Source organism: Salvelinus namaycush, chromosome 7 (assembly GCF_016432855.1).
Source record: "Salvelinus namaycush isolate Seneca chromosome 7, SaNama_1.0, whole genome shotgun sequence".
Classification (NCBI taxonomy): Eukaryota; Metazoa; Chordata; class Actinopteri; order Salmoniformes; family Salmonidae; genus Salvelinus; species Salvelinus namaycush.
Window position 1 is genome coordinate 51220776 of NC_052313.1, and position 144179 is coordinate 51364954.

Consider the following 144179-nt stretch of genomic DNA (forward strand, 5'->3'; position numbering starts at 1 on the left):
CCTGGTCATTGAAGTGTCTATGGTAGTTAATACCCCTGGTCTAACCTGGTCATTGAAGTGTCTATGGTAGTTATTAATACCCCTGGTCTAACCTGGTCATTGAAGTGTCTATGGTAGTTAATACCCCTGGTCTAACCTGGTCATTGAAGTGTCTATGGTAGTTAATGCCCCTGGTCTAACCTGGTCATTGAAGTGTCTATGGTAGTTAATGCCCCTGGTCTAACCTGGTCATTGAAGTGTCTATGGTAGTTATTAATACCCCTGGTCTAACCTGGTCATTGAAGTGTCTATGGTAGTTAATACCCTGGTCTAACCTGGTCATTGACGTGTCTATGGTAGTTAATACCCCTGGTCTAACCTGGTCATTGAAGTGTCTATGGTAGTTATTAATACCCCTGGTCTAACCTGGTCATTGAAGTGTCTATGGTAGTTAATACCCCTGGTCTAACCTGGTCATTGAAGTGTCTATGGTAGTTAATGCCCCTGGTCTAACCTGGTCATTGAAGTGTCTATGGTAGTTAATGCCCCTGGTCTAACCTGGTCATTGAAGTGTCTATGGTAGTTATTAATACCCCTGGTCTAACCTGGTCATTGAAGTGTCTATGGTAGTTAATACCCCTGGTCTAACCTGGTCATTGAAGTGTCTATGGTAGTTAATACCCCTGGTCTAACCTGGTCATTGAAGTGTCTATGGTAGTTAATACCCCTGGTCTAACCTGGTCATTGAAGTGTCTATGGTAGTTATTAATACCCCTGGTCTAACCTGGTCATTGAAGTGTCTATGGTAGTTATTAATACCCCTGGTCTAACCTGGTCATTGACGTGTCTATGGTAGTTAATACCCCTGGTCTAACCTGGTCATTGAAGTGGCTATGGTAGTTATTAATACCCCTGGTCTAACCTGGTCATTGAAGTGTCTATGGTAGTTATTAATACCCCTGGTCTAACCTGGTCATTGAAGTGTCTATGGTAGTTAATACCCCTGGTCTAACCTGGTCATTGAAGTGGCTATGGTAGTTATTAATTCCCCTGGTCTAACCTGGTCATTGAAGTGTCTATGGTATTTAATACCCCTGGTCTAACCTGGTCATTGAAGTGTCTATGGTAGTTAATGCCCCTGGTCTAACCTGGTCATTGAAGTGTCTATGGTAGTTAATGCCCCTGGTCTAACCTGGTCATTGAAGTGTCTATGGTAGTTAATGCCCCTGGTCTAACCTGGTCATTGAAGTGTCTATGGTAGTTATTAATACCCCTGGTCTAACCTGGTCATTGAAGTGTCTATGGTAGTTATTAATACCCCTGGTCTAACCTGGTCATTGAAGTGTCTATGGTAGTTAATGCCCCTGGTCTAACCTGGTCATTGAAGTGTCTATGGTAGTTATTAATACCCCTGGTCTAACCTGGTCATTGAAGTGTCTATGGTAGTTAATACCCCTGGTCTAGCCTGGTCATTGACGTGTCTATGGTAGTTATTAATACCCCTGGTCTAACCTGGTCATTGAAGTGTCTATGGTAGTTAATACCCCTGATCTAACCTGGTCATTGAAGTGTCTATGGTAGTTATTAATACCACTGGTCTAACCTGGTCATTGAAGTGTATATGGTAGTTAATACCCCTGGTCTAACCTGGTCATTGAAGTGTCTATGGTAGTTATTAATACCCCTGGTCTAACCTGGTCATTGAAGTGTTAATGGTAGTTAATACCCTGGTCTAACCTGGTCATTGAAGTGTCTATGGTAGTTAATACCCCTGGTCTAACCTGGTCATTGAAGTGTCTATGGTAGTTAATACCCCTGGTCTAACCTGGTCATTGAATTGTCTATGGTAGTTATTAATACCCCTGGTCTAACCTGGTCATTGAAGTGTCTATGGTAGTTAATACCCCTGGTCTAACCTGGTCATTGAAGTGTCTATGGTAGTTAATACCCCTGGTCTAACCTGGTCATTGAAGTGTCTATGGTAGTTAATGCCCCTGGTCTAACCTGGTCATTGAAGTGTCTATGGTAGTTAATACCCCTGGTCTAACCTGGTCATTGAAGTGTCTATGGTAGTTATTAATACCCCTGGTCTAACCTGGTCATTTAAGTGTCTATGGTAGTTAATACCCCTGGTCTAACCTGGTCATTGAAGTGTCTATGGTAGTTAATGCCCCTGGTCTAACCTGGTCATTGAAGTGTCTATGGTAGTTAATGCCCCTGGTCTAACCTGGTCATTGAAGTGTCTATGGTAGTTATTAATACCCCTGGTCTAACCTGGTCATTGAAGTGTCTATGGTAGTTAATACCCTGGTCTAACCTGGTCATTGACGTGTCTATGGTAGTTAATACCCCTGGTCTAACCTGGTCATTGAAGTGTCTATGGTAGTTAATACCCCTGGTCTAACCTGGTCATTGAAGTGTCTATGGTAGTTAATGCCCCTGGTCTAACCTGGTCATTGAAGTGTCTATGGTAGTTAATGCCCCTGGTCTAACCTGGTCATTGAAGTGTCTATGGTAGTTATTAATACCCCTGGTCTAACCTGGTCATTGAAGTGTCTATGGTAGTTAATACCCCTGGTCTAACCTGGTCATTGAAGTGTCTATGGTAGTTAATACCCCTGGTCTAACCTGGTCATTGAAGTGTCTATGGTAGTTAATACCCCTGGTCTAACCTGGTCATTGAAGTGTCTATGGTAGTTATTAATACCCCTGGTCTAACCTGGTCATTGAAGTGTCTATGGTAGTTATTAATACCCCTGGTCTAACCTGGTCATTGAAGTGTCTATGGTAGTTAATACCCCTGGTCTAACCTGGTCATTGAAGTGGCTATGGTAGTTATTAATACCCCTGGTCTAACCTGGTCATTGAAGTGTCTATGGTATTTAATACCCCTGGTCTAACCTGGTCATTGAAGTGTCTATGGTATTTAATACCCCTGGTCTAACCTGGTCATTGAAGTGTCTATGGTAGTTAATACCCCTGGTCTAACCTGGTCATTGAAGTGTCTATGGTAGTTATTAATACCCCTGGTCTAACCTGGTCATTGAAGTGTCTATGGTAGTTATTAATACCCCTGGTCTAACCTGGTCATTGAAGTGTCTATGGTAGTTGTTAATACCCCTGGTCTAACCTGGTCATTGAAGTGTCTATGGTAGTTATTAATACCCCTGGTCTAACCTGGTCATTGAAGTGTCTATGGTAGTTGTTAATACCCCTGGTCTAACCTGGTCATTGAAGTGTCTATGGTAGTTAATGCATAGTGGCAGCAGTATAGAAACCAATAACCATTGGTTATCACACCACTAATGGTACTTAGACTGACAGCCTGGCTCCACTCTGTGTTTACAGACCCAGAGCCCTCTATTTAGACCCTATAGTAGCATGGTTGCTACAGTGATATGGGATTGATCATTGGCAGGTGGGCTGAAAAGAGACTGGTCTTTATAACTGGCAGATGTCGTTTGGACTGGCCGTGTTCTACACCACCTGAGTGGTGTTAATGGTACTCAACTGAAAGTCCAGACAGTCTCAAATACCAGTTAGATTATATAGAATATCTGAACAATAGCTTCCTCTACAGGCTTGGAGCCCCACACATCCCCTTCAGCCAATCAGTCTGAACCAGTCTCTTGTAAAAGCCAGAGAAAGTTCATTGTGGCAAGTGTTAGGAGGTGTTGGGTTGAGTTTCCTCAGTGTGTTAGGAGGTGTCATCTCAGATGTTGAAGAGGTGTCGGGTTGAGTTTCCTCAGTGTGTTAGGAGGTGTCATCTCAGATGTTGAAGAGGTGTCGGATTGAGTTTCCTCAGTGTGTTAGGAGGTGTCATCTCAGACGTTGAAGAGGTGTCGGGTTGAGTTTCCTCAGTGTGTTAGGAGGTGTCATCTCAGATGTTGAAGTTGTGTCGGATTGAGTTTCCTCAGTGTGTTAGGAGGTGTCATCTCAGATGTTGAAGAGGTGTTGGGTTGAGTTTCCTCAGTGTGTTAGGAGGTGTCATCTCAGATGTTGAAGAGGTATCGGGTTGAGTTTCCTCAGTGTGTTAGGAGGTGTCATCTCAGATGTTGAAGAGGTGTCGGGTTGAGTTTCCTCAGTGTGTTAGTGCTGGTTCACATTAGTGGTTTGGTCAGGCCACCGCCACTACAGGCGTTAGATGTTGTTCTTTCTAATCAGGACCCCTATCGGGTTTCTCTGTGATGAGGCAAGGCGCCACACACGCACGTACACACACACACACACAGACACACACACACACACACACACACACTCTTCATCCATCCCCTTCTCCAACGAGCGCCGACTGGCTGGCTGTGTGTGGGTGTGTGTGATGATGAATGAGAATGTGTACGGCCCGAGGTCCTTTTCTCCATTCCTTTCTCCTCCAACAGGGTTTCTTGTAGGTGTCCTATTGAGCCGTGGTTTGAGGGTGGCTGGGTGGTTGAGTCTAGAGACAGTGATGGATGGGGCCATGCGAGACCCTGTTAGCGTACTGTTATTAATTACAGGCTAAGAGAACAGATGAGTGGGAGAAAGACCACCGAGCCAGGGAGAGACAAGTAGAGTTAATGATGACGGCCTCCCTTGACCGGGCTGAGATGGGCCACTTCATTCTCTGACTGGTGGCTGGATTTAATGGGTTTAGTGTTGAGGTTTACAGTTTGGGGGTAAAGGATGCTCCTAGAGAGGAAGCTGGTAAATGGAAAATGTGATGCTTTGTGCTGCTGAGGCGTTTTGATGGATTTCAGATATGTATAATGATGAACGGCTCTTCTCCATAGAGTGTCCCCAACCAGGAAGACATGAGGGAACAGAATCCTGAGACAAATGAAACGGCAAAGGGCTAATAACTTCCACCTGCGCTTTCCACCCGAGGTCTGTCATGAGGCTTGAGAAATACAACTTGGGATCAACTAATCCAAACCCAAGCTTCATATCCATATCCTGGTTCAACCCTAACCTTAGCCTCAACCCTAATCCTAACCCTAGCTTCATATCCATATCCTGGTTCAACTCTAACCTTAGCCTCAATCCTAATCCTAACCTTAACTTCATATCCATGTCCTGGTTCAACTCTAACCTTAGCCTCAACCCTAATCCTAACCCTAGCTTCATATCCATATCCTGGTTCAACTTTAACCTTAGCCTCAATCCTAATCCTAACCTTAACTTCATATCCATGTCCTGGTTCAACTCTAACCTTAGCCTCAACCCTAATCCTAACCCTAGCTTCATATCCATATCCTGGTTAAACTCTAACCTTAGCCTCAATCCTAATCCTAACCTTAACTTCATATCCATGTCCTGGTTCAACCCTAACCTTAGCCTCAAACCTAATCCTAACCCTAACCCTAACCCTAGCTTCATATCCATAACCTGGTTCAACTCTAACCTTAGCCTCAATCCTAATACTAACCTTCACTTCATATCCATGTCCTGTTTCAACCCTAACCTTAGCCTCAACCCTAATCCTAACCCTAATCCTAACCCTAGCTTCATATCCATATCCTGGTTCAATCCTAACCTTAGCCTCAACCCTAATCCTAACCCTATCTCTAACTGGTCATTTTATTAATTGTGATAAACAACATTTACATTCCTGTGCTTCATTGCTTCTGGCTTTCTTTGCCCATAACTGAAAGTTGAGCTCCTCTTAGCGATACGAATTGAATCTAGCCCTAACTGTAGGTCGTGTCTGTGATGAGATGGTTGAATGAATGATACGTCACCAGACAATAACCTAAAATAGCTCACCAGTCTTTTTGTTACCGTGATCTTTCAGTGAACCTAAACTATCACCACAGGGGAACAACAAATACAAGGACTGAGAATAAGATCATCGAAAATCACCTTGGGTTGCCATGGTGATACTGTACTTTTTAAAATGGTGGATTAACTATCCCAAGACTACACTCCATATTACCACTTCCATACATCAAAATCCTTTGTCTGAATCCACCATTAAGACATGTGGTTGAGTGGATACCATGTATATTTCAGTGTTGGGGTAATGATAATGATGGTGTTATTAATGTGAGGTATGCAATTGAATAGAAAATACCTGCATGCATACAAACACAATGGGAAAGGAAATGATGCAAAATGCCAACAAAACAAGTATCCAGTGACACAGTATAATCAGATAAATAGTTTAGATTCTGTTGAATTCACCTCCTACATTTTGTTTTGCTAAGTATACCGTTTGGCAACAGAATATCGTACCCAGAGAAGCATTAGAATTAAAGCAACATATTAGTCTGTGGCGAGTGTTTGCACCACTGTCTGTTGTTTCCACTATTCTAGCTTTTTCAGTGTAATATAAGACTTTGGCCCCTCAACAACATGGTAGCCTATAGTGTTCATGTCATGGTTCAGGAAGAATTTGACAGTGTTTAGTATAAATCAAATCAAATGTTATTTGTCACATGCGCCAAATACAACAGGTGTAGACCTTACAGTGAAATGCTGACTTACAAGCCCTTAACCAACAATGCAGTTTGAAGAAAATAGAGTTAAGAAAATATTTACCAACACTGCCAAGTCTCAGACCTCCTCCCTATAGGCTGCCTCATCGCTGTCAGGGATCAGGCCTACTACCGTTGTGTCGTCAGCAAACTTAATGATGGTGTTCGGAGTGGTGCTTGGCCACACAGTCGTGGGTGAACAAGGAGTACAGGACGGGACTAAGCATGCACCCCTCAGGGGCCCAGTGTTGAGGATCAGCGTGGCAGATGTGTTGTTACCTTATTCTTATTCCTGTATTGACGCTTTGCCTGTTTGATGGTTTGTCTGAGGGCATAGTGGGACTACTTATAAGTGTCCGGATTCGTGTCCCGCTCCTTGAAATTGGCAGCTCTAGCCTTTAGCTCAGTGCGGATGTTGCCTGTAATCCATGGCTTCTGGTTGGGATATGTACGCACGGTCACTGTGGGGAAGACATCGTCGATGCACTTACTGTGACTGAGGTGGTATACTCCTCAATGCCATTGGATGAATCCCAGAACATATTCCAGTCTGTGCTAGCGAAACAGCATAGCATCTGTCCTGTAGCGTAGCATCTGCGTCATCTGACCACTTCCGTATTGAGTGAGTCACTGGTACTTCCTGCTTTAGTTTTTGCTTGTAAACAGGAATCAGGAGGATATAATTATGGTCAGATTTGCCAAATGGAGGGCGAGGGAGAGCTTTGTGCGCGTATCTGTGTGTGGGTGTAGAGTTTTTTCCCTCTGGTTGCACATGTGACATGCTGGTCGAAATTAGGTAAAACTGAATTAAGTTTGCCTGCATTAAAGTCCCCGGCCACTAGGAGCGTCGCTTCTAGATGTGCATTTTCTTGTTTGCTTATGGCCTTATACAGCTCGTTGAGTGCGGTCTAGGTGCCAGCGTTGGTTTGTGGTGGTAAATAGACGGCTATGAAAAATATAGATGCAAACTCTCTTGGTAATAGTGTGATCTACAGCTTGTCATGAGGTACTCTATCTCAGGCGAGAAATACCTTAAGACTACCTTAATATTAGACAGCGCGCACCAGCTGTTATTGACAAATAGACACACACCCCCACCCCTCGTCTTACCAAACGTAGCTGTTCTGTCCTGCCAATGCACGGAAAACCCAGCCAACTGTATATTATCCGTGTTGTAGTTCAGCCACAACTCGGTGAAACATAAAATATTATAGTTTTTAATGTCCCGTTGGTAAGATATTGTCGAACGGAGCTCATCCAGTTTATTCTCCAGTGATTGCACGTTGGCCAATAGAACAGATGGTAGAGGCGGGTTACCTACTCGCAGACGAATTCTCACAAGGCACCCTGATCTGCGCCCCCTGTATCTCCTTCTTTTCTTCATGGGGATTTGGGCCTTGTCCGGGAGCAGCATTATTTCCTTTGCGTCAGACTCATTAAAGAAAAAATCTTTGTCCAGTTCGAGGTGAGTAATCGCTGTTCAGACTGTGGAATGCAGAATGCTGTGTTTCCTCTGGTCCATTTCCATCATATAGAGAAAGACTGCGAGACAGCACATCTCCAGGGTGTAGTGTCATGACAACGCTGCCTCGAAGCATTCAGTAAATAGAGGTGTCATTTGTCAATCTGAGTTACACCCTCACAAAACAGATATCATGTTTGAGATATCATTTGTCTCTATGTGACAGGAAGCCACAATGGAAGTCGGACCCCAGTTCAATTCCACATCATAATGCCGCTTTCCGCGGGTCTATGAGTGACCCTGGTGAGTGACAGGGTTCAGGACCCCCAAACAAACACGCACACGCACACACAAACGCACACACACACACACACTGCCGTCAGCTGGCCTTGTGTGCTCAACGGCCCCTCGCTCTAAATAAATGAGCCACTGAGTTCATCACACTACAGAGGCCCTCAGACAGGATGAGGAAGATAAGACCATTTCATGCATTTGCCTATAATATCTCATGATTCACTGCAGCTGTCTCCTCCCTTGTGGATCTTTCATCTCTCTTTTTGTCAGTTTAATAAGGGATACACTCCTTCACACATCTTCAGTAGTAAGACTCGTGCAGGTGCGCTGGAGACATTCCCAAAAACAGATTGCTAGCCTAAGTTGAACCTTTTGATTGAAAATGAAGTCATTGTTTCGGTCTAATCATATGAAAGGCTTTAACAGAGGTTGGTAGACCAAAACATAACTCAAATATTTTTATACCATACACGTACATTAGCAAATGCTTTCCAACAGATGTTCAATAGGACCTGTTTAGATTTTCTTTGTGTTATGGTTATCGTACTTTCCCAGCTTTGAGGTTTCTCTGTTGCTTATACATGTCATACGATAGATGGGTGTCCTACGGTAATTACTACTAACCATTCATAAAAACAAAAACAAAAGAGAGCAGCGAGGCAGAACTAAGACAAACCGCTGGCCAGCCAGGCTTTTGTGAACATGGCATGTTACTTCGCGGAGGCGTGCTTCGTTTGCCAACACTGACATGCCCACATTTCACAGGCTCATCCATCAAACTAAACTCTACCCTTTAAAGTGAACAAGTGAAGGGAGAAATATTAAGTGCATCTCTCCCTTCTTCTTCACAGAGGGCACGCCAAAACATACAATGACTGTTTACGATTTACAAGAATAGGAGCATGATTATTTTGAGGGAGCTGAAGTAGAAGGCCTACTGGAACAACCAGTAAAAGACATCTGGCCTCAGCCAATGAGAGCTCTTAAACACTCTTGTCCTGGAGTCTTTTCGTCTAGGGCTCCATGCTGGGAGGGGAGGTCAGTGAAGCATGTCGTGAGGTTTGACCCCAACGGCATTTCCTATTGGCCCAGGTCAGGATTCTGGAATGTGTGGAGCCGGTGCCCTCTTTGTTTCACACCTGCTCTCGGTTAACATAACCTCTGTGGATCTAAAGGTTAACTGCATGCCCCTTTCTTAAATAGTTATGTGGTTTTTAGAGCAAGTGGCTTGTTTTGGGTGTGTAGGGGTGTACATTGTAAGATGCATTCTGGGTAAGAGCGACTAAAATGTAAATGTAAGATCGCCTTAATTCAGTTTCTATAACAGTGTTATATTTCCTTGTTATGCATTACAAATGTACATTTAGGGATTCATGCTGTTATAAAGGCTGATATAAGGAGCTATGAGCTGTTATGAATGCTTATAACAGGTCTTAGAATACATTATGATCTGATGAAAGGCTATGTAATGGTTTATTGGGGGATCATTTGAATGATGTGATTGGCATAGATCCAGCTCATACACACTTGACGTATGTTTCTGGAACTAGTTGAAAGAACCCCGTGACAGTCAATCATGCCTGATGATTTTCAGTCCTAGTTGAAAGGGTTACAGTGCTGATAAAGCTCAAACACAGATTGAGTAAGGAATGTCTGTCATATAAAGCAGGGTTTGTTTTTAGAAGATTTTTCTATTGAGGCTTTTTCTTGGCAGTCGTTTCCCAGTCTGCATCAGAAGGAACCTACCAGGGAAGGATTGTTTCAATTAAATCGAAATTTAACTTAAGTAAATATCATCACAGCGATTTAATCTTGGAACACCGAGCTACCCTTTATTTACTGATTAATGGTGCATATTATCGGAACTCTGGGACATGGTTCTATTTTGATATGTCACGTCTCACTCTCACAGCATATTTAGCCTTTTCACCAATGTACATTTAGGTTTCCGCTCTCAGAGAGAAGACTGTAAATGTGAACTCCTTTTCTGGCCAAAGCTGTCTGAGCGATCTTAGTCGGACTATCAAATTCACCTTGTACATAACTCAAACTGCTCATGCTAAAAGCAACAATGAAAATGGAGACCTAACTCATCAACATGCCAATACTGCATACTTTTGAGGTCAGGGGTCAAGGGATGTTCACTTCTGTGAGTATAGATTACCTTTCGTCATGGTGACATATTATAGCATTCTTGCCCGCCATAGCTTAGGGTGATTGGAAATGCAAGAAGGTATGAAGAGGTCCATTTCTCAGTCTCAGATGGGTCGTCTTTGTCCCAAGCCCATTCTCTTCTTTTGATTCCATTCAGACTTCGACATGGTTTGGAAACTCTATCCAGCATTGGATGACACGGGATGACAAGGCAATATAAAAGATATCCAGCTTTCATGTCAAAAGAGATATATTTTATTCAACTTCCATTTCCCCCAATAATGTCTCAATGTTGTTTGTTCTGTAGGCTATATTCAGTTAGTTATGTAGGCTATATTCAGTTAGTTATGTAGGCTATATTCAGTTAGTTATGTAGGCTATATTCAGCTAGTTATGTAGGCTATATTCAGTTAGTTATGTAGGTTATATTCAGTTAGTTATGTAGACTATATTCAGTAAGTTATGTAGGCTATATTCAGTTAGTTATGTAGGATATATTCAGTTAGTTATGTAGGCTATATTCAGTTATGTAGGATATATTCAGTTAGTTATGTAGGCTATATTCAGTTAGTTATGTAGGCTATATTCAGGTAGTTATGTAGGCTATATTCAGTTAGGTATGTAGGCTATATTCAGTTAGTTATGTAGGTTATATTCAGTTAGTTATGTAGGCTATATTCAGTGAGTTATGTAGGCTATATTCAGTGAGTTATGTAGGCTATATTCAGTTAGTTATGTAGGCTATATTCAGTTAGTTATGTAGGCTATATTCAGTTAGTTATGTAGGCTATATTCAGTTAGTTATGTAGGTTATATTCAGTTAGTTATGTAGGCTATATTAAGTTAGTTATGTAGGCTATATTCAGTTAGTTCTGTAGGCTATATTCAGTTAGTTATGTAGGTTATATTCAGCTAGTTATGTAGGCTATATTCAGTTAGTTACTGTATGTAGGCTATATTCAGTTAGTTATGTAGGCTATATTCAGTTAGTTATGTAGGCTATATCCAGTTAGTTATGTAGGCTATATCCAGTTAGTTATGTAGGATATATTCAGCTAGTTATGTAGGCTATATTCAGTTAGTTATGTAGGCTATATTCAGTTAGTTATGTAGACTATATTCAGTTAGTTATGTAGACTATATTCAGTTAGTTATGTAGACTATATTCAGTTAGTTATGTAGACTATATTCAGTTAGTTATGTAGGCTATATTCAGTTAGTTATGTAGGCTATATTCAGTTAGTTATGTAGTCTATATTCAGTTAGTTATGTAGGATATATTCAGTTAGTTATGTAGGTTATATTCAGTTAGTTATGTACTCTATATTCAGTTAGTTCTGTAGGCTATATTCAGTTAGTTATGTAGGATATATTCAGTTAGTTATGTAGGATATATTCAGTTAGTTATGTAGGCTATATTCAGTTAGTTATGTAGGATATATTCAGTTAGTTGTGTAGGCTATATTCAGTTAGTTATGTAGGCTATATTCAGTTAGTTCTGTAGGCTATATTCAGCTAGTTATGTAGGCTATATTCAGCTCGTTATGAAAGGCTATAATCAGTTAGTTATGTAGGCTATATTCAGTTAGTTATGTAGACTATATCCAGTTAGTTATGTAGGCTATATTCAGTTAGTTATGTAGGTTATATTCAGTTAGTTATGTAGGCTATATTCAGTTAGTTATGTAGGTTATATTCAGTTAGTTATGTAGGTTATATTCAGTTAGTTATGTAGGTTATATTCAGTTAGTTATGTAGGTTACATTCAGTTAGTTATATAGGTTATATCCAGTTAGTTATGTAGGCTATATTCAGTTAGTTATGTAGGCTATATTCAGTTAGTTATGTAGGTTATATTCAGTTAGTTATGTAGGTTACATTCAGTTAGTTATATAGGTTATATCCAGTTAGTTATGTAGGCTATATTCAGTTAGTTATGTAGGCTATATTCAATTAGTTATGTAGGCTATATTCAGTTAGTTATGTAGGTTACATTCAGTTAGTTATGTAGGCTATATTCAGTTAGTTATATAGGTTATATCCAGTTAGTTATGTAGGCTATATTCAGTTAGTTATGTAGGCTATATTCAGTTAGTTATGTAGGCTATATTCAGTTAGTTATGTAGGTTACATTCAGTTAGTTATGTAGGCTATATTCAGTTAGTTATGTAGGCTATATCCAGTTAGTTATGTAGGCTATATCCAGTTAGTTATGTAGGCTATATTCAGTTAGCTATGAAGGCTATATTCAGTTAGTTATGTAGGCTCTTTTCAGTTAGTTATGTAGGCTATATTCAGTTAGTTATGTAGGCTATATTCAGTTAGTTATGTAGGTTATATTCAGTTAGTTATGTAGGCTATATTCAGTTAGTTATGTAGGCTATATCCAGTTAGTTATGTAGGCTATATCCAGTTAGTTATGTAGGCTATATTCAGTTAGTTATGTAGGCTATATTCAGTTAGTTATGTAGGCTATATTCAGTTAGTTATGTAGGCTACATTCAGTTAGTTATGTAGGCTATATTCAGTTAGTTATGTAGGTTATATTCAGTTAGTTATGTAGGCTATATTCAGTTAGTTATGTAGGCTATATCCAGTTAGCGATGTAGGCTATATTCAGTTAGCTATGTAGGCTATATTCAGTTAGCTATGTAGGCTATATTCAGTTAGTTATGTAGGCTCTTTTCAGTTAGTTATGTAGGCTATATTCAGTTAGTTATGTAGGCTATATTCAGTTAGTTATGTAGGTTATATTCAGTTAGTTATGTAGGCTATATTCAGTTAGTTATGTAGGCTATATCCAGTTAGTTATGTAGGCTATATCCAGTTAGTTATGTAGGCTATATTCAGTTAGTTATGTAGGCTATATTCAGTTAGTTATGTAGGCTATATTCAGTTAGTTATGTAGGCTATATTCAGTTAGTTATGTAGGTTATATTCAGTTAGTTATGTAGGCTATATTCAGTTAGTTATGTAGGTTATATTCAGTTAGTTATGTAGGTTACATTCAGTTAGTTATATAGGTTATATCCAGTTAGTTATGTAGGCTATATTCAGTTAGTTATGTAGGCTATATTCAGTTAGCTATGTAGGTTATATTCAGTTAGTTATGTAGGTTATATTCAGTTAGTTATGTAGGTTACATTCAGTTAGTTATATAGGTTATATTCAGTTAGTTATGTAGGCTATATTCAGTTAGTTATGTAGGCTATATTCAGTTAGTTATGTAGGCTATATCCAGTTAGTTATGTAGGCTATATCCAGTTAGTTATGTAGGCTATATTCAGTTAGTTATGTAGGCTATATTCAGTTAGTTATGTAGGATATATCCAGTTAGCTATGTAGGCTATATTCAGTTAGTTATGTAGGTTATATTCAGTTAGTTATGTAGGCTATATTCAGTTAGTTATGTAGTTTATATCCAGTAGTTATGTAGGCTATATTCAGTTAGTTATGTAGGCTATATCCAGTTAGTTATGTAGGCTATATTCAGTTAGTTATGTAGGCTATATTCAGTTATCTATGTAGGCTATATCCAGTTAGTTATGTAGGCTATATCCAGTTAGTTATGTAGGCTATATTCAGTTAGTTATGTAGGCTATATTCAGTTAGTTATGTAGGCTATATTCAGTTAGTTATGTAGGCTATATTCAGTTAGTTATGTAGGCTATATTCAGTTAGTTATGTAGGTTATATTCAGTTAGTTATGTAGGCTATATTCAGTTAGTTATGTAGGCTATATTCAGTTAGCTATGTAGGCTATATTTAGTTATGTAGGCTATATTCAGTTAGCTATGTAGGATATATTCAGTTAGTTATGTAGGCTATATTCAGTTAGTTATGTAGGCTATATTTTGTGAGTTATGTAGGCTATATTCAGTTAGCTATGTAGGCTATATTCAGTTAGTTATGTAGGCTATATTCAGTTAGCTATGTAGGCTATATTCTGTTAGTTATGTAGGCTATATCCAGTTAGTTATGTAGGCTATATTCAGTTAGTTATGTAGGCCATATTCAGTTAGTTATGTAGGTTATATCTCGTTAGTTATGTAGGCTATATTCAGTTAGTTATGTAGGCTCTTTTCAGTTAGTTATGTAGGCTATATTCAGTTAGTTATGTAGGCTATATTCAGTTAGTTATGTAGGTTATATTCAGTTAGTTATGTAGGCTATATTCAGTTAGTTATGTAGGCTATATCCAGTTAGTTATGTAGGCTATATCCAGTTAGTTATGTAGGCTATATTCAGTTAGTTATGTAGGCTATATTCAGTTAGTTATGTAGGCTATATTCAGTTAGTTATGTAGGCTACATTCAGTTAGTTATGTAGGCTATATTCAGTTAGTTATGTAGGTTATATTCAGTTAGTTATGTAGGCTATATTCAGTTAGTTATGTAGGCTATATCCAGTTAGCGATGTAGGCTATATCCAGTTAGCGATGTAGGCTATATTCAGTTAGCTATGTAGGCTATATTCAGTTAGTTATGTAGGCTCTTTTCAGTTAGTTATGTAGGCTCTTTTCAGTTAGTTATGTAGGCTATATTCAGTTAGTTATGTAGGTTATATTCAGTTAGTTATGTAGGTTATATTCAGTTAGTTATGTAGGCTATATCCAGTTAGTTATGTAGGCTATATCCAGTTAGTTATGTAGGCTATATTCAGTTAGTTATGTAGGCTATATTCAGTTAGTTATGTAGGCTATATTCAGTTAGTTATGTAGGCTATATTCAGTTAGTTATGTAGGTTATATTCAGTTAGTTATGTAGGCTATATTCAGTTAGTTATGTAGGTTATATTCAGTTAGTTATGTAGGTTACATTCAGTTAGTTATATAGGTTATATCCAGTTAGTTATGTAGACTATATTCAGTTAGTTATGTAGGCTATATTCAGTTAGCTATGTAGGTTATATTCAGTTAGTTATGTAGGTTATATTCAGTTAGTTATGTAGGTTACATTCAGTTAGTTATATAGGTTATATTCAGTTAGTTATGTAGGCTATATTCAGTTAGTTATGTAGGCTATATTCAGTTAGTTATGTAGGCTATATCCAGTTAGTTATGTAGGCTATATCCAGTTAGTTATGTAGGCTATATTCAGTTAGTTATGTAGGCTATATTCAGTTAGTTATGTAGGATATATCCAGTTAGCTATGTAGGCTATATTCAGTTAGTTATGTAGGTTATATTCAGTTAGTTATGTAGGCTATATTCAGTTAGTTATGTAGTTTATATCCAGTTAGTTATGTAGGCTATATTCAGTTAGTTATGTAGGCTATATCCAGTTAGTTATGTAGGCTATATTCAGTTAGTTATGTAGGCTATATTCAGTTATCTATGTAGGCTATATCCAGTTAGTTATGTAGGCTATATCCAGTTAGTTATGTAGGCTATATTCAGTTAGTTATGTAGGCTATATTCAGTTAGTTATGTAGGCTATATTCAGTTAGTTATGTAGGCTATATTCAGTTAGTTATGTAGGCTATATTCAGTTAGTTATGTAGGTTATATTCAGTTAGTTATGTAGGCTATATTCAGTTAGTTATGTAGGCTATATTCAGTTAGCTATGTAGGCTATATTTAGTTATGTAGGCTATATTCAGTTAGCTATGTAGGATATATTCAGTTAGTTATGTAGGCTATATTCAGTTAGTTATGTAGGCTATATTTTGTGAGTTATGTAGGCTATATTCAGTTAGCTATGTAGGCTATATTCAGTTAGTTATGTAGGCTATATTCAGTTAGCTATGTAGGCTATATTCTGTTAGTTATGTAGGCTATATCCAGTTAGTTATGTAGGCTATATTCAGTTAGTTATGTAGGCCATATTCAGTTAGTTATGTAGGTTATATCTCGTTAGTTATGTAGGCTATATTCAGTTAGTTATGTAGGCTATATTCAGTTAGTTATGTAGGCTATATTCAGTTAGTTATGTAGGCTATATTCAGTTAGCTATGTAGGTTATATTCAGTTAGTTATGTAGGCTATATTCAGTTAGTTATGTAGGATATATTCAGTTAATTATGTAGGCTATATTCAGTTAGTTATGTAGGCCATATTCAGTTAGTTCTGTAGGCTATATTCAGTTAGTTATGTAGGTTATATTCAGTTAGTTCTGTAGGCTATATTCAGTTAGTTATGTAGGCTATATTCAGTTAGCTATGTAGGCTATATTCTGTTAGCTATGTAGGCTATATTCAGTTAGTTATGTAGGCTATATTCAGTTAGTTATGTAGGCTATATTCAGTTAGTTATGTAGGCTATATTCAGTTAGTTATGTAGGATATATTCAGTTAGTTATGTAGGCCATATTCAGTTAGTTCTGTAGGCTATATTCAGTTAGTTATGTAGGTTATATTCAGTTAGTTCTGTAGGCTATATTCAGTTAGTTATGTAGGCTATATTCAGTTAGCTATGTAGGCTATATTCTGTTAGCTATGTAGGCTATATTCAGTTAGCTATGTAGGTTATATTCAGTTAGTTATGTAGGCTATATTCAGTTAGTTATGTAGGCTATATTCAGTTAGTTATGTAGGCTATATTCAGTTAGTTATGTAGGCTATATTCAGTTAGTTATGTTGACTATATTCAGTTAGCTATGTAGGTTATATTCAGTTAGTTATGTAGGCTATATTCAGTTAGTTATGTAGGATATATTCAGTTAATTATGTAGGCTATATTCAGTTAGTTATGTAGGCCATATTCAGTTAGTTCTGTAGGCTATATTCAGTTAGTTATGTAGGTTATATTCAGTTAGTTCTGTAGGCTATATTCAGTTAGTTATGTAGGCTATATTCAGTTAGTTATGTAGGCTATATTCAGTTAGCTATGTAGGCTATATTCTGTTAGCTATGTAGGCTATATTCAGTTAGCTATGTAGGTTATATTCAGTTAGTTATGTAGGCTATATTCAGTTAGTTATGTAGGCTATATTCAGTTAGTTATGTAGGTTATATTCAGTTAGTTATGTAGGTTATATTCAGTTAGTTATGTAGGCTATATTCAGTTAGCTATGTAGGCTATATTCAGTTAGTTATGTAGGCTATATTCAGTTAGTTCTTTAAACCTTAGCTTTTATACTTTTCTTACTTTCTTTTGCAAGGCCAGAGCTCAATCAGTGTGTGATTCCAACACCAGATCTCCAGGTTGTGTCCTCATTTCTCCTTCTGAAAGGAAGTTTGCTGATCTGGAGGAGGTACGGCCTCCCTTGGAACAACAATCCAAGGACAGAAGCACAGCCTGTGTGGGCCAAGTCCATTATCCCAACAGCACCATCAGTGTGATTGCAGGCGCCTGCGGTGGGACTGTGCTAAGTAAAATAGGATTTTCATGTTTCACCACAGTAGAGAGAGAGAGACCACCTTTCGTTGAACCCAGAAGGGGCCCTACTCCTGAATAATTTTGATGCTACTTTTGGGGTTTTGGAGGGATGGTTTCGGATAGGTTTTACAGTTTTTGCCGATTGCTTACACACTGAAAGTGAATGCTTCGACAAAAGCGTCAAAACCTTAACTTTTGTAACCATGCCTTTAACAAAGGCACCAATAGTACAAACACATTTTCTGCTTTGCACTTTGTTTGTAATTCTGCAACACACTTTGCACTTTGTTTGCAATTCTGCATCACACTTTGCACTTTGTTTGCAATTCTGCAAAACACTTTGCACTTTGTTTGCACTTTGTTTGCAATTCTGCAACACACTTTCAAAACATTACACACTGTTTCTTACATTAGACACTTCGTTCAAGAATGACATTTCTTGCAATCATAGGGGAAACACTTCTATTCAAAATGCAAAACATACCTGAAATTTGCAACACCCAGACACACACATGAAAACACATACAGTAATTGAACACCAATTAGTCTGAGCCTTAGCACTACAATAAGACCTCAGGTAAGCTCACCTCTTTTGTGAGAACTTTGCAAACATGGAGGCAGTGAGAGTGAGAGGAAGAGAGAGAGGAGGAGGAGGAGGACGAGGACAAGAACAAAGAAGGGGACCAGGCAATAGACGGAGACATATTTCCAACGACATTAGGGCCACTTTAGTGGACCATGTCATAAATCAAGGCCTGACGATGAGGGAGGCTGGGCAGAGAGTCCATGGTAGCATCCATAATACGGACATTTAGACTGGAGACAGGTATGTCTCCAACTTTCTACACTAGACTGTACCTATGTAATTGTTGCACATCATTCTGCATCACAGTACAATACAATGTAGTCCTACAATATTAGGTCTATGCTCCTCATTGAACAAAAGAAATAGGTACAGTATAGTGCTGTGAAGTACATGTAATACAGTTTTGATGTTACTGTGTACAGTATGACAGTACAGTATGTATGTTGTCTGTGGGGGCACCTGCCTTGCCTGTGGCTTGTAGTTTTGACTGAATGTGTCTGTACCAATGCACTACATAATGCAGTTGTACAGGACGGACCAGAGCAGCCCAGGTTTGTTGTCATCTGGGATAATGTTGTTTCCGTGAGTTTACAGTAACATATTGTATTGATTATTCTACTGTAATTCTACTTTTCTTTGTGTTTTTTTGTTGTTAAATAAGCTGTAAATATTTTATTTTTTTCCGAAGCCTTTATATTTTTGAGTTCATTGAAATGTTAGTAGATGAACTGTACCGGAACAATCTTTCACAGAACCCTGTATGAGAAAATCCAAAAGGTTTACAAAGTACTAAAGACAGCAGTGTTTTGTATAAAGTACATCAGCGTGTTGTTGCTGCTTTGAAAGAGTCATTCAAATGGTGCATGTGTGTGTCATTTTGTTGAAAAAATGCCAGTTTGACAAAGGATTGTTAGGTTTTGATGCAGAGTTTCATTCTGACATAGAAGTGAGATATTTATCTCTAAGTGTTGTGTCTTATTGGGCTGGTGTGTAGAGTTCTGACACAAAGAGCCAAATTCCGCAACAAGTGTGTAAGCAATTGCAAAAAAACTATAAATAATTATGGACAGTAATTTGGCCGAGTCTTCTGGCTCAGTCAATTTCTATGGGACTATTTATCTCTAAACATAAACCAATCTCTGGGAGATTGTTTCAAAATGTAACTTTAGAAAAGTCAAAATGTTGAGCCATACCCAATATACCAGGGGTTCTAAAGATGCATGGGTTTAATTCACTCTTCCCTCACCCTTATCTGACAGCCCCTTGCTGTGCTGGAGTGTCGGTGGAGTATTAGTGATGCATCGTTCCCTAATGACACTGAATACAATCCTCAGTAGATAACCCAGGCCTAGCCAGGCCTAGCCAGGGACAATGGGCCTCACAATAGGCTGCTGAGCTGTAAATGTAAACCTAATATGCAACTGTTTGGCCAGGACAGATAAGCCTTACTGAGTCCCTGCTAGATTCAACTGATGAGCAGAGACATGAAACCTCAAAACAAACGGACCAGAGGAGGAACCCCTATCGGAAAGGGTGTGTGTGTGTGTGTGTGTGTGTGTGTGTGTGTGTGTGTGTGTGTGTGTGTGTGTGTGTGTGTGTGTGTGTGTGTGTGTGTGTGTGTGTGTGTGTGTGTGTGCGTGTGTGCGCGCGCGTGCGTGCGTGCGTGCGTGCGTGCGTGCGTGCGTGCCTGTGTGTGTGTGTCTAGCTCATGGCAATTCAATGAATTGGTCAATGCACTGGAACATTCTTTTGGTCACGTTTCTTTGGAGCTGAAAGCTGTGGATTGTGTGTCTATGAAAGATGTGTGTCTTTGAGTTAGAATGCAGATGTACTGTGCCATTGTGATTGCATTATTAGACCATTTGAATATGAATGAAAGAAACCTGCATCTCCACCATAAAGAGAAACCCTTTTGGGGTTTTCACACACAGCCGTCAATCTCACAGAAGTAGCCCTGGCCATAGAGGCCTCTCCCCCTCTCCTTTTCCTCCCTCCCTCCCTCTCCTCCACCCTCTCTCCCTCTCCTTTTCCTCCCTCTCTCCCTCTCCTCCTGCCTGTACAGCGGTTGTAAGGTGATGTAAGCTTGTTTGAAACCTCTCTTTCTTTTCAACAGAAGATGTGGCCCTGCCCTTCCACACTCACACTACTCCTGCCATGTCTCTGAAGGACAGAAGAGAGAGATCCCTACTCACACTACTCCTCCCATGTCTCTGAAGGACAGAAGAGAGAGAGAGATCCCTACTCACACTACTCCTCCCATGTCTCTGAAGGACAGGAGAGAGAGATACACACTCACACTACTCCTGCCATGTCTCTGAAGGACAGAAGAGAGAGATCCCTACTCACACTACTCCTCCCATGTCTCTGAAGGACAGAAGAGAGAGAGAGATCCCTACTCACACTACTCCTCCCATGTCTCTGAAGGACAGAAGAGAGAGATCCCTACTCACACTACTCCTCCCATGTCTCTGAAGGACAGAAGAGAGAGAGAGATCCCTACTCACACTACTCCTCCCATGTCTCTGAAGGACAGAAGAGAGAGATCCCTACTCACACTACTCCTCCCATGTCACTGAAGGACAGAAGAGAAAGAGGGAGAATTTCGAAAACAAACCCGATTTTTATAAACTCCCATATCTACTGGGTGAACTACCTCAGTGTGCAATTACAACAGCAAGATTTGTGACCTGTCCCCACAATAAAGGGGAAGAACATGAAGAACATACACCATTGTAAATACAACCCATATTTATGTTTATTTATTTTCCCTTTTGTACTTTAACCATTTGCACATCGTTACAACACATCGTTACATAATATGACATTTGTAATGTCTTTATTCTTTTGGAACTTCTGTGAGTGTAATATTTACTGTTCATTTTATTGTTTATTTCACTTTTGTATATTATCTACCTCACTTGCTTTGTCAATGTTAACATATGTTTCCCATGCCAATAAAGCCCCTTGAATTGAATTGGCCTAACTGACTAACTAAGGCACTTCTGCGTCCGTGCCTGGCCAGGCCTGGGCCCCAATGTACTGACACACAGTAAGAAGGACGATTAATGGAATGCTGCATCTCAAATACAGTGTAGTGTAATGCTTCAACCATTATGTGGTGTGTCTAATAATGATGTTGGCTTGGCCACATATTAATATACGTAAACAGCTTGGAGTTTGAGGAGTAGACCTTCTGTCTATGCAAATCATCAATATTACTTTCTGACAATAACACCAGATCTCCATGGCTACAGACTAGTTGCTATGGAGAGAGGTTAGATCTAAGAAACTAACCTCTCAAGTTGTCTAGGCTACTGAGCCTTGACCCACAATGCCGGCGCTAGCTGCAGACTACCCCCTTGTCGAGGGGATGTCGGCTTGTTCTCATCTCAGCAGGACAAATATGAATTATGGATTTCACTGTTTGAAAGGGGGAAACCAGGCCAAGGCTTTCCAATTAGTGAATCTAGCTGAATGCCAAGTGCAGTTTGTTGCCCTAGTATCTTGTTCCAATGGGAGCCTTTTATATATAACCCCACTGATCTAAAAAATAATATTATAATAATTAGATGTTTCTAATAATGCACCCAAATCTCTGTTTAAAAGGCTGCAAGCATTCCTTTTGTAGTCCAGACATCAATCAGCTTAGCCGTTGGTTATTATTGAATCAAAGGTTAACTCCTACGTAGCCAAAGTATGAAAATCATTTATTTTTCCCTTCTTTCTTTTCAGTAACATTGTCCTCACACAGGAGGGCAGGGAAGGACAGGCTCTGTCTGTCTTCCCCTCGCTGAGTGTCTGTCTGTCTGTCTGTCTGTCTGTCTGTCTGTGTCTGTCTGTCTGTCTGTCTGTCTGTCTGTCTGTCTGTCTGTCTGTCTGTCTGTCTGTCTGTCTGTGTCTGTGTCTGTGTGTGTCTGTGTGTGTGTGTGTGTGTGTTTCCCTCCCTCTCCAAGACACATTCTGCTCCAGATAACTCCTCTATAAACATTATTGTTGATACTTTCACAATTTACAGAACATAGAATGGAGGCAACACCACCTCCCTGTAAAAATAATCACCATCATCTCTTCCCATCATTAGATGCCTGTTTTCCCAACATGGTGTCACATGACAGGAACAAAAGAGGGTTTTCTTCCATTTCGGACCGGCCCAGGAAGATCCCATTTGAAAATATAATAATGTGATCTCTGTACCCAGATGACCCGATAGACCGAAGGTTGTCCATTCCCCAATGCTCCGTCTCCACTGATCCTTGACCCAGTTAGCTTCACATTTCTCTGGGTTAGGAATAGGATGTCCTCCCCTCACTGGATAAAAACTAACCAATAAGCTAACCTATAACCAGTCCAGGGACCCCCCATGAGAGACCACTATGTCTATTTGCACTTTACAAGCTAATTACCAAACAACGGAGCAGGGTTAAAGTTAGTTTAAACTAGCAGCTCAGACCATGTATACACAGGCAGCTGTTGACTGGCCCATTAGCGCTATGCTAACAGCTAACAGCAGAAGTAGAGGCCCCACAGGGTGGTGCCCAGTGAAACATGAAAATCCACTGACCTCCGCCCTTTCCCACATGACCTATGCAGGTGTTCACTGATTGGCCTAGGATGCCCTGTTCCAATGTTCAAGGCGTACCAATTAGAAGCAATGTGTTGGACATGCATTCTAAATGGTATTCTGGTATGCACATTGGAAAATAGACTTTTGTCTTGGTGAATGCACTGACTACTCCTCATGATACCAATGAAGAGTCTGATCTACCCACTATCGTTTCAGCACTGACCTGTCTGATTGTTATGCTGGACAGGTTTCCTTCTACAAAGGGAAACGCCCTCATATACATTATGTTATGATAATGACACTCAGACCTTCACATTTGGTACAGTGAAATTGATATCCATTTCAGTGCCATGATTTGGAAAGTGAATCAGATTATGTACAGAACTTGTTCCCCGTTGCCCCAACGGAGAGGTCAATTACCTAGATGCAGCATAGATGCAATCTATGTTTATTCATCTGTTCCAAGGAATCCACTGACCGTCCGTCACTACAGGAACAGGTTCCTACACGGATATGGCAGCTCTCGCCAACGGTGAGGTCAACTCCAGAAAGACTTTTAATTGGTGGGAATTAAGATTGCGCACAGGACGGTCTGACGACTCTACTCATGCTTGTCATGACCAGATCAGTCCGACAGGTGTCAGCTTTGCTTCCCGCTCCTGCCTTCTAACAGAACAGGGGGATGAGGGAGGATGGGAGGATGAGGGATGTTAGGAGGATGAGGGAGGATGAGGGAGGATGGGAGGATGAGGGATGTTAGGAGGATGAGGGAGGATGAGGGAGGATGGGAGGATGGGAGGATGAGGGAGGGGTGATGAGGGGTGGAGGAGTGGGGTTGGATAATGAGCTCATACCTCCTGGGAGACTGATCTGACAGTGGATCAGATCGCTGTTTCACTGCCACATTCATGGCCGTGAGAACGAGGAATCCACACACACACACACAACCACTCATACACACACACACCGCCTGCTTTTCTGTGTCCCAGGAGGAATGAGGATACAGTGAAAGGCTATTTGTTCTGCTACATGGCTGTGCCGCCACGGAGGCCTTTGGCATTCAGACGCACACTGCTCCCACGATCAGTCCATTCAGGAGGCCCTCACACAGGAGAGATGCTCTTAGACCTCTCTGGCGTTGTTCTGGAAGTCCCATTGATGTTTGGTCGGGAGAGTGAAACAGTGAAATAGCACAGGGATTCGTCTTAGCTGTTGTCTTACTGGATTGGTCTTAATGTCCTGACTGTCATGCCTCTTTCTGTATGTTCTCCTATAGAATCTTATACATAGTGGAAAGTGCTTGATTGGGACAGGCTGGGTAGATGCCAAACTAGTTAACCTGAAAACCAGTTGGATACCAGATACTCATGTCTTTGAGTTTCATTGACTGGACTCCCCAGATATCCCTAAACCAGCTTCTGAGTCAACTCTCATAACAATCCATGTAACAGCTAACTTGTAAGCTTTCAAACATCATTCTGTCTCCTGCCAGAACGGCCTCTCTGCCTACCTGCTAGTCCAAGTAACAAGCCTGAGGCCCCTGGGGTGGGGGACACGTTTAGACAGGGCTGGAGGAATCCTCCAGGAGCCAGTCAGGAGCCACTGTCAGTCAATCTGTTGCCCCAGGGATCATCACACTCCACTGGGCTAATGTGGATGCGACTGCCCCTGACACGGGGGACAACCCTGCTGGAAGAGCATAGTTCCCACCAGGGAGGTGGTTTGTTTGTGTGTTTATTAAATATCATGTCTTGGTTGTTGTTTGATGGTGGTTATTGGAGAAACATGATTAATTGTGATTTCAATATTTCTCCTTTCATGTCCTGAATCTGCAGCAGCTAAACATATAAACTACCCCATATATACAGAGTTCTCTGGGATAAACAGGGTTTTAACCAGATTACTGAATGTTGTGGAAAAGAAGAGATGTGTTCAATAACTTCCATGCTGTGATATCCATTTGTTTCTCTTTCTTTTCTTCCCATTAGCTGGTTAAACAGGGTTCTACCAGGACAGTGTGATTTACACACAGTTGGTGCAGCTTCAGACCACGGTGGGTAGAAAGGTCTCTCATTGACACGGTTAACTGACTTGGTGAACACCTGGGGTTTCTCTTCATCCAGACACAAACTACAGGGAATAACTGGGCTGGAGCACAGTTGGTCCTGATTAGGTTCTGCCACTCACGCACAGACACATGTTGTTCTAGAAGAGAACACAACCCATACATTCTAGAACACACACAGACACATGTTGTTCTAGAAGAGAACACAACCCATACATTCTAGAACACACACAGGCACATGTTCAAGAAGAGAACACAACCCATACATTCTAGAACACACACAGACACATGTTGTTCTAGAAGAGAACACAACCCATACATTCTAGAACACACACAGACACATGTTGTTCTAGAAGAGAACACAACCCATACATTCTAGAACACACACAGACACATGTTGTTCTGGAAGAGAACACAACCCATACATTCTAGAACACACACAGACACATGTTGTTCTAGAAGAGAACACAACCCATACATTCTAGAACACACACAGACACATGTTGTTCTGGAAGAGAACACAACCCATACATTCTAGAACACACACAGAGACATGGTGTTCTAGAAGAGAACACAACCCATACATTCTAGAACACACACAGACACATGTTGTTCTAGAAGAGAACACAACCCATACATTCTAGAACACACACAGAGACATGCTGTTCTAGAAGAGAACACAACCCATACATTCTAGAACACACACAGACACATGTTGTTCTAGAAGAGAACACAACCCATACATTCTAGAACACACACAGACACATGTTGTTCTGGAAGAGAACACAACCCATACATTCTAGAACACACACAGACACATGTTGTTCTAGAAGAGAACACAACCCATACATTCTAGAACACACACAGACACATGTTGTTCTAGAAGAGAACACAACCCATACATTCTAGAACACACACAGACACATGTTGTTCTGGAAGAGAACACAACCCATACATTCTAGAACACACACAGACACATGTTGTTCTGGAAGAGAACACAACCCATACATTCTAGAACACATACAGAGACATGATGTTCTAGAAGAGAACACAACCCATACATTCTAGAACACACACAGACACATGTTGTTCTAGAAGAGCATTCAATACATTCCAAAACACAAATATTCTCAGACAAAGAAGTTTGAGGCAATAATAAACTGTTTTGTGCATTTATTTGTTATTTTACACAAGAGCGTAAAAACATCAACTGACTGGCAAGAAACTGTGTTTGCAAATTCAAAAACAGTTGCAAATGATTTTCAGGTTGTGACTGAAATGTACACACATTGTTTTTCTTTTGTGTAGTGAAATAAATGCAAACTAGTTGAACAAAAAGAACAAGATAACTAAAATATAACTAATGGTATATTATTTTAAACAGTAGCAAAACTGCCATTTTTTTAACATTACACAGAAAGCACACCTTCATTGATTCCGTTTCACAAAACTTCACAAAATCACTGCACCTACAGATCAACAAATATATAAATATGATATTTACAGAATAAACAATGATCTAATAATGTGGATTTGAAAGTCTACTCCTTCATTCTACATACTAAGCACCAATACTTCCTAAATGCGTCATCTACAGGAGTGTTTGGGACTGGATGGATCCTCCTGGCTTTATATTGACACCTCACTGACCAACATACATCAACATACATACATCAACATACATACATCAACATACATACATCAACATACATACATACATCAACATACATACATCAACATACATACATCTACTTCTCACATTCTACAGATTGGCTTTCGTGTTTGTAATGTCTTTTTTATGGCCCCAGCGAAGACCAGAAGCTAAGAGTCAGCTGAGGGGGATCAGAATAAAGAATACAAAATAAAATATAGCTTTAGAGTTTTGACTCTGGTCTCGGCTGTCAGTCCGTTTGACATTCCTGATTCCTATGTAAACACAGTGGCTTGATTCAGTGGCAGGTCCTTCAGGGTAATGGAGTCTGGTTGACTGACTGCCTGCTCACATAAACACTGGCAGGGAGAGCACCTCGTCTCCCTCCGCTGTGGCTCCGACCAGGGCAGGGGGAAGGGTGTGTGTGTGTGTGTGTGTGTGTGTGTGTGTGTGTGTGTGTGTGTGTGTGTGTGTGTGTGTGTGTGTGTGTGTGTGTGTGTGTGTGTGTGTGTGTGTGTGTGTGTGTGTGTGTGTGTGTGTGTGTGTGTGTGTGTGTGTGTGTGTGTGTGTGTGTGTGTGTGTTTACGGTGTCGTTGAACCATCTGTTTGGGTGACACCAAGTCTCCAGTTCAGAAGAAGTGCTTTATGAAGAAGACCCCCCACCCCTGTTACTAACCAGGGGGAAGTTAACCAAACTCACTCAAAAAGGGCGAAATTATAACAAAACTGGAGTCACACTGTAAATGAAACAGAGCATATGTATTTGGTCTTGGTCTTTTACAGTGCGTCTAATGTGCTTGAGATGTCCTTCCCAGGGACTGCATGCAGTCAGTTAACTGTTCAGACCGTTCAGCAGGCCTTAAATAGAGTCTGTTTGGTAGAGAGTCAGTTCTCTGTGGGTTGTGTGACATCACCTCTGTGGGTCCAAGACAATTTTCCCCTTAGGGACAATAAAGTGTATCCTATCTTATCCTGTCCTCTCCCAGCGGGCCAATCACACGTTATTCTCCACCGCAGCCACGGCCGAGTACTCCGTCTCGGACACATGTGATGCGTCAATGAGCTTGGCCAGGCCCGTCTTGGTGGAATACTTGAAGATGAAGGCCTTCATGAGGTCGTAACGGTAGTTTCTGTTGATGAAGTTATAGATGACGGGGTTGATGCAGCAGTGGATGAGGCTGAAGCACTGGGTCAGGTGGAGGGACACATACAGGAAGTTCTCCAGCCTGCAGCTGAAGGGCAGGACGTTGAGGAGAGATAAAGTGTCGACCAATAGGACTCCGTGGTAGGGCAGCCAGCAGACCAGGAACACCACAATGTAGGTCAGGATGATCTTCCGGCTGATAATAATAATAATAATAATAATAATCATTGATTAATCATTGATCATTGATTGGATTTATAAAGCGTATGTGCGTGTGTATGTGTTTGTGTGTGTTCGTGCGTGTGTGTGTGTGTTTGTGTGTGTCTGCGTGTGTGTATGTGTGTGTGTATGTGTATGTGTGTGTGTGTGTGTGTGTGTGTGTGTGTGTGTGTGTGTGTGTGTGTGTGTGCGTGTGCGCGTGCGCGTGTGTGTGTGTGTGTGTGTGTGTGTGTGTGTGTGTGTGTGTGTGTGTGTGTGTGTGTGTGTGTGTGTGTGTGTGTGTGTGTGTGTGTGTGTGTGCGTGTGTGTATGTGTGTGTGTGTGTGTGTGTGTGTGTGTGTGTGTAAGGGAGGCACTCACCTGATGCGTCGCTCCTGGTTTGAGTTGGCGCTGGAGCCTGGCGGGTTGGTGTTGCCGATGGCGCCTGCTAATAACAGGTAGAAGACAGCGATGACCGGGAACGGGATGGCGAAGCCCAGGACGATGAAGCTAAGCTGGATGCCCACCATCCACTCTCGGGGGTTGTCAGTGGGGTAGACGGGCCGGCACAGGGTGGCGTCAGAGTGTGTGGACTTGACCGCCTGGAGAAAGTAAGTGTCTGGGACGGAGGCGGCCAGCGCCAGCAGCCAAACCAGGATACAGATCACCCTCCGCACCACCTTCTTCCTGCGGCTGTTCCCTCCGTCTCCGAATAGCGCCACGGACATGTAGCGGTCCGCGCTCATACAGGTGAGGAAGAAGATACTCCCGAAGAGGTTGACGCTGAACACCAGGTGGGTGATCTTACAGACGGCCTCGCCGAAGGGCCAGTGGCCGCGCTGCAGCAGCGAGCTGACCCAGACTGGGAGAGTAGCCACCACACAGAGGTCAGCCACAGCCAGGTTGAGGATGTACAGGTGGGTCTCAAAGCGGTTCCTCTCTGAGCGGAGGTTGACCCACACCACCAGGGTGTTGGCGGCCAGGCCCACCAGGAAGATGAAGATGTAGAGGACAGAGAGGGTGTAGAGCACCGCCGCGTGGCTGAACCCAGCCGGGCACAGCAGAGCCTCTACGTGGTGGGATGACATGTTGTCCCCCGTGAAGTTAAGCTCCGCCCACATCTCCATCAGCTCCGTCAGCTCGTTCACACTCAGACTCATGGTGGCGTTCACCGCAGTAGGGGGAAGGACGTGTTGTGAAAAAGCCAGAATCCACAATCTGTAAAGCAAGAAGTTTGCTGGTTAGAGTTCGCCCAAAACAAATGGATCAACTGAGGGGCTTTATGAGCGGAAATATGTCCATTTGCAAAACAAGACATTTGCTGGGTGACCACACAAACATATGGACCAATTATGTCAAACAATCATTTGTTTAGAGGGACAACAGGCGTTATCTAAAACATCTCAAGAGGCCAGGGGCGTCAATGACCCCCGAAATCTGAGGGGGTACAAAGTATGTGAGGATGTCTGGGGGGGGCTTGGTGGTCCTGAAGTTGGAGAATCTTCCATTTTTCAAACACCTGAAACAGCGTTTTCCATGCTTAATTCTATGTAAAAAAAGATATGTTTATTTTTCTGCATATCTAAGCATACCTCTTGAGCTGACTGTATCCTCCTGAACGGCGGTTATTGTTTTAAAGAAACTAAATATGCTCTCTGCATCTCTGCTAAAATCTGGGTAAAAGATTGAAAGGTATGTGACTTATTCAGTACATTTAGTTATTGGTTGCTTTTCTAAAGTCTTCCAACCTTGCCAGCAGGCATGCCAGCTAAGATAGTTTTAGACAAGCTAGCTACTGGAACTTGATTGATAACCTGAAAAGGCTTCTTGGTAGCTAGTTATCGAGTTGGGTGATTGGGAACCTATCTGGACTAGCTAAAGCCAACTTCATACAATTGCAAGGTGGCTAGTAGTATTACAGAGACTTTTTAGTATTTTTTATTACAGGATAAATCTGAGGGTCATGTCCCCTGTGCTCCCCATGGGCATGGCGCCTCTGTCCGAGGCGGCATGGTGGGATGTCAGGGGTTAGACCGATCGCAAGCTGTGTCCAGGAATGTTCTCAATGTTTTCCCTCTAGTTCATTAGACAGAGACATTCCACAGGACTCCCGAGTTCCTCCTTGTCCATCAATAACAAGCAGTGTTCCTCCTAGTACATCAATAACAAGTAGAATTCCTCCTAGTACATCAATAACAAGTAGAATTCCTCCTAGTACATCAATAACAAGCAGGATTGGGGCCATCGCTGCCAAAGGAGGAGTTATCATGGTCTAAGACAGACAGATTCTCACATCTGAGACTAATCTGACTACTGCAAGCTGGGTGCTGAGGGACTATTTCAACTATGCCTGTATTACCACTGAATTGTGAACTGAAGTAAGCCAGTAAATGATTTATTACTGAATCAAAATAAAGGGCTTTTCAGATTATACCGTTTTCAAATGTAACTGTGGAGATTTAAAAATTCACTCAAAATTTAGCATGGTCCATTTTAAGCTAAATCAAATAAATGTCACTAAATACTGTAGGTACATGTGGAGCATGGACATTTATGACTCCATGTATTTGTGTACATCCATTTTTATGACTGTGAAATAGGGACCTCCCAACCTCACAAGGACCTCTCAACGACATTCACTTAGCCTTTAGCACAAAGAGAGTGAAGAGTGTACTGATGCTTTCAATGTGACCCAGGAATACCTCAAGGTGAGAACTTCACGGACACGGAAACGTAGCCTGCGATTGAGATATGGACAGGATGGAATGTGTGTGTGTGTGTGTGTGTGTGTGTGTGTGTGTGTGTGTGTGTGTGTGTGTGTGTGTGTGTGTGTGTGTGTGTGTGTGTGTGTGTGTGTGTGTGTGTGTGTCTGTCTGTCTGTCTGTCTGTCTGTCTGTCTGTCTGTCTGTCTGTCTGTCTGTCTGTCTGTCTGTCTGTCTGTCTGTCTGTCTGTCTGTCTGTCTGTCTGTGGAAGGTATGGAAGGTGAACGGTTCCGTTCTTCACTAGAAACAGTGAACCGGCATCATATCATGGCCCTTTCCTTTGAACCGACAGTTCCAGGGTCAGGGGTCAGAGGGCCGTGTTGTTGAGAGAGAGATGTGAAGCGAGCCAGAGAGCTTCACATCAGATGAGACCATAGAACACAGGATGCAACTGGTGCTGCTGGGTAGCCCTTCACACACTGATTAAACCTCTCATTACTTGGCTTCTACTGCAGGTCTTCATGGACTACCGCACTTCATAAGACCTGTTCAGACTGTTCAGAGTTTATACTTCATAAGACCTGTTCAGACTGTTCAGAGTTTATACTTCATAACACATGTTCAGACTGTTCAGAGTTTATACTTCATAAGACCTGTTCAGACTGTTCAGAGTTTATACTTCATAACACATGTTCAGACTGTTCAGAGTTTATACTTCATAACACATGTTCAGACTGTTCAGAGTTTATACTTCATAACACATGTTCAGACTGTTCAGAGTTTATACTTCATAAGACATGTTCAGACTGTTCAGAGTTTATACTTCATAACACATGTTCAGACTGTTCAGAGTTTATACTTCATTAGACATGTTCAGAGTTTATACTTCATAAGACATGTTCAGACTGTTCAGAGTTTATACTTTATGTCTGTAAAACAAATAGGACTAATATAAATGCAATTGAAACGGATTAACTGGATTTAACCATCAAACAACTTAATCGTTTCTTTATTTGCTTATAACATTAGCCAGATGTTTGTTCATCTAACAAAATTACCATATAGCCTTAAAAGCATTGTGGGTAACATGAGTAGATAGACAGCTGTCTTTAAGATGACCTTAAATCAGTGACAGATGAAAACTAAAAGCCTGACCCATTTGGGAGAGGTGGGTTACATTAAAACAAAAGCTGCAGAAAGCTTGGTGTTTTTACTGCCGTCACTCCCACCATGCATTTGGGAATGGATGACATTAAATGCTGCATCTCCACGTGCCATAAAACGCCGTGGCCCTTTTGAGGACCCCAGTCCTTGTAAATCTGTTGTGTTTTCACTGGTCAAACAGAGTGGCTCTTCACCTGGTTCCCTTGTCCTCCCTCTAGCCCCCAATGGCCCCAGGGCAGCTAGCACCGTCTGGGGCACAAAGAGCTGCCCGTGTGGACACAGTGTCTCTCACCACCACACCCCAATATTACATCCTACCACAGACACACACAAACACACTCACACACACCTACACTCACGCACTCACTCACTCACTCACACACACACACAAACAAACATACAGTATACACATATTATACACACCTCCACTCTCTTTCTCGCTCCCAGTCTCTCACTGTCTTTCTGTCTCACTGTTATTCTGTTTTTTCCTCTCTGCATACTACACTCCCTCCCCCTCCTCCATCTCCCTGTCCATCTCCCTTCCCTCTCCATCCCCTCTCCCTCCCCCTCTCCATCTCCCTGTCCATCTCCCTTCCCTCTCCCTCTCCATCTCCCTTCCCTTCCCCCTCTCCTCTCCCACCCCTCTCCCTTCCCCTCTCCATCCTCCCTCTCCCTCTCAATCCCCCTTCTAGTTCTGGTCTCAGCAGAAACCCTGCAACTTTAAACTGTTTCCCTCCTCCTCCAAGGAACCCCCCCCCCCCCCCCATTTCTCTCTCCCCACTCTTTTTCACAGTGAAAATTCTGCAACCATCTGTACTAAATTAATACATTGAAAGGTAGGCTATTAACGGTGTCCATCCAGCAAATAGCCTGCTGAATATGTGAATGACCAAAATGGGTCAGTCTAGTGGAATTTTAGTGATAGTGCATAAATCTTCTGAAGATACAGTAGATGAATGTTGTCCTACTATAAACTACTTTTGTTAACGGAAATACACACTATCAACTACAGAACTTTTCCATTAATTATTTGATGCGTGATTTATTCACATAAACAGATCCACAGTTCCTAAACACGCTATCTCTCTACCTGTCAGCTATAATGCATTATGTTAAGATTTAAAAAAAAATAATAATAATAACGTTATTGTGCACAATTTAGGTGCGTCTATCCATTGCCGTATCATTTGCTTACATACAGGGCAATCTAGATCTGATTGAATGTAGACCAGTCTGCGGGGATATAACCCACTGTTAATCCGCTGGACCCACTGTTAATCCACACCCCCAACTGTGAGACCCGGGGCGCTTTTACAAATGTATGACAACTTCAGAGCACAACAAATCTCAGCGCCATGGAATGGTTGGGTAATGTCAAAGCACTCGTTTTCTAAACTCAAGAAAAACTAACAAATAACAAACATATAACATGCCAGTTAGAAAAAATATAATAGCCTATGAAAACGAAATGTATTTTATTTTCTGTCAGTGAAAAAGTAGGATAAAATGCACTATGGGTAGTGTTATTTAAAGGTTACTTACAAAATGCCTTTCTGTGTCCTTTGTAACTCCTTCAATACAGAAATTGCACAGAATGTCCCCGTGAATGCTTTTGAGAGTCCCTAGACTGGTGTCAATACTGACGTTATAGTAGGCCTATTGAAGTCTGTACGCAAATTGACTGAAGAGCTCTCGGGTTCCTGCTCTGTCGAGACTACCTCGCTTTGTCCCGGTGCACTTGTTAAATACTGCAGAGAGCAACGCCTACTAGGGCAACTAGGCAGCTTGGTAAAACTGATTCATTGAGGTTTCAGAAAAAAAACAATGGAATCGACGGACTTGCGAAACATCGGATTTCCACTCCCACCAACATAATAGAGATATAAACAGTAGTTAGTTATTTGTGTCCGAGTACTGAAAAGTCTGACGTCCAATGCTGCTTTGCATTCCATCACCTTCCGATACTGGTGGTGCGTTGGTGCTGAATTCTTTAGGGGAAATTTCTTATAATAGATTTACGAGCTTTTCTGTAGGGCCATATATTATCATGATATTATTATAATTTAGTAGCCTATGCTAAATTCATTAGAATATTGGTAGATAATTGACTAAATTTAATGTAAAATATTTACAAGAAACTGTTAGCCAGTAGGCTATGTTTTACCCTGAATTATAGTCTATGCCTACTTTTAAACATCATTTTGAATGCATTAATAGGCCTATATAATGATGTATTCACATCTTTAAAGGGATACTTCTGGAATTTGGCAATGAAGCCCTTTATCTACTTCACCAGAGTCAGATGAACTTGTGCATACCATTTTTATATCTGCCTGCAGTTTGAAGGAAGTTACTAACTAGCGTTAGCGCAATTGCTATGGTTGCAGCCAACCATCCAGTCACATGCTAGCAGTCATTGCGCTAGCGCTAGTTAGCATTGGCTCACTAAACTACCTCTATCATTCTGGATGCAGAGACATACAACTGGTATCCACGGCGGCAGGTAGCCTAGCGGTTAAGAGCTTCGGGGCACTAACTGAAAGGTCGCTGGTTCGAATTCCAGAGCTGACTAGGTGAAAAATATGTTGATGTACCCCTGAGCAAGGCATTTGACCTAATTGCTCCTGTAAAATGATGACTAAAAAGTAGAAAGCAAATGCAAGCCACAAGTACACCTGATGTAGATAAAAATAAAGGGCTTCATTACCAAATTCCCTAATAAGGCTGTCTATTAAACCAAATCCCATTTGGAGTGACCTGAGTGCGCGCATAAAAGATTGGTGTGAAAATTCGATTAGCCTGCGCTTCTTGGCAAAATGTGGATGAAGGAATTCATGTAAACATATTATCTAGACAGAAGAGACACTCTCCTTTATTTGACCTGCAGGTGGTTAAAGTTGAACACTTGGTAGGTGAATGTATTTGGTGTTTAACTATTTTGAACCTTTCTTGGAACAAACTCAAAGGCTTGGCGTTCTTTAGGAGCTCACCTGTTCTCCTGCATGCCCTACTGGGATGAGTTTAAACACATAGGCCCTATGCCAGCTTGGCTCTTGTTATCTTGATTTTGGCAAGACATCTTACCATATGCCATATAAAAAAGCACAATGTGGAATCTCATTCATTGAAATATTTGCCAATGTATTGTCTAATTTTAGAAAGGAAGGATGGATGTTTGTTTGCCAGGGAATTTGATACAGTAGATAGATTGTGTCTGACTGACAAAGCCAGGGTGCTGCACCTGGTTGAACAATGCATGTCCATCCTCACTGCATCTGACAGAACCATCAGGGCCAGTCTCTGATGTCCTGCAAGCCAACACCAGATTCGGGTACTTTCTGAGGTTGTTCCCACCTAGCCTGAGCCCGTCAGAGGGGAATCCAGTGAGATTCGGTATAAAGCACTCCTCTCCCCTCCACCTTATGAGTTTACAGTTGGCTACATAACTGCCCATGTTGTGTCCTTAAACCTCTATTTTAATGATATCAAACATGTCAGCGGAATATGAAATTGCACTGTGGATCATTGATAAGATGAGTTTATATATACATATATAAGTTATCTGAAATACCGTTCCACTTCAAACATTATAGGCCTATCTGCTACTTTTGATGTAGCCATTAGCGAACGCGTGGAAAGTTCATTTCAACAGGCTGTAGCGCACCTGTGTGTCACTGTCCAGCCCAGCCTCACATTCAATTCGCGCATATATGCACAAAATGTATTTCAGCAGATTTCGTGCGTTTTTGTGCATTTTTGGGGTGGTTCAATTCGTTTGAAAATACACGAATTTCTGTGCTACTTAATTCGTGCGAAAATACACGAATTTCTGTGCTACTTAATTCGTGCGAAAAGACACGAATTTAACCAGTAGGCGACACACAAGCCGTTGCAACAACCATAGACGCGATCGCCTGTATTTATTTATTTTACGTTATGAATATATAGATATTTTGTCTTTTTTTAACCATATAACCATAAGAGGTTATATATATATATTGTCTTTATTTAATCCCTATTAAAACATTGTGGTTTTATGCCTATATGTACTGTTTTCGATTTTTCTGAACAGACTTTTCAGTATAGAATGAATGTAAGCAATGCATGATGGCTAATGGTGTTTTATTCGGTTGTAGTTCCATGTATTTCTTAAAAAACAAACGTGTAAACCATTTATATTGACCAGAATGTAACTGAAAATACAATGGCAGCCTTGCCATTGTCCATCAATAAAAAATCATTTTTTTTTCGTATAACATTTGGGGAAACATGCAGTCATTGTAGTCTTACATTTTGTTGGCCAACCAAAATTACCAAAACGTTAACCCGTAATAAGGCTAGGGTGGCTGAGTGTAAATACATGGCTCTGAGTGTAAGCACCTTTTCACTAGAAGCGTTCTTGTGTTCAAATTACCATCAGTGCGAAATAGCTAGAAAGCTTTCGTATTTCCACTTGGCTGCACCTACGGTTACGATAACGATAAATCAAGTGCAATACCTGCGTCGACCTGTGTCGAGCAGCAAAACACCGGAAAGCTTCTAGCCTACCGGAAAGTTACAAGAAGAACAAGAATAGTTACCTCATCCGGTCATGTGACACTCTGGATGCCCCCTAAAAGCAATTTCAACCGTTTTGAAAAATGACGCCTGGTAACCCCAAAAAAATACCAGGTGCACGAAAAGTTTGAATATTTTTTGAAAACCTCCATAAATCACTCAGGCCAGCACCCATTGATTTGGGGCGGTAGTATAGTGCTCCCAGAGCGGGTATGGAAGTCTGGATCCCCCCTAAAAGAATTTAAGGCTCTGTGTGTCTTTAAGCACCATACTTTGTCACTCCATCCTTGCTGTGTGTGTGTGTGTGTGTGTGTGAGAGCTTTTCTTTGACATCTGTTGAGAGAAATTACTGATTTACAGTTCATGAGGGTTGCCTAATCACACAAGTGAAGTTTTGAAAAGATCTGACCTTTTTAACCCTTCGAAACTGACCCTATGGCACCATTTTAAGGTACTTCCGGTTGACATAGGAAGCTGAAAGTGAACACATATCCTCCTTGGGGTAGGCTCTTATATAATATTGAGTTTTAAGTCTTTATGTTAAGAACTGACTTATTTACAGAGGGTTAAATGAGTGTGTTATTTCATAAAATCATATAAAATCACAGAATTCTCACAGAGCTTCGAGACCCACTTAAAAAATGTTCGTCTGAACACACTGCAACTGGATCTGTAACTTTTTTTTTTTTTTAACTCCTTTTTGTGAACATTACCAATTTGTCAATGTACGATTTCTCTTAAATTACGATAGATAAATGGCTGGTTCTTTTTTTCCTGACACCGTATGCTTATGTACTTTGACGTGAAGCGGTCAAATTAGCACCCTACTTTGCGTTTTTGACCTTTAATCCCAGAAAAATGGCCATAACTCAAAAAGCGTTGAGGCCTCGACGCCATCTTGTTCGGGGCCAACTGTCCATTACGCCAAACCTACGCTCACCAAGTTTCGTCTTCGAAATAAGTTTAGGAGAAAAGGCCACGTGCATTTGCAATTTGCTTGTGCATTTGCAATATTATTTATTTTCCCTCTGGTGGGAATTTCCGAGACTGCGGAAAAATGACCAAAATTTGTTATTTTTATAAAACGGAAACCGAACGTCCGAGAGATTTAGTTTGATGACTTCCTGAAAGATCTCTCCCCCGCGCACGGCCCGAAGCGTCCGCGAATTTTAGAAACGTTGCAGGACGTCTAGTAAGGGACCATACATTTGCAATGTGGCGTTTCTCACTAACCATATGGCGAGTGCTAAAATGTTCCCTTAAGGTATGGAAGGGCCTTGGAAAGGCCATAAGTGTAAGCCAACATAATTCATTATTTTACATTAACATGTAATACATGCATTATGAAGAAAATGGTGTAATTTAGGCTCCACGAAATATGAAATGGGTTATGAAGAAAATCGTGTATGGTTGCCTACATGACAAAAAGGCGTTCTGATTACAAGTGCACCAGTATCCAAAGTATTAAGCGAAATCAAGCACAGAAAACAGCATTGGCATTAATAAAACAATATTTCCCACGAATTAAGTCACACGTAAATGTGCGTCTTTTCTCAAAAATTCTGTTCAGCAAGTCTAAAACAGTACATATAGGGATACAACGACACATTTTAAAACATGGTTAAACAAAGACAACATTTCTGTATATTCATGACGTTGAATTAGCCATTAAGAAGAACAAAAATGAAATATAGACTATCGCGTCTATATGGTTGTGGCAAAGGCTTGTGTGTCGCCTACTGGTTAAATTCGTGTCTTTTCGCACGAATTAAGTAGCACAGAAATTCGTGTATTTTCAAACGAATTGAACCACCCCAAAAATGCACTAAAACGCACGAAATCTGCTGAAATACATTTTGTACATATATGCGCGAATTGAATGTGAGACTGTGTTGCAGCGTCTCTCTCACCATTCAGTTATTCAATATACCATGGCAAGCACGCATGACGGATCATATAGCACTCATAATCAGCCTTTGTGTTGGGGGGCCACCGGGATAAAGGATGTCCTTAGGATCTATTGATGCGTTCACTGCTAATTGAATTTTACACTATGCTGATATTGCACATTAGAAAGCCATTACATCTTTATTCAGCCAGCTCATTTGCCTACGCGTGCATATAGTGACGTGTGTCTGTCTTTACATGTGCTGGTAATGTTGACTAAATATTGTCAACAACTTTTAAAAAACAACTTGTGAAAATGTAGACTGAAAAAAGAGAAAGGAATGCTCTGTATAAATTAATTTGCTGCCGGTAAAGTGAGAGCAACATCTCTTCTGCTATAGTTCTAAACGACAGGAGCGCTCGTTTGGTCAAACCTCATTGCGCAGGCGTGGCGTTTCGTTGCTAGACGCTCTGGTGCACACACAGCAAGAAAGCAAAGACGCTTCAGTCGATGGGACGCGCCTAACTTTTTTGGCGAAGTCTTTAAATTGAAAAATAGGTATAGTATGGCATCTTCAGTGTGATTTTATTGATACAAATTTCAATAACGATTCGTGTTTAAAAATATAATCTTATTCTGTGTTATTTGAGAGTATGACGATATTTTCCCACATCAAATGCGATGTTATTGGCTCCTGTTTTGTGTGATAGAGATTTTAACCTGGTCTCCAAAGCACCTGTCTGACCCATGTTTTGACTGCCGAACGGTTTCTGAGAGTCTGAACATCCCAAGGATGGAACCGATCTAGAACAGCGGTGTTTCCCCTAGAATAACGTAAATATAGCTATTATCATCAATTACCCAATTTTTTAATTAGGAAATTAAATCCATCAGATGCGCAATTTTTTATTTTACTAGGCAAGTCAGTTAAGAACAAATTCTTATTTTCAATAGCGGCCTAGGAACAGTGGGTTAACTGCCTTGTTCAGGGGCAGAAGGACAGATTTTTACCTTGTCAGCTCGGGGATTCGAACTTGCAACCTTTCGGTTTCTAGTACAACGTTCTAACCACTAGGCTTCCTGTCGCCCAATGCAATGAATGTGCATTAATAGCCTTATAGTGCATCAAGAAAAACGGAACTCACAATTCTATTGGAAACAGCTCGTGGAATTCCACTCAAGAATGTCACACAGGTATTCTATTTTGTTTTATCTACATGATGTATCTCATATTGTGAATATTCTGTAACCAATGTTGTGGCTAGACTATATAGGCCTATAGGACACTTGGAAAAATCAAAATGACATCCACAGACTAATATTTCCAGGAGAGGCACTGCACAACCCTAAACAGAGGAAACCACTTACTCAGTTGTGGTCATACTTCCTTTATGATTTCCTGACTATTAAAAGGGCTATGGGAGAGCAGCAGTTTGTGAAAGAGAGAGGAAGTCTACATTGTGTTTTGCTGTTCCCATAACAACAGACAGGCTTTCTTGTATCAACCTCGCTAAGCATTTCAAAAGCAGTTAGTCTGAGCTATATTTCCCATCCCTAGATGTCGTTACTGAAATGTTACCACACAGCTTTATTCACAGAAATATGTCTAGTCACCGAGGACATGTGAAACAAATGAAACAAAATAAAGCCTAATCCTTTATTTCCTGGTCCCCTGACCGGTATAAGCCTTTGTGATTTGTTGACCTTGTATTTTTGGGGTTTTTATTGGGGGTCCTTTGAATTATTTTGACTTAACAGTGTTGTTGCCTGGGCACTAGTTGGGTATCTGGTTGAATTCCCCAACACCCTCTCATTTTTATTGTAATGTCCCCCTCAGAAATGTCCTTTCAGCCTAGTCCTCACTACACCTCCCCCATTCCCACCCACTCACCCCTGGCAGCTTTGATTCAACCAGTCCCCTAACAAGAGTGGGCCATGGAAATGCTGCCTTTAGGGTAATGACATAGGCCTCATAGCAATATGAAAGGAGCATGGTTTCACCATTGTAAGCCTCGGCTCTTTTAGATTTACAGAGGCAGCAACTATGTTAAAAGAGAAAATAATGACATGTATACAGATGTAGGAGCGTAATTTGATCACTCTTTTGTTGCTGAGACTTTTCCTGCACCGCAGGAAATGCAGGTGAGCTTTGTGATTCACCTAAATGAACTGAAAACCCACATTAACACACTGTTATATTAACAGTATTGCACTTTTCATGTAGTCTACTTTTGCCCAGCTGAAAGCAAGATTATGGACTAAATGTTAAAATCTGTTAAAATCCTGTTGCTGTTGGTTTATTTTGCTGTGACAATATAGGTCAAATTAAGATCCTACATCTGTAGGCCTATAATGGTTATTTATTGATGGCTGTTAGGGAGTGACATTAGGGATATCTAGCGGCCATTTTTGTTTTCTTCTATAGCATTGCTAGTTCTATGTGTCAAACTCTAATTTTTACTACAGCTATGCCTGGGTAGGAAGGTATTTTTATACCTACAGTAAATATCAACTATGACCAAGAAGACAAGTGCACCCCTCTCATTCCCAGGTGTTTTAGCCAGGTGGTGTTAGGCTTGTTTGAAGGTTTTGACTGACAGATCACCTGCCAGTTACTGCATGACAAAGAGAGGGTTATTGACAATCTAGTTCAAAGTGCAAGAAATAGGTGTTAGTATCCTTCAATCCTTTTAATGGTACTTATCAGACATTACTTGGAGAGATAGCTCTGCCAAGGACAGCTATCCTGAAGCAGGTGACGGTTCTACCATGGCCTTTGTCCATCCAGAAAAGTAAGAGAGAAAAGTGATAAAGAGCCAGAAATAGTAATAAAGAGAACCCTCCCCTCGAAATATGTCCAGTGAAATTGATCTAGATGGCTTAGTTAGTCTGGTCCATCACGTTTCCATCCACATACGATATGCCCTTCTCCTTCGCTCTCCCTTCTCCTCCTCCTTCACTCTCCCTTCTCCTTCTCTTTCCCCTTCTCCTCCTTCCCCTTCTCCTTCTGTTTCCCCTTCACCTTCTCTCTCCTCCTGTTCTTTCTCCTTCCCCTCCTCCTCCATCTCCTCCTCTTTCCCCTTCGCTCTCCCTTCTCCTCCTTCACTCTCCCTTCTCCTTCTCTTTCCCCTTCTCCTTCAGTTTCCCCTTCCCCTTCTCTCTCCTCCTGTTCGTTCTCATTCACCTCCTCCCCCTCCTCCTCTTTCCCCTTCTCCTTCTGTTTCCCCTTCACCTTCTCTCTCCTCCTGTTCGTTCTCATTCACCTCCTTCCGCTTCGCTCTCCCTTCTCCTCCTCCTTCACTCTCCCTTCTGCTTCTCTTTTCCCTTCTCCTCCTTCTCCTTGTCCTTCTCCTCAGCTCCTACACCAGGATGTGGGTCCAGGCCCATGGAGCCTTGGAGGACCTCCTGGTGGATGAGCACCCTCCCACTGCCCCTCGGCCACTGAAGGACCGGCTGCAGGTCTTCCAGGGCCTGGCCACCTTCTACCTGAAGTACCTGCAGATCTTCCGCAGCCTGGAGGCTGTCTACGACCAGATAGTTCACCCCCAGAAGAGGCGCATGGTCAGGCACGTGTTGGACGGCGTGATGGGTAGAATCCTGGAGCTCAAGAACGAGATGGTGGAGCTGGAGTTCTCAGAGTTCCACTACTTTGATGATGTGCTGCAGGACCTCAAGCTGACACCTGTGAGTCAGTGGTACTGTACCGGGGACTGAGTGGTAGGACGTGAAGGGGGAATGAGGAAAATGAATTTCTGTATCCTGACAGTCATTTTCAAAGTGTTTGGAACTCACCCCTTTAACTCAGAGATTCTACCTTTTGAATCACACACAACGACAGAAAAATATTTCTGCAATATTATACTTTGCAGGAGGACCTGGAGGTGCCCATTCCTCAGTATTTTGTGAGAGAGAAGATGCATGTGCTGCGGGACAGAGAGAAGATGCTGGCTCATGTCATGGCTAAAGGGGGACACATTGAACAGGTTGAGCAGGTTAGAGAAACACACTATCAGACTCCCTTATGGAAGAAATTATTACAATTGTTACCATGCAATTCATTAAAGAAATACGGTTACCTCAGCTTAGATAGATAGTGTGGATGTAAAATAAAATATAAAACTAAAACATTACTCTAATCTCACACAGCAGACGCTTCTTCCCCAAGTTGTATGCCTGAGGAGGAGGTTAACATTACTCTAGTCTCACACAGCAGACGCTTCTTCCCCAAGTTGTATGCCTGGGGAGGAGGTTAACATTACTCTAGTCTCACACAGCAGATGCTTCTTCCCCAAGTTGTATGCCTGGGGAGGAGGTTAACATTACTCTAGTCTCACACAGCAGACGCTTCTTCCCCAAGTTGTATGCCTGGGGAGGAGGTTACCATTACTCTAGTCTCACACAGCAGATGCTTCTTCCCCAAGTTGTATGCCTGGGGAGGAGGTTACCATTACTCTAGTCTCACACAGCAGACGCTTCTTCCCCAAGTTGTATGCCTGAGGAGGAGGTTAACATTACTCTAGTCTCACACAGCAGACGCTTCTTCCCCAAGTTGTATGCCTGGGGAGGAGGTTAACATTACTCTAGTCTCACACAGCAGACGCTTCTTCCCCAAGTTGTATGCCTGGGGAGGAGGTTAACATTACTCTAGTCTCACACAGCAGACGCTTCTTCCCCAAGTTGTATGCCTGGGGAGGAGGTTACCATTACTCTAGTCTCACACAGCAGATGCTTCTTCCCCAAGTTGTATGCCTGGGGAGGAGGTTACCATTACTCTAGTCTCACACAGCAGATGCTTCTTCCCCAAGTTGTATGCCTGAGGAGGAGGTTAACATTACTCTAGTCTCACACAGCAGACGCTTCTTCCCCAAGTTGTATGCCTGGGGAGGAGGTTAACATTACTCTAGTCTCACACAGCAGACGCTTCTTCCCCAAGTTGTATGCCTGGGGAGGAGGTTACCATTACTCTCATAGTGTTGAGGTCCTGTCTCTCTTATGTCTATACTGCTGTCTGTGTCAGGAGCTGTCGGTTCAGACCATGTGTCTGGAGGAAGCTGTTCGGGTCCTTCAGGTTTGTGAGCGGGCACGGCAGGGTCGGCTCAGGCATCGCTTCATGAAGGAGATACGGCAGGCTGAGGAAGAGGGGAGCCAGGCCAAGAGCCAAACACCCATCAGCACCCTGGACCCCGACCAGGCTGCCACACGCATTCAGAAGGTAAGGTGTCTATACTTATTGTTTCGTTTCTCATATTTTGTCCACAAACTTTACTTTCAATACCAGGCCTACATTTCCAATAGCTGTTGAACAGTACTGACTGATGTTTTAATACGAGTGAACCACTAAAGACACAACAGTCAGGGAAGCTGATTAACTGGGTTAAAGTATCTGTTCAGTGTTTCCAGATTTCTATGAAATATTACTTATAATTAATTACAACATGAGTGAAATAGTTTTCCTTTTTTATTTATTAAGAATGTTAAAAAGCAGCTTTTCTGTGTTGGAATGGTGTGGGCATTAAAAATATTCATGCAAGTAGACCACTGACTGGCCAGCTCATCCTCAGGATGATGACATCATCCTCTATAAGGAAATAATAAGCATTTTTGAAACGGTCTGTTTGAGATACAAGTTTGAGTTGGTTTAAAAATTAAAAAAAATCCCCAATTTATGCTTTGTCCACAACTACAAGTATTGGATGAGTTAACAACATTATTTGAGTATGAGTTAACTTTTAAAAGTTAGATTTTCACTGGACATTTACTTTAATATGGTCACAAAGGGTTGTAGTTCATCCCACTCTCTCTAGTTAGAGGGTTGTAGTTCATCACTCTCTCCAGTTAGAGGGTTGTAGCTCAAAGATGGGTAACAGAATACCATCTGTATTAAACCCTGCTATACACTTGGACTGAGTAAAAGTACATATCGATGGCTGCTTTTACTTTGTATGGAGAAATGGGTCCAAGTGATATAGTTTTCTGCCTGCTTTGCAAAAAGGCACAAGAACTTCATCTCAACAATGTTATCTCAATGTCACCTCTCTGCTGTTGGTTGGTTCAGAACCATAGTACCACCTGTCACCTCTCTGCTGTTGGTTGGTTCAGAACCATAGTACCACCTGTCACCTCTCTGCTGTTGGTTGGTTCAGAACCATAGTACCACCTGTCACCTCTCTGCTGTTGGTTGGTTCAGAACCATAGTACCACCTGTCACCTCTCTGCTGTTGGTTGGTTCAGAACCATAGTACCACCTGTCACCTCTCTGCTGTTGGTTGGTTCAGAACCATAGTACCACCTGTCACCTCTCTGCTGTTGGTTGGTTCAGAACCATAGTACCACCTGTCACCTCTCTGCTGTTGGTTGGTTCAGAACCGTAGTACCACCTGTCACCTCTCTGCTGTTGGTTGGTTCAGAACCATAGTACCACCTGTCACCTCTCTGCTGTTGGTTGGTTCAGAACCGTAGTACCACCTGTCACCTCTCTGCTGTTGGTTGGTTCAGAACCGTAGTACCACCTGTCACCTCTCTGCTGTTGGTTGGTTCAGAACCATAGTACCACCTGTCACCTCTCTGCTGTTGGTTGGTTCAGAACCATAGTACCACCTGTCACCTCTCTGCTGTTGGTTGGTTCAGAACCATAGTACCACCTAGATGTTCTCGTACAGACACCCAGATGTCAAAACGCAGGGTCATCACATTACATGATCAGCAAGGTCATGGAAACGAACACCTACAATTCAGACTCACTTTCAGTTCCCCCCACCATTCTCTCTCATTGGCCCAAGTGTAAACCATCTCTGGCCTAACAAAGCCGCTGGACACATTGCTTTCACGGAGGAATCGGGTGTGTAGATATTTTATGGAGAGGTTGGATCATGTGTCGTTATAATAATGTGGCATGGCTGAGGTAGTGACAGGTGGTTCTGTTGACCTGACCTGTTAGGGTTCATGTTCAGGTCAGAGCGCTGGGTCAATGTTAATCCCTGTCTTGCACAAGGGACAGTATCGATCAAACACTGTTAGACAAACCTGACTTTGTAAGCAGCACCTTGGTAGAACAGGACACTACTTTTATATCAGATGTCACCACCACTGTGACTGATACAGAGGCTCATTCCTCCCTGCAGTAGTGTTGCATTCCTCGTCTATGTCGGTGGGAGATATCATTGGAGCAGACCAGCCAAAGAGAGGGGTCTCTTCCGTGGGGGAAAAAAAGCAGGTGTTATCATGTGTAGCGTCTGTCTCCTGCCTGCCAGCCCCCAGGACCTGAGTGTTTGGCATTTGTCGGGCTCTGCTCAGCTCTCAGCTGTTCATGCAATGCAGTATGGGCATGATGGTTATAAAATCCCCTTTTGTCTGTCCCCTTGTGTTGTGTTCTACTTGTCTCGTTTTATGTTCTATGTGTGTCTTGTTTTGGGTTCTAGGTATGTCTTTTTGTGTTCTAGGTGTCCTGTTTTTCTGGTGTGTTCTAGGTGTCCTGTGTTGTGTCCTAGCTGTCCTGTTGTTCTGGTGTGTTCTAGGTGTCCTGTTTTTCTGGTGTGTTCTAGGTGTCCTGTGTTGTGTCCTAGCTGTCCTGTTCTTCTGGTGTGTTCTAGGTGTCCTGTGTTGTGTCCTAGCTGTCCTGTTTTTCTGGTGTGTTCTAGGTGTCCTGTGTTGTGTCCTAGCTGTCATGTTTTTCTGGTGTGTTCTAGGTGTCCTGTGTTGTGTCCTAGCTGTCCTGTTGTTCTGGTATGTTCCAGGTTTGGCGGGGCTACAGTCAGAGGAAGAGGACCAGGAGAGAACGGCTGGAGGAGATGATATTTCTGGGAATGGTGGGTGTACTTGTTCACTGTTCTCTCTACCAGGACTGTGTTGGGTAACAAAGGGGCAGGGTTACTCTGAGTCAGTAAACACAGACTATCACAGACACGTCTGTATTGTGAAGGTCAGCCAATCAGTACCAGTGGTGATAACCAGACAAGCCTTGGTGCCATGGTAACTTTGTTAATCTTCCCTTTGTGCTAAATCTGTTTGTCACTCTCTCTCTCAATTCAATTCAATTTTAATTAAATTTAAGGGGCTTTATTGACATGGGAAACATTGCCTAAGCAAGTGAAATAGATAATAAACAAACGTGAAATAAACAATAAAACAGTAAACATTACACTCACAAAGTTACAAAAGAATAAAAACATTTCAAATGTGATATTATGTCTATATACATTGTTGTAACGATGTGCAAATAGTTAAAGTACAAAAGGGAAATAAATGGTGTTTGTTCTTCACTGGTTGCCCTTTTCTTGTGGCAACAGGTCACAAATCTTGCTGCTGTGATTGGATTGGATTTGGATTCAAATTCTTCGTGGTTCTGTGTAATCTGAGGGAAATATGTGTCTCTAATATGGTCATACATTGGGCAGGAGGTTAGGAAGTGCAGCTCAGTTTCCACCTCATTTTGTGAGCAGTGTACACATAGGCAGACCTGGCTCTCAAGAGAAGACAGGCTATGGCGACCTTTCTCAATAGCAAGGCTATGCTCATTGAGTCTGTACTTAGTCAAAGCTTTCCTTAATTTTGGGTCAGTCACAGTGGTCAGGTATTCTGCCACTGTTAATTCTTTCCAATGTGTCAAGTAATTATCTTTTTGTTTTCTCATGATATGGTTGGGTCTAATTGTGTTGCTGTCCTGGGGCTCTGTGGGGTGTGTTTGTGTTTGTGAACAGAGCCCCAGGACCAGCTTGCTTAGGGGACTCTTCTCCAGGTTCATCTCTCTGTAGGTGATGGCTTTGTTATGGAAGGTTTGGGAATCACTTCCTTTTAGGTGGTTGTAGAATTGAACGTCTCTTTTCTGGATTTTGATAATTAGCTGGTATCGGCCTAATTCTGCTCTGCATGCATTATTTGGTGTTTTACGTTGTACACTGAGGATATTTTTGCAGAATTCTGCATGCAGTCTCAATTTGGTGTTAGTCCCATTTTGTGAATTCTTGGTTGGTGAGCGGACCCCAGACCTCACAACCATAAAGGGCAATGGGTTCAATAACTGATTCAAGTATTTTTAGCCATATCCTAATTGGTATGTCTAATTGTATGTTCCTTTTGATGGCATAGAAGGCCCTTCTTGCCTTGTCTCTCAGATCGTTCACAGCTTTGTGGAAGTTACTTGTGGTGCTGAAGTTTAGGCTGAGGTATGTATAGGTTTTTGTGTGCTCTAGGACAACGGTGTCTAGATGGAATTTGTATTTGTGGTCCTGGCGACTGGACCTTTTTTGGAACACCATTATTTTGGTCTTACTGAGATTTACTGTCAGGGCCCAGGTCTGGCAGAATCTGTGCAGAAGATCTAGGTGCTGCAGTAGGCCCTCCTCCGTGGGTGGTGACAGAAGCACCAATTCAACAGCAAAGAGTAGACATTTGACTTCCGATTCTAGTAGGGTGATGCCGGGTGCTGCAGACTGTTCTAGTGCCCTCGCCAATTCGTTGATATATATGTTGAAGAGGGTGGGGCTTACGCTGCATCCCTGTCTCACCCCACTAATCTCTATAGCTGTGTCTGGTCCTTCCTGGTCCTCAGGTCCCTCCAGAGCAGCAGCAGCAGAGGCCCAGCGTGGCCCAGCTGAAGGCCCAGCAGGTGGAGACGACTCGCAGGCTGGTCCAGGAGGAGAATGAGGCTGAGTACCAGAGGGCCCTGGTCAGCATCAAGGAGTCTGTGCGTGCCGTGGACGGCCCTGACCTACGGGAAACCCTGCAAGAGCAGATCAGACAGTGGTTTATCGAGTGCCGGTGAGACAGGCAGGCAACGGGAAGTCTGTCTTCTTTCACAGTAGCTGTATCTTTTTTGTGTTATCTTCTCTCTCTCCCAACCTAACTCCTCCCTCTTTCACTGCCATGTCTCTGAGGTTATCACACCCATAGACTCTTCCTGGCTCCTGCAAAACCCTTCACCACCAGTATGTATCTATCCCTGTTCGTGTCATGAAGAGGAGGTTGGAATGGAAAAGGGGGGAGGACAAGATTAAAAACAGAGTGTTAGTGTGAGGCCTAATGTCTGTTAGGTGCAGGATATGGCTGGAGGAAAGGAGTCACAGTCAGTGGCTATGTGTGTCTTCCCTCTATGTGTGTCTTCCCTCTATGTGTGTCTTCCCTCTATGTGTGTCTCCCCTCTATGTGTGTCTTCCCCTCTGTGTGTCTTCCCCTCTGTGTGTCTTCCCCTCTGTGTGTCTTCCCCTCTGTGTGTCTTCCCTCTATGTGTGTCTTCCCTCTATGTGTGTCTTCCCTCTATGTGTGTCTTCCCCTCTATGTGTGTCTTCCCCTCTATGTGTGTCTTCCCCTCTATGTGTGTCTTCCCCTCTATGTGTGTCTTCCCCTCTATGTGTGTCTTCCCCTCTATGTGTGTCTTCCCCTCTATGTGTGTCTTCCCCTCTATGTGTGTCTCCCCTCTATGTGTGTCTTCCCCTCTATGTGTGTCTTCCCCTCTATGTGTGTCTTCCCCTCCATGTGTGTCTTCCCCTCCATGTGTGTCTTCCCCTCTGTGTGTCTTCCCTCTATGAGTGTCTTCCCTCTATGTGTGTCTTCCCTCTATGTGTGTCTTCCCTCTATGTGTGTCTTCCCCTCTATGTGTGTCTTCCCCTCTATGTGTGTCTTCCCCTCTATGTGTGTCTTCCCCTCTATGTGTCTTCCCCTCTATGTGTGTCTTCCCTCTATGTGTGTCTTCCCTCTATGTGTGTCTTCCCCTCTGTGTGTCTTCCCCTCTGTGTGTGTCTCCCCTCTGTGTGTGTCTCCCCTCTATGTGTGTCTTCCCCTCTATGTGTGTCTTCCCCTCTATGTGTGTCTTCCACTCTATGTGTGTCTTCCACTCTATGTGTGTCTTCCCTCTATGTGTGTCTTCCCCTCTATGTGTGTCTTCCCCTCCATGTGTGTCTTCCCTCTATGTGTGTCTTCCCCTCTATGTGTGTCTTCCCCTCTATGTGTGTCTTCCCTCTATGTGTGTCTTCCCCTCCATGTGTGTCTTCCCCTCCATGTGTGTCTTCCCCTCCATGTGTGTCTTCCCCTCTATGTGTGTCTTCCCCTCTATGTGTGTCTTCCCCTCTATGTGTGTCTTCCCCTCTATGTGTGTCTTCCCCTCTATGTGTGTCTTCCCCTCTATGTGTGTCTTCCCCTCTATGTGTGTCTTCCCCTCTATGTGTGTCTTCCCCTCTATGTGTGTCTTCCCCTCTATGTGTGTCTTCCCCTCTATGTGTGTCTTCCCCTCTATGTGTGTCTTCCCCTCTATGTGTGTCTTCCCCTCTATGTGTGTCTTCCCCTCTGTGTGTGTCTTCCCCTCTGTGTGTGTCTTCCCCTCTGTGTGTGTCTTCCCCTCTATGTGAGTCTTCCCCTCTATGTGTGTCTTCCCCTCCATGTGTGTCTTCCCCTCTATGTGTGTCTTCCCCTCTATGTGTGTCTTCCCCTCTATGTGTGTCTTCCCCTCTATGTGTGTCTTCCCTCTATGTGTGTCTTCCCTCTATGTGTGTCTTCCCTCCATGTGTGTCTTCCCTCCATGTGTGTCTTCCCTCCATGTGTGTCTTTCCCTCCATGTGTGTCTTCCCCTCCATGTGTGTCTTCCCCTCCATGTGTGTCTTCCCCTCCATGTGTCTTCCCCTCTATGTGTCTTCCCCTCTATGTGTCTTCCCCTCTGTGTGTGTCTTCCCCTCTGTGTGTGTCTTCCCCTCTGTGTGTGTCTTCCCTCTGTGTGTGTCTTCCCTCTGTGTGTGTCTTCCCTCTATGTGTGTCTTCCCCTCTATGTGTGTCTTCCCCTCTATGTGTGTCTTCCCCTCTATGTGTGTCTTCCCCTCTATGTGTGTCTTCCCCTCTATGTGTGTCTTCCCCTCTATGTGTGTCTTCCCCTCTATGTGTGTCTTCCCCTCTGTGTGTGTCTTCCCCTCTGTGTGTGTCTTCCCCTCTGTGTGTGTCTTCCCCTCTGTGTGTGTCTTCCCCTCTGTGTGTGTCTTCCCCTCTATGTGTGTGTCTTCCCCTCTATGTGTGTGTCTTCCCCTCTATGTGTGTGTCTTCCCCTCCATGCTAGCTGCCTATTAGTGCATTCCAGGGTGATTTATGGTTGGCCAGCGGTGGGTGCTGCCTGCCTACCCAGTAGAGCAGGAACAATGGACATAAGTCATCCAGGCTGGGGGCCCTGGAGAGCCCTGGGGGGTGAACAGAGAGAGAACAGCTCCCATGGGTACGAAGCAATGACCCACAATGGCCCTGGCCTCCACATTCAGCCCCAGTGTGCATCCAAAAGGCACCCTATTCCCTAAATAGTGTACTACTTTTGACCAGAGACCTATGGGCCCATTTGGGACGCAACACCAGTGTCTCAGGCTCCAGCCTGGCCTCCACGGCCCTGCCCTCTGCTGTGACCTCGGCTGAGCTGCTGACAACATTATAATCCATCCGTGACGGATGGATGAGGTGGTCACACCCTCCAGGGTAGTCTAAACTCTAAACCCTGTCGGTACAGCTTCCTCAACCTGTCTGATGAGAATCTAAACCCTGTCGGTACAGCTTCCTCAACCTGTCTGATGAGAATCTAAACCCTGTCGGTACAGCTTCCTCAACCTGTCTGATGAGAATCTAAACCATGTCGGTACAGCTTCCTCCACCTGTCTGATGAGAATCTAAACCCTGTCGGTACAGCTTCCTCAACCTGTCTGATGAGAATCTAAACCCTGTCGGTACAGCTTCCTCAACCTGTCTGATGAGAATCTAAACCCTGTCGGTACAGCTTCCTCAACCTGTCTGATGAGAATCTAAACCCTGTCGGTACAGCTTCCTCAACCTGCCTGATGAGAATCTAAACCCTGTCGGTACAGCTTCCTCAACCTGTCTGATGAGAATCTAAACCCTTTCGGTACAGCTTCCTCAACCTGTCTGATGAGAATCTAAACCCTGTCGGTACAGCTTTCTCAACCTGTCTGAGGAGAATCTAAACCCTGTCGGTACAGATTCCTCAACCTGTCTGATGAGAATCTAAACCCTGTCGGTACAGCTTCCTCAACCTGTCTGATGAGAATCTAAACCCTGTCGGTACAGCTTCCTCAACCTGTCTGATGAGAATCTAAACCCTGTCGGTACAGCTTCCTCAACCTGTCTGATGAGAATCTAAACCCTGTCGGTACAGCTTCCTCAACCTGTCTGATGAGAATCTAAACCCTGTCGGTACAGCTTCCTCAACCTGTCTGATGAGAATCTAAACCCTGTCGGTACAGCTTCCTCAACCTGCCTGATGAGAATCTAAACCCTGTCGGTACAGCTTCCTCAACCTGTCTGATGAGAATCTAAACCCTGTCGGTACAGCTTCCTCAACCTGTCTGATGAGAATACAAAAGTTTCGAGGCCAAGAGGAGAGGACCAGATTTGAAGGAAGTTGGAAGCTAAACGTTGGTTCACAGGGTTGCTCTAAGGTTTAGGATAATGAGAGCTGGAAGGGAAGTGGGGATACATAGTTTGGCATTCCGAAGAGCAATTCCTGGTCGGGTGATTATTTTCTCTCCACGTTGAGATAACTGCTCCATGACATGAACCACCCCTAATTAGTGGAAGTATCTGAGGCATTTAGTAAACCATTAGGAGGGTCTGCCCTCTGGTGACCTTGTTGGAGGTCTGCCGTCTAACTCTGACATAGTACAATTCATCAAGAATGATATATCTGTAATGAAAATGATCATTTAAGAACAGGAAGTGTCCCAGATTGTGCCTTTAAAACATGCTATTTATTGTAGAGATGCTACTGGAAAGTTTCCTGACTTCCCCAATGCTGAGGATGGGGGATCAACAGCCATATTTGCACAGAAGACACCTGACCAGGTAGACTAATGACCCATGGTCCTCATCTAACCCACAGACAGTTAACAAACACTCCCTTTCTTTTTCTATGCTCATCTCATTTTTGTTCCTGCTAGGTCGCTGCAGAATTAGCAGTGAAAGAGGAAGAGAAGGAGAAGAAGAGGAAAGACAACATAAATAAAGATAAGAAGGGTGGGAAGGACCGCAAGGATCAGAAGAAAGACAAGAAGCGGAAAAGCAAACAGAAGAAAGGAGGAAAAGAAGAAGGAGAGGTGGGCTCAGACAAGGCTTGGCCAATAGTGGCTCATGTTATTAAACAGACAAGGCTTGGTGGCCAATAGTGGCTCATGTTATTAAACAGACAAGGCTTGACCAATAGTGGCTCATGTTATTAAACAGACAAGGCTTGGCCAATAGTGGCTCATGTTATTAAACAGACAAGGCTTGGCCAATAGTGGCTCATGTTATTAAACAGACAAGGCTTGGCCAATAGTGGCTCATGTTATTAAACAGACAAGGCTTGGCCAATAGTGGCTCATGTTATTAAACAGACAAGGCTTGGCCAATAGTGGCTCATGTTATTAAACAGACAAGGCTTGGTGGCCAATAGTGGCTCATGTTATTAAACAGACAAGGCTTGGCCAATAGTGGCTCATGTTATTAAACAGACAAGGCTTGGCCAATAGTGGCTCATGTTATTAAACAGACAAGGCTTGGCCAATAGTGGCTCATGTTATTAAACAGACAAGGCTTGGTGGCCAATAGTGGCTCATGTTATTAAACAGACAAGGCTTGGTGGCCAATAGTGGCTCATGTTATTAAACAGACAAGGCTTGGTGGCCAATAGTGGCTCATGTTATTAAACAGACAAGGCTTGGCCAATAGTGGCTCGTGTTATTAAACAGACAAGGCTTGGCCAATAGTGGCTCGTGTTATTAAACAGACAAGGCTTGGCCAATAGTGGCTCGTGTTATTAAACAGACAAGGCTTGGCCAATAGTGGCTCGTGTTATTAAACAGACAAGGCTTGGTGGCCAATAGTGGCTCATGTTATTAAACAGACAAGGCTTGGTGGCCAATAGTGGCTCATGTTATTAAACAGACAAGGCTTGGTGGCCAATAGTGGCTCATGTTATTAAACAGACAAGGCTTGGTGGCCAATAGTGGCTCATGTTATTAAACAGACAAGGCTTGGTGGCCAATAGTGGCTCATGTTATTAAACAGACAAGGCTTGGTGGCCAATAGTGGCTCATGTTATTAAACAGACAAGGCTTGGTGGCCAATAGTGGCTCATGTTATTAAACAGACAAGGCTTGGTGGCCAATAGTGGCTCATGTTATTAAACAGACAAGGCTTGGTGGCCAATAGTGGCTCATGTTATTAAACAGACAAGGCTTGGCCAATAGTGGCTCATGTTATTAAACAGACAAGGCTTGGCCAATAGTGGCTCATGTTATTAAACAGACAAGGCTTGGCCAATAGTGGCTCATGTTATTAAACAGACAAGGCTTGGCCAATAGTGGCTCATGTTATTAAACAGACAAGGCTTGGCCAATAGTGGCTCATGTTATTAAATAGACAAGACTTGGCCAATAGTGGCTCATGCTATTAAACAGACAAGGCTTGGTGGCCAATAGTGGCTCATGTTATTAAACAGACAAGGCTTGGCCAATAGTGGCTCATGCTATTAAACAGACAAGGCTTGATGGCCAATAGTAGCTTCAGAATTGCTTTATCCAGGCTTTTGATAAGAAGAGCTCAGTTTATTCTCTTCCCCTGAAACATAACTGATCTGAGTCTGACCTTAATTCCATTCTTAAAACAAAGTGAATCATAACTGATCTGAGTCTGACCTTAACGGCATTCTTAAAACAAAGTGAAACATCCAAAACCTTCAGAAGCCCACAGAGTCTCAAAGTCAAACCAGTAGACCGAAAGTGTAAGTGACAGAGTGCTTTTCCTCTTAAGCGAATTGAAGTAGGCGCTTTATTGCAGCCTCTCTCCACCTGTTTTCCTCATGAAGGCCCAATCCCACTGGACGTGCACAATTAAGACCATCAAATACACCTCCGCTACTAAATCAGAGGCTAAGCGGTAGAGCTTTGTCCCATGGTCTTCTCAGATGATTGAGGGTGTGGTGGAACGATAGAGATGTTTACTGCTGAAGACTGTGAAGAATCTGTGAGGAAATGTTTCTGATTTCAGTCAAGTGTTCCTCAAAATGGTTTGTTCAAGCCAAGGATTCAGTTCCAGTCCACATCCCCCTTGCATGAACATACCCTGTGGAACAACAATATGTCCTCGTTGTCCCACATCAAGCCAATGAAACTAAGGGCTATATTCATTCTGTATCGCTGAAGCGTTACAGATTACGCAATACAAATGTAAAGGTAAATTCCTATGTGACATGTGCAGCGTTTATTGTGAATGAAGGCTCAGCTAATGCTGGAACATTGGCTTTAAATTTAAATCACTCTGTAACACTGTATTTCCTGGATACGGATTGAATAGAGCACTAAGATTATTCATGACTATTTTGTTGAATGACTTCTATGACTATAAATCTCTTATTGAAGTAGCTAATATGTGTTCCTGAACAGAATAGCAATAGCTATTGGATAAGGAGGTCACTTGTTTTCAATCAAAGTCTATTTAACCGGGTTTACCGTACAGTCCTGGACATCCGGTTACAGAGTTTGCTTGAATAGGGCTCTTAGAATAGCTGTGATGATGGTTGAGGGTGATAATGTAGGATTAAAGCCATAAGAACTGAGATGTTCAGGAGAACAGAGCTGAGGCTTGGCAGAGCTTCTCTCCTTTGTAGTTGGGAGTCACTTTAGCCTCTCAGACAGAATGGCACAGTGTGCTTCTGAGTGAGGTGTGTGATTAAACTAGCACTCTGCAGTCTGGCATAGAGTCTAAAAGCAGACTGACCGTCTCAGAGATAAAACCAATGTGTCTCAGTCTGTCACTCACGCCTTTACCAGAGACGGATAGAGTTAAAAATGGCATGATACTTCTCGTTTTACAGTATGGCTAATCCTGTACACTGGGGACCTTACAATGTTCTAGAATCAGGATGATGTCATGACTGGTGGTTACCGTGCAACAGAAAGAGGATTACAAGTCCTCACTCATATTGTCTGGCTCTGATCCCACAGACTAGAATGGAAGCATTGTTCACGTAAAAACCAAGAAATGCCCCTTTAATTTGCTGTGGAGGAACATGTCACATCCACCTGACCACAGCTCATGAACCAGAGAAATAGCGTGGCTAGAAGGGGACACACTTTACAGGCTTCGTTCCTGGAGGAGCATTCCAGATGTGCTTGGTATGGGATGGTCGAACTCATCAAATAGACACGTCATCTCTATACTGCTTTCTGTGACGGGCAGTATTACGTCTGTAACGGAGGTTAAGTTACACATTGACTCATGGTGGTGTGAACGGTTATATTTTAAACCCTGTGGTTGTGCCCTGATTTGTTATTGGACTTCTATGGGACTTCCTTAACCTTGTCCTGAACAATCCTGAACAGCCCAACAAAGAGAAACAATGAAGGGTTGTCTATAGATAAACACTGGTTTACCAGGTCACTAAAACCCCCCCACTCTTAAGCACGATGATCGACATCAGTTCCTCACTACCTGATCCAGCTCTATTAAAACCCTAGTACGTTTTCACAGTCCTGAAACGCAACATCTGACATTCGGATCATGCCTGTCCTGGTCCTGGTCCTGGTCCTGGTCCTGGTCCTGGTCCTGGTCCTGGCCCTGGTCCTGGCCCTGGTCCTGGCCCTGGTCCTGGCCCTGGTCCTGGTCCTGGTCCTGGTCCTGGTCGATCCATAAGGACGCTTCCTGCCTCGCACCATGAGTGTCGTCATCCAACATTGGAGCGTATTATGAAGCACTTAAGATTCCTCCAATATTTTCAAATGGATTTCTCCCTCTTTTGGGAGCCATTAAATGCTAATGGAGAAATGTATTAAAGAATGAGAGGTAACATAAAACATGCCATGTCTGAATAACTGATTCCCTTTGAGAACAGCCCCCCCCAGTCCACTCCCTACCTGTCTAGAACTCTCCTGTGTGTGTGCGTGCATGAGCGCGTGTGTTTCCGTATGCGTGCATGTGCAAAGGGACTGGATGTTGATGTAGTTCTATAAGTCATCCACCCAGCATCTCTCTGTCTGCTACTGTTTATCCACATCATCAACGTTAGCATGGATAGTTCTGGATCTGATCTGGTGTCACAGCATGGATAGTTCTGGATCTGACCTGGTGTAACAGCATGGATAGTTCTGGATCTGATCTGGTGTCACAGCATGGATAGTTCTGGATCTGACCTGGTGTAACAGCATGGATAGTTCTGGATCTGATCTGGTGTCACAGCATGGATAGTTCTGGATCTGACCTGGTGTAACAGCTTGGATAGTTCTGGATCTGATCTGGTGTCACAGCATGGATAGTTGGAGCGATGGGTAACGACGCTTTGTGGGTGACTGTTGTTGATGTGTGCAGAAGGTCCCTGGTTCGTGCCCGTGTCGGGGCGAGGGGACGGTTTAAAGTTATACTGTTACAACAGCATGGATAGTTCTGGATCTGACCTGGTGTCACAGCATAGATAGTTCTGGATCTGACCTGGTGTAACAGCACAGCGGAGGGCAGGTCATCTGTAGAGCAGCTTTGAACTCTATCCAAGTCATGTGGAGTCTCTGAAAACCTCAACTCTCTCCACTAAATTAGCCATAAGACCTGAGACCCCTGGCATTACCTTAAACTACAAGGTGCTATTTCCTTTCTGCCTTGCTTAGATTGCATCTATCCTAAAATGCATAGACTATACATAGGACTTTGAGAAAATAATATGGAATTAAACTACTTCTAAAGCTTTAAAACTGTGTCCAGCTGTAATACACGTAATGTAATTGATTGATTCATTTCTTGTCTCTTGAAGGAGGAGGAGAAGGGCTGGAAAATGCCCCCGAGCAACTTCCTCCCAACTGTTGTGGAGGGAAACAAAATGTACAAAGGTGAGTTAGAGAGTAGGTATGAGGACCATAGTAATGTATAAAGGTGAGTTAGAGAGTAGGTATGAGGACCATAGTAATGTATAAAGGTGAGTTAGAGAGTAGGTATGAGGACCATAGTAATGTATAAAGGTGAGTTAGAGAGTAGGTATGAGGACCATAGTAATGTATAAAGGTGAGTTAGAGAGTAGGTATGAGGACCATAGTAATGTATAAAGGTGAGTTAGAGAGTAGGTATGAGGACCATAGTAATGTATAAAGGTGAGTTAGAGAGTAGGTATGAGGACCATAGTAATGTATAAAGGTGAGTTAGAGAGTAGGTATGAGGACCATAGTAATGTATAAAGGTGAGTTAGAGAGTAGGTATGAGGACCATAGTAATGTATAAAGGTGAGTTAGAGAGTAGGTATGAGGACCATAGTAATGTATAAAGGTGAGTTAGAGAGTAGGTATGAGGACCATAGTAATGTATAAAGGTGAGTTAGAGAGTAGGTATGAGGACCATAGTAATGTATAAAGGTGAGTTAGAGAGTAGGTATGAGGACCATAGTAATGTATAAAGGTGAGTTAGAGAGTAGGTATGAGGACCATAGTAATGTATAAAGGTGAGTTAGAGAGTAGGTATGAGGACCATAGTAATGTATAAAGGTGAGTTAGAAAGTAGGTATGAGGACTATAGTAATGTGGTGATAAGAGGCAGTGATGAACTATTTACACAGCATTGCTAAAGGGTCGAGCTGATAGGCACAGATCTGAAGTCTACCTTCCACAGTGTTTCTCTCTGTGATGGTTCATGATGTCTCACTGAAGACAGCGGTGTATAGTGACAGGAGTCACAGCTTGAGAGGCTAGTGGTTTCTGAATCTTTACCATGGGCCTGTTGTTGGTGTTTTTTGAATCAGTGTGGGACCACAAATCAATCTGATCACCTGACAGACTTCCTGTCTCCCATGGTGCCCTGGGCCCTTAACGAGGACGTGATGCATGCCGCCCAGGCTCCTGTCTCTCAGTGACCCGTGGAGGAGCGTGTGTCCAACCCCCATGTCTGCCTTTACGCAATGACTCAGTGAGGAGCAGTTGGACCTGGAGCCTCCAGATTGTTGTTTCAAGTCAACCACCCTGCTTCCTCCAAATCCAATGGAGATGGATGACTGACTTTGTTTTGGTGTTTTAGCTTTTCGCAGGTTTAGTCATTAGCCCATTTGACAGCTATCCCCTCTTCTGGTTAAGTCAGTTTGACTCTTTCCACATTTTGATAGGCGACCAAGGGAGATTTCAACAGAATGGTGAGTACTGAAGTCTGTGTTGACTGACTCCAGCTCTCCCCTAATGGAGAAACAATGCAGAGAAATGACAGAAGCTGCTGCTTCCCTCCTGTTGCTGCCAGATACAGGTCAGACATCCAGGAGTAACTCCACCTATCTCAAAAAGCTGCTGCTTCCCTCCTGTTGCTGCCAGATACAGGTCAGACATCCAGGAGTAACTCCACCTATCGCCAAAAGCTGCTGCTTCCCTCCTGTTGCTGCCAGATACAGGTCAGACATCCAGGAGTAACTCCACCTATCTCCAAAAGCTGCTGCTTCCCTCCTGTTGCTGCCAGATACAGGTCAGACATCCAGGAGTAACTCCACCTATCTCCAAAAGCTGATGCTTCCCTCCTGTTGCTGCCAGATACAGGCCAGACATCCAGGAGTAACTCCACCTATCTCAAAAAGCTGCTGCCTCCCTCCTGTTGCTGCCAGATACAGGTCAAACATCCAGGAGTAACTCCACCTATCTCCAAAAGCTGCTGCTTCCCTCCTGTTGCTGCCAGATACAGGTCAAACATCCAGCAGTAACTCCACCTATCTCCAAAAGCTGCTGCTTCCCTCCTGTTGCTGCCAGATACAGGTCAAACATCCAGGAGTAACTCTCCATTTGAGCTCGTCTGGCTTCAATATTTTACTCCTTAAAGACTCAAACCCTTTCAACAACGTTTCAACAACCAGATGAAGCTTCTTGGTCCCGAGTAGGGAGGGATCTCTCTCTCTGGAGGAGTCTGCATCCTCCGACCACATACATCCTGGGTCTCATCACTCCTTTCTCTCCCCCTCTCCCTCCCTTCAGTTAACTTATCTGACCCAGTCACCTGAGGTGGAAGGGTTCTAGGTGGAATGGTGGAATGCTTCTCTGAGGGCAGCATGTGTTATTTGGCTTCTCGCAGGCGGTTCCACTGCTGCACAAACACCCACAAATCACAGAGGGAAATATGCGGGATCAGTCACCACTGCTCTCCGGGCGTGTCTCGAAGGTCGACAGGGTTGGTGCCAAAACAACAAACATTATTCAGAGGAGAAATGGCGTGATTATTATATTACGCAGGCTTATCCCACAAAGCTGTGGGGAGTATTATGGATAGCACAGTAGTTTCATTTAAACGTCTATGAACTCAATAGTTCCATTCTGAATTCCAGGCAGTTTAGTAATTGAAATGGAATTGACTCCCTCTCTGATACAAAGCTACCAGTCAATATCTCGGCTCATTGAACGTTCATGGGCCTGTGATATCCTTGGATGAAAGGTAAGTGAATGAGGCTGAAGGGAAGTGAGTGAATAGTCGCAGTGTGTATATCTGTGCCACAGTGTCGAATTCAGCCCTTTCAAGCTGCTGCGCTACTTCCTAATCTACACAATGAGAGCATTAGAGTCAAATCACTGGGATATCCTGTTGACATCCCTATGGAGGACAAAGATACAGCCTTCTCAGAGTTCCCAGCTTAATGAGATATGTCATAACAACACCATAACGCCTTTATTCAAAGATACCTATAGTCCAGTTGTAAACACACGTATTCAGAGCAGGTGACCCATGTGGGAATTCAATTGAAGTCACAACATTGGTCTTGCCATCACTGGTTTTACAAACTCCACTTTTTTGGGAGAAGCTCATTGGTCTTTTGATCAGAATCATACTCCAACCAACAGAACCAGCTGGAGAAATCATTACCACGCTGATAGAGACTAACATCTTACTTGTGTCTAACCCTAGTCTGTCAGTGACCGTAGAAGGTCTCTGCTCTGCGTCACCTTTAGTTCAGCATTGAGAGGGTGAAGGAGAGGGTAACACAACCTACAACCAATAGTCAGTCAGCAGCTGTAGAGTTAGCAGGAAGTCATTATATTCCCAGTCAAAAGTGTTCAATTCTCTCCTCGTTATGATTCACCTCAGAATGTCAACTGGTACAACACAGGGCTTTAGGTTACATTCCTGTTAGAAGCAACACACACACACAGACCTTTGAGATGTAATGAAGACCAGATGCTGGCCCAGCGCTTTACACCTCACCACCTGACCTTCACAACATTTATAACGTTATGTGTGTGTGTGTGTGTGTGTGTGTGTGTGTGTGTGTGTGTGTGTGTGTGTGTGTGTGTGTGTGTGTGTGTGTGTGTGTGTGTGTGTGTGTGTGTGTGTGTGTGTGTGTGTGTGTGTGTGTGTGTGTGTGTGTGTACAAGGCCATAGAGCAGCTTTGCCTATATCAGGGGCCAGTCTCTCTTATTAGCCCAAACTCGCCCCGGTCTAAGTTAGCTGTAGGTTGACGGCGTCTAGACTCCAACATGAGAGGGGAGTGATTGATTTTGAGGTTTTTATTAGGAGTGACCTCTCCTCTTAGTGCCCCATAGTAAAGAGGAAGGACAGGGACTAAAACACTGCAGTTGGTCCTCCTCCCTCTCCTCCCACTCTCTCTTCTCCCTCTCTTCTCCTCCTCCCTCCTCTCTCTCCCCCTCTCTTCTCCTCCTTTCTCTCTTTCATCATCTCCCTTTAACCTTAGCATTAAAGATCCTAAAACACAGTTTGTCATTAACATTCATAAAGAGCAGAATATAGCTCTTAAACCCATGTAAAACATCCAGCCTGTCAAAGGCCTGATTAAAAATAATAATAATAAACGTCAGGGCGCTTTGTAAACGGTGGTCCTGTCACATCAGCTCTGTTTTATCAGGTGTGTGTAATTGGAAAATGGTTTAATGACTGGCTCGTTAGGTTGATTTAGATGTAATGAAGCGGAAAAGGTGAAGCAAATATTTACCCAGAATTCAATGAGGGTTCAGGTCTATAGGTCCGTTCATCTGAGAGTTTGTGTTTGTTGGGAAAAAAACGCTTGACTTTCTCGGTAGTGTGAGACTTTGTCATCTTGTCCACACACTAGTCACGGCTAAGTGTTTCATTGAGGTGATAGTTCATTGTGTGCTACTTTATCCTGTTATTTTTGTTTTGTTTTGTTTCCGTCCCTCTCGCTGGGTACTTTTTTTTGTTTATATCACTTTTTTCCCACTACCTCCTCTACTTCCCCCCATACATCCCAGCTGGGCTGCGGGCTGGAAGGGAACCGTGGACGGACAAACCCTGGGAGCGTGATTGGAACTGGAACTCTCTTCCTGTGTGCCCAGGCAAGCCAGAGCCAGCGTCACGGAGCAGCGGTTGGATGTGAACCATGGATATCATTTCAATTTCCTGGCCAGAGGACCGTGCAATAGGAAGCATTCTTTACTTAGTAGACTCACTCTTCCTGTTTGCAGCTCAGCTCAAAACACCTTGTTTTTCCCAGAGTGAACAAGCAGAAGAGAAGGGGGCTCTGTGGTAGAAAGGTGTGCAGCAGCATACTAATGGCTAGATATATATTGGAACCCGAAGCACATACTGTGGGTGTAGCAGACTGTGGCCCTGGCAAAGGAAAACGCTGGTGATCACACTTCAGCTCTAATCTGTGTCTTTCACCAGGCCAGGTGGTATATACGTATATATATATATATATATATATATATATATATATATATATATATATATATATATATATATGGCCAACACAGTGTATCCAATGACAGAGCAGCAGCCTGTTCTTACAGGTGTGTGTGTGTGTGCGTGGCCGGTATGTGTCGCGAGGAATCATTATATTAGATATGCTTGACGTGAGCTTGTCCAATAGCCAGCTTGGTCAAGTGAACTGATTAAATTGCCGTTGGCTTATCCTCAGACCTAGTGAGGCTTTATTCTCTACCCAGCCTAAGTCTCTTAAACTCTCCTAATGGCAATATAGTGGACTTGAAATGCTGACCACTTGCACCACTGCTTTCTCTTCACACCCTTCTACTTTCAGAGGCATAGAAACAAACAGACAGATTGAGTTTTGGGAACACACACGAGACAAGAGAAAAGGTAATTACATGTATCAGATTGCCTGGGGGATGTTTTGCAACGGGGGACTTTAAAAAAGGGGGCCTTGTGGAGGAGGAGAGGAAAGGTTGATCTCTGACCTTCCAAGCAGATCTCATTTCAAAGAGACGCCGTATATAGAGGTGCCACCGGAGCAAGCTGTTAAATCAATGGCCTTTGACTCCTGCCTGAACTTGACAGGTCTTCATCCGAAGGGGGGGATTTATCTGTCAAATGGGAAAACAAGTCGGATGTTGGTAATTATCTTGTGATTCCATGTTAACAAAAAGGTCTCACAAAATGGCACATTTTGACCACAACCGTTACCATGCCAATGCAGAGACCAAAGGAGGATTTTAGAAGAGAGATGGCAGAGCAGCTGGGGTCTTCTGTCTGTAATGGCCTTTGGCTGTACCAGTGTTCAGTTGTGTCCGGCATTTTGAGTGGTTGTTTTGAAGGCTCAGATCCCATTCCCCCCACCTGTCTGGCTTGATGTGGAAATCTTTGCTTGGCGTTGTGACAGGCCGGTAGCAGGAAGTTAATTTCCTGACCAGGAAGTGGTGCCTGAGAGCGGACAGAGCAACTTAGAGAGGACAATATGCATTGCCTTAGTCCCACACACAAACACATACACACACATATACACACACATATACACACACAGTCCTCCACCTGCACCTGCCTCTCTCTCTGGTCCTGTCTGCTTTCCCTACTGACCACTCCAGCATGCTTCCTCATGCTCTACTGTCAGTGATGGATGGTGTGTGTGTGTGTGTGTGTGTGTGTTTGTGTGTGTGTGTGTGTGTGTGTGTGTGTGTGTGTGTGTGTGTGTGTGTGTGTGTGTGTGTGTGTGTGTGTAGACGTGTGGCAGGGGCGTGATGAGAAACAGAACTTCCTGCAGCGGTTTGATGCCCAGCTGGTGCGTGAGGAGAAGAGGTTGGAGGTGGAGGAGGAGGTCAGAGTTCAGGTGAGAGACTAGGCCGTTGGTCTCAACACACACACACTCACACACAAACATTCACTCACTCACTCACACACACACACACACTTCAATCATATGTGACCGACCGCCTCGATTCGGTCTTATGTTGCAAAATTTGAAATTGTGTTTTTTACATTGGATAAAAGTAGATGACTCAGAACTAGAAAATGGTATATCATACACTGCAGTTGTGGAACAATGGGAAAGAAATTCTGCTTTGAAAGTTGATAAACTTGTAACCCCCCTTTTGAGAAAAGGATCCTTGAATGTTTTGGTACCTACTGGAGAGCTCTTCATTAAGGATTCACTTGAGACCATTTGCTAAACAGAGTGCGTAGTTTAGTAAACAACCAAAAATTTGAAGACTAAAAGTGGTAAAAGTAGTAACCTACAATAAGGAAATACACTTGATCTCGTCCTTGGCCTGTTTCCTAATCTGACTTGGGTGCAGGTCATGTTGTTCTTCACATTACCGTCTCTGGTAAACACACACTATATCAAATAGAATCAACGTTTATTTGTCACATGCACAGGATACAGAAGGTGTAAACGGTACAGTGAAATGGTTACGTGCATATTTGTATAGTAGCAATATCAAAATATTGTATATATTGTATAAATATTTTACATTTATTAGATGATGCTTAGTGCTTACCCAGACACACTAACCAACCCCCAGACACACTGACCAACCCCCAGACACACTGACCAACCCCCAGACACACTGACCAACCCCCAGACACACTGACCAACCCCCAGACACACTGACCAACCCCCAGACACACTGACCAACCCCCAGACACACTGACCAACCCCCAGACACACTGACCAACCCCCAGACACACCGACCAACCCCCAGACACACCGACCAACCCCCAGACACACCGACCAACCCCCAGACACACCGACCAACCCCCAGACACACCGACCAACCCCCAGACACACCGACCAACTCCCAGACACACCGACCAACCCCCAGACACACTAACCAACCCCCAGACACACTGACCAACCCCCAGACACACTGACCAACCCCCAGACACACTGACCAACCCCCAGACACACTGACCAACCCCCAGACACACTGACCAACCCCCAGACACACCGACCAACCCCCAGACACACCGACCAACCCCCAGACACACCGACCAACCCCCAGACACACCGACCAACCCCCAGACACACCGACCAACCCCCAGACACACCGACCAACTCCCAGACACGTTAACCAACCCCCAGACACGTTAACCAACCCCCAGACACGTTAACCAACCCCCAGACACGTTAACCAACCCCAGACACGTTAACCAACCCCCAGACACGTTAACCAACTCCCAGACACACTTGTCTAAATTGATGGGTCATGTGAAAGAAATGCTAAAACCAACCCCCAGACACATCTAGCTAAGTGAATGGGTCCCTATTGTCTAGACATGTACACGTGTTCATGAAATACAATAGGTGGCTGTAATCACCCTCAAACACAGCTGACTAACTTGATGGGTCATGTAATCATCTGGCGAAGTGGAGTCTTTTGTTTAGACATGTAGCGAGCTAGCTAGCTAAACAATTAACCATAATCCCAACCCATACTACTGGCAATACAAACGGTTTGTCATAGCTAGCCACCATGCATGAAATGCTGTAGTATGAATCTGAAGATAGCTAAAGCTAACCAATTAGGCTCAATGTTAGCTAGCTAGCTAACATTAGGCAATAACTAGCAATGTAAATGGGTTCTGAGATACAAATAATATTACTACACAGATCATACACGTAACGTTAGCTAGCGAGCCAGCAAGCTAATGTTTGTTAGATAGTGAACAGTACGCTATAACTTGCAATGAAAATGCAGTTTAGCCCATGCATTCATGTCAGTCCATCCCGATTAAAAAAATTAAAATGCATTATTAACCTTTAAAATTCTGTTCATCACCTGAAGATAATATTACCTCAAATGTAACAGAATTCACCTTTACCCTGTTGCAAACATCAGAAGACTTCAAACGCTGCACATCTGTGAACGATTTCCAACTATGAGACGAGCCGAGGGTTTATGGTGACTGGTGAGCGTGCATGTTAAAAAATCTCTCCACAGGTCGATGAGCTGATGAGACAGGAAGTGAAGAATCTCAAGCTGGCTGTGGACCGAGAGAAAGGGAAGAAGAAGAAGAAGGGAAAGAAAGGTGGCAAGAAGGTAAAGAGTCGCTGTGCTCTGAACTCGTGTGGATATGGGGGCTGGATAGTTTGGATGGTGATGGTGAGATATGGGTTAATCCAAGTCATATGATCAGACGTATGCATGGTTGAATGAAGGATTACACATTTCGTATGGTAAGCAATAATAGCTTCCATATGGCATTTCTACCATTGCTTAATGTAGGAATAATATAAAATGGACATCCATAATCTCAAAAGAAAATGATTGTTATGAATTAATATAATGAAATGAAAGTAATCAATCATTGGCCTCTGTAACGGCTTTCGTCGGTGGAAGGAGAGGACCAAAGCGCAGCGTAGTTAGTGTTCATCTTAATTTAATGATAATCAAAAAACTGAACACTACAAATTACAAAACAACAAAAGTGAAAACCGAAACAGTTCTATCTGGTGCAGACACACAAAGACTGAAGACAACCACCCACAAAACACAATAGAACACAGGCTACCTAAATATGGTTCCCAATCAGAGACAATGACTAACACCTCCCTCTGATTGAGAACCTGTAACGGCGGCCTTCCCTCTCTTCACTAGAAGAGGGGGTGAAACAGGGATCGGACCAACACGCAGCGTAGCCAGTGCTCAACATGTTTAATTAACAAAAACTACTGTGAACACTAAACAAATACAAAATAACAAAAGTGGCAAACCGATACAGACCTATCTGGTGCAGAATACAAACACAGAGACAGGAAACAACCACCCACAATCCCCAACACAAAACAAGCCACCTATAAATGATTCTCAATCAGGGACAACGATTGACAGCTGTCTCTGATTGAGAACCATATTAGGCTGAACACAGAAACAGACGAACTAGACACACAACATAGAATTCCCACCCAGCTCACGTCCTGACCAACACTAAACAAGCAAAACACATAAGAACTCTGGTCAGGACGTTACAGTACCCCCCCCCCCCCCCCCCCCCCCCCCCCGAGGTGCGGACTCCGAACGCACCCCTAAAACTCAAGGGGAGGGTCTGGGTGGGCATCTGTCCGCGGTGGCGGCTCCGGCGGTGGACGAGGACACCACTCCACCACTGTCTTTGTCCCCCTCCTTAGCGTCCTTTGAGTGGCGACCCTCGCCCTTGGCCTAAGAATCCTCCCCAAGGCCCCCACATGATTTAGGAGGTAGCTCAGGACAGAGAGGCAGCTCAGGACAGAGAGGCAGCTCAGGACAGAGAGGCAGCTCAGGACAGAGAGGCAGCTCAGGACAGAGAGGCAGCTCAGGACAGAGAGGCAGCTCAGGACAGAGAGGCAACTCCGGACAGAGAGGCAACTCCGGACAGAGAGGCAACTCCGGACAGAGAGGCAACTCCGGACAGAGAGGCAGCTCCGGACTGAGTGGCAGCTCCGGACTGAGTGGCAGCTCCGGACTGAGTGGCAGCTCCGGACTGAGTGGCAGCTCCGGACTGAGTGGCAGCTCCGGACTGAGTGGCAGCTCACGACTGTCGGGCAGCTCACGACTGTCGGGCAGCTCACGACTGTCGGGCAGCTCACGACTGGAGTGCAGCTCACGACTGGAGTGCAGCTCACGACTGGAAGGCAGCTCATGACTGGAGTGCAGCTCAGGCAGCTCCTGACTGGCTGGCGGCTCAGGCAGCTCCTGACTGGCTGGCGGCTCTGGCAGCTCCTGACTGGCTGGCGGCTCTGGCAGCTCCTGACTGGCTGGCGGCTCTGGCAGCTCCTGACTGGCTAGCGGCTCCTGACTGGCGGACGGCTCTAATGGCTCGGGACAGACGGGCGGCTCTGAAGGCTCGTGGCAGACGGATGGCTCAGATGGCGCTGGGCAGTGGGATGGCTCAGATGGCGCTGGGCAGACGGATGGCTCAGATGGCGCTGGGCAGACGGATGGCTCAGATGGCGCTGGGCAGACGGATGGCTCAGATGGCGCTGGGCAGACGGATGGCTCAGATGGCGCTGGGCAGACGGATGGCTCAGATGGCGCTGGGCAGACGGATGGCTCAGATGGCGCTGGGCAGACGGATGGCTCAGATGGTGCTGGGCAGGCAGGCAGCTCAGACGGCGCTGGGCAGACGAGCAGTGCAGGCGGCGTTGGGCAGACGGCCGACTCTGACCTGCTGAGACGCACAGTAGGCCTGGTGCGTGGTGCCGGAACTGGTGGTACCGGACTGGAGACACGCACCTCAAGGCTAGTGCGGGGAACAGGAACAGGGCACACTGGACTCTCGAGGCGCACTATAGGCCTGGTGCGTGGTACCGGAACTGGAGGTACCGGGCTGAGGGCACGCACCTCAGGGCGAGTGCGGGGAGAAGGAACAGTGCGTACAGGGCTCTGGAGACGCACAGGAGGCTTGGTGCGTGGTGCCGGAACTGGAGGTACTGGGCTGGAGACACGCTCCATAGGGAGAGTGCGTGGAGGAGGAACAGGCCTCTGGAGACGCACTGGAAGCCTGGTGCGTGGTGTAGGCACTGGTGGTACTGGGCTGGGGCCACGCACCATAAGGCGAGTGCGGGGTGCTGGAACTGGAGGAAATGGGCTGGGGCGGGAAGGTGGCGCCGGATATACCGGACCGTGCAGGCGTACTGGCTCCCTTGAGCACTGAGCCTGCCCAACCTTACCTGGTTGAATGCTCCCCGTAGCCCGTCCAGTGCGGGGAGGTGGAATAACCCGCACTGGGCTGTGTTGGCGAACCGGGGACACCATGCGTAAGGTTGGTGCCATGTACACCGGCCCGAGGAGACGTACTGGAGGCCAGATATGTAGAGCCGGCTCCATGGCACTTGGCTCAATGCTCAATCTAGCCCGGCCAGTGCGGGGAGGTGGAATAACCCGCACCGGGCTATGCACACGTACAGGAGACACCGTGCGCTCTTCCGCATAACACGGTGTCTGCCCGTACTCCCGCTCTCCACGGTAAGCATGGGAAGTGGGCGCAGATCTCCTACCTGACTTCGCCACACTATCCTTTAGCCACCCCCCCAAGAAATGTTTGGGGTTTCTTCACGGGCTTCTTACCGCGTCGTCGTGCTAACCTCATTCGCCGGTATCCCTCTGCACATTGCTCCATCGAATCCCAGGCGGGCTCCGGCACTCTCCCTGGGTCAACCGACCACCTGTCTATTTCCTCCCAAGTGGTGTAACCCAGATCCGGCTCCTGCTGCCGAGCTAGCTCCTCGAAACGCCGCCTCTCTGCTTTTGCTGCCTCCAGCTCTGCTTTGGGGCGGCGATACTCCTCTGGCTCTGCCCAGGGTCCTTTTCCGTCCAGCTCGTCTTCCCATGTCCATTTCTCCTGGTCCCGCTGCTGCTGCTGCTGCTGCTGCCACTGCTGCCCGTTGCTACGCTGCTTGGTCCGAGATTGGTGGGTGGTTCTGTAACGGCGGCCTTCCCTCTCTTCACTAGAAGAGGGGGTGAAACAGGGATCGGACCAACACGCAGCGTAGCCAGTGCTCAACATGTTTAATTAACAAAAACTACTGTGAACACTAAACAAATACAAAATAACAAAAGTGGCAAACCGATACAGACCTATCTGGTGCAGAATACAAACACAGAGACAGGAAACAACCACCCACAATCCCCAACACAAAACAAGCCACCTATATATGATTCTCAATCAGGGACAACGATTGACAGCTGTCTCTGATTGAGAACCATATTAGGCTGAACACAGAAACAGACGAACTAGACACACAACATAGAATTCCCACCCAGCTCACGTCCTGACCAACACTAAACAAGCAAAACACATAAGAACTCTGGTCAGGACGTTACAGAACCATATCAGACCAAACGAGAAACCCCACATAGAAACAGAAAACATAGATAATACCCACCCAACTCACGCCCTGACCACACTAAAACAAAGAAAATACAAAAGAACTATGGTCAGAACGTGACAGCCTCATTGTCTGTTGGTGTGAATGTAATTTTATTGTACCTTACAGCTGTCTTCTTTGTCCTTTTCCAAACAAACTAAGTAGATATGAGAACAGTCATTACATTTCTACACTAATGTCAGTTCATCCCCACAATTTGCATATGCCCTGCACATTCCCCTCCCCCATATCTCAATTTGTGCCAAATCTGTGAGACATTTTTGAGAAATCTACATGCCAAGTATAAACATGTCAAATATATTGTGTTCCCTACAGGTTATAGAAAAGAGCAGAAACACTGTTCGGTTCAGACCCCAGTCCTACCTACCTACCTACAGGTTATGGCAAATATGTTGTTTTCCTCAAGGAGAAAGCCCCCCACTTCTATGTCAAAGATAATAAAACAAAAGCACTATAGTAAATACTACAGTAGTCTGCAAAAACACTACAGTAAATACTACAGTATACTTCAGTCCACAAAAACACTACAGTAAATACTACACTATACTACAGTCCACAAAAACACTACAGTAAATACTACAGTATACTTCAGTCCACAAAACACTACAGTATATACTATTTATTTTACTGCAGTATTTCTAATATAGTAAACTGTAAATACTACAGTATACAACAGTAGACTACAGTGAATAATACAGTTAAGTCTGCAAAAACCCTACAGTGAGTACTTAAGCAATAAGGCATGAGGAGGTTTGGTATATGGTCAATAAATCACAGCTAAGGGCTGTTCTAAAGCATGACACAACGCGGAGTGCCTAGACTCATCCCTTAGACATGGTATATTGGCCATATACCACAAACCACGAGATGCCTTATTGCTATCATAAACTGGCTAACAACGTAATTAGAGCAGTAAAAATAAATGTTTTGTCATACACCTGGTATACGGTCTGATATACCACGGCTGTCGGCCAATCAGCAATCAGGGCTCAAACCACCCAGTTTATACTATAGTATTTTTTCATGTGGATCTCCAAAGACATATTTGGCAGATTATTTTGTGATTTACCTCAGCCAGAATAGCTGAGCGTGTTGATTATTGAATCAGTAGGCCTATGTATCGCTTGTTTGTGTCTTGTTCATACTGTAATGAAAGTAATGTGGTAAACAAAGAATGTCAAATCCTAAACCATCCAACATAATCATAGCTCGTTCTTTGAGAGGTGTTAATTTATGGTTTGCTGCCAGCATTGTAGGCTACGATTGAACATAGTTTCACAGTGGTCCAAAATTCCTGAAGAAAGAGAGGGGAATTCTTAAATATTTCTGTGAGAGGAACAGCCTCTCATAGCAACAGGGAGGTGGTGTATTTACTAAATGAAACAACATGTATTTTGCTTCATAGGTTGTGTAAGATCATCTCTCTAGGAGTGTTATTATAGACCAGGAACATGTTGTTATCCCCAAAGACTGACTCAGTTTTTCCTTTCTGATGTTTTTTTCTGAACTCAACATCTTCCATGTTGTTCGTTTTAGGTTCCCTCTGTATGACGTTTCTGTCGAGCTATGAGCTAGATTCATCTCAATGTTTTCAGCTGTCTTCTGTGCATGTCTGACTATCTTGTGGGACATCCTAGGCTGCTCTGCCGGCTTGGTTGTGGTTTTGGAAGAACCCTCAGTTCCAGAGGAGGCTGGTGGGAGGAGCTGTAGGAGGATCAGCTCATTGTAATGTCTGGAATGGATTAAATAGAACCGGATCAAATATATGGAAACCACATGTTTGACTCTGGTACATTGATTCCATCCCAGCCATTACACTGAGCCCGTCTTCCTATAGCTCCTCCTACCAGCCTCCACTGCTTAGTCATATGTCTCCATTGTAGAAAAAGAAGAAAGGAAAGAAGGGCAGTAAGAAGAAGAAGAAGAAAGAGAAGGATCTGACTGCCGACAGGTCAGTGTCTGATAATGTCAGTCTGCCATATGGAGCAGATGATTGGTTGGCAGAGGGCAGGAGTATGATGTCATGGAGTGACCACCACTCCAATAGGCCTGGTTAATGATTAGTGTGTTTGTGACCTGCTCCCCCGCCCTCAGTTTAACACCATCTCTCTCTCTCCCTCCCTCCCTCCTTCTCTCTCCCTCTCTCTTTTTCTCTCCCGACTTACCATTCTCTCTCTCTCTCCTTTCCTTTCTCTACTTCATGTTTATCTCTCACTTTCATTGCCCTTCTCTCTCACTCTGTCTGTCCCTCCTCTCTCTCTCTCTCTCTCTCTCTCTCTCTCTCTCGCTCTCCTTCTCTCTCCCTCCTTCTCTCTCTCTCTCTGTGTCTTACTCTCTTTCCCTCCTTCTCTCTCTGTGTGTCTTACTCTCCCTCCATTTCTCTCCCTCCTCTCTCTCTCTGTCTCTCTGTGTCTGTCTCTCTCTCTCTCTCTCTCTCTCTCTCTGTGTCTCTCTCTGTGTGTCTCTCTCTCTCTCTCTCCAGAACCCTTGAGTCTCTGTATGAAGAGCTGGTGCTGGAAGGCTTCTTGATTAGACCCTTGAACATCAAGCTCTCTGAGTACATTGGTACAGTACTGACATCACACACACACACACGCATACAGCGCGGAAAGTATTCAGACCCCTTGACTTTTTTCACATTTTGTTACCTTACAGCATTCTAAAATTGATTAAATCGTTTTTTCCCCTCATCAATGTACACACAATAGCCCATAATGACAAAGCAAAAACAGGTTTTTAGAAATGATTGCAAATGTGTAAAAAAATCGAATAAAACTGAAATATCACATTTACATAACTATTCAGACCTTTTACTCAGTACTTTGTTGAAGCACCGTAGGCAGTGATTACAGCCTCAAGTCTTCTTGGGTATGATGCTACAAGCTTGGTACACCTGTATTTGGAGAGTTTCTCCCATTCTTCTCTGCAAATACTCTCAAGCTCAGTCAGGTTGGATGGGGAGCGTCGCTGCACAGCTATTTTCAGGTCTCTCCAGAGATGTTCGATTGGGGCCACTCAAGAACATTCAGAGACTTGTCCCGAAGCCATTCCTGTGTTGTCTTTGCTGTGTGCTTAGGGTCGTTGTCCTGTTGGAAGGTGAACCTTTGCCCCAGTCTGAGGTCCTGAGCGCTCTGGAGCAGGTTTTCATCAAGGATCTCTCTGATCTCTATCTCATCAAGGATCGCTCCGTTCATCTTTCCCTCGATCCTGACTAGTCTCCCAGTCCCGTGCCGCAGAAAAACATCCCCACAGCATGATGCTGCCCCCAGCATGCTTCACGGTAAGGATGGTGTCAGGTTTCCTCCAGACATGATGCTTGGCATTCAGGTTTCATCAGACCAGAGAATCTTGTTTCTCATGTTCTGAGAGTCTTTAGGTGCCTTTTGACAAACTCCAAGTGGGCTGTCATGTGCCTTTTACTAAGGAGTGGCTTCCGTCTGGCCACTCTACCATAAAGGCCTGATTGGTGGAGTGCTGCAGAGATGGTTGTCCTTCTGGAAGGTTCTTCCATCTCCACAGAGGAACTCTGGCCCTTCTCCCCCGATTGCTGAGTTTGGCCGGGCGGCCAGCTCTAGGAAGAGTCTTGGTGATTCCACATTTTTGTCCATTTAAGATTGATGGAGGCCACTGTGTTCTTGAGGATCTTCAATGATACAGAAATGTTTTGGTACCCTTCCCCAGATCTGTGCCTCAACACAATCCTTTCTCGGAGCTCTGCGGACAATTCCTTCAACCTCATGGCTTGTTTTTTTCTCTGACATGTATTGCCAACTGTGGGACCTTATATAGACAGGTGTGTGCCTTTCCAAATCATGTCCAATCAATTGAATTTGCCACAGGTGGACTCCAATCAAGTTGTAGAAACATCTCAAGGATGATCAATAGAAACAGGATGCCCCTGAGCTAAATTTTGAGTCTCCTAGTAAAGTGTTCGAATACTTATGTAAATAAGGTATTTCTGTTATGTATTTTATATACATTTTCCAAAAATTTCTAAAAACCTGTTTTTGCTTTGTATTTATGGGGTATTGTGTGTATATTTATGAGGGAAAAAATGTATTAAATACATTTTAGAATAAGGCTGTAACGTAACAAAATGTGGAAAAAGTCAAGGGGTCTGAATACTTTCCCGAATGCGCTGTATATATAAAATGTTGGTGACTTAGGTCTGGCTTCAGTCAATTGGATAATCCTTAGTTACAGCTATATGAATGTTCATGCATACGTGTGTGTCTGTGTACTTTGGTGTGTGTGTCTACTTGCTTTGGTGTGTCTGTATGCTTTGGTGTGTGTGTCTGCGTGCTTTGGTGTGTGTGTCTGCGTGCTTTGGTGTGTGTGTCTGCATGCTTTGGTGTGTGTGTCTGCGTGCTTTGGTGTGTGTGTCTGCATGCTTTGGTGTGTGTGTCTGCGTGCTTTGGTGTGTGTGTCTGCGTGCTTTGGTGTGTGTGTCTGCGTGCTTTGGTGTGTGTGTCTGCGTGCTTTGGTGTGTGTGTCTGCGTGCTTTGGTGTGTGTGTCTGCATGCTTTGGTGTGTGTGTCTGCGTGCTTTGGTGTGTGTGTCTGCATGCTTTGGTGTGTGTGTCTGCATGCTTTGGTGTGTGTGTCTGCATGCTTTGGTGTGTGTGTCTGCATGCTTTGGTGTGTGTGTCTGCATGCTTTGGTGTGTGTCTGCGTGCTTTGGTGTGTGTGTCTGCGTGCTTTGGTGTGTGTGAAAAGGTGTGTTTGCTCACGAGTGTCTAGTAGGGCCAGCTGGATATCAGACAGGGAGCCTGCCTCATCTCCACAGGGATTTATGACTCAATATCCCACCCTGTGCCTCATTCTCTCCGTGCCTCCCGCCCTAGATGTCTCGCTGCGGCCATGTTGCAACAAGGGTCAGGATGACGCCACACTCTATCATGTTGAACAGACAGACACACGCGCCTGGCTCCCCAGAGGCTCCCCAAAACCAGTTACTGTTGGTTTCAATTATATCCACATACTGTGCCTTTGATGTTGGGAGGGAGTTTGGAATGGTTGAGGAGAAGAGGTCAGCAAGTGGGACAGAGAAATAGATGTTGATGTCTTGTCCATGATAGTGGCCTAAATACCTTCCCTTATTTCAGTTCTAGCCACAGTATTACTAGATGCCTTAGAGGCTCCTGAATTACAGCCAATCAATGTCTTAGTTTCATTAATACAGGTTTCTGCTGAGTTGATTTATGTCTGAAGATATGCATCAGCCAATGTACAAAGAGCAAATTCCATACCTCAAAGAACAAGACTATTGTCTGATGGATGTCTGACTTCTCTCCCTCCTCCTTTCCCCCCTCTCTCTCTCCCACTCCCTCCCTCCCTTCCTCGTCTCTCCCTCCCCCTCCCTCCCTCTCTTCCCTCTCCCTCCCTCCAGGTGAGTTCAGCTACCTGGGTACGACCCTGCGCCAGGCAGACATTGAGCCCATGCCCTCTCTGTCAGACGTCAGACAGCTCATTGCCCTTTATGGGATCCTGCCTCTGGGTGAGTGAGAGCCCATCCCATCCACTCTCATCATTGTGACTGTGATCACATCACCCCACAACCTGGCTAGTCTGATTCATACTTATTGTACTTGCGAACACACACACACACACACACACACACACACACACACACACACACACACACACACACACACACATACACACACACACACACACACACACCGTACTTACTATACAGTATAACATTACTCACTAATATCTGGATGTGTGGGCTGGATCAGTTCTGTTTTGCATGCCTCTTTTAAAGCCACCTTCCTTTGATGCCATATGGCCCTTGATAACAGTTCGGGTTAATTCATGACGTCTGTATGAAAGTCAGTTCAGGACTGCTTTCCTATGAAGCAATTTGACTGAGAGGATAGGTACAAGAAATTGACCATGACCACCTCATAATCCACCTCAGTGCCCTGCCCTTGTCTCAATGCTGTGGAAGGATTAAGAGTGGCACAGCTCCCAGAGACAGAAAGGGAAACCCTAGAGTGCCACGGATGGCATGGCATACATTTGTCAGGGCAGAGTGTATCTGGTGTGTGTAAGAGGTGTGTGGGGGGGGCTTGTGAACTGTGCGTGACCCTGGCTGCTCTTAACCAGCAGCTTTGATCCTTCAGCCTGTCTCTCCTGGCTGAGCCTTTCTGTCACTGTCTCTGCCACCACTATGCTACAGCTGCACAACACAGGGGAGTCAGATAACAGTGGTCCAGAACCCAGAATAGAACAGTACAGGGAAGAACATAGAATACCAGAGGAAAGTAGAACAGAATAGAACAGAACAGAATACAAATATAGAATAGAATAGAATAGAATAGAACCGAATAGAACAGAACAGAACAGAACAGAAATACAGAACAGAAATACAGAATACAAATACAGAACAGAAATACAGAACAGAACAGAATAGAACATTCCACACCACTAGATCATCAAGAAGCAGCTACTGGGCTGAAGCTAATCCAGGGATCCTAATGGTAATAGAATACAACTCACTGACGTTCACCCCAACCCTGAAGGGACGTGATCTTTCTCCCCAACACGTCTCATGTCACCTGGCATTAAGGCCCATTTCCATCCCACCCCCCTACGCCAGCGTCGTGGACCCCCAGATGGAGCTCCTGAAGAGGGGAGGGTTACTGAACAAACAGGCCACCCACCCTGGAGAAGAAGAGGATGTCTTTCAGCACCTCAGACCTAATCAAAGGCAATATGACTACCAGAGGCCTGGATGGGCTGGTGTGGATGTCCATCACCACCACCGCTACCACCACTACCATCATCGCCACCACTACCATCATCGCCACCACTACCATCATCACCATCACTACCATCATCACCACTACTACCATCACCACCACCACCATCACCACCACCACCATCACCACCACCACCACCATCACTAACATCATCATCACCACCTTCGTCACCACCACTACCACCACCACCACCACTACCATTACCACTACCATTACCATCACCCCCACCACCACCACCATCACTACCATCACCACCACCACCATCATCACCACCACCATCATCACCACCATCACCACCACTACCACCACTACCATCACCCCCACCACCATCACTACCATCACCACCACTACCATCATCACCATCACTACCATCACCACCCCCATCACTACCATCACCACCACTAAAAGCACTACCACCACCACCACCATCACCACCATCACTACCCCTCACTACCACTACCATCACCACCACTACCATCACCACCACCACTACCAACACCACCATCACCACCACCACTACCATCACCACCGCCACTAACACCACCATCACCACTACCATCACCACTACCATCAGCACCTCCATCACCACCCCCACCACTACCATCACCACCCCCACCACTACCATCCCCACCTCCATCACCACCACTACCATCATCACCCCCACCCCTTCCACCACCATCACCACCACCACCACCACTACCACCACCACTACCACCACCACCTCTACCACCACCATCACCACCACTACCACTACCATCACCACCACTACCACTACCATCACCACTACTACCACTACCACCACTACTACCACCATCACCGCCACCACCACTACCACCACCACCACTACCACCACCACTACCACCACCACCACCATCACCACCCCTAACACTACCATCACCACTACTACCTCTACCACCACTACCAACACTGTCACCTCCACCATCACCGCCACCACCACCACTACTACCACTACCACCACTACCACTACATCACCTCCACCATCACCACCACCACTACACCTCACTACCACCACCACTACCACTACTACCACTACCATCACCACCACTACCATCACCACCACTACCACCATCACCACCACTACCACCATCACCACCACCACTAACACCATCACCACCACCACTAACACCATCACCACCACCACTAACACCATCACCACCACCACTACCACCATTACCATCACCACCACCACTACCATCATCACCACCATCACCACCACCACTACCACCATCACCACCACCACTACCACCACCATCACCACCACCACCATCACCACCACCACTACCATCACCCCCACTTCCACCACCATCACCACCACTACCACCACCATCACCACCACTACCACCACCATCACCACCACTACCATCACCACCACTGTCACCTCCACCATCACCACCATCACCTCCATCATCACATACTACAGTTTATTTATATCTGCACTGTGTACACACAACACTGCCTAAGCTTCCACCTCTTTTTATGAAATTAATCACAATAGGACATTGTTTTGTTTTGTTGTTCCCGGAACTTTATTCTCATTCTCACCAAGAGTTGGCTCAGTTTCAGCTACTCTGTGATGATTCAGAGATTCCTTAGAGACGGGTTTGGTTTTCTGAAGTATAAGCATTGGATACTGGAGGGAGGCTGGCTAGATGGTGTCCTTGGTGGAGAGATATCTCTGTGTACTCCCTTTGTTAGCGATTCACAGCCAATTATCCAGACTGGCTGCTATCTCATTCTCAGGGGTGTCTGTTATTTTCACAAGAAAGTGACAACATTTGAACATGATAGTGTTCCTTCTTTTAACCTGTGTTTGACCTTATTGTTCAAGCTTCTACATTTCATTTCCTATGGAAAAGGACAAGTGCACGTTGCACTAGTCAATTGATCGGCTAATCTGTCCCAGATGGGTTAGAGGCAGGAAAGAGATCATCATTAGACCTTAATGGGAGGAGTAGTCTTCTAATCAGTGCTCATAGTGTACCTAATGAACTAACACTGTGACCTGATCTAACAGAGAGTGAACTAACCCAATAAACAGCCTGCAGCATAGAGAGAGAGAACAGAGGCCAGAGCCTGTTGCCAGCTATTGTAGATTTAATGAGTTCCGGCCAGGGCAGCAGGAGCGGGACTTCTTGGCTGGACCTACCCCAGGGACAGGAGGGGATTCCTGGGGATAAGGGTTACACGGCTGCACCTGCTCTGGGTCTCTGGGTCTAGAGGTTAATGGAGGGGTGTTGTGATTGGATGTGTTTACTCTCACGTTCTGTGTCCTGGCCCTCTGGCCTCTGTCCAGCCTGGACTTTTAATCACGGTTAGTATCAGAGAGCACACAATGCTGCACCCTCAGCCCAGCCTCACTGCATCCTCACTGCAGCCTCAGCACACCCTCACCCCAGCCTCAGCCCACCCTCAGCCCAGCCTCACTGCATCCTCACTGCATCCTCACTGCAGCCTCAGCACACCCTCACCCCAGCCTCAGCCCACCCTCAGTCCAGCCTCACCCAGGCTCAGTCCAGGCTCATCCCAGCCTCAGCCCCAGCCCAGCCTAACCCCAGCCTCAGCCCACCCTCAGCTCAGCCTCACTGCAGCCTCACTGCATCCTCACTGCAGCCTCAGCACACCCTCACCCCAGCCTCAGTCCAGCCTCAGTCCAGCCTCAGTCCAGCCTCACCCAGGCTCAGTCCAGCCTCAGCCCAGCCTAACCCCAGCCTCAGCCCAGCCTAACCCCAGCCTCAGCCCAGCCTAACCCCAGTCTCACCCCAGCCTCAGCCCCAGCCCAGCCTCATCCCAGCCTCAGCCCCAGCCCAGCCTAACCCCAGCCTCATCCCAGCATCAGCCCCAGCCCCATCCCAGCCTCAGCCCCAGCCCAGCCTCATCCCAGCCTCAACCCCAGCCCAGCCTCATCCCAGCCTCAACCCCAGCCCAGCCTCATCCCAGCCCCAGCCTAGCCTAACCCCAGCCTCAGCCCAGCATCATCCAGCTGGGTAATTCAACTATTGTTTGCTGTGGTATGAGGTTAACCTGGCTGAATCAGTTAATACCAGTTAAGCAGCACTGCTGCTGCTGAGGCCCTCAGAGACCTCACAGGGGCTACAAACACCTATAGTGACCGTCTGGCTCTGTTCAATCCGCATGGCGGACGTTCAGCTTTACGCTGTGATTGAAATTTAAAGACAATGTTCCCGCTTTAGATACTGCATCTGTCGTCTCAATGGGAAATGACCTTTACATCTCTGTCTGGAATCTGTAACGCTTCAGCTTTCCAGACTGAATAGAGCCCTTAGTCTCACAGGTTCATGGTTGCTGCTGTGTTGTCCTACTACTAGTGTATTCACAGCTTGGCTCAGTGCAGTCTGGAGGTTACATTATACAGTCCTATCCTGGTCCGGCCCAGTTGCCATCAATGGTAAGAATTACTACCACCTAACCATCACCATCTATATGTTATTATCCTCTCTCTCTCTTTCCCTCTCCCTCTCCCTCTCCCTCTCCCTCTCCCTCTCCCAGGTTCCCAGTCCGTCCATCAGAAGGCTCCCCTGATGAAGACTCTGCTGCTTGCTGGTCCTGGAGGCGTAGGGAAGAGGATGCTGGTCCATGCTCTGTGCACTGAGACCGGGGCCAACCTCTTCAACCTGTCCCCCAGAAACCTGGCTGGGAAGTACCCCGGCAGGAGCTGCCTCCAGTACCTACTGCACATGGTCTTCAAGGTGTTTTCAATCTGCTACTGTACATAGTGATGAAGGCAGGAGTGATTGACAGACGTAGCCTGCATCAAAATGGTCACATGTACGAGGGTAGAGGTCATTGTCTGGTTTGATTCAGATAGTATATGCACACATACTGTATGCCCCACAAAAACACTTTGGCAGTGTACATGATTCAGTATCAGTATTGTGAATGAAATGCCTGCTGGTGAAGTCGGGAATAATAAGCTGCACTATGAGCTTGATGTTGCTATGTGTTGCTATGTCAGCTTGATGTTTATCAGATCAACATAGTTGTCTATCGGTTAACACAGTTACTGTTCACGGTTCCCCTGTGACATTATGCACCACTGACTCATCTGAGACATGGAGGGGGGATGAGGGACATGAGAGAAGAGAGAGAGATGGGGCGGGGGGAGAGAGAGATTTGTCTTGCTTGGACACCTCTCTATGCAGCTGTCTTGAGAGGTAAACAAGTCAGGAGCCCATAGCCACTAGTGACATTGTTCTGAATCTCACCTGTCAGCACCTCATTGGTTGGCACCCTCTCTAAGTGCATTCTGGGATCAGGAGCGTGTCCTGACAGCACTTCCTGCTTGCTGAGACAGTGTTGGTTTCTAAAAGGCTTGTAACATTTGGGTGTGACTGCCTCCCTCACCCCAAGTTGTTTTTGTCAATGCCAGCCATGGAAACACTGCAAGTCCACAATACTGTTTCTCCATAAGCCTGTATGTGTCATTAACTAAAGACTTACTAGCTCTTCCTCCCCTATGGGACAGAAGGCAACAATGAGCTCCTTCCAACGCTCTCTGTCCTTGGCCACGTGTTGTGCCTCGTGATACGAGATGTTCATCTTGGCCAGCTCGTCCGTCACAGTTCTGCACCAGGTATTCTTCTTCTCCCTGGTAGAGTCCACCGTTTTGGGATGCCTTGTTGCTCCATCTGGAAAACATGGCCGAGTCAACACATTCTGCTGGTCGTGATTTGATGTGATGCTCTGGCTTTTGGACTTCCTTTAGAGTTTGTGCTTGGTGATTTTATTTGGCCAGAAAATGCAGCAAATTCTTCAGAGGCATCCATTATGGAATGCCTCAACCTTCTTCCTGTCCGCTTTGACGACCCGCCTCCATTCAGACCCATACAACAGGATGGACTTTACATCGCTGAATTACAGAGACCATTGTTAATGTACTCTTTGACGACCCGCCTGCATTCAGACCCATACAACAGGATGGACTTTACATCGCTGAATTACAGAGACCATTGTTAATGTACTCTTTGGCGACCCGCCTGCATTCAGACCCATACAACAGGATGGACTTTACATCGCTGAATTACAGAGACCATTGTTAATGTACTCTTTGACGACCCGCCTGCATTCAGACCCATACAACAGGATGGACTTTACATCGCTGAATTACAGAGACCATTGTTAATGTACTCTTTGACGACCCGCCTGCATTCAGACCCATACAACAGGATGGACTTTACATCGCTGAATTACAGAGACCATTGTTAATGTACTCTTTAGCGACCCGCCTGCATTCAGACCCATACAACAGGATGGACTTTACATCGCTGAATTACAGAGACCATTGTTAATGTACTCTTTGGTCAAACTTTATTTGGATAGTCCAACTGTAGATGCTCTACAGATAGTTTGTTGATAGTATGACCATCTGTTGATAAGCAACTGAATATCTGTTGATAAGCAACTGAATATCTGTTGATAAGCAACTGAATATCTGTTGATAAGCAACTGCTTGCTAAGGTTACATTAGGATAAGGGTAAGGTTTAGAATAAGGATTAGGTTAAGGTTTATAATAAGGATTAGGGTAAGGTTTAGAATAAGGATTAGGGTAAGGTTTAGAATAAGGATTAGGGTAAGGTTTAGAATAAGGATTAGGGTCAAGTTTAGAATAAGGATTAGGGTAAAGGCTAAATTTAGTGTTAGGATAAGGGTTATGGTTAGGGTTATGGTTAGGGTTAGGGTTAGGGTTATGGTTAGGGTTAGGGCCAGAGTTAGGAGATACACTGTAGTTTAAATGTTACTGATAGTTCAGTTAATTTACGACTTGTTTGTGCGTGTTCTTTTGTTTGTGTGTTTGTGTGAGACTGATGTTTCTGCTGGTTAGACTGTTTGTTTTGTTGAGGTTACTAACTTGCCCGTATGGTAGAGAGTTGTTTGAACATTGGCCTTAATGTGTGAAATAAAGAGGTGAAGGTTTCTCTGTGTTGTTCTGCTGTGGCAGGTGGCTCGCCAGCTGCAGCCCTCTGTAATATGGATCGGAGATGCAGAGAAAACCTTTTATAAGAAAGTCCCCAAACTGGAGAAAGAGGTATGTTCTCTACACAACAGCAGCATATCTCAACACCACTGTTCATCTCGGCAACAAAAATAGTCAATCAAATATTCGGCAAACACATATTTTTCAGTGGCAATTGACGAGACTATAACTGACTAAATAGACTCAGAAGAAGAGACTAAATTATCTCTGTGACTAAAATCTGTTGGACTGAACAAGAGTTTTTGGACAGATTGAGAGCTTTTCAGCGATACGTACCATTAATATTAGCAGAACAGATGCCCAGTCCGGTTCTGTTCATGTGTGGGCAGACAGCCTCCGCTCCGGCTCCGCCTCCCATTATACACATTGCGCAGGCGACTCTGTTGCTTCCTCGTAGCTAACAGTCACCACCAGCCTTCTAGTTAGATACCACCCTTTGCCTGGTTAACAAACACAAGATGCTTTACAAAATGAAAAACAAAAGCAGCATTAAGTTTAATAGTAAAACAACAGTCTAGCTATGTTTTTCTCTCCCTTGAGTATAGAAACGTTTTGGAATTTGTAGTCTTGCTCAACACTCACACTTTCCCCACTGCATTTCATAGCCAGGTTCTGTCGCCGACTTCTAGCCAAGTCTCCTTCTTTTCCTCTGAGAAAATGGCCCATTCAGAGTCATTAGCCCTGGTACTGTACTACTTCTACATCTCAATGTGTCTGTGGAACGTTGATAACGATGACCTCAGAGTGACGGAGGTGCAACACATACTACTTTACCAATACTTTACATCTCTGTCTGTCTGTCTGTCTGTCTGTCTGTCTGTCTGTCTGTCTGTCTGTCTGTCTGTCTGTCTGTCTGTCTGTCTGTCTGTCTGTCTGTCTGTCTGTCTGTCTGTCTGTCTGTCTGTCTGTCTGTCTGTCTGTCTGTCTGTCTGTGTCTGTCTGTCTGTCTGTCTGTCTGTCTGTCTGTGTCTGCACTTTTCACTGGCTGTCCCTCAGGTTGTGGCAGGAGGACACATATTTGGCTGCCAAAACTGCACATTTTGGCTTTTCACCCAATAAATATTTGATTTTTTCTTCATATTTTATCATTTCAAATCTTTGTATTGAATTATAGTTTTTGGAAAGAAATATTCTCTTAGGTCTGAGTATTTGTCACAGTGTAATAGGAAATGCAGCTCTGTCTCTACCTCTCCCCTGGAGCAGAGTGAGCACAGCCTGTCCTCTCTGGGCAGCCAGGTTTGTCTGTGACGACCGGTCTCTATAGCCAGACTGTGCTCACTTAGTGTACCTAGTCAGTGTTTTCCTCAGTTTTCTATCAGTCACAGTGGTCAGATAGTCTGCCACCATGTACTGTCTGTTTAGAGCCAAATAGCATTGAAGTTTACGTAGATTTTTTGTGGTGTCTTTCCAATAGGTGATATATTTTTATTTTTGTTTTGTGATGATTTGGTTGGGCCAAATTTGGTTGGGTCAGATTTTCTGAGTGCTGTCCTGAGGCTCTATGTGGTTGGTTTGGGTTAGTGAACTGAGCCTCAGAACCAGCTGGCTGAGGGGACTCTTCTCTTGTTTCATCTCTTGACATTGTAGAGCTGTGTGATGGAATGTTTTGGGGTCACTTGTTTTTCGATGGTTGTAAAATTTGATGGCTCTTTTTTCTATTCGAATGAGGAGGAGGTATTGGCCCAATTCTGCTCTACATGCGTTATTTGGAGTTTTTCTTTGCACTTGCAAAACTCTGCATGCAGTATTTCGATTGGATATTTGTCCCATTTAGTAAATTCATTATTAGAGAGTGGACCCCATACTTCACTGCCATATAGAGCAATTGGTTATATAACTGATTGGAAAATTTTGAGCCAGATTCTAATTGGAATTTCGATTTTGATGTTCCTTTTAATGGCATAGAATGCTCTTCTTGCTTTGTCTCTCAGCTCATTCACAGCCATGTGAAAGCTACCTGTGTTGCTGATATTTAGTCCTAGATATGTGTAGTTTTTGGTGTGTTCTAATAGAACTGTGTCCAAATAGAATTTATATTTGTCATCCTGATTTCCAGACCTTTTTTAGAATATCATTATATGTGTTTTTTTTAGGTTAACGGTCAGAGCCCAGGTCTGACAGAACCTGTGAAGATGATCTCTCTCTCTCTCTCTGTCTCTCTCTCTCTCTGTCTCTGTCTCTCGCTCTCTGTGTCTCTCTCTCTCTCTCTCTCTCTCTCTCTCTCTCTCTCTCTCTCTGTCTCTCTGTCTCTCTCTCTCTGTCTCTCTGTCTCTCTCTCTGTCTCTCTGTCTCTCTCTCTCTCTCTCTGTCTCTCTGTCTCTCTCTCTCTCTCTCTCTCTCTCTCTCTCTCTCTCTGTCTCTATCTGTCTTTCTGTCTCTCTCTCTCTCTGACTCTCTTTGTCTCTGACTCTCTCTGTCTCTCGCGCGCTCTGTCTCTCGCTCGCTCTGTCTCTCTCTGTCTCTCTGTCTGTCTCTGTCTCTGTCTCTGTCTCTCTCTGTCTCTCTGTCTCTGTCTCTCTGTCTCTCTCTGTATCTCTCTGTCTCTGACTCTCGCTCTCTCTGTCTCTCTCTGTCTCTCGCTCGCTCTGTCTCTCGCTCGCTCTGTCTCTCTCTGTCTCTCTGTCTCTCTCTCTCTGTCTCTCTCTCTCTCTCTCTCTCTCTCTCTCTCTGCACTTGTGTGTGCCTGATGATATGTACAGTGCATTCAGAAAGTATTCAGACCCCAATACTTTTTCCACATTTTGTTACGTTACAGCCTTATTCTAAAATAGATGTTTTTTCTCATCAATCTACACACAATATCCCATAATGACAAAGCAAAAACAGTTTTTTTGACATTTTTGCTAATTTATTAAAGATAAAACACTGAAATATGACATTTACATAAGTAAAGACCCTTTACTCAGTACTTTGTTGAAGCACCTTTGGCAGTGATTACAGCCTTGAGTCTTCTTTGGTGTGACGCTACAAGCTTGGCACACCTGTATTTGGGGAGTTTCTCCCATTCTTCTCTGCTGATCCTCTCAAGCTCTGTCAGGTTGGATGGGGAGTGTCGCTGCACATCTATTTTCAGGTCTCTCCAGAGATGTTAGATCGGGTTCAAGTCTGGGCTCTGGCTGGGCCACTCAAGGACATTCAGAGACTTGTCCCAAAGCCACTCCTGCGTTGTCCTGTTGGAAGGTGAACCTTCGCTCGGGTCTGAGGACCTGAGCACACTGGAGCAGGTTTTCATCAAGGATCTCTCTGTACTTTGCTCCGTTCATCTTTCCCTCGATCCTGATTAGTCTCCCAGTCCCTGCCGCTGAAAAACATCCCCACAGCATGATGCTGCCACCACCATGCTTCACTGTAGGAATGGTGCCAGGTTTCCTCCAGACGTGATGCTTGGCATTCAGGCCAAAGAGTTCAATCTTGGTTTCACAAGACCTGAGGATCTTGTTTCTCATGGTCTAAGAGTCATTTAGGTGCCTTTTGACAAACTCCAAGCAGGCTGTCATGTGCCTTTTACTGAGGAGTGGCTTCTGTCTGGCCACTCTACTATAAAGGCCTGATTGGTGGAGTGCTGCAGAGATGGTTGTCCTTCTGGAAGGTTCTCCCATCACCACAGAGGAACTCTGGAGCTCTGTCAGAGTGACAATCGGGTTCTTGGTCATCTCCCTGACCAAGGCCCTTCTCCCTCGATTGCTCAGTTTGTCCGGGCGGCCAGCTCTAGGAAGAGTCTTGTTGGTTCCAAACTTCTTCCATTTAAGAATGAAGGAGGCCACAGTGTTCTTGGGGACCTTCAATGCTGCAGACATTTTTTGGTACCCTTCCCCAGATCTGTGCCTTGACACAATCCTGTCTCAGACAATTCCTTCCACCTCATGGCTTGGTTTTTGCTCTGACATGCACTGTCAACTGTGGGACCTTATATAGACAGGTGTGTGCCTTTCCAAATCATGTCCAATCAATTGAATTTAACACAGGTGGACTTCAATAAAGTTGTAGAAACATCTGAAGGACGATCAATGGAAACAGGATGCACCTGAGCTAAATTTAAAGTCTCAGGGGAAGGGGTCTGGGGTCTGAATACATATGTAAATAAGGTCTGGGTTTTTTCTTGCTTTGTCGTTATGGAGTATTGTGTGTAGATTGGTGAGGAAAAAATTGATTTAATCCATTTTAGAATAAGGCTGTAACGTAACAAAATGTGGAAAAGGGGAAGGGGTCTGAATACTTTCCAGAATGCACTGTATGTAATATCTATGTAGGCTGAATTAAGAATTTATATGGCCAGATAATTGTTATATTTTCTTATATATATGTGTTGGTAGGATAAGGCTATGTCTGTTTGGTCACATAGAAGTCAGTGATGTATGTTTACTATAGGTTAATGAGGCAATGCAAATGTGATGTGGCTAAAATGTGACTATTATTAAAGGGCATTTAGTTGACTAAAATGGCCCACTGTTTTTGTCATTTTGACAATAACTAGACTAAATCATTATTCAATTGACAAAAACTTGACCAAAATGTAATAATATTTTAGTCAAAATGACTAAGACTAGACTAAATGTAAAAAAGAGTCCAGTTATTAGCACTGCTCAAAACTAGCCCTCAACACACTACAGTGCACATTGACAAACAGTGTAATCAAGGGACTTGTTTTGACAATAATGTTTACATAGCAGATTGTCAAGTAACCTTCTCCATTATTTGATTGTTTGTGAATTAACTAAAGTGGGACCCACATCCATTGTTGGGTAACATGGGTTATATGAGATGACAGCTGTAAGCAGTTGAAAATGGGGACATCTTGAATTTACGAACAAGTTTATGCTGCCCTCATGTGGCTGGTCATAACTCTCTAACCCCTCTTCCTTGTTCTCCCTCTCTCTCTCCTCCCTCTCTCTCTATCTCCATCCCTCTCTCCATCTCCCTCTCTCTCCTCTCTCTCCTCTCTCTCTCTCCACTTCCTCTCTTTCTCTCTCCTCTCTCTCTCCTCTCCCCCTCTCTAGATGGAGCCCAAGCGTCTGAAGAAGGACCTAGTAAAGGTGCTGAAGTCCGTGAAGCCTGAGGATCGTGTTCTGGTCATAGGGACGTCCAGGAGGCCCTTTGACGCAGACCTCAAGCCCTTCTGTAAAGTCTATAGGAAGATCATCCTCATCCCCAGACCTGACTACGCCTCCAGACTGGGTGGGTTATCTATAGTAGTCTATATTGGTTTATATTGGTCTATATTGGTTTATATTGGTTTATATTGGTTTATAGTGGTCTGTATTGGTTTATATTGGTTTATAGTGGTCTATAGTGGTCCGTATTGGTCTATATTGGTTTATATTGGTCTATAGTGGTTTATAGTGGTCTATATCGGTTTATAGTGGTCTATAGTGGTCTATAGTGGATTATAGTGGTCTATAGTGGTCTATATTGGTCTATAGTGGTTTATAGTGGTCTATAGTGGTTTATGGTGGTCTATAGTGGTCTATATTGGTTTATAGTGGTTTATAGTTGTCTATACTGGTTTATAGTGGTTTATAGTGGTCTATAGTGGTTTATAGTGGTCTGTAGTGGTCTATATCTAGGCCACCCTGATAGCTATGGACAGACAGAATCTGTGGAGCTTTCATTCCCTAAAGCCACCAGGAATGAGTTGACATGAAAAATACTGGTGGAATGAATTCATATGATAGGCCCACCAGTAAACATGCATCTTTTCAAATAAAATGTTGTATTCATTATCCACTTCTGGTTTGAACTCTAACCTTTCTACCCCTGTCTGTGCTGTGTCCTCCAGTGCTGTGGAGGGAGCTGCTGTGTGGTGGCGGTGCTCGCCTCACCCCCAGCCTGGACCTGAGCTCCCTGGCCAAGGTGACAGACGGCTACACCCAGGGCCACATCCTGCAGGCTGTGAGGCTGGTGCTGACCCCTCGCAGGCTGGCCCAGCAGACTACCAGACCACTGACCGCTGAAGAGTTCATCCCTCCACTGGCCAGACAGGACCCCGTCTACAAAGAGGAGGAGGAGGCCTTTAAGGTTCAGTAGCATCAATCAATGAATCACCTTTGATTTGCATAAATCTTTTTTACATATGTTTATCACCAAAGTGCTCAGTATAGCCTTACTCCCACAGAAAGGAGGCGACAATTGGAAAGCTCCTATGTAGGAGGAAGGAAGGAGGTGTTTTGCCGTTATAACAGTTCAAATGGTCCTCTGTATCTCAGCTGGTAGAGTATGGTCCTCTGTATCTCAGTTGGTAGAGTATGGTCCTCTGTAGTTCAGTTGGTAGAGTATGGTCCTCTGTATCTCAGTTGGTAGAGTATGGTCCTCTGTAGCTCAGTTGGTAGAGTATGGTCCTCTGTAGCTCAGTTGGTAGAGTATGGTCCTCTGTATCTCAGTTGGTAGAGTATGGTCCTCTGTAGCTCAGTTGGTAGAGTATGGTCCTCTGTAGCTCAGTTGGTAGAGCATGGTCCTCTGTATCTCAGTTGGTAGAGCATGGTCCTCTGTATCTCATTTGGTAGAGTATGGTCCTCTGTATCTCAGTTGGTAGAGCATGGTCCTCTGTATCTCAGCTGGTAGAGTATGGTCCTCTGTATCTCAGCTGGTAGAGTATGGTCCTCTGTATCTCAGCTGGTAGAGTATGGTCCTCTGTATCTCAGTTGGTAGAGTATGGTCCTCTGTAGCTCAGTTGGTAGAGCATGGTCCTCTGTATCTCAGTTGGTAGAGTATGGTCCTCTGTATCTCAGCTGGTAGAGTATGGTCCTCTGTATCTCATTTGGTAGAGTATGGTCCTCTGTATCTCAGCTGGTAGAGTATGGTCCTCTGTATCTCAGCTGGTAGAGTATGGTCCTCTGTATCTCAGTTGGTAGAGTATGGTCCTCTGTAGCTCAGTTGGTAGAGTATGGTCCTCTGTATCTCAGTTGGTAGAGTATGGTCCTCTGTATCTCAGCTGGTAGAGTATGGTCCTCTGTATCTCAGTTGGTAGAGTATGGTCCTCTGTATCTCAGCTGGTAGAGTATGGTCCTCTGTATCTCAGTTGGTAGAGCATGGTCCTCTGTATCTCAGCTGGTAGAGTATGGTCCTCTGTATCTCATTTGGTAGAGTATGGTCCTCTGTATCTCAGTTGGTAGAGCATGGTCCTCTGTATCTCAGCTGGTAGAGTATGGTCCTCTGTATCTCAGTTGGTAGAGTATGGTCCTCTGTATCTCATTTGGTAGAGTATGGTCCTCTGTAGCTCAGTTGGTAGAGTATGGTCCTCTGTATCTCAGTTGGTAGAGCATGGTCCTCTGTATCTCAGCTGGTAGAGTATGGTCCTCTGTATCTCAGTTGGTAGAGTATGGTCCTCTGTAACTCAGCTGGTAGAGTATGGTCCTCTGTATCTCAGTTGGTAGAGTATGGCGCTTGCATCTTAGGATAGTGGGTTTGATTCCCGGGACCACACGTATGTAAGAAAGTAATAATATGTAAGTGGCTATGGTTAAAAGCGTCTGCTAAATGGTATATTATTATATTAAAAACATGTTTTGCCTTTGTTGTGCTGATTGGTCTACATCTATTATCATAATCAGATAATCAGATATGAATTCAGTATTATTACTATTATCATTATTTTATTATGAATTCAGTACTATAATCACATATCTTTTCAGTATTATAATCAGATATCAATTCAGTACTATAATCAGATATCAATTCAGTATTATAATCAGATATCAATTCAGTACTATAATCAGATATCAATTCAGTACTATAATCAGATATCTTTTCAGTACTATAATCAGATATCTTTTCAGTATTATAATCAGATATCAATTCAGTACTATAATCAGATATCAATTCAGTATTATAATCAGATATCAATTCAGTATTATAATCAGATATCAATTCAGTATTATAATCAGATATCAATTCAGTACTTTAATCAGATATCAATTCAGTACTTTAATCAGATATCAATTCAGTACTATAACCAGATATCAATTCAGTACTATAATCAGATATCAATTCAGTACTTTAATCAGATATCAATTCAGTACTATAATCAGATATCAATTCAGTACTTTAATCAGATATCAATTCAGTATTATCCGATGAACTCCATATATACATTTGAGAGTCATGCTCCAACAATCACCACATGAGGGTGCTGTGTTCCTACAGTTAGGAAGGAAATGCCACTGTATAACAGGTTTTATTTTCTCCGACTGTGGATTGATGGCTGTGAATGTGTTCCCAGATGTGGTACGGCAAGACACCTTTGGGTAAGAAGAGGGCACGGGCGGCCAAGGCCATCGAGGAGGAGGGAGAGTCGGGCAAGGACAAAGACAAGCGGGGCAGTGGGAAGAAGACAGGGAAAGAAGAGAAAAGCAAGAAGAAAAATAAGTAAATGCCAAAGACAAAAGATATACGTCGTCAACATTGGGGAGGTATACAGATAGGGACTTTCAGGGGATGTGATTTACATTCCTACTTCTTAGATATGATGGACGATACATTTACTACCAGTCTATGACTGTACATGTCATGACAACAGTATAACGGTAACAGTCGATCATGTTATGATCATAATGAAAAAGGTAACTGTTTATCTTGTATGAGACCAGATATAAAATATGTAAAATAAATCATTGTTATCGCAGTGTAAATATTTAAGATGCAAATAAGTGTTCTTGATTTTAGTCCAAATGCATCACAGCAGTATAATTTCATGAGATTCTATTGAGGGGATGTTTATTTTCAGTCTCTGACTATTTTGACCATTAGAAGCTAATTAGCCTTGTTGATGAGCGCTGAGTTGTTTAAACTGGGGGCTCTGAGCTGCAGTGGGAGGGGGGGCGTACTGAGACTCACAAACCCCCCCCAAATACACCCCGTCGCAGCCGAGCCCCAGGCTCCCCTCTCTCCCCTGTCCTGAGACAAATCATCATTAACCATCCCCAGAACCACGAGACCGTGCAACGATGGAGGGATTCCTCTCAAATGTTAGCTGCTAACCGTAATGATACGGATAAATGAATTAATTAAACAAACGGTGCCTTGTATTTCCTGTCCGTCTTCCTTTCTCTCTCTTCTTCTCTCTCCGTCTCTCACTCTCTCTCTCTCTCTCTCCCTTTCTCCTTACCTCAGCCATCGTTGGGTTTGTGTGGCTTCTGTGCCATAAGAGTCTGTTAATTAGCCTGTGTAATTGTCATTGTTGCCAGTTACAGCCAGGGGGCTTCAGGCAGAGAGGCACTGTGCAATGTAGCAGCACCTTGTCCCAGGTCGCCCTGTGTTACTGTTTACACCCAGTTAGCGCTAACAAGCCAGCCTGCCCTGCCAAGCGGCTGACCCACTTCCCGGCCCCAGCAAGCCTCTACTAGCTCCCCAAGGACCAACTACCCCCCCCCCCCCCCCCCTCACTGGCCATCTTTAATCAAGTATTAGTCAATGGGAAACCAGATCCCCATTGTCCACCACAGCATAACCCTAACCTTGCATCTGTACCCCTCTTGTCTTTTGGGTGTCTGTGTCTACCCCCCCCCCCCCCACTCTCTTGTCCCTGTCTTTATTGTCATCCTCTACCTTCCATTTATGTCTGTCTGTCTTTCTCTCACTGTCCCTTCCCATCGCTCTCTCCTTTTCTCTCTTTATCTCTCTATCTCTCTCTTTATCTCTCTATCTCTCTCTTCTTCTTCTCCGTCCCATCTCTCCTCCTGCCAGGTGGGTTTACAGAGCGTGACAAACGCTGTCCCCTTTCCTGCTCCTTGTAGCTTAAACCAACATCTAATTGAATTATTAATGTGTGTGGACCACCGCCTTCTCACCCAAGAAAAGGCCCTTCAGCAGTCTTTTATGTGACGATGAAGCTGTTTTTAACTCCAGTGGTGTTCCCTTTGGGATCTATTTACTGTAGTATGACTGAGGTGAACCACGACGTGTATTTATCCAGAATAACACATTCACAATCTCTTAATGCACAGATAATTAGCAAATGCAGAAAGACAGCATTGTGTTTGGTTAATTGTTCACAGTGTGATGGTTACTAGCGTTAGTATCAGCTGACCTGTATCTCAGACAAACTTATTTATTTGATTTTGCCCATCTTCACCTCTTTCATGCTTCATTTCCTCATTTCCATAAGACTGGATTTCTCTCCGCATTTTTGTGGCGATGATAATTCAGCATTATTTGATTAGATGAATCATTCTTTCATTTCTGTGTTTTGTGATGACAGAGTCAGGGGTGATTCAACCCTGTGGTCATGGCAGTAATATAATCAAGACCTCTGTCGACTCAAGGAGACTTTTAACCATTATTTTGCAATTCCTATTTATGTCCCTGTCTCTTGGCTTGAGGGCCCAGTTCTCCATACACCCATACTTTCTCTCTCAACCCCTGACCTAGTGTTCCTTTTTATGGTGATGTATCCAGTCTTTCCACCCAGTCCTCAGCCAGAGGTGGGAAGAAATGCTGATATGACCTAGAAAATGTTCAGCTCAGGTCCCAGCCCCAGCTCCATTCCTATTCCCAACCCCAACCCCAGCACCAGCCTTCCTCTGTAGCCCAGGGGGAGTGATGCTCTGACAGGCTCATTTGCGGTGCGATCCCCTGGTCTACTGGGGCCCTGTACTGGGACAGAGTGACAGCTAGGAGCTCCCTGGGTGGGAGGGAGACACAGACTCAGGGGGTCCCCCCTCCACCTCACTGCCTGTCACATACTATCACAAAGTTACTATACTCTTTTTCAAGGCAGCATCCACTTTAAAACCATGAAACCTTCAAATAATGTTTGAGATCTTTCCTGTATTCCACTGTTCTATTGTAATAAAATAGATGTATACCATATACATAGACCATACATATACCATATACATAGACCATACATATACATGTATATATCTGGTTGGTTAGTATTATCTGGTTGGTTAGTATTTTCTGGTTGGATAGTATTACCTGGTTGGTTAGTATTATCTGGTTGGATAGTATTATCTGGTTAGTTAGTATTATCTGGTTGGTTAGTATTATCTGGTTGGATAGTATTATCTGGTTAGTTAGTATTATCTGGTTGGTTAGTATTATCCGGTTGGTTAGTATTATCTGGTTGGTTAGTATTACCTGGTTGGTTAGTATTATCTGGTTGGTTAGTATTGTCTGGTTAGTTAGTATTATCTGGTTGGTTAGTATTGTCTGGTTGGATAGTATTATCTGTTTGGTTAGTATTGCCTGGTTGGTTAGTATTATCTGGTTGGTTAGTATTATCTGGTTGGTTAGTATTATCTGGTTGGTTAGTGGTTGGTTCGTATTATCTGGATGGTTCGTATTATCTGGTTGGATAGTATTATCTGGTTGGATAGTATTATCTGATTGGTTAGTATTATTATCTGGTTGGATAGTATTATCTGGTTGGATAGTATTATCTGATTGGTTAGTATTATATGGTTGGTTAGTGGTTGGTTAGTATTATCTGGTTGGCTAGTATTGTCTGGTTGGATAGTATTATCTGGTTGGCTAGTATTGTCTGGTTGGTTAGTATTATCTGGTTGGTTAGTATTGTCTGGTTGGATAGTATTATCTGGTTGGTTAGTATTATATGGTTGGTTAGTATTATATGGTTGGTTAGTGGTTGGTTAGTATTATCTGGATGGTTAGTATTATCTGGTTGGATAGTATTGTCTGGTTGGTTAGTATTATCTGGTTGGTTAGTATTATCTGGTTGGTTAATACTAACCAACCAGATAATACTAACCAACCAGATAATACTATCTGGTTGGTTAGTATTATCGGGTTGGTTAGTATTATCTGGTTGGTTAGTGGTTGGTTAGTATTATCCGGTTGGTTAGTATTATGTGGTGGGTTCGTATTCTCTGGTTGGTTAGAATTATGCGGTTCATGAGTATTATCGGGTTGGTTAGTATTATCTGGTTGGTTAGTGGTTGGTTAGTATTATCCGGTTGGTTAGTATTATGTGGTGGGTTCGTATTCTCTGGTTGGTTAGTATTATGCGGTTCATGAGTATTATGTGATTGGTTAGTATTATCTGGCGTGTTAGTATTATCTGGTTGGTTAGTATTATCTAGTTGGTTAGTATTATGTGCTTGGTAAGTATATGTGATTAGTTAGTATTATCTGGTTGATTAGTATTATCTAGTTGGTTAGTATTATGTGGTTGGTTAGTATTATCTGGTTGGTTAGAATTATCTGGTTGTTATCATCATTGCGTGGTTGGTTAGTATTATCTGGTTGGTTAGTATTATCTGGTTGGTTAGCATTATCTGGTTGGTTAGCATTATCTGTTTTTTATCATTGTGTGGTTGGTTAGTATTATCTGGTTGGTTAGTATTATGTGGTTGTTTAGTATTAGAGTATGTGGTTGGTTAGTATTATCTGGTTGGTTAGTATTATCTGGTTGGTTACAACTATCTGGTTGGTTTGTATTATCTGGTTGGTTAGAATTATCTGGTTGTTATCGTTGTGTGGTTGGTTAGTATTATGTGGTTGGTTAGTATTATGTGGATGGTTAGTATTATGTGGTTTGTTAGTATTATCTGGTTGGTTAGTATTATCTGACTGGTTAGTATTATCTGGTTGGTTAGTAGTATGTGGTGTGTTAGTATTATCTGGTTGGTTAGTATTATGTGGTTGGTTAGCATTATCTGGTTGGTTAGAATTATCTGGTTGTTATCATTGTGGTTGGTTATTATTATCTGGTTGGTTAGTATTACCTGGTTGGTTAGTATTATCTGGTTGGTTAGAATTATCTGGTTGTTATCATTTTGTGGTTGGTTAGTATCATCTGGTTGGTTAGTATTATGTGGTTGGTTAGTATTACAGTATGTGGTTGGTTAGTATTATGTGGTTGGTTAGTATTATGTGGATGGTTAGTATTATGTGGTTTGTTAGTATTATGTGGGTGGTTAGTATTATGTGGGTGGTTAGTATTACCTGGTTGGTTAGTATTATGTGGATGGTTAGTTAGTATTATCTGGTTGGTTAGTATTATCTGGTTGGTTAGTATGATCTGGTTGGTTAGTATGATCGGGTTGGTTAGTGTTATCTGGTTGATTAGTATTACATTATGTGGTTGGTTAGTATGTGGTTGGTTAGTATTATGTGGCTGGTTAGTATTATCTCGCTGGTTAGTATTATGTGGTTGGTTAGTATTATCTGTCTGGTTAGTATTATGTGGTTGGTTAGTGGTTGGTTAGTATTATGTGGTTGGTTAGTATTATGTGGATGGTTAGTATTATGTGGTTTGTTAGTATTATGTGGGTGGTTAGTATTATGTGGGTGGTTAGTATTACCTGGTTGGTTAGTATTATGTGGATGGTTAGTTAGTATTATCTGGTTGGTTAGTATTATCTGGTTGGTTAGTATGATCTGGTTGGTTAGTATGATCGGGTTGGTTAGTGTTATCTGGTTGATTAGTATTACATTATGTGGTTGGTTAGTATGTGGTTGGTTAGTATTATGTGGCTGGTTAGTATTATCTCGCTGGTTAGTATTATGTGGTTGGTTAGTATTATCTGTCTGGTTAGTATTATGTGGTTGGTTAGTGGTTGGTTAGTATTATGTGGTTGGTTAGTGGTTGGTTAGTATTATGTGGTTGGTTAGTAATATGTGGTTTGTTGGTATTACAGTATGTGGTTGGTTAGTATTATGTGGTTGGTTGGTATTATGTGGATGGTTAGTGGTTGGTTAGTATTATGTGGTTGGTTAGTATTATGTGGTTGGTTAGTATTATGTGGTTGGTTGGTATTATCTGGTTGGTTAGTATTATGTGGTTGGTTAGTAATATGTGGTTTGTTGGTATTACAGTATGTAATTGGTTAGTATTATCTGTCTGGTTAGTATTATGTGGTTGGTTAGTATTATGTGATTGGTTAGTGGTTGGTTAGTATTATCTGGTTGGTGAGTATGATCTGGTTGGTTAGTATGATCGGGTTGGTTAGTATTATGTGGATGGTTAGTATTTGGTGATTGGTTAGTTGTTGGTATTACAGTATGTGGTTGGTATTACAGTATGTGGTTGGTTAGTATTATGTGGTTGGTTGGTTAGTATTATCTGGTTGGTTAGTATTATGTGGTTGGTTGGTATTATCTGGTTGGTTAGTATTATGTGGATGGTTAGTATTTGGTGATTGGTTAGTAGTATGTGGTTGGTTAGTATTACTACTTGCATTGAAATTCTTAGCCATATAGAGATATGACTCTGACCAGATCAGAGGTCTGGGGACAGTATTGTTACTGCTGGTTTGGTGACAGAGCAGAGGTCTGGGGACAGTATTGTTACTGCTGGTTTGGTGATGGATCAGAGGTCTGGGGACAGAGATTGTTACTGCTGGTTTGGTGATGGATCAGAGGTCTGGGGACAGTCTTGTTACTGCTGGTTTGTTGACGGATCAGAGGTCTGGGGACAGTATTGTTACTGCTGGTTTGATGACAGATCAGAGGTCTAGGGACAGTATTGTTACTGCTGGTTTGTTGACAGATCAGAGGTCTGGGGACAGTCTTGTTACTGCTGGTTTGGTGACGGATCAGAGGTCTGGGGACAGTATTGTTACTGCTGGTTTGTTGATGGATCAGAGGTCTTGGGACAGTATTGTTACTGCTGGTTTGGTGACAGATCAGAGGTCTAGGGAGAGTATTGTTACTGCTGGTTTGGTGACAGATCAGAGGTCTAGGGACAGTCTTGTTACTGCTGGTTTGATGACAGACCAGAGGTCTGGGGACAGTATTGTTACTGCTGGTTTGGTGACAGATCAGAGGTCTGGGGACAGTCTTGTTACTGCTGGTTTGATGACAGATCAGAGGTCTGGGGACAGTCTTGTTACTGCTGGTTTGGTGATGGATCAGTGGTCTAGGGACAGTATTGTTACTGCTGGTTTGTTGATGGATCAGAGGTCTGGGGACAGTCTTGTTACTGCTGGTTTGGTGACGGATCAGAGGTCTGGGGACAGTATTGTTACTGCTGGTTTGATAACAGATCAGAGGTCTGTGGACAGTATTGTTACTACTGGTTTGATAACAGATCAGAGGTCTAGGGACAGTATTGTTACTACTGGTTTGATAACAGATCAGAGGTCTGGGGACAGTATTGTTACTGCTGGTTTGATAACAGATCAGAGGTCTGGGGACAGTATTGTTACTGCTGGTTTGATAACAGATCAGAGGTCTGGGGACAGTATTGTTACTGCTGGTTTGATAACAGATCAGAGGTCTGGGGACAGTATTGTTACTGCTGGTTTGATAACAGATCAGAGGTCTGGGGACAGTCTTGTTACTGCTGGTTTGATAACAGATCAGAGGTCTGGGGACAGTCTTGTTACTGCTGGTTTGGTGACAGATCAGAGGTCTTGGGACAGTCTTGTTACTGCTGGTTTGATAACAGATCAGAGGTCTGGGGACAGTCTTGTTACTGCTGGTTTGATAACAGATCAGAGGTCTGGGGACAGTATTGTTACTGCTGGTTTGATAACAGATCAGAGGTCTAGGGACAGTTTTGTTACTGCTGGTTTGATAACAGATCAGAGGTCTGGGGACAGTCTTGTTACTGTTGGTTTGATAACAGATCAGAGGTCTGGGGACAGTCTTGTTACTGATGGTTTGATAACAGATCAGAGGTCTGGGGACAGTCTTGTTACTGCTGGTTTGGTGATGGATCAGAGGTCTGGGGACAGTCTTGTTACTGCTGGTTTGGTGACAGATCAGAGGTCTGGGGACAGTCTTGTTACTGCTGGTTTGATAACAGATCAGAGGTCTGGGGACAGTCTTGTTACTGCTGGTTTGATAACAGATCAGAGGTCTGGGGACAGTATTGTTACTGCTGGTTTGATAACAGATCAGAGGTCTAGGGACAGTCTTGTTACTGCTGGTTTGATAACAGATCAGAGGTCTGGGGACAGTCTTGTTACTGTTGGTTTGATAACAGATCAGAGGTCTGGGGACAGTCTTGTTACTGATGGTTTGATAACAGATCAGAGGTCTGGGGACAGTCTTGTTACTGCTGGTTTGGTGACAGAACAGAGGTCTGGGGACAGTCTTGTTACTGCTGGTTTGATAACAGATCAGAGGTCTGGGGACAGTCTTGTTACTGATGGTTTGATAACAGATCAGAGGTCTGGGGACAGTCTTGTTACTGCTGGTTTGGTGACGGATCAGAGGTCTGGGGACAGTCTTGTTACTGCTGGTTTGGTGACAGATCAGAGGTCTGGGGACAGTCTTGTTACTGCTGGTTTGATAACAGATCAGAGGTCTGGGGACAGTATTGTTACTGCTGGTTTGGTGACAGATCAGAGGTCTGAGGACAGTCTTGTTACTGCTGGTTTGATAACAGATCAGAGGTCTGGGGACAGTATTGTTACTGCTGGTTTGATAACAGATCAGAGGTCTGGGGACAGTATTGTTACTGCTGGTTTGGTGACAGATCAGAGGTCTGAGGACAGTATTGTTACTACTGGTTTGATAACAGATCAGAGGTCTTGTGACAGTATTGTTACTGCTGGTTTGATAACAGATCAGAGGTATAGGACAGTATTGTTACTGCTGGTTTGGTGATGGATCAGAGGTCTGGGGACAGTATTGTTACTGCTGGTTTGGTGATGGATCAGAGGTCTGGGGACAGTATTGTTACTGCTGGTTTGTTGATGGATCAGAGGTCTGGGGACAGTATTGTTACTGCTGGTTTGTTGATGGATCAGAGGTCTGGGGACAGTATTGTTACTACTGGTTTGGTGATGGATCAGAGGTCTGGGGACAGAGATTGTTACTGCTGGTTTGGTGATGGATCAGAGGTCTGGGGACATTATTGTTACTGCTGGTTTGTTGATGGATCAGAGGTCTGGGGACATTATTGTTACTACTGGTTTGTTGATGGATCAGAGGTCTGGGGACAGTATTGTTACTACTGGTTTGGTGATGGATCAGAGGTCTGGGGACAGTATTGTTACTGCTGGTTTGGTGATGGATCAGAGGTCTGGGGACAGAGATTGTTACTGCTGGTTTGGTGATGGATCAGAGGTCTGGGGACAGTATTGTTACTGCTGGTTTGGTGATGGATCAGAGGTCTGGGGACAGAGATTGTTACTACTGGTTTGGTGATGGATCAGAGGTCTGGGGACAGTATTGTTACTGCTGGTTTGGTGATGGATCAGAGGTCTGGGGACAGTATTGTTACTACTGGTTTGGTGATGGATCAGAGGTCTGGGGACAGAGATTGTTACTGCTGGTTTGGTGATGGATCAGAGGTCTGGGGACAGAGATTGTTACTGCTGGTTTGGTGATGGATCAGAGGTCTGGGGACAGAGATTGTTACTACTGGTTTGGTGATGGATCAGAGGTCTGGGGACAGTATTGTTACTTCTGGTTTGGTGACAGATCAGAGGTCTGGGGACAGTATTGTTACTACTGGTTTGGTGATGGATCAGAGGTCTGGGGACAGTATTGTTACTACTGGTTTGGTGACAGATCAGAGGTCTGGGGACAGTATTGTTACTGCTGGTTTGGTGACAGATCAGAGGTCTAGCGACAGTATTGTTACTGCTGGTTTGATAACAGATCAGAGGTCTGGGGACAGAGATTGATTGGTTGTAACACTTATCTGTTGTTGTTATGGCCTCCAGTCCAAGGACATTAGCCCTCCCTCTACAGGCCCACAACCTCCCTGTGTGTCTCTCTCTGTTTACCTCTCTCTCTTTATCTCTCTCTCCCTGTGTGTGTGTGTGTGTGTGTGTGTGTGTGTGTGTGTGTGTGTGTGTGTGTGTGTGTGTGTGTGTGTGTGTGTGTGTGTGTGTGTGTGTGTGTGTGTGTGTGTGTGTGTGTGTGTGTGTGTGTGTGTGTGTGTGTGTGTGTGTCACAGCAAGTATAGTCACACACTCCATCGTGTTGGCGGGGAGGGGAGAACTGCTTACCTCAATTCCAGAATAATTATGGAGTGGAAAAAAAGAACAATTAGCCAGCTGGGTATTATAAAACAAAGCAATTAATGTTATGCTAATAAGTCGGATTTCCAGCAATTGTCGATCATTTGCTAATCATTCGTTAATTAGTCTGACTTTTTAGTGCATCAATTTATGAGAGATTAATGAACAGACAGATTCTGGTATTTAACAAACTCTCTCGGCAGCAGTTGAGAGTTCTGTTCCTTCCTGCTGTGATCGTAATTGCTGTTATGAAAAGTCAAACTCCATTGAGACACTTTTACAACCATGTCCTCTAGTGTATCATATTCCTGGGAAAACATGAGGTCTCTGGGACAACTCATGAGGTCTCTGGGACAACACGAGGTCTCTGGGACAACATGAGGTCTCTGGGACAACTCATGAGGTCTCTGGGACAACACACGAGGTCTCTGGGACAACACGAGCTCTCTGGGACAACACGAGGTCTCTGGGACAACACACGAGATCTCTGGGACAACACATGAGGTCTCTGTGGCAAAACGAGGTCTCTGGGACAACACACGAGGTCTCTGGGACAACACACAAGGTCTCTGTGGCAAAACGAGATCTCTGGGACAACACACGAGGTCTCTGGGACAACACGAGCTCTCTGGGACAACACGAGGTCTCTGGGAGAACACACGAGATCTCTGGGACAACACACGAGATCTCTGGGACAACACATGAGGTCTCTGTGGCAAAACGAGGTCTCTTGGACAACACACGAGATCTCTGGGACAACACACGAGGTCTCTGGGACAACACACGAGGTCTCTGGGACAACACACGAGGTCTCTGGGACAACACACGAGGTCTCTGGGACAACACGAGGTCTCTGGGACAGCACACGAGGTCTCTGGGACAACACAAGGTCTCTGGGACAACACACGAGGTCTCTGTGGCAAAACGAGGTCTCTTGGACAACACACGAGATCTCTGGGACAACACACGAGGTCTCTGGGACAACACACGAGATCTCTGGGACAACACACGAGGTCTCTGGGACAACACATGAGGTCTCTGGGACAACACACAAGGTCTCTGGGACAACACACAAGGTCTCTGGGACAACACGAGGTCTCTGGGACAACACACGAGGTCTCTGGGACAACACACGAGGTCTCTGGGACAACACACGAGGTCTCTGGGACAACACAAGGTCTCTGGGACAACACGAGGTCTCTGGGACAACACATGAGGTCTCTGGGACAACACATGAGGTCTCTGGGACAGCACACGAGGTCTCTGGGACAGCACACGAGGTCTCTGGGACAGCACACGAGATCTCTGGGACAGCACACGAGGTCTCTGGGACAACACACGAGGTCTCTGGGACAGCACACGAGATCTCTGGGACAGCACACGAGGTCTCTGGGACAACACACGAGGTCTCTGGGACAACACACGAGGTCTCTGGGACAACACACGAGGTCTCTGGGACAACACATGAGGTCTCTGGGACAACACACGAGGTCTCTGGGACAACACACGAGGTCTCTGGGACAACACACGAGGTCTCTGGGACAACACACGAGGTCTCTGGGACAACACACGAGGTCTCTGGGACAACACGAGGTCTCTGGGACAACACGAGGTCTCTGGGACAGCACACGAGGTCTCTGGGACAACACACGAGGTCTCTGGGACAACACGAGGTCTCTGGGACAACACGAGGTCTCTGGGACAACACACGAGGTCTCTGGGACAACACACGAGATCTCTGGGACAACACGAGGTCTCTGGGACAACACGAGGTCTCTGGAACAACACACGAGGTCTCTGGGACAACACACGAGGTCTCTGGGACAACACACGAGGTCTCTGGGACAACACACGAGGTCTCTGGGACAACACACGAGGTCTCTGGGACAACACACGAGGTCTCTGGGACAACACGAGGTCTCTGGGACAACACGAGGTCTCTGGGACAACACACGAGGTCTCTGGGACAGCACACGAGGTCTTTGGGACAACACGAGGTCTCTGGGACAACACGAGGTCTCTGGGACAACACGAGGTCTCTGGGACAACACGAGGTCTCTGGGACAACACATGAGGTCTCTTGGACAACACGAGGTCTCTGGGACAACACGAGGTCTCTGGGACAACACGAGGTCTCTGGGACAACACGAGGTCTCTGGGACAACACACGAGGTCTCTGGGACAACACACGAGGTCTCTGGGACAACACACGAGATCTCTGGGACAACACGAGGTCTCTGGGACAACACACGAGGTCTCTGGGACAACACACGAGGTCTCTGGGACAACACACGAGGTCTCTGGGACAACACACGAGGTCTCTGGGACAACACACGAGGTCTCTGGGACAACACGAGGTCTCTGGGACAACACGAGGTCTCTGGGACAACACATGAGGTCTCTGGGACAGCACACGAGGTCTCTGGGACAACACACGAGGTCTCTGGGACAACACACGAGGTCTCTGGGACAACACACGAGGTCTCTGGGACAACACACGAGGTCTCTGGGACAACACACGAGGTCTCTGGGACAACGTAAACCTTCAGCGACAGCAGCGTAATGCTCACTATCTAGCCTACGTTTCATTACTGTGGGATCCTCTAACTCTAAGATACTGTATGTCCTTTTTTCCGAGATTCAACTAGGTTGTTTGTCACATTAAATGTGTTAATGAGGATGATTGCTTGCTTGCTTTCTCTCCTTGGGGACAGCCATGCAGGTCTGGGATGGAATTGAATTTCAGATGTTGAGTGGGATGAAGGTCCCTCACTCCCCTTTCCCCTCGGTGATAGTCTTATTACCATCCTGCTCTCTCCTATGACAGATCATTTCCATAGTCCTGGGGTGCCTGGTCTCATCCACTGGGATCATTTACCTTGCCCTGGGTCATACACACTGAAAAGAAGACACTATAACAAAATAATGTTTACGGTAGGAAATGAAAAGAAACCCATCTGCATATAAAAAATATAATTGAATTGCTGCAAGGGACACATGTTCTTCTTGACGTATCCCAGAAACCTGCCTATAGGGCCTTTAGCATGTTGAGTAGACAGGCCTTCATCACAGTGGTTTAGTTGGACAAGTAGGGCTAGGATGACACCAGAACTTAGAGACCACAGACCCTGCACTGAGAAAGAGGGAGAGAGATAGAGGGAGAGAGAGTGAGAAAGAGAGGGATAGGGAGAGAGAGAGAGAGAGGGATAGGGAGGGAGAGAGAGAGAGAGTAAGAAAGAGAGGGATAGGGAGAGAGAGAGGTATAGGGAGGGAGAGAGAGAGAGTGAGAAAGAGAGGGAGAGGGAGGGAGAGAGAGAGAGAGAGTGAGAAAGAGAGGGATAGGGAGAGAGAGAGAGAGCAAAAGCATTTAGTCCAGCTCTTTTAAATACCTGTAGAAGGCTATCAGTAAGGGTTAGTAAGCTTCACTGGGTCCTGGGTCACACAGAGCAACCAGACCTTTTGTTGTGAGACGGTTTGTGTTTCTGAACCAGATGAAGACGCCATTAAACCCCAGATGTTCCACTCCTCAATTACACTGCGTCAGGCCGCGCTAATTGGCGTCCGTCCAGCGAAGGTCACAGCTCCAGCAGGGCACTTTGGGAAATCACAGGGCCGCCGCGGCCCTCATGGGCAGGGGTGGGACGGCTGGGACGGAGTTAATTTGAATGTATATTTTTATGGCTGTCCAAAACAGAAGCTCGTGGTAATTATCTACATAGCTTCCTCCTCCCCCTCTCTCTGAGGCGGTGTCTTTTCTTCCCCAGCCCAAGGTAGCAGTAAACTCCAGGAAAATAGACAACTCATGCTAATTGCCCAGGACACCACAACCCACCATTTGACTCCTGGAAGACAGACAACCCATGTCGTTAGCCCAGGACACCACAACCCACCATTTGACTCCTGGAAGACAGACAACCCATGTCGTTAGCCCAGGACACCACAACCCACCATTTGACTCCTGGAAGACAGACAACCCATGTCGTTAGCCCAGGACACCACAACCCACCATTTGACTCCTGGAAGACAGACAACCCATGTCGTTAGCCCAGGACACCACAACCCACCATTTGACTCCTGGAAGACAGACAACCCATGTCGTTAGCCCAGGACACCACAACCCACCATTTGACTCCTGGAAGACAGACAACCCATGTCGTTAGCCCAGGACACCATTGGATTGTGTTCACCCCACCATTTTCATTTTGACACTGTAATAGAAAGTGTCGTCTGTCTTTAATAACTGTATTAGTAAAAGTGTTTGTCTTCTCCCCTCATGACATCACAGGTCATGTGTTACCTGTGTGACATCACATGGAGCTACTGTATAGTGACATCATTACATCATGTTCAGACGGTCCATATTGGTCCATACTGGGGCAGTGTGAGGGAAATACTACTGTATAGTGACATCATTACATCATGTTCAGACGGTCCATACTGGGGCAGTGTGAGGGAAATACTACTGTATAGTGACATCATTACATCATGTTCAGACGGTCCATATTGGTCCATACTGGGGCAGTGTGAGGGAAATACTACTGTATAGTGACATCATTACATCATGTTCAGACGGTCCATATTGGTCCATACTGGGGCAGTGTGAGGGAAATACTACTGTATAGTGACATCATTACATCATGTTCAGACGGTCCATATTGGTCCATACTGGGGCAGTGTGAGGGAAATACTACTGTATAGTGACATCATTACATCATGTTCAGACGGTCCATATTGGTCCATACTGGGGCAGTGTGAGGGAAATACTACTGTATAGTGACATCATTACATCATGTTCAGACGGTCCATATTGGTCCATACTGGGGCAGTGTGAGGGAAATACTACTGTATAGTGACATCATTACATCATGTTCAGACGGTCCATATTGGTCCATACTGGGGCAGTGTGAGGGAAATACTACTGTATAGTGACATCATTACATCATGTTCAGACAGTCCATATTGGTCCATACTGGGGCAGTGTGAGGGAAATACTACTGTATAGTGACATCATTACATCATGTTCAGACGGTCCATATTGGTCCATACTGGGGCAGTGTGAGGGAAATACTACTGTATAGTGACATCATTACATCATGTTCAGACGGTCCATATTGGTCCATACTGGGGCAGTGTGAGGGAAATACTACTGTATAGTGACATCATTACATCATGTTCAGACGGTCCATATTGGTCCATACTGGGGCAGTGTGAGGGAAATACTACTGTATAGTGACATCATTACATCATGTTCAGACAGTCCATATTGGTCCATACTGGGGCAGTGTGAGGGAAATACTACTGTATAGTGACATCATTACATCATGTTCAGACGGTCCATATTGGTCCATACTGGGGCAGTGTGAGGGAAATACTATTGTATAGTGACATCATTACATCATGTTCAGACGGTCCATATTGGTCCATACTGGGGCAGTGTGAGGGAAATACTACTGTATCTTTTTGAACGAGACAGGGAAAACTGAATCGTGTTTAAATTCATCCCAGATATGACACAGAAACCTTTGTCTCTTGAAATCGTTCCTTAGCCTGCACTGTGTTTATCAAGGTTACTATAGCAGCCTATATAGGATACAGCTTCATATTATCCTCACCTCAATCCCCTATATGTCCTCCCACCCGTCTCTGCATCATCAGAACCCTCATCCACCGTAACCTTGACACCCTGATGTGATGTCATCATGGAGGGATCATGGGCCCAATCACCTTGGTGACCTTGACCAGTCATCGTCATTACATCTCCACGTCTTCTGTCACGTATCATGTAGAGGAGACACCTTCAATCCTCCCACACATACATGCACACGCTCACACAGACACACGCTCATACAGACACACGCGCATACAGACACACGCTCATACAAACACACGCTCACACAGACACCCGCTCACACAGACACACGCTCACACAGACACACGCTCACACAGACACACGCTCATACAGACACACGCTCATACCGACACACGCTCACACAGACACACGCTCATACAGACACACGCTCATACAGACACACACTCACACAGAACACACGCTCACACACTCACACAAACACCCGCTCACACAGACACACGCTCACAAATACAAACGCTCACACAGACACCCGCTCACACAGACACCCGCTCACACAGACATACGCTCACACAGACACACGCTCACACAGACACCCGCTCATACAGACACACACTCATACAGACACAAGCTCACAATCATAAGTTAAAATAAACGGTGTCTTAAGTATGAAGGTATGAACATGGACTTTTATAACATTTGAAATTCACACAATAGAATGTTGTGAAGGTCCAGTTGAAAACGCACCATTAACCATCTCATTGGGACTATTCTAGTGCACAGCCAGACAGACCAGCCTCGCTAGCTCTTTTTGAAGCCTCTCTCTTGAAGCTGAAGAGACAAGATGTCTTGCTGGGAATCATCCGGTTTGTGCAGCTTTGATCTGAATTCTAAGACAATACACTGGTCCTACAAAATACAGACAGACAGGGAGGTGGGGAGACAGACAGGGAGGTGGGGAGACAGACAGGGAGGCGGGGAGACAGACAGGGAGTGGGGAGACAGACAGGGAGGCGGGGAGACAGACAGGGAGTGGGGAGACAGACAGGGAGGCGGGGAGACAGACAGGGAGGCGGGGAGACAGACAGGGAGGCGGGGAGACAGACAGGGAGGCGGGGAGACAGACAGGGAGTGGGGAGACAGACAGGGAGGCGGGGAGACAGACAGGGAGGCGGGGAGACAGACAGGGAGTGGGGAGACAGACAGGGAGCGGGGAGACAGACAGGGAGGCGGGGAGACAGACAGGGAGGCGGGGAGACAGACAGGGAGTGGGGAGACAGACAGGGAGCGGGGAGACAGACAGGGAGCGGGGAGACAGACAGGGAGGCGGGGAGACAGACAGGGAGGAGGGGAGACAGACAGGGAGCCGGGGAGACAGACAGGGAGCCGGGGAGACAGACAGGGAGCCGGGGAGACAGACAGGGAGGCGGGGAGACAGACAGGGAGGCGGGGAGACAGACAGGGAGTGGGGAGACAGACAGGGAGTGGGGAGACAGACAGGGAGGCGGGGAGACAGACAGGGAGGCGGGGAGACAGACAGGGAGGCGGGGAGACAGACAGGGAGGCGGGGAGACAGACAGGGAGGTTTTAGGTTAGGCGATTCACTGTGATATGGTGGCTACATGGCCCAACATAATAGTGCTCTTTTTCTGCCTGGCTCACTCCATTAGCGTTGAGTGGGTTTGCCATTTGGGACGCGTACTGGGTCTCAGTCGGAGCACTAATTACTGTGAAGGATGAGGAGAGAGGGCTCATTACCAGGAGAACAGGCCGAAACATACTGTCTCCCTCGCAGCTAATGATGTTGGATCCACCGTGCAGCGAGAGCGGGGAGAGAGTCGTAAGAGACACCGCTTCATCAGACGTCTGACTCTGTCCGCCTGAACAGGGGTTAATGCTGCTGTTGACTTCTCCATCTCTCTCTATCTAAATTCTAATTCAAATTCAAGCTGCTTAATTGGCATGAAAAACATTGCGTCAATATTGCCAAAGCAACAATGTAAACAATATACATTGTAATAATACAATAATAATATAATAATAACATATCTCTCTTTTCTCCACTTCCTTCTCTCTCCCCCTCTCTCCCCCCTCTCTCCCCCGCTCTCTCTCTCATTCTCTCTATCTCCCGCTCTCTCTCATTCTCTCTCTCTCATTCTCTCTCTCTCTCCCGCTCTCTCTCATTCTCTCTCTCTCTATCTCCCGCTCTCTCTCATTCTCTCTCTCTCTCTCCCGCTCTCTCTCATTCTCTCTCTCTCATTCTCTCTCTCTCTCCCGCTCTCTCTCATTCTCTCTCTCTCTCTCTCTCCCGCTCTCTCTCATTCTCTCTATCTCCCGCTCTCTCTCATTCTCTCTCTCTCATTCTCTCTCTCATTCTCTCTCTCTCATTCTCTCCCCCACCACTCTCTCTCCCTGTCTGCTGTAACTCAGCCACAGTTGTTCAGTCTTCATTACAAGCTCTTACCTGACACAATGAGGCAGAACTAAATGCTGCCGTGCGCTCCGGCCAGATATCTGTCACAGCTCTTTCTACCTTACAGTGTACTACACACACTGAACACTGACTGAGGCAAGCCATTCAGCCCTACAGACACTGAACACTGACTGAGGCAAAGCCATTCAACCCTACAGACACTGAACACTGACTGAGGCAAGCCATTCAGCCCTACAGACACTGAACACTGACTGAGGCAAAGCCATTCAACCCTACAGACACTGAACACTGACTGAGGCAAGCCATTCAGCCCTACAGACACTGAACACTGACTGAGGCAAAGCCATTCAACCCTACAGACACTGAACACTGACCGAGGCAAGCCATTCAGCCCTACACACACTGAACACTGACCGAGGCAAGCCATTCAGCCCTACAGACACTGAACACTGACTGAGGCAAAGCCATTCAGCCCTACAGACACTGAACACTGACTGAGGCAAGCCATTCAGCCCTACAGACACTGAACACTGACTGAGGCAAAGCAATTCAGCCCTACAGACACTGAACACTGACTGAGGCAAAGCCATTCAGCCCTACAGACACTGAACACTGACTGAGGCAAAGCCATTCAGCCCTACAGACACTGAACACTGACTGAGGCAAAGCCATTCAGCCCTACAGACACTGAACACTGACTGAGGCAAAGCCATTCAGCCCTACAGACACTGAACACTGACTGAGGCAACGCCATTCAACCCTACAGACACTGAACACTGACTGAGGCAAAGCCATTCAGCCCTACAGACACTGAACACTGACTGAGGCAAGCCATTCAGCCCTACAGACACTGAACACTGACTGAGGCAAGCCATTCAGCCCTACAGACACTGAACACTGACTGAGGCAAGCCATTCAGCCCTACAGACACTGAACACTGACTGAGGCAAAGCCATTCAGCCCTACAGACACTGAACACTGACCGAGGCAAGCCATTCAGCCCTACAGACACTGAACACTGACTGAGGCAAGCCATTCAGCCCTACAGACACTGAACACTGACTGAGGCAAGCCATTCAGCCCTACAGACACTGAACACTGACTGAGGCAAAGCCATTCAGCCCTACAGACACTGAACACTGACCGAGGCAAGCCATTCAGCCCTACAGACACTGAACACTGACCGAGGCAAACCATTCAGCCCTACAGACAGAGATAAGAAAAGATGGAGAAGAATTGAACACAACACTGATTGTTCTCATACAATTCAGGGGGCTTATTTGAGATGTCAATATGACATGTAACGATACTTGTAATCGGAATATGATGAAGGAAAAAATGTCAGTTAAAAAGATGCGAGGCTAGTCAACAGAGACGCAGGAGAATCACATCTCACTAAGAGAACGCAGTGAACTCTTCACCTCATGAGAAAAAAGACATCAATTGTTCAACCTTATAGACACTTGTTGGGATGAAAGAACCCGCTCCTCTTTCCCAGACAAGGAGACAAGGAGATTTTAGCCATCCCTTCAAGTCCCTAATCCGAGCAGACACAGTTAACACAGTCTAGGTCTAGAGGGAGAGCAGGGAAATGAAGACCAGGCTCTTCTAACTAACCCCGTTTCAGCCTCAGAGCCGCAGTCAGAGACTACACTACTCTTCTTCTGTTTCTATCCCGTTGATTGGAACTGTAATTAAGGCTGTAATTATTAAATGACTGTCTTTTTGGTGGGAGAGTGAGGCTGGAGGTGAACATTCACTAGATGATGTAATTAAGGCTGTAATTATTAAATGACTGTCTTTATGGTGGGAGAGTGAGGCTGGAGGTGAACATTCACTAGATGATGTAATTAGCTGTTCGTCTGAAGCACTCGTCTCGTGGTGAATGTAAGGAGGTGGGAGGTGGGGGGTTGACTTCTAACATGACACCAAAGTGACCGTCTGGACAGAGGAACCCGTGTCTGTCTCTGTCTGTTCTTCATATGTTTTTCTGAGAAATGGGGTGGTCATGTCAATGGCTGTGTCCCAAATGGCACCCTGTTCCCTTTCATGTATAGTGCACTACTTTTGACCAGGGCCCATAGTAGTGCACTATATAGGGAATAGGGTGCCATTTGGGACACACAGTGTACATGTTGGCTATGTGTTCTGTTGTGTGTGTTTTTAACCGTCTGACTCCATGGTCACAGAGAGGGGAGGCTGGCTGTGTGTCTAATGACTATCATTAGCTAGCCCTGAACATCTGGGGCCCTGTCTTCAGGGGCATAATGAAAGTTGATGCTGCTATGATTCATGTGTTGGAGTGTCATAGGTCTGGTCCAGTCAGGAACTACCCCTGGCCCTGACCTCCCCCAAGACAGACAAATCACGTAGCCTAGATGTGGAAGAACTGGACAGGTATAAGCAATATGGTTGTAGCTATACCTTTCCCTCAGACAAGCCCCTTTTTTGACCATATACACTGGTGCAATCCTGTCAGACCTGCATAAGTACCTATGGGACAGGGATACACGTTATCCCATGTTTACCTGTGGATTTGTCTGTGTGTTTTTTCTCACAGTGACACTTCCAGACCTGTATTTAACCTGCTCACCCCGTCGCTCTCATTCTCTCCCAACGCTCCTCACCTCTCGCAGACGCCTCAGGGTGCCATCTATTCAAGCTGTCTGGAGAAAACACGGCTTAAATCACATCACAGCAGTGGTTGGCACACACACTGATCCCCCTCCTAGGGCTCTGTAAAACTGTCAGACACCCCCCACAGACCAGGGACTCTTCCAAAGTCCCTCAGCAATTACAGGCCCTGTCCTGAGACTGAGATGGCGTTAGTTATTCTGATGTCAGTGTAGTTTAACGTATTGTATTTATATTGAAGTGAGTAGTGTGGATAGAATAAGGATTTTCTGATCGCTGTTTCATTGTTCTCTGTGTGCAGTTCCGTCCCTGAACTGCAGAGGGCGCTGTGGGTTAATTCGATTACAATGGGTCAGGGAGCCGTTGCACTTGGATCCTCATTTTGTCTGGAGCAAATTATTAGGCCTGTATTGTTTCATCTTGCTCATTGTAAATACTGAATGTTTTCAGAAGAAGTTAAACAAAAAAACTTTAATTAATTCTGTTTTATATACTTAAATGAATAAGTCAGTATAATTGTGTCTAAGTAAGATATAACGTTCATTCATATCTTGTGGGACAGACAGTATAGTAGGTCTTGACTGAAATAACTGTCACCTTTGTTGTGTTGTTATTCTACTGTGCTGAGATATGTACATAATGTCTGTGTGTTGTTGTTCTACTGTGCTGAGATATGTACATAATGTCTGTGTGTTGTTGTTCTACTGTGCTGAGATATGTACATAATGTCTGTGTGTTGTTGTTCTACTGTGTTGAGATATGTACATAATGTCTGTGTGTTGTTGTTCTACTGTGCTGAGGTATGTACATAATGTCTGTGTGTTGTTGTTCTACTGTGCTGAGGTATGTACATAATGTCTGTGTGTTGTTGTTCTACTGTGCTGAGATATGTACATAATGTCTGTGTGTTGTTGTTCTACTGTGCTGAGGTATGTACATAATGTCTGTGTGTTGTTGTTCTACTGTGCTGAGATATGTACATAATGTCTGTGTGTTGTTGTTCTACTGTGCTGAGATATGTACATAATGTCTGTGTGTTGTTGTTCTACTGTGTTGAGATATGTACATAATGTCTGTGTGTTGTTGTTCTACTGTGCTGAGATATGTACATCATGTCTGTGTTGTTGTTCTACTGTGTTGAGATATGTACATAATGTCTGTGTGTTGTTGTTCTACTGTGCTGAGGTATGTACATAATGTCTGTTCACTACCAAAAATAAAATTAAACCATCTAGTGTTCAGCGAAATAACAACACTGTCAAATACAGGTAGCCTAGTCAAATAATTAACATCCAATCACATTAACCGTTACTCTCTCGCTGGAATTCCACTAACGGTCCGTATGTAGACAAACGTAGCTGCTGCTCATTCCGTTTGCTAAAAAATAGATAAATGGTTAAAAAAAGTAAGGCTCGTGTCCATAGAGACACATACCAGCTCTACTGGTAGTACTGCTACTACCAGCAGTACTACACCTGCACCTGTCAACGACACAAGTTGTTCTGCTTCCACGAGCACATCCAATGCTAGCATCAGTAATTCTACATTTGTTGTTAGCCCAGCTAGAATGGACACTGACGTTTGTGAATCTGATGCAGCCAAAGAGCTACTGCCCCCTTACCCGGAAAAGCACAGAACAACAGACAGGGACGTTGGACCATCAAAGAGGCGCAAACATGATAAGAACTACAGTACATTGATTTGGGGTTCACTTATATTGGGAGCAGTGCCATTCCTCAGACACATTGTGTTATATGTGCAAAAGTACTATCTCACAACTCAATAAAACCTTCACTCTTGCGCAGACATTTAGAAACAAAACATGCCCATTTGAAAAATAAGCCACGGGAGTTTTTGGAGCGAGAATTAAGACGACTTTCGAGTAGTAAGACATGTATAAAAGCAACAGATACCATTAATAAGAAGGGTCTAGAAGCGTTTTATATGGTGAGCTACCGATTGGCTAGGACAGGCAAGCCCCATACTATTGTGGAGGACATAATTCTTCCTGCTGTCGCGGATATGGCTGGGTCAATGCTGGGGGAAAGGCCAAAAAATATACAGACAATGCCTTCATCAAACAACACTGTTTCTCGACGCTTCAGTGACATGGCAGGAGATGTTTTGAAATAATTACTGCTTCACATACAAGCCAGTGAATTCTATGCGTTACAGCTGGATGAGTCAACAGACGTGGCGAGCCTGGCACAGCTCCTGGTATATGTCCGTTACGTTTATGGGGGGTCAATTAAGGAAGACATCCTCTTCTGGAAACCAGGACAACAGGAGAGGATATTTTAAAAGTACTGGACAGTTTTGTGACATCAAACTAACTTTGGTGGTCATGTGTTGGTATCTGTACTGATGGCGCAAAAGCCATGACAGGGAGACATAGTGGAGTGGTAACGCGCGTGCAAGAAGTTGCTCCCGATGCCACTTGAGTACACTGCAGCATCCACCGAGAGGCTCTTGCTGCCAAAGGAATGCCTGACAGCTTGAAAGACGTTTTGGACACTACAGTGAAAATGGTTAACTTTGTTAAATTAAAGCAAGGCCTCTGAACTCTTGTGTATTTTCTGCATTATGCAATGATATGGGCAGCGACCATGTAATGCTTTTACAACATACAGAAGTGCGCTGGTTATCAAGGGGCAAAGTATTGACATGTTTTTTTGAATTGAGAGACGAGCTTAAAGTTTTCTTTACTGACCATAATTTTCACTTATCTGACCGTTTGCCTCATGACGAGTTTCTCACACAACTGGCCTATCTGGGTGATGTTTTTTCTCGCCTGAATGATCTGAATCTAGGATTACAGGGACTCTACGCAACTATAACTAATGTGCGGGACAAAATTGAGGCTATGATTAGGAAGTTGGAGCTCTTCTCTGTCTGCATTAACATGGACAACACACAGGTCTTTCCATCATTGTATGATTTTTTGGTGTGCCAATGAACTCAAGCTTCCGGACAATGTCAAATGTGATATAGCGAAGCACCTGAGTGAGTTGGATGCGCAAATATGCAAGTACTTTCCTGAAATGGATGATACAAACAACTGGATTGGTTATCCCTTTCATGCCCTGCCTCCAGTCCACTTACCGATATCTAAACAAGAGAGCCTCATTGAAATTGCAACAAGCAGTTCTGTGAAATTTGAATTTAATCAGAAGCCACTGCCAGATTTCTGGATTGGGCTGTGCTCAGAGATTCTTGCCTTGGCAAATCACGCTGTTAAGACACTGATGCCCTTTGCAACCACGTACCTATGTGAGAGTGGATTCTCGGCCCTCACTAGCATGAAAACTAAATACAGGCACAGACTGTGTGTGGAAAATGATTTAAGACTGAGACTCTCTCTAATACAACCCAACACTGCAGAGTTATGTGCATCCTTTCAAGCACACCCTTCTCATTAACCTGTGGTGAGTTATTCACAATTTTCGATTAACAAATAAGGTTTTATATGTAAGATGGTTAAATATTATTATATTATTATTTGTGCCCTGGTTCTATAAGAGCTCTTTGTCACTTCCCACGATTCGAGTTGTGACAAAAACTCACACTCATTCTTATGTTTACTAAATGTTTCGTGTGTGTAGCAGGCTTACAATGATGGCAAAAAACAACATTTGAGAGTGCGCTGACCCTGGTGCTAGAGGGGGTACGCAGCTGGAGATAAAAAGTTTGGGAACCACTGGACTAGAAGATCAAGCTGCCCCTAAAGGTGCTGATCACTGATGCTTCAGCCAATCTCCCCAAGAGGAATTGAACCGTGTCAGTCTCACTGCCGTGTCAGTCTCACTGCCAACTCTGTCAGTTGTTTGGTTTTACCACACCAGACCAGAAATCCTATGACAACTCCACACCATGCCAAGAGCTGTCATCAAGGCAACAAAGGGTGGCAACTTTGAAGAATCTCAAATATAAAATATATTTGGATTTGTTTAACACTTTTTTGGTTACTACATGATTCCATATGTGTTATTTCATAGTTTTGATATCTTCACTATTATTCTACAAGGTAGAAAATAGTAAAAAATAAAGACAAACCCTGGAATGAGTAGGTGTGTCCAAACTTTTGACTGGTACTGTATATCTACTGTTGTACGTATCATTGGTAGTTGATTGTGTCTAAATTGTCCCAGTGTAGCTACATAGTGCCTACAGTACGTATTACATCTGATTACTGCTACAGGGCTATTTGGGCTGTAAATCAGATTTGTCCCACCGTTCTTGATTTCTTGATTTAACTTTTTTTCTTCTTACATTCCGACTGGGCACACACTGGTTGAATCAATGTTGCTTCCACGTCATTTTAATGAAATTACGTTGAACCAACGTGGAATAGACATTGAATTGACGTCTGTGCACAGTGGGTTGTTAGGAGCTCGTAACATAAGCATGTCACTGCATCCGCTATAACACCTGCTAAACTGTGTACACGACCAATAAACGTTGATTTGAAGTAATTGAATAGCGGTGGGGTAAAAGATTAGCGGTGGGGTAAAAGATTATGCACAAAGGCCACAAGAGAATGTCAGAATACTTTAAATCTCTCCTCTCTGGGGGCATTGATCGCTACTAGAATGGATGATGTGATCAGCCTAAAGAGAAAGAAGAGGGATGGCTACAGGATCAATAGCTAAGCTGTTGTGTTTCTGGAGATTTGGCTGAAGACAGGCTCCTTCCTGTGTACATCCCAAATAGCACCCTTTTATACTGCACTACTGTTGTCCAGAGCGCTATGAGCCCTGAATAGGGAAAGGGGTGCGATTTGGAACGGATGCCGGTTCTGCTCCAGTCAAAGTCGCCATTGTGGATCAGGCTTCCTTCTGTTTGATTGGTCATCATCGGGGACAGACTTATTAAAGGTAAATCAATTGGGTTCGTTTAAGCTTTAATAATCAAAAATCCTATGGCAACTCTAAATGTTCATTGATTTTGGATTGGGGGGGACGTGCATGGAAACTCAATCTGGGAGGTGAGTCTGGTGCTTTTCCATAGTTTTTTCAGTCCTAGTAATGGAGTCTAATCGAAAAGTAAGGCAAACAACGAGATATGTGTTTTCACAAAGAAATCTGAACTGAGCAGAATAAATTATAGCTGACATTTAGATCTTTCTGAAAAGGTTGAGCCCGACCGAGACACTCCAACTAAATAATGTTGAATGGTCGAACGCTGGAGGCAACATTTTTAAATCCAATGTTTCTCCTTCTACCTCCTCCAACTGCAGCCTTCAGTCAAAACATCTTTGTAATTGCTTTACCCACCACCCCCCTCCACTTAAATCCACATATCAGTATAGGCTCACGGCGAACGCTCCGTTTGATCACAGATAAATGCTAGGCCATTCTTGGCATCGTTGTGATTAATACACTGTTTGATTGTCTCCCAGTTCAGTTCAGAAGTATTATTTCATTCTAGTCGTTGTGGAAGTGGTAGTAGTCTGATGTTATTGTTCTAAGTCCTGGCAGTAAGCAGCTCCTTAACAAGCCTCAGCTTCATTTAGTCTGCAGTTATACTCCCCTGTCCCCAGTATAATGGATGATGGTGATCACTAGCATGCAGGAAAGGTTTAATTAAATCATATTCCAATCATAATCCATGTTGTTAATTAAACTGGATAATTTATAAGTATAAAAGAGGGATATTTAGTAGCTGTTCTGCAGCGGTGGCACTGCAGTGTATTAGTGAGAGCGCACGCACACACACACACGGTGTACACACACACACGGTCACACACGGTCCACACACACACAAACACACACACACGGTCCACACACACACGGTCCACACACACACGCGGTCACACACACGGTCACACACACGGTCCACACACACACAAACACGGTGTACACACACACGGTCACACACACGGTGTACACACACACGGTCACACACACAGTCCACACACACACAAACACACACACAGTGACACACACACACTTCTATCTCCCTCTCCTCTCCTTCCCTCCCCCTGTCTCCCCCCCTTTACAACCCTTTACTATTGATGTCCCCACATGATTGATAATGAGACAGTGACTGCCGTACTATTGTCTAATGGCTGTGCAATTAAATTCCCTTGTAAATGACCCATGCCTCATTTCATCCTAATCTATGGAATTTTGATTGAATTTGTCAGCCCTAATTGAAAAATACTGCTATTTAATGTCTGCATTGCAGTTGTGGATCAGGCAGCCTTTAATGAGATGGTGTCCCTATGACCCTGGAGGGAGAAGGGGGTGGGAGTAGATGAGAGCTGGGGGTGAGGGGTCGGAGCTGGAGCCGAGGATTGGAGGGAATTGGTGTAGTGGGGAGCCTGGGCTGTGGGGTTAGGGTAGGGGGGAGCCTGGGCTGGGGGGTTGGGGTAGGGGGGAGCCTGGGCTGGGGGGTTGGGGTAGGGGGGAGCCTGGGCTGGGGGGTTGGGGTAGGGGGGAGCCTGGGCTGGGGAGTTGGGGTAGGGGGGAGCCTGGGCTGTGGGGTTAGGGTAGGGGGGAGCCTGGGCTGGGGGGTTGGGGTAGGGGGGTTGGGGTAGGGGGGAGCCTGGGCTGCGGGGTTAGGGTAGGGGGGAGCCTGGGCTGGGGGGTTGGGGTAGGGGGGAGCCTGGGCTGGGGGGTTGGGGTAGGGGGGAGCCTGGGCTGGGGGGTTGGGGTAGGGGGGAGCCTGGGCTGGGGTTTGGGGTAGGGGGGAGCCTGGGCTGGGGGGTTAGGGTAGGGGGGAGCCTGGGCTGGGGGGTTAGGGTAGGGGGGAGCCTGGGCTGGGGTTTGGGGTAGGGGGGAGCCTGGGCTGGGGGGTTGGGGTAGGGGGGAGCCTGGGCTGGGGGGTTGGGGTAGGGGGGAGCCTGGGCTGGGGGGTTGGGGTAGGGGGGAGCCTGGGCTGGGGGGTTGGGGTAGGGGGGAGCCTGGGCTACGGGGTTGGAGTGGGGGAGCCTGGGCTACAGGGTTGGAGTAGTTGGGGCTGAGGGGAACCTGAGCTGGGGGTTAGGGGCTGGAAGGAGCCTGGGCTCCCACACATTCCCTTGGATTGGCTCTGAGGGGAGCCTGGGCTGGGGGGTTGGGGCTGAGGGGAACCTGGGCTGGGGGGGCTGAGGGGAACCTGAGCTAGGGGTAGGGGCTGGAAGGAGCCTGGGCTCCCACACATTCCCTTGGATTGGCTCTGAGGGGAGCCTGGGCTGGGGGGTTGGGGCTGAGGGGAACCTGGGCTGGGGGGTTGGGGCTGAGGGGAACCTGGGTTGGGGCTGAGGGGAACCTGAGCTGGGGGGAGCCTGGGCTGGGGGGTTGGGGTAGGGGGGAGCCTGGGCTGGGGGGTTGGGGTAGGGGGGAGCCTGGGCTGGGGGGTTGGGGTAGGGGGGAGCCTGGGCTACGGGGTTGGAGTGGGGGAGCCTGGGCTACAGGGTTGGAGTAGTTGGGGCTGAGGGGAACCTGAGCTGGGGGTTAGGGGCTGGAAGGAGCCTGGGCTCCCACACATTCCCTTGGATTGGCTCTGAGGGGAGCCTGGGCTGGGGGGTTGGGGCTGAGGGGAACCTGGGCTGGGGGGGCTGAGGGGAACCTGAGCTAGGGGTAGGGGCTGGAAGGAGCCTGGGCTCCCACACATTCCCTTGGATTGGCTCTGAGGGGAGCCTGGGCTGGGGGGTTGGGGCTGAGGGGAACCTGGGCTGGGGGGTTGGGGCTGAGGGGAACCTGGGTTGGGGCTGAGGGGAACCTGAGCTGGGGGGTAGGGGCTGGAAGGAGCCTGGGCTCCCACACATTCCCTTGGATTGGCTCTGAGGGGAGCCTGGGCTGGGGGGTTGGGGCTGAGGGGAGCCTGGGCTGGGGGGTTGGGGCTGAGGGGAACCTGAGCTGGGGGGTAGGGGCTGGAAGGAGCCTGGGCTCCCACACATTCCCTTGGATTGTCTCAAGGAGTGGATCTGGATTTAGGCGGGTTAAGCGGTTAGGGGGGGAGCACCCACCCCCCCAATATTAACTGACAGCTCACCTAATAGTAAAGTATGGTGGCGCTATGAGAGGCTGCCTATAACACAGCAGTGACTTGAGTTATTCATATGAGTGACATTTATTGGTCATCATGAACATCAATAGGCACTGTGGCTACTGACTCGTATCAAGACTGTTATTCAAATGCACAAACAAAATATCTGGATAGGAAGCTAGCAGCAGTGAATGAACTATGGCAGCGACAAGAGACGGGACGACACCATACGAAGGTTTCACATCAAGCAGAGGTTTGTCCATGCATGTTATTAACCTGGTACATTATACAGTCACTAAACATCACAAATCACTCACAGTGCTCTCATTCTACTAGATGGATCAAAGCTTACCAAAATGTATATGCACTTACACCTGTAAGTGGCTTTGGATAGAAGCCTCTGCTAAATGGCTTATGTATTATTATACATGTATTATAAAGCTTAGCCAGCCGTAGTTGCTGGGGTTTGTTCAGTAAGAGCAATATTAACCAACGTTCCGATAGAAATACATTATTGTAGAGCCGATACAGTATGATTCTCTCTTATGGAGAATAAGGACTCACATCAGCTCTATACATGACATTTCTATCAGCAACGTTCTTTCTAGAGGTCGACCGATTATGATTTTTCAACGCCGATACCGATACCGATTATTGTAGGACCCAAAAAAAGCCGATACCGATTAATCGGCCGATTTTTTAAAATGTCTTTGTAATAATGACAATTACAACAATACTGAATGAACACTTTTCTTTTACCTTAATATAATACATCAATAAAATCAATTTAGCCTCAAATAAATAATGAAACATGTTCAATTTGGTTTAAATAATGCAAAAACAAAGTGTTGGAGAAGAAGGTAAAATATGCAATATGTGCCATGTAAAAAAGCTAACGTTTAAGTTCCTTGCTCAGAACATGAGAACATATGAAAGCTGGTGGTTCCTTTTAACATGAGTCTTCAATATTCCCAGGTAAGAAGTTTTAGGTTGTAGTTATTATAGGAATTATAGGACTATTTCTCTCTATACCATTTGTATTTCATATACCTTTGACTATTGGATGTTCTTATAGGCACTTTAGTCTTGCCAGTGTAACAGTATAGCTTCCGTCCCTCTCCTCGCCCCTACCTGGGCTCGAACCAGGAACACATCGACAACAGCCACCCTCGAAGCATCGTTACCCATCGCTCCACAAAAGCCGCGGCCCTTGCAGAGCAAGGGGAACAACTACTCCAAGTCTCAGAGCGAGTGACGTCACCGAATGAAACGCTATTAGCGCGCACCCCGCTAACTAGCTAGCCATTTCACTTCGGTTACACCAGCCTCATCTCGGGAGTTGATAGGCTTGAAGTCATAAACAGCTCAATGCTTGAAGCATTGTGAAGAGCTGCTGGCAAACGCACGAAGGTGCTGTTTGAATGAATGCTTACGAGCCTGCTGCTGCCTACCATCGCTCAGTCAGACTGCTCTATCAAATATCAAATCATAGACTTAATTATAACATAATAACACACAGAAATACGGTCTTTGGTCATTAATATGGTCGAATCCGGAAACTATAATTTCGAAAACAAAACGTTTATTCTTCCAGTGAAATACGGAACCTAGGCAAGTCAGTTAAGAACACATTCTTATTTTCAATGAAGGCCTAGGAACGGTGGGTTAACTGCCTTGTTCAGGGACAGAACGACAGATTTTTTACCTTGTCAGCTTGGGGATTAATTTTTGCAACTTTCTGGTTACTAGTCCAACGCTCTAACCACCTGCCTTACATTGCACTCCACGAGGAGCCTGCATGGCAGGCTGACTACCTGTTACGCGAGGGCAGCAAGAAGCCAAGGTAAGTTGCTAGCTAGTATTAAAATGATCTTATAAAAAACAATCAAACTTAACATAGTCACTAGTTAACTACACATGGTTGATATTACTAGTTTATCTAGCGTGTCCTGCGTTGCATATAATCGATGCGGTGCCTGTTAATTTATGATCGAATCGCAGCCTACTTCGCCAAATGGGTGATGATTTAGCACTGTCGTTGCACCAAACCTAACCATAAACATCAATGCCTTTCTTTAAAGTCAACACACAAGTATATATTTTTAAACCTACATATTTAGTTAATATTGCCTGCTAACATTCATTTCTTATAATTAGGGAAATTGTGTCACTTCTCTTGCGTTCTGTGCAAGCAGTCAGGGTATATGCAGCAGTTTGGGCCGCCTGGCTCGTTGCGAACTGTGTGAAGTCCATTTATCCCTAACAAAGACCGTAATTAATTTGCCAGAATTGACATAACATTGAAGGTTGTACAATGTAACAGCAATATTTAAATAAAGGTGTAAAAAAAAAAATCGGTCAACCTCTAGTCCTTTCAGCTTCCTAAATATATTCTCCTGATGTTGATTCAACTCATTTAATTCCAGTTGTATCAACACACTAGAGGTTGTGAGTATACTCTTAGAAAACAACAAGTGCTATCTACAATCTAAAAGGGTTCTTCAGCTGTCCCCATAGGAGAACCATTTGAAGAACCCTTTTTGGTTCCAGGTAGAAACCATTTGGGTTCCATGTAGAACCCTTTCCACAGAGGGATCTACCTGGAACCAAAAAGGGTGTCATGGAAGGCTCTCCATCTAGTCATCTCTCCATTTCTTCTCCATCTCCCCTCCATTTTTCAATCTACCCTCCATCTCTCCATCTACCCTATATCTCTCCATCTAACCATCTCTCCATCTACCCTCCAGCTCTCCATCTAACCATCTACCCTACATCTCTCCATCTACCCATCTATCCTCATCTCCCCCCAATCTCTCCATCTCCATCTCTCCATCTACCCTCCAGCTCTCCTAATCCATCTCTCCATCTACCCTCCATCTACCCTCCATATTTCCATCTACCCTGCATCTCTCCATCTCCATATCTACCCTCCATCTAACCATCTCTCCATCTACCCTTCTTTTCTCCATCTATCCTCCATCTGCCTGCGGCTACGGAACCCCTACCTGTCCCAGACCTGCTGTTTTCAACTCTTAATGATCGGCTATGAAAAGCCAACTGACATTTATTCCTGATTATTATTTGACCATGCTTGTCATTTATGAACATTTTGAAAATCTTGGCTCTCTCTAATTTTCTCCTTCTCTCTTTCTTTCTCTCTCTTGGAGGACCTGAGCCCTAGGACCATACGTCAGGACTACCGGGCATGATGACTCCTTGCTGTCCCCAGTCCACCTGGCCTTGCTGCTATTCCAGTTTCAACTGTTCTGCCTGCGGTTATGGAACCGCCACCTGTCCCAGACCTGCTGTTTTCAACTCTTAATGATCGGCTATGAAAAGCCAACTGAAAATTATTCATGATTATTATTTGACCATGCTGGTCACTTATGAACATTTTGAACATCTTGGCATAGTTCTGTTATAATCTCCACCCGGCACAGCCAGAAGAGGACTGGCCACCCCTCATAGCCTGGTTCCTCTCTAGGTTTCTTCCTAGGTTTTGGCCTTTCTAGGGAGTTTTTCCTAGCCACCGTGCTTCTACACCTGCATTGCTTGCTGTTTGGGGTTTTAGGCTGGGTTTCTGTACAGCACTTCGAGATATTAGCTGATGTACGAAGGGCTATATAAAATAAACTTGATTGATTGATTCATTGATCTAACCATCTCTCCATCAACCCTCCATCACTCCATCTACCCTCCATCTCTCATCTACCCTCCATCTCTCCGTCTACCCTCCATCTCTCCATCTACCCTCCATCTCTCCATCTCCTCTGCATCTAACTTCCATCTCCATCTTTTCATCTACCCTCCATTCCATCTACCCTCACCTAACTTCCATCTCCTCATCTACCCTCCATGTCTCCATCTCTCCAACTACCCTCCATCGGCCCATCTAACCTCCGTCTCCTCATTTCCCCTTCATCTCTCCATCTACCCTCAATCTTTCCATCTACCCTCCATCTCTCCATCTGCCCATCTTCCTCTCCATCTACTCTCCGTCTCTCCATCTACCCTCCATCTCTCATCTACCCTCCATTTAACCATCTCTCCATCTACCCTGCATCTCTCCATCAACCCTCCATCAATCCATCTACCCTCTAACAATCCATCTACCCTCCATCTTTTCATCCACCCTCCATCTCTCCATCTAACTATCTCTCCATCTACCCTCCATCTCTCCATCTACCCTCCATCTCACCATCTCTCCATCATCTCTCCATTTACCCTCCATCACTCCATCTACCCTCCGTCTCTTCATCTACCCTCCATCTCTCCATCTACCCTCCTTCTTTCCATATACCATCGATCTCTCCATCAACCCTCCATCTCTCCATCTCCCCTCCATCTTTCCATCTTCCTCTCCATCTAGCCATCTACCATCAATCTCTCCATTACCCTCCATTTAACCATCTCTCCATCAACCCTCCATCTCTCATCTACCCTCCATCTCTCCATCAACCCTCCATCTCTCCATCTACCCTCCATCTCTCCATCAACCCTCCATCTCTCCATCAACCCTCCATCTCTCCATCAACCCTCCATCTCTCCATCAATCCATCTACCCTCCATCTCTCCATCTACCCTCCATCTCCTCTTCATCTAACTTCCATTTCCTCTCCATCTCTCCATCTACCCTCCATCTCCTCATCTACCCTCCATCTTTCCATCTATCTTCCATCTCCTCATCTCCCCATCTACCCTCAATATTTCCATCTACCCTCCATCTCTCCATCTACCCTCCATCTCTCCATCTACCCTCCATCTAAACATCTACCCTCCATCTAAACATCTTTCCATCAACCCTCCATCTAACCATATCTCCATCTACCCTCAATCTCTCCATCAACCCTCCATCTCTCCATCAATCCATCTACCCTGAATCTCGCCATCAATCCATCTACCCTCCATCTACCCTCCATCTCCTCTCCATCTCTCCATCTACCCTCCATCTCCTCATCTACCCTCCATCTTTCCATCTATCTTCCATCTCCTCATCTCCCCTCTATCTCTTCATCTACCCTCAATATTTACATCTACCCTCCATCTCTCCATCTACCCTCCATCTCTCATCTACCCTCCATCTAACCATCTTTCCATCAACCCTCCATCTACCCTCCATCTCTCATCTACCATCCATATTTCCATCTACCCTCCATCACTCTCTATATCTAACCTCCATCTCTATATCTAACCTCCATCTCTATATCTAACCTCCATCTCTATATCCACCTCCATCTCTCCATCTCTATATCCACCCTCCATCTACCCTCCATCTCTATATCTAACCTCCATCTATATACTGTATCTAACCTCCATCTCTATATCTAACCTCCATCTATATACTGTATCTAACCTCCATATCTATATCTAACCTCCATCTATATACTGTATCTAACCTCCATCACTCCATCTAACCTCCATCTCTATATCTAACCTCCATCTATATGCTGTATCTAACCTCCATATCTAACCTCCATCTCTATATCTAACCTCCATCTATATACTGTATCTAACCTCCATCACTCCATCTAACCTCCATCTCTATATCTAATCTCCATCTCTAATTCTAACCTCCATCTCTCCATCTCTATATCCACCCTCCATCTCTCCATCTAACCTCCATCACTCCATCTAACCTCCATCTCTCCATCTAACCTCCATCACTCCATCTACCCTCCATATCTCCATCTACCCTCCATCACTCCATCTAACCTCCATCTTTATATCTACCCTCCATCTCTATATCTACCCTCCATCTACCATCTACCCTCCATCTCTCCATCTACCCTCCATCTCTCATCTACCCTCCATCTAACCATCTTTCCATCTAACCATCTCTCCATCAACCCTCCATCTCTCCATCAATCCATCTACCCTGAATCTCGCCATCAATCCATCTACCCTCATCTACCCTCCATCTCCTCTTCATCTAACTTCCATCTCCTCTCCATCTCTCCATCTACCCTCCATCTCCTCATCTACCCTCCATCTTTCCATCTATCTTCCATCTCCTCATCTCCCCTCTATCTCTTCATCTACCCTCAATATTTACATCTACCCTCCATCTCTCCATCTACCCTCCATCTCTCATCTACCCTCCGTCTAACCATCTTTCCATCAACCCTCCATCTACCCTCCATCTCTCATCTACCATCCATATTTCCATCTACCCTCCACCACTCTCTATATCTAACCTCCATCTCTATATCTAACCTCCATCTCTATATCTAACCTCCATCTCTACTTCTAACCTCCATCTCTATATCCACCTCCATCTCTCCATCTCTATATCCACCCTCCATCTCTCCATCACTCCATCTAACCTCCATCTCTATATCTAACCTCCATCTATATACTGTATCTAATCTCCATATCTAACCTCCATCTCTATATCTAACCTCCATCTATATACTGTATCTAACCTCCATATCTAACCTCCATCTCTATATCTAACCTCCATCTATATACTGTATCTAACCTCCATCTCTATATCTAACCTCCATCTCTAATTCTAACCTCCATCTCTATATCCACCTCCATCTCTCCATCTCTATATCCACCCTCCATCTCTCCATCTACCCTCCATCACTCCATCTAACCTCCATCTTTATATCTACCCTCCATCTCTATATCTACCCTCCATCTACCATCTACCCTCCATCTCTCCATCTACCCTCCATCTCTCCATCTACCCTCCATCACTCCATCTAACCTCCATCTCTATATCTACCCTCCATCTACCCTCCATCTTTATATCTACCCTCCATCTCTATATCTCCCCTCCCTCTCTATATCTCCCCTCCCTCTCTCCATCTCCACACCATCTCTCCATCTAACCTCCATCTCCTCTCCAGCTCTCACTTCATCTGAAGGCCCATTGGTAGCCTGGTCGGTAGTGAATGTGGACCTTCCACTGTTTGATCTAAGCTTCCTTTAGGTACAAGAGGACATAATATCAGGGAACAGTCTTTTCGTCATTCTGAAAAGGTGGAACAGGTTTTTTTTAATCAACACACACAAAGCAACAACACACGCATACACACACACACACATGCAGTACTAGGGTTGCAAAATGCCATTAACTTTGATAGATTCCCTGGTTTTCCAAAAATCCTGGTTGGAAGATTCCAAATATCCTACTTATTTCTCCAACCCGGATTTCGGGAAAACCAGGGAATTTATTGACAGTTCACATAATTTTGCAACCCTATTCAGTACAAATAGTTATTTTTGTGTTTTATACATTTCATGTAGGGAAGACAGTTGTAGTCAATATGTATGCATATTGCATGTGTAGCCTAGCTAATTCCCATTTGCATTATGGTCCCTTAGGATGTGTATAGCCTACGCTTTACAAATCCACATAATTGGCATTTATTTCCTAGACCCAGACCGAAGCCAGCCCTCACAGGTCTATGTGACGAATGACAGCTAGGCTAGCCCAACAGTTTAACAGCGACCAATGAAATGCGAGAGTGCGATGAGAGGGTGGTCCTTGCGAGTGGAAGAGCCGATCAAACAGAGGGAGCGTAATTTAAACTCCTTGCTTAACATCTGGATGTTGTAGAACGGAGTAGCATCACTCTACTCTCTTCTCTCTACTCGGAAACCGAGTATCATCGAATAGAAGATTGTTGTTGTCAAATGGTCAGAACGTCAGCTACAACTCGAGGATATTGATTGGCACCCGGAATGCGCTTTGGCTCCTGCTATCGGAGCGCAAGGTAAACCAAAAGGGGCCACATGAGTTCTGCTAATTTCGGAAACCACCACGGCTCCAAGTTGGCTTCTAATTCTGTTGATCTGGACACATCTCCACTCTCCAGCATCGTGTGTCGACCATCTGCAATGTTGATGGAATGGTTTTATTTAATCGCGAGAAACGAACAAATAATCACGGGACTACCAAAACGTCCACATTTCTAAGGTCGGTTGTCTGTCGAATAACAACGTTGTGAAGTTGGTGACTTCCGAACCCAGGAAAGACTGCAGGTGTCATCGCTCCCTTCCATTTCTCCAGTAACATTTCCTTGATTGACATTCCTTCCATCAGATCATATGAGTGCAGCGTTCAGCCCTTCGTTTATGATGATGCAGCGCCCACTGGGAAGCACCACTGCCTTCAGTATCGACTCTCTGATCGGCGGTCCCCCTCAGCCCAGCCCGGGACACTTCGTCTACACCGGTTACCCCATGTTCATGCCGTACCGGTCAGTGGTGCTCCCACCGCACCCTCCGCCGCCCCCTGCCCTACCCCAGTCCGCCCTGCAGCAGGGGCTCTCGGCTACCCATCCGCACCACCAGATCCCCAGCCTCCAGAACTCTTTCTGCTCTAGCCTGGCTCAGGGCATGGCGCTCACCTCCACCCTGATGGCCAGCCTGCCTGGAGGGTTCTCGGCTTCACAGCAGCACCAGGAGGCGGCGAGGAAGTTCGGCTCGCAGTCTCTCCACGCCGCCTTCAATAAATCTCAGGACATTCGTTTGGATGGGGATGACGGAAAGACTTTTCTAGGAAAAGAGTCCGCAACGCTCCCCTCCTACCACGACTCAGAGCCATTGCAGTCATCCACAGGTACAGTAAACTCTGTTTTGTCTGGACTCTGCTGGACAGGGTTGTTTACTTGACCTGACTTAAGGTTCTATTGGGGAAACGTTTGACTTAGCCTGTGTTTGGGATTTGTGGCTGTCCTGTACTTGGACGCACTAACTGTAAGTCACTCTGAACAAGAGCGTCTGCTAAATTACTAAAATGTAACCTAATGTTCTTGGATAAATGAGATATTATTTGTAAGCTCAAGTTGTAAAAGAGAAGTTCAAAGCGAATACTCGTATTTATTAGGCCTATTATAATAAATAAATAAATTAATAATAGTGCACATTTGCGAGGTTCCTTATAAGAAGTCATTCGAACTCTAAACTTTATTATTAATTATGCTATTAGGCCTATTAGCTAACGGACCAATATTATCAATAGACCTACGTCATCAATGTACAAAAAAAGGACCCAAGTGCCATTTGAGGATAACTTATAAGTTCTACTCACTCAGTGTTGGCCTAGGCTATATCCTGTGAATTTCACATCAAATGACAACGATTAAAGTATAGTGATAGAAAGTGGCTGTTGCCCCTGAGTGAAAAATGAATCTTTTTTTTCTCCAACAAATTCTTTACATGGACGCTTACATATTTTGTCGTGAGAAGCTTGACATGATATCCGCATATCAAATACGTTTATTTCAGGCTTTTCAATGAATAGTGCCTGGGGGCAAACTAAATGACTAAATTAGCCTATTTTAATTGAAGGATGGGAAAAGCGCCTGCAGTATTTGAATGTCTATAAAACTGTGATCAAAATTCAAAGTCGACCGAGTCATTTATATGAGGGTCTATATGTATTATGAAATACATGTAATATAACACTTTAACTCCGTAAGTTTGTTGAAGACATTGTATAATATAAATCAATTGTTTTTGTCTCTAAAATGAATGGAATTACAGTAAGCGCGAGGCCTATTTCATACGTGATATGTGTCATGATATAGCCGATGGGCCTAATTCGATAAATATTTACTTAAATATATATTTACTTAAATAACTTTCACTTCACTTAAATACGTCCAGAGACATAATATAATGTGTTCCTAATTCGCTCCATAATATAATAGGCTATTGTTTTCCTGTAACACAATATGTCAAGTCTCCTCGTGGGTATTCATGAAACGAAATGTTGATACAATACACGCAACGTTTGTGATTCATCAAATGTAGGAGAAAAGTTGCTTCTTTTTTTAAAGCTAAATATTTCTTTAAAAGTATGATTGTGGTTATCCATTATATAAACTCATAAACGGTTGCATATCAGTCCATTATAGGTTACACATTGTCATTTACTTTTCTATTTTGAGGTCAATATAACCTAAACTAACATGTTCTATTTCCTTACCCACACAGCCAGAACCCATGGCAAAGAAGACCCGAAAGAGGACGAATGCAATAGAAGAGATGAGAGCTTCTCAATGGACAGCGATTTAGACTACAGCTCCGATGACAACATGACGGGTAACTCGATGTGTCAGAAAGATGATGGGGAGGGTAACGTGGATGAGGGCGTCCAAGGGTCCAACGGCACTGGCAGCACCACGTCTACCGGCAAGAACCGGCGGCGGAGAACGGCGTTCACGAGCGAGCAGCTCTTGGAACTGGAGAAGGAGTTCCATTGTAAGAAATACCTGTCTTTAACGGAACGCTCTCAGATTGCGCATGCCTTGAAACTCAGCGAAGTTCAAGTCAAGATCTGGTTCCAGAACCGGAGGGCCAAGTGGAAGCGCGTGAAGGCTGGTAACGTCAACTCCAAAACCGGCGAGCCCTCTAGGAACCCTAAAATCGTGGTGCCTATCCCTGTGCACGTCAGCCGGTTTGCAATAAGGAGTCAGCACCAACAGTTAGAGCAAGCCAGACCATAACATTTCTGTATGTTAAACCGATGGACTAAATACAGATTAAGTTAATTACACTGTTTAAAAACAGAAAAACAGCACACACGTTATTTTGGAATTGGACTACTGATAATCACAAACCAAGTTTATCCTTTGGTGAGTCTTTGTAAATCTTTGTGAGCCAGAGGAGAGCAAATGAATTGATGGTACATTGCTTTTCCTCTGCATTACTGCTGCATCGATCCACTGATGGTAAGCTGATTAAATACCAAGAAGACAAAAAAACTCAAAATGGTGACATATGTATCACCTTGGTTACGAGTGTAAATACCGAGATGGACCATAACTATAACCGCCATGGGACCAAATTGAGGACATTACAACAAGACAACAATACATCCAATTGTACATTTCCGAGATATTGATCAAAAATATAACCTACTTTTACGTCTGTTAGATTTCCTTTGACGGTTGTGCTGCTGATTCTGAAGGACCTTGCTTGTATTATTGTTGTTTTTGCAGCAGGCGCAAATCAGATCAGAATGAACAGGAGCACTTTTATCATTTCTAATTTGATCACCCCCCATACCAATACACATATTGTACACATAGCCTACAAATATCAGACACCTCAACCATCAATCATCTCCACCAAAAAGCAAAGAGTGGCCCTGTAAAACCATCCTACTTTTGTTCTCAGTTTGAGTTTCTTTCCATTGTTTCATTCCATGGTTGCTTGAATTATTTTTACTCATTGTGACTTTTTCAACAGTCAAGAAGCACGCTGCTAATTTATTTAATATTGTGCAAAAAGTAACTAACATTCCATGACTTATTGAGTAAATAATAAAGTGTGCATTAAAGATGAACCATTAGCGATTGTCAACAATTTGTCAGTTTGTTTATTGTCATTCCATTTTTGTGCAATTCTATTTGAATTTGAAATCTTTATCGAAATTACGCATGCGCGGGTTTACAGGCGCTTTCTTGAGTGCTGGGCTTTGAGTTGATCATGATATTTGAAATCCTTGGTTGATTATTATTTTCACCAATATATCAAATGCTAATTTGGGATTATTCAATTTGTTGTCTGCAAGTGACAAATATTATTTTCACAATCCACTAAGGAAGATAATTGGAAGATAATTGCTTATGTATTTTATCTTTGAATTAAGGTGATTAACGAAACGATTTCGTTTAGATTTACAACACAATTTATACTATTATTATTATTAAGACTATTACTTGTAATAACCCTGTCATTATACTATTATAATTAATGACTTTCAGATTTATATAATTTTGCCTGCACCAACTGTGAGTTGTGCAGATATTGCTGAGGCAGGACCAACTGCGAGGTTTGCAGGTAATGCAGAGGCAGGACCAACTGTTTATCTCTCCAACAGTAGAGCCATGCAGCCAGCCAGGGAGGTGACAGTTTTACAGCTCTACCCCTCTGCTCCAGCCACCCCCTGGAATTAAGGCCAACCTCGTCGCGTATGTTGGAGCAAATCAACCTGATGCATGCCAATAATAAATATGTAAGAAGATCTCGCTCGGCGACGCAATCTCGTGTTATGACAGGGGGTGGGTCGCATCAGCCAGGGTGAATGACACTCCCAGGTTCCTCCAAGGCTGTGAGGAACACCAATTCCCATCCGAGTGAAACGTCACGAGCACGGCTGTTTAGGAAGGTCGCGGCCTGGTGTCAGCCTTGAGCTTCGGCCTCACCTTGCCCCGGGCCCAGAGCGCCTCATTTATGGTACCGGGACAAAGAGGTGACGTGTGTTTGGCAAGCCTCCCAGCGCGCCAATTGCTTTGCCATTAATATTTACATCTATTGAGGTGGACAATTTCATACATTTATTTTGATAAGATTGGCGACTAAAATACAACGTAGGCCTACTTGCAGGACTTTCCCCTTGTGATCTCTAAGGACATCTTGTTGGTCTCTGTCATGTTCCGCGCATGAATAGCCTGCGTTAAACTCCATCTGTCAGCCCTACCACAGTAGGTCTATAGCCTACCCTAAACATAAACCGTTTCAAATGTCACTAGGCTAAATTATCAAATAATCCATTCTGATCATGTATTTATAGGTGTTATATAAACTAATTTTAAACAATATTGGTCATTATAATTCGCCTTTCTTGCAATAGGTTGGATACTAAATAGGCTAGGCTACACATTTTAAGACAAAGCTATTATTTTAAAAAACGACATTGTTTTACATTGTTCTAAAAAGCTATTTGTCAAAAAAAGTTGTTTTTAACAAACCCATTTGGAGTTAAATAATATTGTCTACAAGACCTACTGTATATAAATGATACACGTAAAACCCTCTATTCCAATGAGTATTGATTAAGCCCACAAGTGTCCTCAAATAAGACAACCATCATTCTCTCAGCTAAAGCATCCTCCAAGATGTTGTTGCAGTAGTTTAACGATCGTTCTGTCGTGTAGCCCCTCTCCGTCTCTCTGGCAGCATTTAGACAGCGCGCTATTCCCCCCGGCAACTACAACGCTATTATCGTCACGCGCATCATTTAACCCAGGCAAGCGCAGCACGCCACGCACCTGAACAACATTTTGATGTCAGTCATCGTTTGTAATTCGCACGCCATGATAAGGCACAAATAACGCTGTTATATCTTCAAAATCAACTCGAGGAAATAGGCTATGGATCCTGACATACAGACAGGCAATTTCATTTACATTGAATTCATCTTCTATTATGAGGCCTACAGCCTATCCAAATCATAAAGTTTACAGTCGCCTCTATTCAACCCACGTAAAATGTATTTTCCCTACTGATTCATCGTTGGAAATTCCCCAAGCACATTTTTTGATTATTAAACTGAAATCCCAACTCGTCATCGTAGCAGAAAGAGTGAATTACTGTAAAGCTCAGATTTATGGCCGCAGCTCGCGCTCTGGCTGAGCATCTCTGACAGGCCTGGCTACAAGATGAGCTCTCATGACCCGCTCTAGAGGAGTGTGTGTGTGTGTGTCTGTATGTTGTCTTCTATTCCACACAAACTCGTGCACACCCCGACAGAGATCCACTCAGGCATTTGATTACTGGATACTTACAACAAAATATGTCCATTACACAATTAATCAAATACAGATTTGCTAGATTAGATTGTATTGAAAGAACACACACTGAGCAATTTGTGTAGCCTACTTGAGGAGGATGTTTGACAGAGAAAGCGATATGAGTATCGAGGTGAGAGGGAGAGATCTGACAATTGCCCCGCTAACTCTAATGAATTTTTTTGCAAATTGTAATCAAGCCGGGCCGTCGCGGTTGGCTGATAAATGAGGCCCAAGGGGATTGGTCGGGACCTCCGCTTTTCACTCCAGCATGTCCCCCCTGCACTAAATTAACAGCAACTTGTCGAAGCTTCAAATTAACCCCCAATGATTAATTCTGATGGAAAGCGAGCCATGAGACTCGCGTGGCCTAATAGGCTCTGGCTTGAGAATGCTGCTACTGGAAATTAATACTCTATAAACCCCACATACACCAAGCTACACACATCTCTCTCTGTCTCTTAGTATCTCTTAGTATCGCTCTCTCTCCCCCAATTCAATTTACGGGCTTTATTGGTATGGGAAACGTATGTTTACATTGCCAAAGCAAGTGAAATAGATAATAAACAAAAGTGAAATAAACAATAAAAAATTAACAGTAAACATTACACTCTCTCCTTCAGTATCGCTCTCTCTCTCTCTCTCTCTCTCATACTGTAGGTGCAGGCCAACATATAGCAAATACAGTACTAATATCAACAGAAAGATACAGGAACAAATACAGTACTAATATCAATAGAAAGATACAGTAACTAATACAGTACTAATATCAACAGAAAGATACAGTAACAAATACAGTACTAATATCAACAGAAAGATACAGTAACAAATACAGTACTAATATCAACAGAAAAATACAGGAACAAATACAGTACTAATATCAATAGAAAGATACAGTAACTAATACAGTACTAATATCAACAGAAAGATACAGTAACAAATACAGTACTAATATCAACAGAAAGATACAGTAACAAATACAGTACTAATATCAACAGAAAGATACAGTAACTAATACAGTACTAATATCAACAGAAAGATACAGTAACAAATACACTACTAATATCAACAGAAAAATACAGGAACAAATACAGTACTAATATCAATAGAAAGATACAGTAACTAATACAGTACTAATATCAACAGAAAGATACAGTAACAAATACAGTACTAATATCAACAGAAAGATACAGTAACAAATACACTACTAATATCAACAGAAAAATACAGGAACAAATACAGTACTAATATCAACAGAAAGATACAGTAACAAATACAGTACTAATATCAACAGAAAGATACAGGAACTAATACAGTACTAATATCAACAGAAAGATACAGTAACAAATACAGTACTAATATCAACAGAAAGATACAGTAACAAATACAGTACTAATATCAACAGAAAGATACAGGAACTAATACAGTACTAATATCAACAGAAAGATACAGTAACTAATACAGTACTAATATCAACAGAAAGATACAGTAACAAATACAGTACTAATATCAACAGAAAGATACAGTAACTAATACAGTACAAATATCAACAGAAAGATACAGGAACTAATACACTACTAATATCAACAGAAAGATACAGTAACAAATACACTACTAATATCAACAGAAAGATACAGTAACTAATACAGTACTAATATCAACAGAAAGATACAGTAACAAATACAGTACTAATATCAACAGAAAGATACAGTAACTAATACAGTACTAATATCAACAGAAAGATACAGTAACAAATACAGTACTAATATCAACAGAAAGATACAGGAACTAATACAGTACTAATATCAACAGAAAGATACAGTAACAAATACAGTACTAATATCAACAGAAAGATACAGTAACAAATACAGTACTAATATCAACAGAAAGATACAGTAACTAATACAGTGCTAATATCAACAGAAAGATACAGTAACAAATACAGTACTAATATCAACAGAAAGATACAGGAACTAATACAGTACTAATATCAACAGAAAGATACAGTAACAAATACAGTACTAATATCAACAGAAAGATACAGGAACTAATACAGTACTAATATCAACAGAAAGATACAGTAACTAATACAGTAGTAATATCAACAGAAAGATACAGTAACAAATACAGTACTAATATCAACAGAAAGATACAGTAACTAATACAGTGCTAATATCAACAGAAAGATACAGTAACAAATACAGTACTAATATCAACAGAAAGATACAGTAACAAATACAGTACTAATATCAACAGAAAGATACAGGAACTAATACAGTACTAATATCAACAGAAAGATACAGTAACTAATACAGTAGTAATATCAACAGAAAGATACAGTAACAAATACAGTACTAATATCAACAGAAAGATACAGTAACAAATACAGTACTAATATCAACAGAAAGATACTGTAACAAATACAGTACTAATATCAACAGAAAGATACAGTAACTAATACAGTACTAATATAAACAGAAAGATACAGTAACTAATACAGTACTAATATCAACAGAAAGATACAGTAACAAATACAGTACTAATATCAACAGAAAGATACAGTAACTAATACAGTACTAATATCAACAGAAAGATACAGTAACAAATACAGTACTAATATAAACAGAAAGATACAGTAACAAATACAGTACTAATATCAACAGAAAGATACAGTAACAAATACAGTACTAATATCAACAGAAAGATACAGTAACAAATACAGTACTAATATCAACAGAAAGATACAGTAACTAATACAGTACTAATATCAACAGAAAGATACAGTAACAAATACAGTACTAATATCAACAGAAAGATACAGTAACAAATACAGTACTAATATCAACAGAAAGATACAGGAACTAATACAGTACTAATATCAACAGAAAGATACAGGAACTAATACACTACTAATATCAACAGAAAGATACAGTAACTAATACAGTACTAATATCAGTAGAAAGATACAGGAGGTCTCATTTAATTATACAGTGATTACCAGTAATTGTTGCAACAATATTTAATGTACCTCAGTGCAAATAGTCTCACTGAAGAGGTTTGACTTTGCTAAGGACAAATACATTTTCTTCCATAAATTGTTACCATCTCAATCAAATCCATTATATAGTAAATGTTCAGAATAACTTAAATTCTTCATTTGCAAGAGTCAGAAAACATCAACTCTAATTCTAGAAGTACAATATCATTCACATCCACTGTAGATACATTTATGAACGTATTCCTAAATATATTTTATACAACTCTAACATTCCACAGGAATCTTTAGAGTGATCATCTAATTTGTATCTAAATTAAAAACATGTTTTTACTGCATGACAGAGTTGATTATTTCTCAGTAATAATAACATTTGCTTGGAGAACGTGTTCCTTCAAAAGAGGGACTTAATAAAATACTCAAATACTAAAACTAAGATTTGTGGGAAAATTTTTATCCACACTGAAGTAATTTCAGATGCAAATGAAAATAGCTTTCTAGATTCAGCATTTTACATTAATTTGGTTATTTCAGGTTCAGGTATGAAATATAATTATTATATTGTCCTAATTTGTCCACCACTTTTAGCATAAAATATCATGAAAATAACTCTTGGGAAAAGCATTTTCTATAAAGTACAAGTAGAAAATAATATTCAATCATTTCCATTTGACGGAGAAAGAAGCATGTGTATGGGCTACCATTGACCATGTCGTTTTCAAGTAATTATTTTAATTTAGTTATTTCTTAGTTATTTTCAGTGTTAGATATCTATGTAAATTGTGTGCTGAGGATGAAAATATATTTCTTGAACATCATTTCAGATTTACCTTGAATTGGGTTTGAGACAATTCCAAATCAATTCAGTCTATTCAGCAGATTAATTGCAATTCAATACAATAATTGAAAAAATACGTTTTTTTTATCATTGCGAATTTTTCCACTTCCTGAATTATATTTCAATTTAATTCATGAATTGATAAGTTTATTAAAGAAACTGACAACCTTAACCCAGAGTAAAGCATTAGTCATTTATACGGTCTCTATATCCATAGTATGCCCTGTCGGTATGGTTCACCATGGAGACAAATGTCATAACCAAACAGGGACACAGTCAGATACCTAGCTACTGGTCAGTCTGCTGGAGGATTTCCTTGGCCAGGTCCCCTGTAGCTATCTGTCCTCTGGATCGCCCCGCATCAGCCTCACACCACCACGGTACCTAGCTACCGTTCACGCCTCATTTGGGCACTCCCCTTGCATTCATAGTTGTGTCTCTCGGAGCAGAGCGGTCTGTGCTACCCAGTCCTCTGCTCTCTGACACTATCTGACTCATCTGGTACACCGTGTGTGTGCTTGTGTATGTGTGTCTATCCTCTCGTTGAGGCCATAACAACAAACACTGAGTTCATACTGATTCCCAACAACACAATGCCTGGCTTGGGACAAAAGGCATCGCTTTACATTGACTTGCCCTTTGAAATGTACTTTCTGAGCCTTTACTTAGCAAACTGCTAAATGGGCTTTTGAAAGTATTTAAATATGAGGAAACTGATATCCAATAGAACACCAGTCATCTGGAAAGCCCCCCCCCATCTCTCTCTCTCCCCCACAGCATTACCGTTTACCGAGAAACCACTCTACCCCCGTCTCTCTCTCTCCGTCCACAGCATTACCGTTTACCCAGAAACCACTCTACCCCCGTCTCTCTCTCTCCGTCCACAGCATTACCGTTTACCGAGAAACCACTCTACCCCCCATCTCTCTCTCTCCCCCACAGCATTACCATTTACAGAGAAACCACTCTACCCCCCATCTCTCTCTCTCCCCCACAGCATTACCGTTTACCGAGAAACCACTCTACCCCCCCATCTCTCTCTCTCCCCCACAGCATTACCATTTACCGAGAAACCACTCTACCCCCCGTCTCTCTCTCTCCCCCACAGCATTACCGTTTACCGAGAAACCACTCTACCCCCCCGTCTCTCTCTCTCCCCCACAGCATTACCGTTTACCGAGAAACCACTCTACCCCCCATCTCTCTCTCTCCCCCACAGCATTACCGTTTACCGAGAAATCACTCTACCCCCGTCTCTCTCTCTCCCCCACAGCATTACCGTTTACCGAGAAACCACTCTACTCCCCATCTCTCTCTCTCCCCCACAGCATTACCGTTTACCGAGAAACCACTCTACCCCCGTCTCTCTCTCTCCCCCACAGCATTACCGTTTACCGAGAAACCACTCTACCCCCCATCTCTCTCTCTCCTCCACAGCATTACCGTTTACCGAGAAACCACTCTACCCCCCATCTCTCTCTCTCCCCCACAGCATTACCGTTTACCGAGAAACCACTTTACCCCCGTCTCTCTCTCTCCCCCACAGCATTACCGTTTACCCAGAAACCACTCTACCCCCCCATCTCTCTCTCTCCCCCACAGCATTACCGTTTACTGTTTCCCGAGAAACTACTCAACCCCCATCCCTTTCCTCCCTCCTCTCTCAATTCAATTCAAGGGTTTTATTGGCATGGGAAACATATGTTAACATTGCCAAAGCAAGTGAAGTAGATAATAAACAAAAGTGAAATAAATAATACAAATGTACAGTAAACTCACAGAAGTTCCAAAAGAATAAAGACATTTCAAATGTCATTATGTATATGCACACATTCTCTGTCCCCCACAGCATTACTGTTTACAGAGTAACCACTCTACCCCACCTTCCTCTCTCTCCCCCACAGTATTACTGTTTACAGAGTAACCACTCTACCCCCCCATCCCTCCCCTTCCTCTCTGTCCCCCACAGCATTACTGTTTACAGAGTAACCTCTCTACCCCCCATCCTCTCTGTCCCCCACAGCATTACTGTTTACAGAGTAACCACTCTACCCCCCATCCCTCCCCATCCTCTCTGTCCCCCACAGCATTACTGTTTACAGAGTAACCACTCTACCCCCCATCCTCTCTGTCCCCCACAGCATTACTGTTTACAGAGTAACCACTCTACCCCCCATCCTCTCTGTCCCCCACAGCATTACTGTTTACAGAGTAACCACTCTACCCCCCATCCTCTCTGTCCCCCACAGCATTACTGTTTACAGAGTAACCACTCTACCCCCCATCCTCTCTGTCCCCCACAGCATTACTGTTTAGAGTAACCACTCTACCCCCCCTCCCTCCCCTTCCTCCTCTGGCTGCTCTTTTCCTCACTTCCCGTCTAATCTCTTTAATTACATCTGCTGTCGTGGCCTGCCACGGTCCCATTGTCCTCTCCTGTGCCTGGTGCTTTGTGAGGGCAGACCCCTGTCCGTCTCCCCCCACCTCTCCTGTGCCTGGTGCTTTGTGAGGGCAGACCCCTGTCCATCTTCCCCCTTCTTGGCTGCTTTGTGCCCCCCTCGGCCATCTTCCTGAATCCCAGAGGGCTGGAGAGGGATTAAAGGGGTATTATCCCATTACAGCCAGGACATACAGGACCTCGCTCTAACGCCTTCATCTGCACCCCCCCCCCCCCCCCACACACACACACTAGTGCACGCATAGACACATACACACCTAAGCACATTGGAGCATGCAGACAGCCCAGAAGTACACTAGCACACACACACACACACAAGCATGCACACAGCTTAATTCCAGGCCCACCCCAACATATCCATCTCCTCAGTTCCCACCCCAACATATCCATCTCCCCAGTTCCCACCCCAACATATCCATCTCCCCAGTTCCCACCCCAACATATCCATCTCCCCAGTTCCCACCCCAACATATCCATCTCCCCAGTTCCCACCCCAACATATCCATCTCCCCAGTTCCCACCCCAACATATCCATCTCCCCAGTTCCCATCCCGACATATCCATCTCCCCAGTTCCCATCCCGACATATCCATCTCCCCAGTTCCCACCCCGACATATCCATCTCTCCAGTTCCCACCCCGACATATCCATCTCCCCAGTTCCCACCCCAACATATCCATCTCCCCAGTTCCCACCCCAACATATCCATCTCCCCAGTTCCCACCCCAACATATCCATCTCCCCAGTTCCCACCCCAACATATCCATCTCCCCAGTTCCCACCCGTTATCCATGTTTTGATTTAACAGACAACAGTTATATTAAGAAGCATATTTAGTCTTTATTGAAAAGAGACACATTACAGCAGAAGACTGTATTAGGTATCATGTTTCAACATGGTACTGTACAGATGACACAAACTCAATAGAACAATAATAATAACAATAATAATTAGGAGACCAATGACAATTGTAATAATAACCCTGCTTGATGCTGATAGGTCACAATCAAGGTGGATGAACTAGACTGATAACTGAACGAAACCCAAGCAGTTATGAGAAGAGAGGTCTTCTTCCATATCTAGACAGCATTAGAACCATATTAAACCATTTGACTGGCAGTCGTCTCGGGTTGGGTAGCTACATACAGGATGAATGACCAACGACAAAGAGGTCACCAAATACACACTGGAACCAAATAAACAAAAACAAATGACCATAGTTTGTTTATTAGCGTTTGTTGTTTACATCTATGTACATGTGGTGAACGCTGTGCTGATGATGTGTCGACTGGCATGTATAGAAGGGAGAGCTGTGGCCGGTTTAATGGTACTAAAGTAACAGCAGACTGATTGACATGGTGATGTGTCCCCCGTCCACCATAGTGCTCTTCTCCCTGGCAGGGGTCACACTGATACATGTCTCACGTGTAAAAAGTAGCTTCTAGATAGCCTGGAAACCAAACTGACATGCTCCGTTTCACCAATGAAACAAATGATATCTTCTGGATTCCAGGCTAGTTTTTTGATGCTTCCTGAACCCAACTATAAGGGAGGACAGCTCACACTATTGGCTAATAATGAATTCCACTGGCTGATTCAGAGGGGGAAGGAGAGCAGCTTGACCACCAATGAGGATTGTGTCCAATACGATGTTAAACCTCCTCATATCTCCCACTAGTGTGAGAGCCAGGGGCTGAGACAGGAACTGTTTCAGGCCAGCAGACATTATGAGGGAAGAGACCAGGGATCTACACAAACATCCAGCCATGCAAAAGTGTTCTACAGGAAAGACTTTGTGAGGAGAGGACTGAAGAGAGACCATCAAACTGAATACGTAGTGCATCGTCTTGTCATAAATAAAAGGACTTTGTCTTCTCCTCAGTCAAAACCTCACAAGTGTTATTGAGGGGGAGAACCCCTCTAGTGACGAGGGAGAGGTTTAACGCTGCTATTTCTGCTACTGCAACAATAAGATTCAATAAAGGTTTGGTCAGGTTCACGTTAGTGTTCATGGCTGCCTGTGGACAACTCCGGTTGTCTCAGCACTTCTCATGTTAATCACACTCAACATGTTTAGCTCTTTTCACATTTCTATCGGACACAGAAGCGTGTGTGTGATGTATGGGCTTTTCTACAGCGTACGCAGGTATTGCAAGGTGTGTGTAGAACAGAAACACCACTGTTAGCATGGATATCAATACCTGTCCTCCATATTGCTTTAATACCTGTACAGGTGAGGCAGGAGTCACTACTTATATTAGGCGTTTATATACACACACACACACACACACACACACACACACACACACACACACACACACACACACGGGAGGTAACATCAAGGGCAAAAGCAATCATAAATACGGGAGCATTTGATGCTTAGGAATGGTTTGGGGGAGAAAGACTCATATCACACACGAGGACGCACACACAGTAAGGTTGAAGAACAGGCAGAGGGACTTGTGCAGAGCAGAGACGTTGGCAACAGGAAGAGGGACAGGAGGAGAGCCCCTGATGCTAAACATTCCAGTATCGTTCAGTCAACCCATCACTGGCTGATTTCTTCCAATAAAAACACATGGGCATCAGCAAATCTCCACTCAAACCCCAGAGAGAACACGACGCTCTCAGAGTAAAGAACTTCCTGCTTCCTGCAGATACATCATGACATCACCACCAAAAGAGCTTTTCAAAAAGAGAGAAAGAAAAGCGATAGAGGAAGAGACAAGTAAAATATTATTTACACACAGTAGGATTCCAGACCCAGAGAAGCCCTTCCTATTGAGTCACTGAGCAGATAGTATGCATCCCAAATGGCAGCCTATTCCCTACATAGTGCACTTCTTTTAACCAGAATCCTATGGGCGCGGGTCAAAAGTAGTGCACTGTTCAAGAGAATAGGGTGCCATTCAGGACGCAACCGAAGAGATTCAAGAGGCAGAGACTGTATGATTGGTTGGGGAGCAACAGACATGGATATCCAATGACAGACAGAGGATGGAGGAAACGCATGCCGAGTACCTCAGAAGACCCGATGGGAGGCGGCCCAGAGTCTATCCTGACCAATGATGTCATATATGATGTCAGTCAACTTGACAAGGGGAAAACTCAGAGGGGGCCCAAATTAAGAACTCTTCTCCGAATCAGAAAAGTCTAATTCAATGAAGAAACAGTATCCATCAGATCATAAATATTCTACAAAAGCTGACAGCCCATCATGGGTTGAACTGCCAGACAAACGTCTTCTTAGATTACATTAAATACATTTAACACTGATGAGCCCATCTAGTATAAATAGTGCTACATTTACACCGTGGATGCTGTTCCTGGATCAGTTGTAGATCAGCGTTAGTGAATGGGAGTATGGACCTGACAACTGATAGCTGCACCACACCTAAGTAATCAACAGGAACATGAGTCCTATCCATTTCCTCCCATCCTCTGCCTATCACTACGCAACAATACGTTATCATGTGTTTCCAGCTGAAACAGCAGATACAGTGTATTTGATGACCTGATAAAAGTAAAGAAAAGGCAGAATAATATGCAGAAGGATAAAACAGGAAAAATGAAACATTTTCCCTTGGTCTCTGTGTGGGTTGAGTGGACCCTATGATCATCCTGAAGAAGGCTGATGGTCTGGTACGACGCATCATGAGGCTTCCTATACATTCTGTAGGTGGACTGTTCTTCTGAACGGATGAAATGTAAATCTAAGACTGTTGTTGAGGCGACTGGAATTGTGGGGGAGAATTGACAGTCTCTGGTCCCTGAGCCTGGAAATACATACACGCTTTTTACACCTAGCAAGTGGCTTCTAATATATATGACAAACTCACTTCTCTGTGGAACTGATTCATTGGTCCAGCAATTCACAATGAGATATACACAATTTGGACGTGATGAACAACCTTTCTTTAATTCAACAGAGAAAGTGTCTGACATGCTATCACACTTTCTGTTTTATTTAGAAGGAATATCGGATATTTAGGATTTTTTTTTCTCTCACTTTCTTAAAATGTTTATACAAGAAGATATTTTTGTTTCACATTTCATAAAAAAAAAAAACATCCACAGGAGGAGAGAGAGATCACAATTTACTGAAGAGAAGAAAGGGGAAACACTGATTATGTGGAGAACTAAAGAAGCAGAGCAGAAGAGGAGTTCTGTTCAGTTGATCAGTGTTCTTTGTAGTTCTTTGTAGTTCTTTGTAGTTCTTCGTAGTTCTTTGTAGTTCTCATGTTATAAGGTAGAGCTCCCATAACTTAAGCGAAAAGCAACCCCCCCTTCCCCAACATGCTACAGAGGCCCTCTTCAAACATCCAAAGTCTTTCCAAACCTGCAGGCCTCTGTTTCTATACAGCTGATATAGCAGTGATATAGTGTGTGTGTGGCCTGGGTTGAAGCTGGGAGCAGATTGCAGATCGGAGTCAATAGAGGGTATATGAGAAGGGGGTGTCGCTGCTTTTCACGTGATTTTGGCCACCTCCTCCCCATGTCCCATCATGCTTAGGGCTACATGCAGCCAGGTAGATAGCAGTGAGGGAAGCCGGTGACCTGACTCCACCCGGAAGTAACGCCAAGCCACCTCCTGCCCCCATGCTTTTACAGGGGAGGGCCTTGTGAGGAAATTGACAATTGGACCGAAGCGCAGGGGGGGGGGGGGGGGGTCATCATGATGTGGGGCAGAGAGCCAAAAGGACAGAGGGCTTCATCAACGGCAACTACAACAGGAGTGCTAGTGTCTTCTGTGTGAGATTAGTGGCAGAGTGGAGAGGGTAAGAGGTCAACGAGGGCTCTAAGACAAGGAGTGCAGAAGTAGTGGTTCCCAAAAGAGTTCAGTCATTTCTCCCAATTCAGACTCTCTCCAAGCCCCTCACTTCCAAAAATGTCAGTCAGGAGTTTTTTCAGTCAGGAGTTTGAGTGTGTAATATGCATACAATGTCACAATGTGTGTTTAGCCTGTTAATATCCTGCGAGCCGCAGTACCCAGAGGCCTCCTGAAGGGGGCGGTAGTGTTTATATGAGTGCGGTGCTGCCCGTGCTGCTGCAGCTGTTGTTGCGGTTGGTGTTGCGTCGGGACAGGTTGGGCGTGGCAATAAGTGGGTAGCGTTCATCGGGACAGCCGTACTGCAGCAACGTGTCAACACACTCCTGGCTGCTGGCCTGCCGTGCGTACGCCAGCGCGCTGTTACCGTGGGCGTCCCTCGCCATCAGATCCACCCCGTACTGGAGAGAGGAGAGAGGGATGGGGAGAGAGCAGAGAGGAGTGAGGGGGATGAGGGCGAGAGGGATAGGGGAGAGAGGAGAGAGGGATGGGAGAGAGGAGAGAGGGATGGGATAGAGGAGAGAGGGTTGGAGAGAGAGGAGAGAGGGGGACGAGGGAGAGAGGAGAGAGGGGGATGAGGGAGAGAGGAGAGAGGGAAAGATAGAGTTATTTGACATGGCAACATCTTGGTCTATAGACAACACTCAGGGTGAGGAACCATGGACGTGTAAGATCCTGTTGGTACCGCCCTCTCTCTCACCCAGATGAGGAGCTGTGTGATGACCACGTTGCCCTTGCGGCACGCCAGGTGAAGGGCGGTGCGTCCGTCTCCCTCTCCACACGTCTCGTTGACTTGCTCCCGGGAGCCGTGAGCCAGGAGCAGGATGACGCAGCGCAGGTCCTCCTCGGCTGTGGCCCTCAGCAGCTGCTGGCCCAGGGATAGGTCCACCCCCGAGAGCGACGCCAGGAACAACCGCTGCTCGTACTTAGCCCGGATCCAACGCTCACGCTCCTCCCTGAGAGAGAGAAATACACAGAGTAGTGGTTAAGAGGAACGTTCAGGATCTTAACATCATCTTGTGACGTTACCTTCTCCACCTGTT

At 44.3% G+C, this 144179-nt stretch overlaps 5 protein-coding genes across 5 annotated transcripts in view; 2 read left to right on the forward strand and 3 right to left on the reverse strand.

Moving 5' to 3' along the window:
* Positions 1-27059: 27059 nt before the first annotated feature.
* LOC120050514 (atypical chemokine receptor 3-like) lies at positions 27060-33431 on the reverse strand. The gene is made up of 3 exons (XM_038997104.1): positions 33277-33431; positions 28249-29085; positions 27060-27865 (listed from the first exon to the last, which is right to left on the reverse strand). Exons 2-3 carry the CDS (start codon positions 29025-29027, stop codon positions 27520-27522), a joined length of 1125 nt encoding a protein of 374 aa, XP_038853032.1. The 5' UTR covers positions 29028-29085; positions 33277-33431; the 3' UTR covers positions 27060-27519.
* A 7517-nt stretch (positions 33432-40948) lies between these two features.
* On the forward strand, positions 40949-90348 carry LOC120050820 (dynein regulatory complex protein 11-like). Its single transcript, XM_038997350.1, has 19 exons — positions 40949-40971; positions 41536-41863; positions 42049-42171; positions 43197-43391; positions 45913-45984; positions 47727-47935; positions 51910-51994; positions 52090-52245; positions 56931-57006; positions 63058-63164; positions 65278-65376; positions 71087-71154; positions 71686-71768; positions 74592-74699; positions 79498-79697; positions 81948-82034; positions 86981-87158; positions 87760-87998; positions 90199-90348. The coding sequence occupies exons 1-19, from the start codon at positions 40949-40951 to the stop codon at positions 90346-90348; spliced, it is 2586 nt and encodes an 861-aa protein (XP_038853278.1).
* A 26359-nt stretch (positions 90349-116707) lies between these two features.
* On the reverse strand, positions 116708-118396 carry LOC120050821 (vegetative cell wall protein gp1-like). The gene is made up of 4 exons (XM_038997351.1): positions 117983-118396; positions 117530-117904; positions 117121-117451; positions 116708-117021 (listed from the first exon to the last, which is right to left on the reverse strand). The coding sequence occupies exons 1-4, from the start codon at positions 118394-118396 to the stop codon at positions 116708-116710; spliced, it is 1434 nt and encodes a 477-aa protein (XP_038853279.1).
* An 8147-nt stretch (positions 118397-126543) lies between these two features.
* LOC120050515 (homeobox protein GBX-2-like) lies at positions 126544-128948 on the forward strand. Its single transcript, XM_038997106.1, has 2 exons — positions 126544-127076; positions 128441-128948. Exons 1-2 carry the CDS (start codon positions 126544-126546, stop codon positions 128946-128948), a joined length of 1041 nt encoding a protein of 346 aa, XP_038853034.1.
* Positions 128949-139128: 10180 nt separating this feature from the next.
* agap1 (ArfGAP with GTPase domain, ankyrin repeat and PH domain 1) overlaps positions 139129-144179 on the reverse strand; it is a 130508-nt gene continuing 125457 nt past the window's right edge. The window contains exons 14-15 of the mRNA XM_038998228.1: positions 143837-144092; positions 139129-143537 (exon numbers count right to left, since the gene is read on the reverse strand). Of these exons, the coding sequence (XP_038854156.1) occupies positions 143328-143537; positions 143837-144092 (466 nt within the window). The 3' untranslated portion in view covers positions 139129-143327. The remainder of the gene's footprint in view (positions 143538-143836; positions 144093-144179) is intronic.

Bases quoted from the DNA above. Each gene is read 5' to 3' on its own strand.
- LOC120050514 (XM_038997104.1), bottom strand. From the start codon at position 29,027: ATGAGTCTGAGTGTGAACGAGCTGACGGAGCTGATGGAGATGTGGGCG. The intron at 27,866-28,248 runs GTGAGTGCCTCC...TATTATTATCAG, and splicing joins AACCAGGAGCGACGCATCAG to CCGGAAGATCATCCTGACCT.
- LOC120050821 (XM_038997351.1), bottom strand. From the start codon at position 118,396: ATGTGTGGGAGCCCAGGCTCCTTCCAGCCCCTACCCCCCAGCTCAGGT. The intron at 117,452-117,529 runs GTGTGGGAGCCC...CCAACCCTGTAG, and splicing joins CAGAGCCAATCCAAGGGAAT to CCCAGGCTCCCCCACTCCAA. The intron at 117,022-117,120 runs GCTCCCCCCTAC...CCAACCCCCCAG, and splicing joins ACCCCAACCCCCCAGCCCAG to CCCAGGCTCCCCCCTACCCT.
- LOC120050515 (XM_038997106.1), top strand. From the start codon at position 126,544: ATGAGTGCAGCGTTCAGCCCTTCGTTTATGATGATGCAGCGCCCACTG. The intron at 127,077-128,440 runs GTCTGGACTCTG...CCACACAGCCAG, and splicing joins GGTACAGTAAACTCTGTTTT to AACCCATGGCAAAGAAGACC.
- LOC120050820 (XM_038997350.1), top strand. From the start codon at position 40,949: ATGGCCTTTGTCCATCCAGAAAA. The intron at 43,392-45,912 runs GTAAGGTGTCTA...GGTATGTTCCAG, and splicing joins CTGCCACACGCATTCAGAAG to GTTTGGCGGGGCTACAGTCA. The intron at 87,159-87,759 runs GTGGGTTATCTA...TGTGTCCTCCAG, and splicing joins TGACTACGCCTCCAGACTGG to TGCTGTGGAGGGAGCTGCTG.